The 144,179-nt window shown below is 41.7% G+C and overlaps 3 protein-coding genes and 1 long non-coding RNA gene across 5 annotated transcripts; 1 reads left to right on the top strand and 3 right to left on the bottom strand.

Annotated features, from left to right (window-relative positions):
• Positions 1-53,096: 53,096 nt before the first annotated feature.
• Positions 53,097-65,231, bottom strand: LOC133900413 (uncharacterized). 2 transcript variants are annotated; one of them, XM_062341543.1, is made up of 5 exons: positions 64,976-65,231; positions 60,835-61,045; positions 53,724-58,427; positions 53,517-53,580; positions 53,097-53,400 (listed from the first exon to the last, which is right to left on the bottom strand). In XM_062341543.1, exons 1-4 carry the CDS (start codon positions 65,162-65,164, stop codon positions 53,537-53,539), a joined length of 5,148 nt encoding a protein of 1,715 aa, XP_062197527.1. In that variant the 5' UTR covers positions 65,165-65,231; the 3' UTR covers positions 53,097-53,400; positions 53,517-53,536. The 2 variants fall into 2 exon arrangements, with proteins under 2 accessions (XP_062197527.1, XP_062197528.1); XM_062341544.1 differs by lacking the exon at positions 53,517-53,580.
• A 13,161-nt stretch (positions 65,232-78,392) lies between these two features.
• LOC133900444 (uncharacterized) lies at positions 78,393-90,617 on the bottom strand. The gene is made up of 6 exons (XM_062341594.1): positions 90,362-90,617; positions 86,221-86,431; positions 79,107-83,810; positions 78,899-78,962; positions 78,770-78,782; positions 78,393-78,723 (listed from the first exon to the last, which is right to left on the bottom strand). Exons 1-4 carry the CDS (start codon positions 90,548-90,550, stop codon positions 78,919-78,921), a joined length of 5,148 nt encoding a protein of 1,715 aa, XP_062197578.1. The 5' UTR covers positions 90,551-90,617; the 3' UTR covers positions 78,393-78,723; positions 78,770-78,782; positions 78,899-78,918.
• A 13,260-nt stretch (positions 90,618-103,877) lies between these two features.
• On the bottom strand, positions 103,878-108,849 carry LOC133900161 (uncharacterized). Its single transcript, XM_062341294.1, has 3 exons — positions 106,861-108,849; positions 104,172-104,301; positions 103,878-104,066 (listed from the first exon to the last, which is right to left on the bottom strand). The coding sequence occupies exons 1-3, from the start codon at positions 108,735-108,737 to the stop codon at positions 103,878-103,880; spliced, it is 2,196 nt and encodes a 731-aa protein (XP_062197278.1). The 5' UTR covers positions 108,738-108,849.
• A 7,975-nt stretch (positions 108,850-116,824) lies between these two features.
• Positions 116,825-117,596, top strand: LOC133900940 (uncharacterized). Its single transcript, XR_009906615.1, has 3 exons — positions 116,825-116,985; positions 117,070-117,255; positions 117,383-117,596. It is a non-coding gene; the product is annotated as an uncharacterized LOC133900940 (long non-coding RNA).
• The last annotated feature ends 26,583 nt before the right edge of the window (positions 117,597-144,179 follow it).

Genomic DNA, 144,179 nt, shown 5'->3' with positions numbered 1-144,179 from the left:
AGCTCGCTCAGTTAGCGATCGAAGCGTTTGTGTCAGCGCAGTATGGCGTGAACCAACGTCGGTCTGTGTCGAGCACTTGAGCAACTAATAAAGTCCCCTCTTTACTATTCTAAAAAAGAAGCCAAATGCATGTTTCGCACCATCGTTGTCCTCAACTTACCCACTTCTTCATGCACGTGTACGTTAACAAGAGAAGAGACAAAAAAACGAAAGCCCAGCTTGTTTCCCGCCATCTCCTCCTCTCCGTCCGCACGCCATTAAACCCGTCACCCGTCTATTTATCACCCGTCTCCTCCTCCGTCTCTCCTCGTCTCCGCCTCGCGCGAGACCACACAATCTCACAGCCCTGAATTACCCTACTTACCATCTTCTCTCTATTGCGACGAGCTCCGGCTGATCGAGCTAGCGTCCACCGCCGTCGACGCCATGGGCTGCTCGTCGTCAAAGCTGGAGCTGGAGCAGCAGCTAGCTGCCAAGGCGGTGACGGGGCGGCGGGGCGGCTTCGCCATCGCCCTGTTCGGCCGCGGTGGACGGAGGCACAATAGCAACAACTCCGGAGCCGGAGCCGGACTTGGTAGAGGTGAGCCGCAGCAGAGGCAAGAAAGGAGGAAAGCTGCAGGCGTCGTCCGCGAGCCGCTGGCACGGTCGCCGGGGTCGCCGAGTTTCCGGCACTACTGCAGCGACGTTGTCCTGGCTGCCGCCGAGAGAATGGAGAAGGAGCTGCAGTAGAGGGAGATCGATCACTGAGCGCCACTTTGTTACGCACGCTCCTGGAGACAATTCGTGGATTGCATCGATGGTGAGTTCATTTTGCTGCTTCGTTTCTTTGGAGTCATCGAGGCCCGGCCGTTTGGAACTAGAATCCACATTTGGATTGACAATTTTGCCGGGAGCAGTTCAATTCATCATGAGAAATTTCCAGGTACCAAATGATATGCAAACAAGACTAAAAATTTCTCAAAAAAGATAAAAGGATGCTAATCGAATGATCTGGGATGAAATCTCCAAAATAAAAAACGCAACATATAATACCCAGATTATATGTTAAAGATTGTCGTCCCACTGCATACAGTTAATGATTGCTGATAAGAATGGTTCGTTCACAACCGACAGGAGAATTGCTGGAAGATAAACTACTGCCACGAGAAGAGAGAATGTCGGATGTAAACTAGTTCAGGATTCCATGTCGTTGCCAGTTCCTCACATTTTCTGTGTTGGCTTTTCAATAGGATAGAACAATCAAGAAGAACACAAACAAGCAAAAGAACGATAAATCTTTTTCTCAATACGCTGCTACTTTATTTCTCATGCATCTACACGTTATAACTCACGAACACAACTCTTTTCTCACGGCATATTATATAAGGTCGAATACTAGACTCTAAACCATACTCCGATCCAATTATATTCTTAGTCAGACTCTTACTCCTAATCGGACTCTCTATGTATTAAACTTCTATTAGGACACCACTTCGATTTTGATATGGACTCCCATACATACCAAATCTAAACCTACCATAAAACAAGATTAACTCTAACAATCACACTCTTAATCTTGTTTTCTTCACACTCTAATTTTCTGAATGATCTTACACTTATTGACGCAGCTAGGCTCATCTACGACTTGTCGATGTCACACATGACTCAGGATGACGAACACTTATTCATCACCCTACATGCACTTGCACTCCGTTCAGGATAGCTAAGACACCTATTCCAGCCTACTCTCACTTGATTCAGGATGAGGAATACTACTTCATCATCCTGCACTCACATTTTATTCAGGACGATGAACACTACTTCGTCATCGTGCACTCATACACACTTATCGGACATGCATAGGCTCAACTACATGCACGACCATGACAAACACATAGCACACCATGATATCTCGTCGTCACCACCTCGCCATGGCGCCAAATGCTCCAACTGCATGCACCAATCGCACCACCGCAGTCATGCCACAACACCTCACCACGCCGACCGTCACCCACCATCTCAACATCATCATCGATGTTATTGCAATCACCTTGCTACTAGTCTCAACGATGCCATGTCGCTGGTGTCGCTGCTCCACGTCACAACACCGGCCTCCGAATCTCATCAGCTTCTACATGTTGAACTAGGTCTGATACTAATTATTGGCTTTTGACAAGGGTTTTGACGTCTATTGTGATGCTTCTCGTATGGGCCTCGGCTGCGTTCTTATGCAAGAAGACCGAGTTGTAGCTTATGCCTCACGTCAATTGAAGCGCCATGAGGAGAATTATCCGACACATGACTTAGAGCTTGCTGCTGTCGTGCACGCTCTGAAGATTTGGCATCATTACTTGCTGGGAAACTTGTGCCATATCTATACAGATCACAAGAGTTTGAAGTACATCTTCACTCAGGCAGATTTGAATATGAGGTAGCGAAGATGGCTCGAGCTGATTAAGGACTATGAGCTGGAAGTGCATTATCACCCTGGCAAGGCAAATGTGGTCGCCGATGCCTTGAGCCGGAAAGCTCATTGCCATTGTCTTAGGGTCGAGCCCGGGAATTCCACACTTTGTGATGAGTTCCGCCGGCTTGGGCTCGAGATGGTTCCGGATGGTTTTCTTGCCAATTTGGAAATCAAGTCCACTCTCCTAGATGATATCAAGGCAGCTCAAAAGGATGACAAGGGCATGGCCCAGATCCAAGAAAAGGTGAAGATCGGTCAGGCCTTATGCTTTTCAGAAGATGATCAGGGAATTCTGTGGTTTGGGAACCGTCTCGTGGTTCCGAAGGTTGAGGCCTTGAGGAAGAAGATTCTTGATGAGGCCCACGATTCGTTACTATCCATTCATCCGGGTAGCACGAAGATGTATCAAGATCTAAAGCCTCACTTTTGGTGGACTCGCATGAAGCGGGAGACAGCTCGGTATGTCTCCGAGTGTGATATTTGCCGAAGGGTCAAGGCCAAGCATCTCAGGCCTGCTGGTACACTCCAGCCATTGCCCATTCCTTCCTGGAAGTGGGAGGAGATTGGGATGAATTTCATTACCAGCTTGCTGAAGACCTCGAGTGGTTATGACTCCATACGGGTGATTGTGGACTGGCTCAATAAATCCGCCCATTTCTTGCCCGTCAAGACCCAGTACAATGCGAAGCAATATGCAGAGTTGTATCTCACCCGAATTGTGTGCCTTCACAGAGTTCCGAAGAAGATCGTTTCTGATCGAGGCACGCAGTTCACTTCTTATTTCTGGAGGAGCTTCCAAGAAGCTATGGAGACCGAGCTCTTCCATAGTACAGCGTATCACCCTCAGACGGATGGTCAGACGGAGAGAGTGAACCAGATTCTAGAAGATATGCTCTGAGCTTGTGTTCTCACTTATGGAAAGAAGTGGGACATATGCCTGCCATTCGCGGAATTCTCCTACAATAACAGCTTCCAAGCTAGTATTGAGATGGCACCGTTTGAGGCTCTTTATGGCCGGAGATGCTGAACGCCGCTAAATTGGTCCGAATCTGGCGAACAGGCTTTCCTAGGTCCAGATTTGGTCAAGGAAGCGGAAGGTCATGTTCTGAGCATTCGGAAGAGTCTTCTCACGGCTCAATCCCGGCAAAAGAGCTATGCGAATCGCCGCCGCTGAGAGCTCACTTTTGAGGTTGGAGATCATATATACCTCAAGGTGTCACCCCTCAGAGGAGTTCACCGATTCCAAGTCCGAGGCAAGCTAGCGCCTCGATATGTGGGGCCATTCCAGATTCTTGCTCGGTGTGGAGAAGTAGCATATCAATTGGACTTGCCGTTGTCTCTCTCCGCCATGCACAATGTGTTCCATGTGTCATAATTGAAGAAATATCTCCGAGTCCCGACGAAAGTCATTGATGTTGCACCCCAAGAGTTGCAACTGGACTTGACATATTGTGAGCGGCCACTCTGTATCTTGGACGAAGCCAAACGCAAGACACAGCGAAGTTCAATCAAGTTCTTGAAAGTTCAATGGAGCAATCACACGGAAGCCAAAGCAACATGGGAGCGAGAAGATAAGCTCTGCTCCGAGTATCCTGATTTCTTTGACAACTTGTAAATGTGGCTGTAATATAGCATATTTGGAATCTCTCATGTGTCTAGGTATCGACATGTGAATGAAAGTGTGTTTTGGATTCCGCCTCTCATAGCATGATTGTCCCTCACGGTGTGCTATGTTCCTTGCAGCGTGCTCATCGCTTTCTCCCCGACTCGCATCGAATCTCGGGATGAGATTCCTTTTAGGGGGGGGGGAGGTTTGTCACGTCCCAAATTCCATAATCGCGTGATTAAGCTTAATCATGCATCATTAGCATCATAATTAATTTTGAGGTAAATTATTTTGGCGCAAAAGAGCACTTCGTTTGAAATCAATTGGATGAGAGAAAGAAATTCGGGAGAGAAAAGAATTGAATTCGCAGTCAAACGGACTTCTCTCTTTTGTATGTGGGCCCACTGGCTGGCCCCACCATCTCTCCCTCCACTTGGGCAGCAGCCCCACCTGCTCCCTCACTCCCCCACGTGCTCCTCTCTCCTCTCCCAACCAGCCAAAGCAAGGGAACAGCCCCCTCTCACCCCCTCTCTCTCAAACTCTCTCTTCCTCCCTCAAATCCGAGCTCAAGAAGAGGAATTAAGGTATGCATGTGGTACTCACGCGATCACAAGCTCATGAGCTATCCATCCCTCCAATTCATTTTCGTTTTCCCGGAGGATTTGAGCCGGATTTGGTGTCTTTTGGTGTTTATGGTTGAAATGTGAAGAACACCGGATTTCTTCACCTCCTGAGCTTTTCCCTCCGTTTTCTCCTTCAATTGGCAGTCCACAACCTCGGTAAAGGCCTTTGGGTGAGTCCCCTCAACTCCCATGGCAAGAATCCACCTTTTGAATGGGGTGATTTCGAATTTTGAGCTAGGGGTTTGAAGTTCATGAGTTCTTTATGAATTAGAAGCAATAGCTGAGTTTTGGTCGATTTCGGCGTATGCATGTTGTCCTACGTGGTAGAGGAAGTCAATGTGATGCTCTAGGTCCAAGTCCCCACTCCAAATGTCGCCGGAATCGTCACCGGTGAGCTCCCAAAGTGCTTCCGGCGACTCCCAGCGATCTGACCGCCACCCCAAGGTTGGTCAGACCGCCAGGGACTAAAACTCTCTGCATGGGGGCGGTCTGACCGTGTTTCCGGCGGTCCGACCGCCAGTATACCTGCAGTCTGACCGCTGTATACCCAGACAGCACAGTTACTGCTTGCTGAAACTTGTAAAATTCATAATAAATTCTCTGTAGCTCCAACAATTATGAAACAAATTTTGTTGGTTTCATAATAACCTAATCTACCTATTAAAAATATCCCCATCCATGAAATAATGAATTAAATTTCTGAGATTAATTAATTAGGTTAAAGCTTCATTAATTCACCGTTAATTCATCATAAGTCCAAAATTGATGAATCCAATTTTGCTAGTTTCCTTATGACTTGTTCTATCTAGGAAAAATGTTTTCATCTATTATATGCATATTTTGGCATATATTTGAACTTTATTCATACTCATTGCATTGCACGCGTTGATCCTTTTTAGAGAACGTCGATCCGTCGATCCTGGAGGCCGAAGGCGATCCCGTCGCGCCGTATCTTTCTGATTTAGGGTAGCAAGGCAAGCATCTATCATATTGCACCATATTAACTTGAAAGTCTAAAGTGTTATCTATGCTTATATATGTATGCATGTGTCGGGTACCTTTGGGTAGAACCTATGCCGTTGCATTCTTCTACCTTGGTCACGAGTTCATGTATGTTCCTTGAAGCCTAGAGGTGATGTCGATGTTTAAATGTCTTCGCTATGCTTAGCAATGCTTAGGTATTTCGGTAGAAGTCGAACGACGGTGTTCTCCGTTGTTCGCGAGGATAGGATCTACTACTGTTTAAAATTACATGTTGTTGGTGATGGTATGGTTAGTGAGTGATGAGTATGAGGCGAGGTGTGAGCAGTGCTAGGAGGGTGTTTAGCCTGCCAAGATGTGGAGTTCCCCTAGGTAGGACGGTAGAGGAAAATCGGGCACCGTAGACCGTTTGCACCGGTTAAGCACCGATCGTCGGTGTAGTCGGCTTTAGCACTTACCTTACTCACCACACGCTGATATAATGATCGGCAAGCCGAATACCTTCGCAGTTGTGGCTTTGTTGGCGTGAACAACGACGGTGTGAGCGGGCAGGCTTGTAAGCGGTACTGGTTTGCTCAGGGAGTAGTTCTAGTACCGCCACGCCGAGCGTTGCATGCCCCACACGGTTGGGGCTAGTTGGGAAAGGTTGTCACGAGTACCCCCTTGTGTGCACTTTGGCCGGTGGCACAAGCCGAATGGTCCTCGTGTCGTGTGGGTCCAGGAGTATCCCCCTGCAAGGTGTAAAAACAGTTCAAACTGCCGCGCTCTCGGTTATGAGCATGTCTATCGCTTATCTGCACCAGTCGTAAAGTCTCGGTTGTGGGCGATGGTTCAGCTACGTGTTTGTGGATTGGTTATGTTGGAGTTATGTTGGAGTGATAGTGGTGTTGGTTCGGATATGAGATGGTTTGGTGTGGTTATGGTTCGGGTATGTGGATGTGGTTCGGATACAGTGTGGTAGTTTGGGCATGGTGATCGAGTTGGCACCGGTTATACTTTGATACACTTGTTGGTTACGTTTATATATGTTCAGTTGGTGGTGCGGGGTTGTTTCATATATGTTGGTTAAGCAAGTTACTCACACCTACGTCTAGGTTGCTTACCGCTTAATTAACTTAACCATGTTAATTCTTGCTACCAGCTTAATGCATGATCCTTGGAGTCGGGAATATGTATACTCATACTGTGTAAGACTTGCGAGTACCTTCGTACTCAAGGTGCTGCCCTTAAGTTGTTGCAGGTTCACAGGTTAGCGAGGAAGAGGCGTTGTTTGGCTACTTTGTGCCTGCCGATCAGGGTGGCAAGCAGGAGTAGCACATTCTACTCCGAACTCGGTGCTCTTGGTATGGAGCCTAAGGGCATGTGGCTCCATATCCTTTTGTTTTATAGTTTATTTTCTTCCACTGCATAGATCTTTTGTTGGTTAGGAGTTGAGGGGTTTTGTCTCCTCCTAGATCGCTTTTGCTGTAAATTGTGATAACTTGTTGCATGCTTAATATTTGTAATATAAATATTTATTACTTGCTCTTTATTAAGCTATGTTGTGATGCACTATGTTGGAGGCATGTGTTCCGATCCTTGGGCACAAAACACGTGCCGGGACTGCCGGAATGGTATTCCGGTTAATCGTCGAGGTTGGATTATGAATAATGATCCGTTTGATGATTAATTTGAATACTATTTGGATGGGTCCTCACAGATCAATAACTTGTCCTCAATTGTCTTAAGCCAATCATCTGCATCGAGTGGCTTAGTGGTGTGAGAGAACGTAGGTGTCTTAGTCCTTATGAATTCCCCTAACATGGACTGGTTGTGGTACTGGGGCTGTAGTGGCGGCTGATTCTGAGTATTCTGTTGCATGTTGGTTATGCCTAGACCATCTCTTGCAAGATCTAGGTTTTCAAAGTCATAAGCTACTCCATAGTCATCGGAGGTGGTGGTGGAGGCGGGGTTTCTGTGCGGTTGCCACTAGTTCCGAGGTTTCTCCTAGTATTGACCATCTGGCAGAGTAGAGCATAGATAAGAGAAGGGCACAAGATTGTTGTAGAGACTGATTTTACTTAAAAAAAACTCTTATTATATTTATTACTTACTATCATCAAACCCTACTTCTAAGATGTAGATGCACACAAGGTGCCTAAGGACGATCCTGCAACTCACATCTGATACTCACAATCAATAAGATCCATAAGAACCAAAAACTCCGGAACGACCTAAATGACACTATTGGTCAATCTCTATTATTCTAACAGGTGATGCCATATTTGGTAGAAATGGTGAGATTGCAGGTTCTCCATCCGAGTCACTGTCTAGGTACTCTGATCCTGAGCTGCAGAGAGGTTCAGAGCGAGCTCTCTAGCTTGGGGGCGACACTGGTGTAGGAGTGAATTCACGCAAGCAGTTTTGGAGTGTCATATTGTCCTCTTCAACTTCTTCCTAGCGATGGCAAACCTCCTTCAGTTCTTGCATGGTGCTCTCATAGAGTCAGTCCGGCACGATGTTGAGTTGAACTTGAATTTGGAGTGTGGTATTCTCTTCATTGCAGTAGCATCGGACTCCAGTATCGGGCTTGAGTCATCACGAATGGGGACGTAGCGGTACAGCAAGTCCTTAGTTGTTGCTCCATAGTCCAGGCACACACGGTAGAGGGCTTGACAGGTGGCGTCTCGTATGCCTTCTTCCAAGCTGGACCTCCTTGTCTCCGTGGTGTAGGTGTGTGCAACTCTGAATTCTCCCTTGTGTAGCATCCATAGATGAAGATCATGATGGACTATTCCGTGTGGTTGGCTTGCCTTGTTCCTTCGTACATCAGCTTCTTCTGGTGTCCCAAGTCGGTTAGTAAAGCCCATAGCATCCTTGGTAAGATCCCTTGGCACAATCCATTGGAATGGTGAACTTCATTGAGATCCGACTCCATCTGTAGATTTGAGCACAAGAGGAGGGTAAGTAAACCTTACTAGAAGAGAGGAGGTTAAGGGGTCATTGAGCATAGCTTTTATTCTTTCCAAAATTCCTCTATTTAGGGTTGACCAGCTATCTAAGGTTGCATTCTAGGTTGATATGGCTCTAATACCACCTTTGTCGCGACTGGTTCAAGAAACAAATCAATCCCATCTATGTACTGAGCCTAGGAATCAATCTCAACACATAGTGACTTCATTGATTATAATCATTACAATATCTATACTTAATCAAATTAATTGACTTACAAAAGTGACCTTCAGAGTCGAAGAACCAAATAAACTGCAACGGAACTAAATAGACTATGAAGACTCTAATCCTTTACGACTCTTCCGCAGGTATTATTGACATAGAGAGTATCTTATAATGATCTACCTTCAGTATACTCCTCGATACCTTCCCCAACTGAGTGTTTGGTGATAACAAGAGTGAGCACTTGTCGTACTTAGCAAGTTGTGAAGGAAATAGTATGTATATGAAGGCTTTAACAAGAATATGGCTAAATGGCTCTTTAGCATAAACAACATTTAAGTAAAAACATTCAAAATGCAATAATAATTAACTAAATAAGATACCACCTCAAGATTCCATCCATCTTGACCTAACCAACAACTTTCCAACACCTTAACCAAAGTTCCATCCACTAAGGTTGAACCCCTCAATCATGGTTCCCACCACTATGAGTGATGACCCTCAACTATGATTCCCACCATCATAATTGACCAGACTAACCAAAACATCAAGTTATAATTATGGTAGGTTTTCAGTGCTGCTTGTGACTGTGAGCACGGTTGAATATTCAGTTTTAACTATGAAGAGGTTGTACTTTACCGACAAATCGTTTCTTTCCATTTTGCCGAGCATTTGTTGGCCCACAGAAAACTGTTACACACTACCGAGGTGTGCGCTAGGAATCCACTATAAAGCCTTTACAATGCCTCTCTCAGCACATGTCTACCCGCTAAGGTTTCACCGCTATGTGATTCCACCTCAACAACGGAACCCCCCTCTTGCGCCATACAAATATAAGGAAGTCCATGTCTTCCATTCCCCGTGCTACTAAATGGTCTACACTATGCTGAGAGTAAAATAAATTACTTGGCTAGGCCCATCCCATACCAGGCTTGTGGTTGTACTGTAAACACATAAAAGTCACCCCATAAACCGGTCCTTAGATTTGATTAAGACTACAACTTTCCCAACAGTTCATCACCTCCCAATCATACCACATGCTCAAATCTCTATGCCATGTTGCTACAAAAATTATTGCATCATATTTTAAAATTATTGGATAGGACCATTATCAAGTTCATGAAACAATTATCATGATTACCATCCCAAAGTAAGGCTAAGCATCATCTACCCTTCCATAACCCAAAACCATATAATAGCGACAAGGATGATAAGGGTAAACTAGGGTAAAGCATAACTCATGGGATTCCTAATATATTATTAGCATGCATGTTTATAAAACAAAATATTTTAAAACTAGGATAAATATGATCAAGAACACAACTTGCTTCCACTGAACTTAGTTGGGTCTTCGAAATTCTGATCTTGCAAACCTGCTGTCTCCTCCAGAACGTTGGCGTCTACTCTCAACATATGCAGAAAAACAACAACACATAAACACCAAGATCCAAAAAGAACCAAATATCACACAACAACATTATCACAAACAAGATCACACTATTCTAGACAATTTGGCAAAAGAACGAGTCAAAATGGAGCTATAGTTAACTAATTATGATTTTCTAAAGATTAAAACAGGACTAATAAGATTAACTACAGATGAAATTATGTTGCTAGGAATTTTCTAGAATTTTTCCAAAGCCATCTATGATTTTTTGGGATTTTTTTGGGAATTTTCTAGCATTTATTTAAATTATAAAACTATAAGAAACTATTAGTTAGAATTAAATAAACCTATTAAACATTATTAAATATTAATATAAATTAATTCTCTATTTATTATTATTTTTAGAATAATTTTTACACTGAAAACCTATTTAGTGCGCAATATATACTAATTATGACGTCAGGAAAACAATTAAACAATTAAAAAGAAAAGCAACGCTGATCGGGCTGCTGACTTGGCACTACGTGCTAATGTGGCTTGCTGACAAAGTAGATGATGTGGCGACTGATTGATGGGGTTTATGTTGAACACATGGCACTCTACGATTGGCTAGCGAAGGGGTATGTAACAGATCTAATCATGGCCCTCGTTGTGGATCGGACGGCTCACATCGCTTGGCTCTTAGCTCCTGTGGAACAGAAGGCAGTAGCGGCTCTCGATGGTGGCGGACGGCCGAAATCCCGTCAGAATGGTTCTCTGGTGGTCTAAAGTCGACAACGAGCGTTGGAAAAGAATCAGGGAGGCACGGGGAACTCACCTTAGGCACACGTCGACATCGGAGAAGCTCCAGAGAGGATGGCTACGGCAAATGATGGCTTGATGCCTCGGAGCACATCGGAGATGAGCTCTAGGCGTTGATTTCTCAGCAAGGAGTTGGGGAAAAGGCTCGGGATGTTCTAAGCAGGCTGTAGGGTCGCATACTTATAGGCGGGCAACTCTCTTATCTCAAATTCTATGCGGATTTTGAAAAGGGCAGTGACGGTGATCCAAACTCAGTTCTAGTGATTCAAACGCATTCGAGCTTCTATCGTTTGGGCAAAAGCTCGTGTATAGCTAAGGGATTCTTCCTCCTTTTGTTGCCTGGCTAATCTCTAGCTCAATCCCGCGGCTTCAGTTGGGATTTCGTACAGCCAACGAACTCCCTCGCTAGCTGATCTCGGACTTGGCTCAGGCCTTGGCCTAATTGACTTGGGCTCTATCTTCTAGAAGCTCTAGTGAACTCGCCAGGCGACTGGGTGGTCGAACTCCGGCTCAGACACAGCAGTGTCCTCACAGCGATGGCCGACTGCTACTGCTGCTGTTGTGCTGAGCAGAGAAGAGAGGAGAGGGAAGATGACGATGGGCTTGGCTGGGCCAGTTTGGTCGAGCTGGTTTGGTTGGATCTGGCTAAAACTGAGAGTAGAGAGGGAAAGAGAGAAAGAGAGAGGTGGGCTTCAACCTTTTTATCTAAAAGCTTTTCCTCTTTCTAATCTATTTCTCTCATGTATATACACATGTATATTAAACACACACATCATATATACTACCTATATATATTATACTAGCTCACAAAATCAAGCAATCAAATATATATACATATATGCACTTGTATTATTAAATTTTGCAAATTCCTTTATTTGCTTTGGCTAAGTTTCTAACTTTTCTTGGTTTTAAGAATTTGGGATGTTACAAGTTCCAGGTTCAACTCGGAACAAGGCTCTCGGTTTTGGATTTCCTATTGCAACCCGGATGTTCTAGTTTTGGACCGGAATTACTGGGTTCACTTAACCTTCTGGAAGTTCCAGTTTCAACCCAGAATGAGGCTCTTGGTTCTAGTTTTCCTTTGACACTGAAAGTTTCGGTTTTGGACCGAAAGTTCCGTGTTCACTGAGTCTTCATGCTAACCAAACTCAACTCAAATCAAACTTTGTCAATGACTCATCAAAAGGAAACCAAGGCACATATCCACTTGGTTTCTCATTACGGATAGAAGCTGCGACTGGTCCCAAAATTTTATTATATATACTGGTACTTTGCTAATTGAGTACTTGGACAATGATGGCGTGTAATTGAAAGTTCATCTAGCCCTTATGCGTAGTTTTGGTAATTAATAACAATACCTATGGACTAACAATTATGTTGAGAATTGTTAGTAGGTTGTTCCATAGGTGATGCATAGACAAGAGATATGCATCAAGATGAATGGGCTTTAAGTGATGCTCGGGTAAGTCAATGATAATACATGTGGACTAACAATTATGTTGAGAATTATTATTAGGTTATTTCATAGGAGATGCATAAGTAATGAAGCATGGATTCATTGAGAAATGTCATGAGTTCAAAGAATTGCATCAAAGTAATTGAGATCTTAATGATGCTCATCAGAAGAAGAAGAAAAAGAAGAAGAAGAAGAAGAAGAAGCTTAAAGCATGAAGGTTAAATTACTTGTGGAGATCAAGTAACTGTAGCAAAAATGGCCCCATTAGGTCATGATTGTGATTTTGGTGATTAATGATAACATAGTCATTGGGAGTAACATGTTTGTCAAGAATATATGTTAGTAGGTCTCATAGATGCAATACATGAAGAAGCCACCTCAACCAGGATAAAGTTTGACTGAATTGGAGATGTCGCAGGAGAAATGAACTCACTGGATGGTCTGGTGTTCAGGGAGTTGAACCCACCGGAGCATATCTAACAAAGGAATAGAGAGGGCTGAAGACCTCACCGGAAGGTCCGGTGATTAGAAAGTGTGCTCACCGAAGCAATTCTTCCAGAGAAGGGTACTGTGCTGAACAATGAAGGTTGTTAGTCTCACCGGATAGTCCGATGATCAAAGGATGGCAACACCAGAGTGTTTCTGCCCAGGAGGCAAAATGGAACACCCCACCGGATAGTTCGGTGATCGGAGGAGGATACACATTGGAGCATTTCTACCAGAGAAGGTTGCAGCCAATGAGGAAGTTGAGGGTCAATGCACCAAATAGTCTGGTGATCAAAAAGAATTACACCAGAGTATTATTCTAGAGACGGTTGCAAATTGGCTCGGTTGGCTAAAGATAACTCATTGGATGGTCCGGTGATGAAGTGATGTGCACCGGATGCTTACACCGGAGCAATTTACACTGAGAGGATGCAGTTGACTCGGATGCTACGTATGTATTCACCGAATAGTCCAGTGATGGATATGAAGTATACACTGGAGAGTCCGGAGTTCACAGAGGCTTGAGTGGGGGTTCCAACGGCTATTCGTGAGAGTGTACTCACAATGATCCGGTGTTAGTACTATTGTTCTCACTGGATCATCCGGTGTTAACAACATTTTTGAGATGTTGGGTTAACAGCTAGTGCGCGGGTTTGAGGCTATAAATACCCCTCCACTTAGTCATTTGAGGTTACTGGAGTCCAGAGAAGTTCATATACACCTGAGAAGACATACAAGCCACCAAAGTGCTTAAAGTGATCATCAAAGGCAATTAAGCACACCATTAGAGAGTGATTAGTGTTTATAGGCCTAGAGGGTGTTTTGCTAGGTGATTTCTACATAGAGAGTGGATCAAGGAGTAATCCAAGCTTGAACCTCTTGGTATGCTGGCGCCTTGGAGTCTTGGTGACTCACCGGCAAACTTGTTGACCCTCCGACTTGGTGTGGAGCGGTGGTGAGAAGTGTGTACAGGGACACGAAGACCCTTTCCTTGGTGGCTTAAGCTCTGAAGTGACCACGGTGGCAAGAAACCGGAGTAGAGGCTAGTGGTGAGACCTTGCCTTGGTGGCTTGGTAGCTCATCCGGGTGGAGGCCTTGTTTTTGTGACATGGTGGCTCAAGAGCCATGACCGGGTGCCGACCGGGAGCATATCCTTTGTGGAACTCCAATGTGGACTAAGGGTGGCATTCATGCCATCGACACCATGGGATAAACATCCTTATGCTGAGTTTTCTCTCTACCTTATTTACGTTTTCGCATTTACATTCTTGCAATTTACCTTCTTAGATAGGTTGCAAATGCTTTTATCAGTAGAGTAGACACACTAAATAAACTGAGAGCACATCTAGATAGAATTTGATATAGGTTTATCTTGTATTGATTTTGGAGCTGAAATAGTTCTAAGTGCCCTAATTCACCCCCTCTTAGGACGTCACTGATCCCTTCAGTAACTTAAGGTATAAAGTTGTCAATTAATTTTTATGGACTAACTCATGTATTTAGTTCTTGAGAATGAGTTGGAGTTAAGATCCATAAGAAGGCATAAGTTGAATTGAAATCATATATGCCAAGAGTGAAGAACAAGATTGGACTCCATATATGATAAAATGAATTTATTGAAGATTTCGTATACAAAATGGTTTTATATGACAAGACGGTAATGGGTAAGCAAGACACGGCTACGATGAACCATCTGGTGATGAAGGGCAAGTAAATAGCTTGGCGCCGAAGGACCAAGGAGGTGGTAAAGAGCAAGTGAAGGCTTTGCTCCAATACCGTGCGAGGCTATGGGAAGCTATGGGTGATTTGTATCAATCGCATCAAAAATCAAGAAGAGATGGAGTGAAGACGATATAAAAGTTGGCAACTCTCTAAGTTTGGAAGAAAGAAGCGGTACTTGAAGGTATTCAAAGGCTCAAATTGGTTTGAAACAAGTTTTACATTTGAAATTGAGTATAGGTATGACACACTATTAATAGGGACGCAATGTAGAGCTAATTGTCGTGTCTCAGTGCTCAAGAGTTTCTAACCAACCCAAAGTGTGAGTTCGCTTTAGGAGTTCGATGCAAAAAGTGTGGAAGTGTCCAAATCGGGTTTCGGAGTGTTCCTAGGATTGTTCCAACGTGCTTGAGATCATGAATTCAGTTGGGATGTGTAGTCCTCTGAATAAGCTTTCCGTGGAATCTAAAATCGCTGAAATCAAACTTCGGGGTCAAAAGTTATCGCTGCTTATCAACGGGTCAGTTGTCTAAACTCGAAAGTTCCAGTTGGATTCCAGAAGTTCCGGGTTGTTGGGAATCTCTAGATGAGCTCCGGGCAGAGTGCTCGGTTTGGTCCTTTTTAGTTTAACTGGAAGTTCCAGATTAACTCGAAAGTTCCGAGTTGGGGTCCTCTATTGGGTTTAGCTCATGTAACCCAAACGTTCCGAGTGAATTTAGAAGTTCCAGATTGTAGTGACTTTTGGACATAACGGCTAGTTTTGGGGGGTTAGGTATAAATACCCCCTCAACAGTTTTGAAGGGGTTGCTACTTGAGCACGAAAGAAAAAACCTTCTAGAGCCAAAAAAAACTCTCCCCACTCCAATCTAGTGTGAGATTTGAAAAGAAAAGTGAGTTGAGTTAGGAGATTGGAAGTTTGAGTCCAAGTGAGCATAACTCCCATCTTGAGCACTTGAGTCATCGGCAAAGAAGTTCATCATCACGTATGTTACTCTTGGAGCTTGAAACTCCTAAGCGGCTAGGCGTCACCGGCGAGCACCCAAGGTTGTGGTGTGCCGTGGGAAGTTTGTTGAGGCTTCAATTTCATCTCTATAAGGGAAGAAATCAAAAGTGGAAACCCAAGATAAAGTATGACCGAGCTTGGCAAGAAAAAGGGTGGAGAGAGACCTAACTCAAGTGTGACCGAGCCTCTCAACAGAGACGTACGAACCTCTATAGGAAGTGTCTGAACTTCGGAAAACAAAATCTTGCATCTCCTCTCTTGTTTCCTTGTTCTTGAGTTCTTGCTTCCCATTTGTGCATATTTGCTCGATTTACTTGTTCGTGTGAAATTGTTTGTAGGTTATCCATGGATCTACTTGTAATCATCATTTGGAGCACACGACTTCATTTAGTTTGAGCTAGAACACATTAGGCATACTTTAATTTCAGTTTTGAGCTCTTTCTCTGTTTGAACTCGGAAGTTCCGGATTGGACCTAGAACTTCTGCTAAATAGTAATTTTGGAACTTCTGGTAAACAATGTTTTTAGGATTTTCAATTAGAGTTTTCTTGCATATCTTTTGCTAGATTTGAAAATTCTTTGTCATCCTAGAATTGTAACCTTCACACCTATTTAGGGTAATTATGCACTAGTTGAGCCTAACATATTTAGATTTTTTAATTGTGAAATTTCCGTTGCAAGTTTAGGCAAATAGTAAAAGGGGTTCAAGTTTTGTTAAAATGCCTATTCACCCCCCTCTATACAACATATTTGTCATTTCAATTGGTATCAGAGCGAAGTCTATCTTTTAAAACTCTATCGCCTAGAGAGTAAAGATGTTGACTAGTGGATTATCTTGAGTGGAGTACTCACATGCTTCATAATATTAGGACTATGGGTCCTCAAATAGAGCGAGTTGTAGATGTGAGTATTTCTCCTACTAATGATAAAGTTGTATCATTTGATGAGCAAGATAAATGCATATATCTCAATGCCCAAGCTACTAATGCTTTATTCAATGCTTTGAGCGAAGATGTTTTTAACACGATCGTGCCGCTTGAAGACGTTCATGTCATTTGGACAACACTTAAGGAAAGATATGACAAGCGCAAATGTGATTCTTTCGGAGATATAATTTGGAGAGTGCTCTACTTCATCATCATATCATGAAGAGCACCAAATTATTTCCTCCTTTGTCTACGAGGTTGCCACTTTGTCATCCACCTCTCCAATTGACAAATACAAGTAAGGTAATGATATGGTGAGTGAGATTAGTAAGTGTTCGATCCCTTATTTGGACTTTAATAACATTTGCAATGAAATTTCCTTATGTGTGTTAAACTTTCTAGGCACACATAAATCGTACTTGGTTTTATCCATTAAAACCAGGTGTGACAAAGAGCTTAAGGCAAAAGTTGAGGGCATTAAATCTCAACCTAAGTCCCCCTTGAAGCAATCGACCTCTCTCTTTAATTTTAATCCTAAGGTAGATGTTTTTACTTCTTGTGATGATTTGATTGACCTATCTAGCTCACCCTTTGCAATGAGACATATGTTGAGAATGTTATTGTAGAATCATATAATAATCTCATTGCACAAGAGAAGTATGAGCTCAAGAAAGAAGTGAAGAAGCTCAAGGACTTAGCAAGATTAAAGGGCAATAATCATGTCCAACCTCCTCAAAATAACTGTGACAACATAGTGAACAAGCTTGCAGAGGGGTCCACCGTGACATGTTTCAAGTGTCATCAAGATGGCCATGAGTCCTTCCAATGGAAGCAAGTCAAGAAGGAGACCAAGGAGAATAAGAAGATGATGAATCTCTCAAACAAGACATCCAACATCTACACCAAGCTCAACTACAAGATCAATCACAAAACCAAGAGGAACCACTACAAACTTAAGAAAAAGGACAATGGCAAAGTGGATGCACACATGGTTGGGCGAAAGGACCGGGGTGGAACTGCCCAAGGAAGTTATCACCAACATAAAGGGACCCTAATCAATTTGGATTCCAAAGAAGACATAAAGTTCACGGGTTGACTCAGGGGATTTGGAGACTTGACGCAAAAGATAAACTGAAGGTTCAAGAAAAGAAGCCAAGTGTACAAGATTGAGCGCATTGATGAAGACATTGATCATCATATACCCAAATCGCTCATCTAAAGGTAAAAGAGGCAATGGTCCTGCTCGCCGACAGAGGCGACATCGGTGACCCACCACTGCCATTGGATCCAAGCACTGGCCATGGTGATGGCAGCCCTAGTGGCGCCAAACCCATGTTGTCTGATCCATGGGGTGGTGGCCCATAGGACGGCGATCTCGGTGATGCCATCGGTCAACCTCCCTTGGGGCATCACTTGGAGGCATCCCCTCAATTGATCAGTGACAATGGTGGTCAATTTCTGCCCAGGTCTTCGCTGCCTGGTGGCTGAGACAGTGGCCGTTGCACTTTGTGTCTAGGGTGGTGGTAGCAGCCAGCCTGCAATGACGGCTAACCGACAGAGATGGCTAGCTAGCCGAACCCCAACAGTGGCCAGCCCATGGTTTTAATTATATAAAAACCTCAGTTTTTATTTATGTTTATGTCCTCAGACTTACTATTAATTGTACTAGTGCTGTAGCATTCATGTAATATCACAATCCAGACCCTCAGATCTTTAGTAATTGTGGTATTTGTGTCTTACTGCAAAATCTTTTAGTATTACTTTAGTAATACTTATTATTTTATGTGATTGCAGTTTATTACACAATATTTATTGCTCTCTAGCAATTATTTACAATTTCTACATTTCAATATTTATTTAAGCCACAACTTAAATTGTATGCATATGATTATGCAAATTTTGCGATGATTACATTATAATTTTATTGGCATGAACACAAGGTAGTGGAGACTATAACATTGGCTACGACTGTAGTGTTGTCCACCTTAATTGGATGGCGACCATGTTATAGTAGCTAGTTCCCAACGAGTGTAGCTCCACTGCCTGAAGTAAATTCATATATTCAGAATACGAACAAGTTTGGTGGTCATAAAAGACACCAAAAGAGGTTCAAGCGAAAGTGGCAACGCGATGAAAACAAGTAGAGATCAAGTGGATTTCAAATAGGGAAAGATGAGCTCAAGAAGAAAGACCACAATGACAGTTATCAAAGTTGTCTAAAATGTGGCTGTACAAACCATCGTACACAGAAATGACGTACCCCTAAACATTTGGTTGATCTCTACCAGAAATCTGTTGGCAAACAAGTACAAGAGGAAAGGTTTGAAGCTCAGTTCAACATGCAACCTATCGTCAATATAGAAGCAAATTGTTCTAAAGATGTTCCTCTAGAACATGACTAGTATATTACCCTGCAAAAGCAGGATGACTTCCTAAATGTAGACGACATGCTTGTAGAATATATTTCCTATGACTTATTTGGAGATATGCAATAGATTTCTCCAAAAATCTCCATATTGTTATTTGTCAGTCCTACTAAATCTTGTAAACTATATTTTTCATTGTGTATTGTATTTCACAATGATACTCAATAATATTTGTATGTATTATATATATATATATATATATATATATGAACCAATTCTTAATAAATTTTGATTTCAATATATTATTGAGTACCAGATGGAGGAGGAAATTTTTTTAGTGGACAGTTGTAGCGCTAATACATTATTAAGGGAGACAGAGTATTTTCATACTCTTAAAAAAGTTAAGAAAATATTATGACCATACCTAGATGCGATACATTGATTGTTGGTTCTGGCAAAGCCACAATCACTCTCCTAATTGGTACTCAAATTGTAATCGAGGATGCACCCTTGTATCCTGATTCAAATCATACCCTGTTGAGTTATAAATATATTTGTTAAAACGGTTTTCACATTGAAATCCATAATGATAAGAATGATAAATATCTCTTCATCACCAAAAATAACGAATATGACAAGCAAGCGCTTGAGAGAATACCTTCATTATCCTTTGGGTTGTACTACATATACATCAAACTCATACCACATGTTGTGTTCAAGATAATTTTTCATAATCTTGATAAATTCATGACATGGCATAATCGCCTTAGTCATTCTAGAATATGAATGATGTGAAAAATTATCAGCAATTTTGTTGGTCATAATATTGCAAATTTTTCAAAATCCTCAGATTTTTTGTACCGCATGTGCAATAGGGAAACTAGTTTTGAGGCCCCCTTACCTTAAAATTAAAGATGAACCACTAAGTTTATTTGAACACATCCAAGGTAATATATGTGGCTCAATTCAGCTATTAACTGGACCATTCTGGTACTTTATGGTGCTCATAGATGCATCTACAAGATAGACACATGTGTGTCTCCTATCAATAAGGAACCATGCGTTCGCCATGTTAATTGCTCAAATTATAAAATTACGAGCAAATTATCCTGACAACATGATAAAATCCATAAGAATGGATAATACAACTGAATTTACTTCAAGGGCCATCAATGATTATTGAATGGCCTTAGGCATTAACATGGAGTACTCAGTACCGTATGTGCACACACAAAATGGTATGGCTGAATGAGTTAAACTAATTGCAAGACCATTACTGTAGAATTTTAAAGGAGTTAAACTAATTGCAAGACCATTATTGTAGAATTTTAATTTACGAACCACATGCTCGGGTCATACGGATTTACACGTCATAGACTTGATTGAACTGAGACCCACTACATATAATACGACTTTCCCGTTGTAGTTAGTACGCAAAAATCAACCGAGTGCTTCCCATCTGTGGATATTCAGTTGTGCTGTATACACAACAATATCATCACCACAACGTATATCAATGGGCCATCATAGAAAATTGAGGATCTATGTGGGTATCATTCTTCGTCAATCATAAAATATCTCGAGCCCCAAATATGGGATTTGTTATAGCCCAATACGCTAATGTATCTTTGATGAGAATAATTTTCTAGCATTAGGGGAGACCAAAATAACCACAAAGAATCCTTGGAAATAGATTGGAATGCCTTAGGCATTCAATCCTTAGATCCACATACTAAGGAATCTGAACTTGAAGTTTAGAGCATTATCAATTTGCAACACACTGCAAATAATCTGTCAGATGCATTTCCTGACTCCAAAGGTGTCACTAAACCTCATATTGACACAGTCAATGTGCCAGAAACAGTGAAAATACCAAAACCCACCCAACTCCCAAGTGCAAATAAGAGGATGAGAAGTATGGCCACAAAGGATAATGCTTCTCAAAAATATCCACAAAAACAAAGGAAGTTAACTTCTAAAGCAGTAAATGTGAATCAACTTATAGTTGATAGAAACCTTATGAATAATCACTATCCAAGGTCTACGGATGTTGATCATCCAAAACCCAGCACATATGTGCGCACTAATTCAGGTGCTGGGATATCAGAACACCCTAACTCCGTTGTTATGGGAAATCACAAGGAGTTGGAAGAGGCAGATGAAATTTCCACAAATTATATTGATTCAAGAGAATCATATGATAGAAAAACTACAATTGTCAACATTTATTTCTCCTAAAAGATAGACAAAAACCTCAAGGTAGATCCAGAGCCTAAAACTATAGTAGAGTGCATGAAGTGCTCAAACTTGGATGGAGCCAATTGAGGCAGAAATAAGCTTGCTTAAGAAAAGAGTGACATTCACATTAGTAATACATACTCCCCACAACACCTTCCTTGTTAGATCAAATTGGGTTTTCATCCACAAACAGAATGAAAACAATAAGGTGGTGAGATATAAAGTGAGACTTGTAGCACAAGGGTTCTCGTAGAGACTGAACATTGGCTTTGATGACACTTATTCTTCGGTCATGAGTGGAATAACATTCTGATACTTGATATCTCTAGTAGCTCAAAAGAACTGAGGAACCAAGTTGAAATGTGTCTTGGTTTATATGTGATGAGTGATTGATAATGTAGTTATTTTGGTTTGTTGATTTGTGGACTGCATGAGCATGTATATGTGTTGCAATTATGACCATGGCTAACCAAAGTTGCAGAGAGAAATGGAGTTAGAATGTTTGTCTTTGAATCCAAGAAAATTGCATACACCGGATGGTCCGACGCTAAGCAATCGTACACGCCGGATGATCTAGCACTCAGTACGCTAGAATATTTTAGCTTAAAAGCAAAAGTTAAAGTACACACCGGATGATCCGGCGATGAAGTGAAGAGAACACCAGACTATTTCTTGCAAAGAGATTACAAAATGGGTTCTAGCAAGAATGGACATGATGGATGGTCTAGCGATGGGCAAATGTACACGTCGGAGTATTTCATCCCAAAGGCAATGACTGAAGTGTACATCAGATGGTCCGGCGATAGAGTGAAGTGAACGCTGGAGCTTTTCTTGCAAAGAGGTTGCAAACCAGCTCTGGTGGACTTGTACTCGCTGGTTGGTTTGGCGCTCAAAGGGATCAATGACAGATGCTTCACTGGATCATTTCTTGCAGAGAGGTTGCAAGATAGCTTGTTCGGAGAAGAAGTATACGCCGGATGGTCCGACGCTCAGAAGTTGTGAACACCTGATCATCCAGTGTTCACGATTTTTCTGAGATGTGCTTTAATTGAGGATTTTGATTATGGACTAATCTATAATGGAGTTTGAAGATATGTGTGTGCTTGTCTCATGATGTAAAGGTGATAGATGCAACTTGACCGCCCACGGTGGGATGATTGTGGCCAAGCAGAGTGCTTGGTGTCAGACGATTGAGGGAGCTGAGCGGAGTCAAGGGTGATCCTAGCTGTGCACATGGAGGTCAAGCAAATAGTGGAAGGAAGGATGAAGATGACATGTTGACAAAGTCAAGCGAAGGGGATGCCAGTACAAGTGACAAGGCGGCCCGAGGGATCAAGAGCGGGAGAGACTTGCCGACTGTCAAGATCGCAAGATAAAGTACACGTGTCAACAGCGGGATAATTGCTTGAGGTGAAAGCAAGTGGTAGCAAGTCACACTTTGAGAAGTGTGCGATGTGATTTCACAGTTTAGCCTCAAAATTGTTGAAGGATGGAAGGCACATGGCATCATCGTAAAGCTTGCATCAAGGCGAAGCTAAGTCGTGAAGAAGCCACGACCGTTTAATGGATGGAGCGAAAAATGGACCAAAATGTCCAAGTCGTAGGTAGGAGATCATTGGAACAGAGGGGTATTTTGGAAATAAAGAAGCTTAAAGGCTAAGCTACCTCCCTAGGCCTATAAATAGAGGGGTAGGGCTGTGTGGGAGGCTTGAGCCAGTCATTTGAGCTTTGAGTGCTAGGTTTTATAGGAAAGGAGAGGGGAGAGCTTAGCCTTTGTAATAGGTGAGAAATTTTTGTGAGGAAACTACCTTCTAATCTGCCGAAAAGAGGGCTGAACTTTGCAAGAAATAAAGTGCATGTTTCCTCCGATGCTTGTGTTCATCTCCTTCTAGTTTCCTTCTATTGGCTCTCTTGCTTTGTTGTGAGTTTTTCCGTTTTAGTTGTGATTTTAGTTTTGGTTGATAAGCTGAGATTTTCCCACTTTGGGAAGTTGTTCTTCTTGTTGCTAGAGGCATAAAATTCATATACAAACTATACAAGTGGGTCTTGAATTCCCTTGCCTCTAGATCATCAACTCAGAGAACTTCTTCCGGTGATCTTTTCTTTGGAGCAAATGTTTCTTTCTTCAAGTTGCTATATTTCTATGGTGATGACTTGTGGGATATATGCCAATGGAACCTAGAGTTCTTTTACACCCATGAGAGCCATGGTTGGAGTTTTTCATAGCAACTAGTGTCTTTCCAGTTTCACTTTTGCTTTGTTTTGAGGTGCATTGAAAGACCAAAATAGGGCAAGGCTATCAAACAAATTTATGAGGCGTCTATTCACCCCTTACCTCTAGTCATCATTCTCGGTCCTACAAGAACTTATCTATGCAGCTGATGGATGCAGTGACCGCATACTTATATAGGCCACTTGATTTGGATATTTATATGAAGACCCCTAAATAACTTAAAATTATGAATCCAAATACAAATTGCAACATGTCTTGTGTTAAACTGAATAAGTCATTATATGGCTTAAAGTAGTCAGGCAGTGTTGAAGAGTGGTGAACCACCGATCTTATGAACTTGTAGAAAAGATAGGGAATGCTTTGAAGAGTGGTGAACCACCGATCTTATGAACTTGTAGAAAAGATAGGGAATGCTTTGAGTAGATGAATCAAAGGAACACACAGAGGGGAGGGGGTTTCTTGCATTGATCTTTGAGGCTGTTACAAGGAGGTGCGTAGCTAGCCTAGATAGATCTAACCTAATTGGGTAGCTTCCTTGCATGTAGTCGGAGAAGATCTAGTTGCGGAAGGCTTGGTGGATGCAGAGCTTCCGTAGGCGTCTAATGGCTTGTGTCTTGGCTTCTAAACACTTGTAATCACCTATCCTCTGCAGGGTCCCCAGGTTCCATATATAGGGGCGTACATCCTCTAGAGTCTTTCTTCTCATTCTTAGAGATAAACTTCCCTATTGAGATATCATAGGTACCAACAGACTATTTCTATTCATCCAGGGATCCCCTTCCTGGAGATAGAGATATGCCCCGAGAATTATAGAAAACTTTGGGGTATGTGAATATGATAGTTACATACGAGTCATCGTCAAGCCCTCACCAGTACTTGAAAGGAGGCTTCAACGGGTCTAACGCTTGGTCAGCAATGATAAGCATTTTGAGCGACCATGTAATCAAGTAGGATTCGGGTCCCCAATTAGGACGATGTATCTAACTAGGTTCTCGGGGTCCTCAGATCATCTATTTGGTATTCTGAATACCTCCAAGTTCTCAAACGAGTGCTTAAGAAGGTATTCCATCCGATTAGGACTTTTGATTTGCCGAAAAAATATCATCCAATCGTTACAGAAGGACAGAGAAGTAGGATTTGTTGTTGGCTAGGTTCGAAAGTTGGACCATCGCAGCAGATATTTCGGGTGGTGGTGAGAATATTTTTACCTAACAGGATGTCATGGTTTGCTTTGGGAAAACATACGCGCATGATGGCACGGTGCGCCAGGTTCCCTAGGTTACTGCTCCAACTGCTCCCACATGTGTTAGGCATTAAATGCTATGTGATGGTAAAGCAGGAGATCATGGCCTCAAGTCATTCCACGGTGTTAGTTGAAGAGGCATTTCCGAGAGTAGCCACCCCGTATAAAAGCCAACGGGGAGCACACTCAACGTTCACCCCTCCATCATCATCTAACTCCCATCATTTCTTTGCTCCTCTCTCGCTTTCGTTTGCCTCCAAAAAAACCCCCAAAAACCCTCCACCTGTGATTCCTCCGGCGCCATGGGCCGAAAGAAGATTGACAAGGTGGAGAGCTCCACTGCCGGTGTGGTGGCGAGCGCGATCCCTACCTGGCAGGAGTTCGATATTTCGGAGGAGGCCCTGGTCAAGGTGGAGCATGACGAGGTAATCCTTTCTTAGGCTTTAATATCTTACACACTGGTAGCGGGGCAGACGATCCCAAGTTTAGACACCACCTAGACTGTAGTTTAACTCGATTTCTTCCACTACGGTTTCGGCTTCCCCCCCCCCCCCCCCTTCCAGCTTTCTCCTTGAGGTTCTTGCATTCTATGTCCTTGAGTTCATCCACCTCAACCCCAAATCCATCATTATGCTTAGTGTTTTTGCACATCTATTCGAGACCTTTGCTAAGCATGTGCTCGTCCCTCAACCTCTTTAGGTATTTCTACCTCATGAAGGGGTTATGGGGCAAGGTCACCGGTGGCAAGTGATTTCACCTCCGGGAGGGAAAGATGGGAGTGTATATTTATTTTTCCGTCAAGAGTTCCTGGTCGGGGTGGCACAAGAAGTGGTTCTGTTGCCAACTCAACCCACTGGGGCTTCCTTAGCGAGGCCTAGCTCCACTACCGAGGGCTATGTGGATGGAGGAGCCGAAACCGATCGCCATCCGCCGGACCCTTATTAACAAGATCTAGTATCTGAGGGAGAAGGGGTTGATGGCGTACGATGTCACTAGGGATTTCATCAAGCACCGCCCAAGCCCTATGAAGTCGGGGATCTCTAGTGCATGGTAGTTTTGACGAGATGGACTCAACCTGAGAAGGTGAGATAGTTACCTATCAATCCTGAGTAGCCATTTTAGGGAAGCCATGGGTTTATTTCTTACGAGTCATCTTTGCTTGTCATTTTCACAGAGCTTGTGCCAAAGGTGGTGGACCAGAGGACCAAGTGTCTGGCCGCTCGGACATCCCCGTCCCCATCGTAGAGATGGAGGTCGATGCTCAAGAGAGGATCTTTCAATAAATCTCACAAACCTTCTCATTTTTTGATGTCATCTTCTTTCTGAGTAATCGTAAACTATAGTTGTGGCCATCATGAATCGTGAAGCTCCATGGGTGCAGGCAGCCCGACCCGAAAGCTGAGAATGTGGGAGCTCAAAATGAGGACCCGAACGAAGTCCAAATCATAGGGACTAGAGGCCCGAGTAGAAACCATGGTGGAGGTGTCACGTCGTAGACATCATCCTACATCAGCGATGGGACGTTGGGTGAGGATGACCTTTTCTTGGACGTCAACTCCTCGGTTGAATCCCTCTCTCGCGAGTCTAGCACCAGCTCTGACAGTCAAAGATCAGATCTGTTCTACAACCACAGTGGATCCGCTCGTGACCCGAGCATTCAAAGTACCAGCTCTGATTCATGTAAGTTAAGCATTTAGCCAAAGCCTTTGTAACCATGACATTTAACTCTGAGTACATTTAGGCGTAGGCCTAGGATCATGGAAAGGCAATCATCACTATGGGCTCATCGAGCATCGTGACCCTTGCAGTGCCAGAGGCATGGACTGGTGAGGCGACCCCGATGAGGCGGCCAAGAGGCTCACCTCCATACTAGTCCCGCTCCTCACTGATACCAGTCCAGCTGAGACCCTCACTGGCTAGGAAATAATACATGTACATATTTGTAGCTATGGACATCTTCCCTATGTTGATAGGAGAAAAATATTTCGATCTTTTTTCTCACAGGTTGCTCGGAGCGCCACCTCCCGCCCCCAAGCCCCGACCTCTTCATATTATGGACGCCACGTCCTCCGAGGGTGGTGGGAACAAGTCTAGCGAGCCCTCGACATCAGTTGATGAGAGCCAGGAAGAGGAACTTATGTCACCCCGAGCTATTCTGAACCTGGTGCATGGGCTGCCCGGGGATTTGACCTAGAGGGAAATCATCCAAGGTCCTAGAGGACATGACCCACGCACCATCTTCACAGTGATCATTTTCCTGCAAAAGAGTCGTTTAGTCAATGGAATGGCATGTACTAACCTGACATCCGATAGTTATACCTGACATGACTGCAGAGAGTCCGTAGGGAAGCTTAACAAGCTACCACCCGAGTATATGAACTCGAGAGGGAGGTCACTGAGATGTAGTGCCAACTTTCTCGGGAGGCCATCGAGAAGGAAAAGGCATGCACAGAGCTGGAGGGCCAGACGAAAGGTAAGCCTTTGATAACCTAGATATGCCACCACTTCACCTTATCATTATGAACAAGATGTTCTCCAGAGCTCTCCGATACCTATTACGCCATGGCCCAGGAGGGGGCTCGAATGTCTGTCGTTTGGCAAAAGCTTGTCAACCCTCGTCATCTTCTAGGAGGCGCTCACCAGAGTCACGATCTAGGTGGAGCCCGCAGGAGATGTTGACGCCAACAGACTAGCCACCCAGGCAACTAAGCTTGCTGAGGCCTACAGGGACTCCAAGGGAAGGTGGCCGAGCACCACTTGAGCCAAGCCAAGCGAGGTGTGAAGGAAGCAGATGCCTTTGTGTTGGCCATACTAAAGGCCCACTACCCGAACATTGATACATACATTATCCAGGAGGGCTTTGGGAGGAGAAAGACGAGGCTTTGGTGCAAAAGGTGGAGGAGATGCTTTGGTCGGCCAAGGCTTTTGTGGACATGATGGACTTTTGTAGCGAAAATGGTCCTATTAGGCCATGATTCTGATTTTGGTGATTAATGATAACATAGTCAATGGGACTAACATATTTGTCAAGAATATATGTTACTAGGTCTCATGGATGCAATACTTGAAGAAGCCACCACAGCGGGGACAAAGTTTGGTCGAATTGAAGAAGTCCCAGGAAGATTTGCCTCACTAGATGATCTGATGCTGTGGATGTTGAGCTCACCAGAGCATATTTGACAAAGGGGCAGAGAGGCCTGAAGACCTCACTGGAAGGTCCCATGATTAGCAAGTGTGCTCATCAAAGCAATTCTTCCAAAGAAGGGTGCCGTGCTGAAGAATAAAGGCTAAGCCTCACCAGATAGTCCAGTGATCAAAGCATGGCAACACCGGAGTGTTTCTGTCTAGAAGGTGTAATGGAACAACCCACTGGATAGTCTGGTGATCAGAAGAAGATACACACCGGAGCATTTCCACCAGAGAAGGTTACAACCGTGAAAGATTGAAGATGAACACGCCAGAAGGTCTGGTGATGAAGCAAGGCTACATCGGAAAATACACTGGACAATGAACAATGCAAAGAGGCAGAACGAAGTTCAAGGCATCGGATTGTCCGTTGATGAAGTGATGTGCACCGGATGCTTACATTAGAGCAATTTACACAGAGAAGGTGTAATTGGCTCATATGCTAAGTATATATTCACTAGATAGTCCGGTGATGGAGATGAAGTATACATTGGAGTGTCCGGTGTTTACAGAGGCTTGAGTGGGGGTTCTAACTGCTAGTTTGTGAGAGTGTACTCACCGGATGATCCGGTGCTAGTAATATTGTTCTCACTGGATCATCCGATGCTAACAACTTTTCTAAGTCGTTGGGTTAATGGCTAGTGCGCGGGTTTGAGGTTATAAATACCCCTGCACTCAGTCATTTGAGGTCGCTGGAGTCCTGAGAAGTTTAGGTACACCTGAGAAGATATCGAAGCCACCAAAGTGCTTAAAGTGATCATCCAAGGAGATTAAGTACACCATTAGAGAGTGATTAATGCTTATAGGCCTAGAGAGTATGTTGGTAGGTGATTGGTTCCTAGAGAGTGGATCAAGGAGTGATCTAAGATTGTACCTCTTGGTACGGTAGCACCTTGAAATCTTAGTGACTCGCTAGCAAGCTTGTTGACCCTTTGACTTGGTGTGGAGCGGCGATGAGAAGCGTGTACAGGGACGTCGAGACCCTTGCCTTGGTGACTCAAGCTCCGAAGTGATCACGGTGGCAAGGAACCATAAGAGGCGCTAGTGGTGAGAGCTTTCCTTCATAAATTGGTGGCTCATCCGGGTGGAGGCCTTGTCTTTGTGACTTGGTGGCTCAAAAGTCGTGACCGGGTGCCGACCGGGAGCATATCCTTTGTGGAGCTCCAACGTGGACTAGGGGTGGCATTTATGCCGTCGATACAATAGGATAAACATCCTTGTGCTGAGTTTGCTCTCTCTACCTTATTTACATTTCCGCATTTACATTCATTCAATTTACCTTCTTAGATATGTTGCAAGCGCTTTGATCGGTAGAGTAGACACACTAGATAAACCTAGAGCACATCTAGATAGAATTTGATATAGGTTTTAGTTGTGTAGTTTTTGGAGCCGAATAGATTCTAAGTGTCCTAATTAACCCCCAACCCCCCTCTTAGAACGTCACCAATCCCTTCAACTTTGGAGTTGGTTTCTCGGCATAGAATTTTTATCATGTAGTTATAATACAGAACTTAGTAGCTTGTTAGACTTGTAGGAATTATTTTCTCTTAAAAGCTTTTGTATTTGATGGGAGTACTCAGTGTTGGACACATTTGATAGCATATCGTGATTTCCTTACTTCTTCCTTTGATTAGTTTAGGATGCATTAGTCACTAATCAGAGCACTTATTGTGACCGGCCCTAGGTCCGTTTGAGTGGAAGGCGTCATAGCCTGTACTCACACATGGAACGTGATAAGGAGCCTTTTCGCAACCCTAAAGTCACAACGTAACGATCCTTCCCTTCTTGTTAGAATCGGCTTTTGGAAGGTACACAATATGTCATTTTCGTTTTTTAGTACTTAGTACTTGTTAATCCCTCGACTGTCTACCCAGAAAGGTTTTCCGGGTAGGTAGTCTAAATAGAAAAAATGTAATAAAGCGAAGAGATCTCATATTGCCTTTGGATTGAGAAAAGCTTTTCATCGCCCTAGGTGCGCATATGGAGTGAAGGACCTGCGAGATGACTTATCCTACAGTTAGGCATTAGGACACACAAGAAGATAAGGCAGAAAAAAGTTCAAGCGACTTCCTAAGCAATATGATCTTTATTATTACGAAGGTACTCTTAGTACTTACACTTGGGACTTAAGACCTAATTGATGACCCACGAGCTATTGTAGACTAATATCTTAAATCTAAATGACACAGACTAGATTAAGTCGATAAGAGGGACCCTATTACTAGCGTAGGCACTGTTCTATGGGTTCCAAACTAGTCATGGAACCAAGCCCGTAGGTTTCTGGGTTTGCGTATCGTGGTCATGATTAAAGATTCTCGTTCACCTTGACCCTTGAGCTCTTGGGTTCCTTGCCGGGTTGGTGTTGAGACGCCACATTGAGAGTCCACTTGTCATAGTGAAGACCTACCTTATGACAACCCCAGATAGTGATGAACCCTTGAGGTCCTGTAATCTTCATGCACTGGTGAGCATGGTGTGTGACGACCATGAACTTGGCTAAAGTTGGTCATCCCAATATGACATTGTACGCTGTCTCAAAATCGACCATATCAAAAAAAATCTTTTATGTCCGAAAGTTGTCATTCTTATTGAAGGTAATAGGGAGCAATATCTGGCTAATGGGAGTGGCTGAGGATCTGGGTACTATGCAATAAAAGGCTTGCATAACTGGCTTGATGGCAGATCAGGAGATCTTGAGTAAGCTCGCGAAGAGGATGTTCAAGGAACTCCCTCTATCGATAAGTACTTGTGAGACCTTGCAGTTATTGATTGTAGGCTTGACCACTATCGAGAAGTGTCCTAGCCATACGAAGTTATCTAAGCAATCGTCCAGGCCAAAGGAAACCTCAATGTTCGACCATTTGATGGTCTGGCGACCCTTGGGAGCAACAGCTAAAACTTCTCGGACCACCATCTTGTATTGTTGCTTGGACTATAGGATGTGGAACCACCGAACATGTGCTCAACAGTCCTCTCATTCAACTAGAAAGACATCGGATATGAGTCATCCTCGCTGCTGCTGGACTAGATCGTCACCCCCGTCTCCGATGGAGAAGACCTCTTGGGGATAATCTCCTCTAGAGGAGTCTAGATCCGTCATGGATTTTTCACTGGATTGCTATGGGTAGTTATCTCAACAATCCATATTGTCAGAAGCTGCATGGGGAGGATCTCGACTAGTGGTGTATAGCACATCCGTGATTGTCTTGGCAACCAAGTGGTTCGAGCTCGATGTTATAGTCCTTGGCACATTGATCCACAAAGCGACTTACCTCATCGCTGGAACAATCGCCGGAAAGTTCTTCGTTGAAGTTCACCCGATCGATCACTAGCTCATCGGTGGGAGGGGTGAAGTTGCCATAGAACCACTCATCCGAGAAGCTAATCCTCGGTGCAGTATTGGGTGAAGATGATGAATTATCGTGTATAGAATCTTCAACTCCTATTGTCATTATTCCCATGGATAGCACCAGCTATCAAAAATTGGTTAACCGCCGATCTTACGAACTTGTAGAAAAGATGGGGGATGTTTGAGTAGATGAATCAAAGGAACACACAGATAGGTTTTTATACAGGTTCAGGCCTCCCTTACGATAATAGCCATATGTCATGTTTGTCTTGTATTGATATTTGAGACTATTACATGGCGGTGTGCAGCTAGCCTAGATAGATCTAACCTAGTTGGGCAGCTTCCTTGCATGTAGTCGGAAAAGATCTAGCTGCAAAACGCTTGGTGGATGCAGAGCTTCCACAGACATATAGTGGCTTGTGTCTTGGATTCTAATGACTTGTAATCACTTGTCCTCCGTAGGGTTCCTAGGCTTCGTATATATGGGGGGCATCATACTTCCTCTGGAGTCTTCCTTCCCGTTCTTGGAGATAAACTCTCCTATTTCAAAGATATCTTGGGTTCCTACGGGCAGTTTCCATTTGTCCAGGGATCTCTTTCCCGGAGATAGAGATATGCCTCGAGAATTAAGAAAACCCTATAGTATCTGAATATGGTAGTTACATACTAGTCATCATCAGGCAATATATGGTAGAACCAACTGAGTGAGTTCTTTCTATGAAAAGGTTACTCAAACAATGATGATTATCCATGTGTGTTTACTAAGAAATCCTTAACTGGATTTTGTATCATCTAAATGTATGTCATGATCTCAATGTCATTGGAAACATACAAGATATAAATTAAGCACTCAATCATCTAAACATGGAGTTTGAGATAAAGGATTTGGGTAAAACTAAATTTTTCTTGGGTCTTCAACTCGAGCATCTTCCCTCATGAATACTTGTGATCTAGTCTACATATATCCAAATGATATTGGAGAAATTCAATATGGATAAAGCATATCCATTAAAAATCTCTATGGTTGTCAGAATTCTTGATATGGATAAAGATTCATTCGAACCTAGGGAGGATCATGAAGAGATATTGGGCCCTGAAGTCTCATATCTCAGTATCATTCGAGCCCTGATGTATCTTGTAAATTGCATCAGACCTAATATTGTATTTACAGTGGATTTACTAGCTAGACATATCGTAGCTCTAACTAAACGCCATTTAGCAGGAGTGAAAAATATCCTCCATATCTCAATGGCACTAAAGATCTTGGTTTATTCTATAAGAAAAATCAAGATATGTCTTTGATTGGATACACAGATGCTGGCTACTTATAAGATCACCATAATGCTAGATTTCAAACGGGGTTTGTATTCCTATATGGTGGGACAACTTTTTTGTGGAAGTCATCTGAACATACATTTGTGGAAACTTCAACTAGTCATTATGGAATAATTGTATTATATGAAGTATCACATGAATGTGTACGGCTTCACAGAATGATTTACCACATACAATAGTCATGTGGTATTGGTGCATTAGAGTCACCAACTATTATCCATGAAGATAATTCAGCTTGTATTGCACAAATGCAAACATGTTATATAAATATAAGAAGACTTCGAGATTTGCAAAGTTCAGGAGAGTAAGCCCCTAATATATATAACATGTTACGATTTTCATACCATAAATATTGTACTCTTTTCTTTTATGAGTTTTTCCTATATGATTTCTCATATAAGGTTTTTAATGATCCAATATCAATACAAGCATATTAATATGTTGTATCATTTTTCTCCTATTTTTACACTGGATTTTAAAAGAGATTTTTGAGGAGTATTCAGATGGTGATCTTTTGATAAAGAGGGAGTGTTGTGAAATAGTGATCTTTAAGAAACTGAAATGGTGGTTGCCACCAATAGACATCCCGTCAATTGGAACGGGCGTCGGAGACACCTGTTCACACCTGTATAAATATAAAAAGAGATGAATGGAAAGTATCTGCTTTGTTGTTCACATTCGTTTATGTTATGAATAGACACCTTTTTGATGTAACCATGTGATCAATTACCAAGAGACATATCTCCCCAATAGACATGACCTCTCATCATGTCCCTTCATCATGTATATATATGTAAATTGTTCATTGAATCAATAAAAGTGTTTCATTCTTTCTACTCTATTCTCTGAGTTCAATCTCTTGATCTCTCTCTATTTTTTAAGATGTTATGAGACACTATTGTTCTAGCCCTAATGCTAATTGGCCACACCCAAATCAAGAACACTGGCTCAACGGCCTCTACAGTGAAGAAGAGTTGCACGACAGCCTCGACACAGCTACGATCGGAGGCACAAAGTCCTCGACACGATGACCCCCTGCTCCACCAGTGGCACCTCCAAGGTCTTCCAATCGGCGGCGATGCAGTCCATGACCCAATATGCTCATCATATTACCTCCTTATCACTAGCGGTGCACACTCGCACCGCCTGCCCCATGGCGTCAACCACTCGCACCACGCACCAGCTGTGGTGATTCGCCCCATCCAACGACACTTGCACAAGCCGATCACAGCCCAGCGGTGGATGGCCTCATCCCGGTGACAACAGGTGAATCTGAGGAACGGCGAAGCCTCACGTGTTAGGAGATAGCAGGCGGATGCGGTCCGCCCATGTCAGCAGTCATGTCTTCCTCCGACTGCAGCCACACTATTTCGGCCACGCCTTCTCAATGATCTAGATCCCAAGACCATGGCAGAGTGCCGCAAGTGCTCGGACTGGACACAATGGAAGGATGCAATCCAGGAAGAATTATGCTCGCTCTCCAAAAGAGAGGTATTCACATCAATAATACCTACTTCTCATAACATTTTATTCACTAAGTTTATCGCGTTGATAACGTGTTTGTAATGGAGATGTAGTAGATCGAGTAGAGAATCAGAGAGTAAATAGTAGAATCAAGAAACTTGTCTTAGTGATTAATGTGTTTACATATATATACACAGGAAAAGTATGGCTAAGCATCTGTTGGTGCGGTTGGTTGCCTCAAAACATGTGTCCTTCCAATTACTAACTACTAATGGCAATTAGATTACAAATTGGTCACATGCTTATGATGTAGAGGATGACTGTTCACAACACTCCCCCCTTGATCAATTATTTTGAATGTAAACTTCTTGTTGAAAGCTCCTCTAAAACCCTATGGGAAAAATATGAGGAGAAAATAATATGTTGATATGCCATTAAAACTCCATTAAAACCCAAAGGGAAAATATAAGGAGAAAAGATATGGCATATATCAGTTATTGCCTCATTGTAAGCTCATATGAGAAACCTAGGAGGGAAAAACTCATTGATGAGCTTAGAGAGAAATAATTATGATCTTTGGATCATTTTAAAACCTCTGAAAAACCACTTGGGAAAATAGGAGGAATAAGATAGATATTGCCTCATTAAAAACCTTATATGAGAAACCGTATAGGAAAACTCATAAAGGAAAAGAGTGTAATATAATATGAATAGGTTATCATTCAGGAATCAACTCCCCCTGAACCTTACAAATCTTGCGGTCGTTGCATACCAATTCCGTGAAGACATTTTTGGAATGTAGAAGTTGGTAAGGACTTAGTGAATAGATCAAATAGATTATCACATGACTTAGTTTGCAAGATTTATATCTCCCCATTATTTTGTAATTCATGAGTATAGAACATTTTAGGAGCAATATGTTTGGTTATATTGCTCTTTATGTAACCTGTTTGCATTTGAGCAATGCATGTAGAATTATCTTCATAGATAATTTGGTGTGATTCAATGGAACCAATACCACATGATTGTTGTATGTGGTTTATCATTCTATGAAGCCACACGCATTCACGTGATGCTTCATATAATACAATGATTTCAGAATGATTTGTGGATGTAGCCACTAGAGTCTGTTTTGAATACTTCCATGAAATAGTTGTTCCACTGTGTAAGAACATGAAGCATGTTTGTGACCTGGCATTATGGGGATCTGATAAGTAACCAGCGTCAGTGTATCCAATCATATCCATATCTTATTTTCATTGAAAGAAACGACCAAGATCTATGGTGCCTTTGAGATATCAAAAGATATTCTTGACTCCCGCCTAATGGTATTTTATTAGAGCAGCGCTATGCCTAGCTAGTAAGTTCACTGTAAATGCGATATCATGCCTAGTGCAATTTGCATGATACATAATCGCTCTAATGGCACTGAGATATGGAACCTCAGGTCCCAGTATCTCTTCTCCTTCCTCACATGATCTAAATGGATTTTTCTCCGTATCAAGAGATCGAACAACCATGGGAGTCTTGGATGGATATGATTTGTCCATATTGAATTTCTCCAATATTTTATTGGGTATATGCGGCTTGGTGTACTAGAATACCTGAAGGAAAATGCTCGAGTTGTATACCCAAGCAAAATTTTGTTTTACCCAAATCCTTCATTTCAAATTCTATCTTTAGCTAATTGTGTGCTTCATCTATATCTTCTGTATTTTCGATGATATTCAGATCATCAACATAGATAGAGCTAATACAAAATCCTATTGAGGAGTTCTTTATGAAGACACATGGGCAATCATCATTGTTAGAGTATCCTTTTTGTAGAAGGAACTCTTTTAGTCAGTTTTACCACATTCTTCCCGACTACTTTAAGCCATATATTGACTTTTTAAGCTTTACACAATACATATTGTGGTTTGCGTTTGGATTCGGAATGTCTAATCCTTCGGGGACTTTCATATATGTGTTCTAATCAAGTGACCCATATAGGTATGCGGTCACTACATCCATCAACTGCATAAATAGATGATTTTGAACTGCCAATGAAATTAGATATCGGAACATGATTCCATTCATTACTGGAGAATAAGTCTCATTGAAATCAATGCCGGGTCTCTGCGTGAACTCTTGTGCTACAAGCCTCGCTTTATATCTCACCACCTCATTGTTTTCATTCCATTTGCGGATGAAAACCCACTTGTACACCACAGGGAAAATGTTACAAGGAGTAGGTATTATTGATGACAATCCCTAGGCGTGATGCAATAATTTTTGGCTCAGGTCATGCCATAATTACTCTCCGTGTGGGTACTCAATTCTTAATCGATGATGCTCTATAGTATCCCATGATGACAACAAATAGGAATTTCTCCTCTTAATGAACGGATATGGAAAGCTTCCCTCTATACTATCTGGATTGTACTATACATACATCAAATCATGTACCATATATTGCGTAAAGAATAATTTTTCTATCTTGATCACATCAAGACTTGGCATGATTGCCTTGGTCACTCTATCTTAGAGATGATGAGAAAATTATTAACAATTATATTGGTCAAAGTATTCCCAAAATCTTCAAATTTGTGTGCACCGCATATGTCACATGGAATTTAATTTTAAGGCCCTCTTACCTTAAAATTCATAATGTGCCACCCAACGGCTCTATTCAACAATTTTATGGACCATCTAGGCACTCTACAATGCTGATTGATGCATCTACAAAATAGTCCCGAATGTGTCTTTATACATAAGGCACCACACTTATGCCAAACTCGTTGCTCAGATATTCACAATTAGAGCAAATTATCCTGGACGTAGGATCAAATTCATTCATATGGATAATAACGTTCCTTAATGTGCATTCAATTCTTGTTTGGTTTTAGGCACTATTTTATTTGTACCTAATATACACATGCATAACGGTCTAGCCGAATTTCTCATCAAGAGAATCAAATAATTTGCATGACCGGCCATAGAATTGCAATTTACCAACATCTTATTGGTAAGATACGTCTTTACACACCGTATTATTAAACCAAATTCATTCAACTGTAATTATACGGCTCCCTCCATTTGTAGTTAATACATGCAAATTTGCCCTCAGCCAAGTATTTTCCATCTCGTTCTGCACGTACCGATATCACTACCATACAGCATACATCAAATGGCATTAGGGATCCATATGAGGTATAATTATCCATCCTTGAGTCCCTCACATGGGATATATTCATTGCCCATATGCTCATAATATTTTGAAGACAATTCCCAGTATTATGGGGAGATTAATACCACAAAGAATGACAGGAATCATAAGAGAACGTCATATACATTGACATTCAATCCTCATATCTATATACCTGATATCTGAATCCTCATTCAAAATATCTTGTATTTGGAACATATTATAAATAACCTGCCAAGATGCATTTACTGACAACAAAGGTGTCATCAAATCCTATATTCTTACTAGGAATGTGCCAGAAAGAGTGGAGGTACTAAACAAAACTACTCAACTCCCAAATCGAAATAAGAGGGGGAGAAGTACGGTCACAAAGGATAAAGCTTGTTGCAAGCTACTGCGAAACAGAGGAATCTCTCCTCCAAGATAGTAAATGCAAATCAATAACAAGTTGATAGATACCTTGTAGATATTCACTATCCAAATGCCTATGGATGTTCAGCATCCAAATGCCCAGCATAAATGTGTACACAAATTCAGGCATTGGGTAATGGGAACACCCTAACTCCATTTGTTTTAGAAAATACACGGAGTTAAATGGGATAACATTTCCACAAACTATATTGATTCCATAGAATTAATCAATACCAAAGACTACAAATTGTCGACATAAATTTCTCCTCAAAATGGTTGTAGACCTTCAATTGGACTCTAACCAAAAGTCATAGGCAGAGTGCTTCAGCACTTAAATTGGTCGAACCAAAGGTGGTAATTAAGGAGAATTACTTTCACTCAACAACACAAAAATGGATTATCATTCCATAAGGTGGTGACGTAGCGAAGCTTGTAGCACAAGGGTTCACACAGAGACACTGCATCAATTAAGATGCTACATACCCCATGGTATGTGTGGAAAGTATGTTCTCATATTCAATATCATTGGCAAATCAAATGAATTGGACAGATTCGAACATATAAGTACCTAATAAACTTCATATTCTGAATCTAAATACAATTCGCAATATATATTATGTACATCTTAAAGTCATTCCATGACTTCGAGCAGTTAAGTTGATTATAGTACAACTGACTAAATGAGGTCCTTCCATAGAAGGGTTACTCCAACCACAACAATTGCATATGTTTGTTCATAATGAAATCTCAATTGGATTTTGTATCATCTCCAAATCACACACGACAAAGTATGTAATCATCTTATGACGGAATTTGAGATGAATGATTTGGTTAAAACCAAATTTCTCTTAGTCTCCAACTGGAGCATATTCCTTCAAGAATATTTATCTATCAATCCCCCAATATCCAAATGATATTGGAAAATCATATCCATCAAAACACTTATAATCATTCAATCCCTAAATATGAATCAGGATCAGTTCATACATTGGGTTGACGATGAAAAGATATTGAACCTACAGTTTTATATCTTAGTGCCATCAAAGCGCTTATGCATCTTGCAAATCACAACAGGCCTGATATTGCATTTGTAGATAACTTGCTAGCTTAAATAGCGTGACACTAACAATGCCATTAGGCGGGATTCAAAGAAGGTATCCACATATATCTTTATGGTACCAAAGATCTAGATTTTTCTATCAGAAAAATCAATATATGATCATAGTCGGATATCCAGATTCTGGCTATATAACTGATCCCCATAACACCAGATTACGGACTAAATTCATGGTGGTATAGCCATCTCATAGGAGTCATCAAAATAGATTCCAGTGGCTACTTCCACCTATCATTCTGAAACATCACATACATGTGTTTGGCTTCCCAGAATGATCAACAACATACAACAGTCATGTGATATTGGTTCCATTGAATCACCAATAATTATCTATGAAGATAATTCTGCATGCATTGCTCAAATACAAGCATGTTATATAAAGAGCAATATAACCAAACATATTGCTCCTAAATTGTTCTATCCTCATAATGGGTAGATAGAAATCTTGCAAACTAAATGATGTGATAACCTCACTGATTTATTCACTAAGTTCTTACCAACTTCCACATTCCAAAAATATATTCACGGAACTGGTATGTGATGACTATAAGGATAGAAGGCTTAGGGGGAGTTGATCCCTAATTAATAACATGTTCATATTATATTGCACTCTTTTCCTTTATGAGTTTTTCCTATACAGTTTCTCATATAAGATTTTTAATGAGGCAATATCTACACAAGATCATATGTCATATCTCTTTTTTTTTCCTTTCAGGGTTTTTAAAGGAGTTATCAAAGATATAACTATTGTTCTCTAAACTCTCTTATGGGTTTTTCCTTTTAAAGATTTCTCATATGAGTTTACAAAGAGACAATAATCTATATATGTTGTACCCTCTTTTCTCCTTATTTTCCCACATGGGACATGTTCATTGCCCGTATGCTGATAACATTTTTAGGACAATTCCCGATATTAGGGGGAGATTAATCTCACACAAAAAAATGACAGGAATCATAAGAGAACATCATACACGTTCACATTCAGTCCTCTTATCCACGTACCTGATATCTAAATCCTTATTCAGAACATCTTGTATTTGCAACATATTGCAAAGAACCTGCCAAGATGCATTTACTGACAATATATATGTCACCAAATCCTATATTCCTACTAGAAATGTACCAGAAAGAGTGGATGTACCAAACAAAATCACTCAACTCTCAAATCAAAATAAAAGGGGGAGAAGTACGATCACAAAGGATAAAGCTTCTTGCAAGCAACCGTAGAAACAGAGGAATCCATCTTCCAAGACAGGAAGTGCAAATCAACATCAAGTTAATAGACACCTTATGGATATTCACTATCCAAACATCTATGGATGTTCAGCATCCAAATGCCCTTCACAAATGTATACACAAATTCAGCCGCTGGGTCATAGGAACATCCTAACTCCATTGTTTTGGAAAATACACGAAGTTAAGTGGGATAATATTTCCAACAACTATATTGATTCCATAGAATCAATAAATATCAGACTATAAATTGTCTATAAATTTTTGAACAATAATTTCTCCTCAAAAATTGCAGAAGATCTTCAACTGGATCCAGGCTAATGTCCATGGCCATGGTAGGGTGCCTCAAGCACTTGAACTGGACCAAAAAGAACGAAGCAATTCAGGTAGAATTGCTCTCACTCGCAAAAAGAGAGGTATTCACAAAAGTAATACCTACACCTCCAATATCTTCCCTATGGAAGCAAAATAGATTTTTATTCCATAAGGTGGTGAAATAGCGAGGCTAGTAGCATAAGGGTTCACGCAGAGACCCAGCATCAATTACGATGATACATACCCCATGGTATGTGTGGAAATTATATTCTCATATTCAGTACCATTGGCAGATCAAATGAATTGGATAGATTCGGACATATAAGTCCCTAATGGACTTCGTACTAGGAATCTAAATAAAAATCGTAAGATATATTGTGTAAGTCATTCTATGACTTCAAATAGTTAAGTTGATTATGATACAACTGACTAAATAAGTTTCTTCCACAGAAGTGTTACTCCAACTACAATGATTGCATATGTGTGTTCATAATGAAATCCCAATTGGATTTTGTATCATCTCCAAACCACACATGACAAAGTATGTAATCATCTTATGATGGAATTTGAGATGAATGATTTTGTTAAAACCAAACTTCTCTTAAGTCTACAACTTGAGCATATTTTTCAGGAATATTTATCTATCAGTCCACCAATATCCAAATGATATTGGACAATTATATTCATCAAAACATTATGGTCATAATCCCTAAATATGAATCAATACATTCATACATTGGGTTGATAATGAAAAGATATTGAACCTAAAGTTCTATATCTTAGTGCCATCAAAGTGCTCATATTTCTTGTAAAACGCAACAGGCCTGATGTTGCATTTGCAGATAACTTGCTAGCTTAAATAGCATAGCTCCAACAACACCATTAGGTAGGAGTCAAAGATGATATCCAACGATACCTTTATGGCACCCAAGATCTAGATTTTTCTATCAGAAAATAAAGATATGAACATAGTGGGATATCCAAACACTTGCTATATAACTGATCCCCATAACACTAGATCACAGACTGATTACATGGTGATATAGCCTTCTCGTATGAGTCATCAAAACAGATTCCAAAGGCTATTTCCACCTATCATTCTGAAACACCACATATATGTGTATGGCTTCACAGAATGATAAACCACTTACAACTATCATGTGGTATTGGTTCCATTGAATCACCCACCATTATCTACAAAGATAATGCTACTTGTGTTGCTAAGATGAAAAAGGGTTACATAAAGAGCAATATCATTAAGTATATTGTCCCTAAATTGTTTTATCCTTCTGAGTTACAACATGAAGAGATAAAAATCTTGCAAACTAAATCATATGATAACCTCGCTGATTTATTCACTAAGTCCTTACCAACTTCCACATTACAATAATCACGGAATTGGTATGTGACGACTACAAGATTTGCAAGGATTAGGGGGAGTCTTCTCCTGAATTTAACCTATTCATACATCGCACTCTTTCCTTTATGAGTTTTACTTACAAATTTTTCTCATAAAAGGTTTTTAATGAGGCAATATCTACACAAGATTATATGTCATATCTCTTATTTTCCCTACCGGAGTTTTTTAAGGAGATATCAAAGACATATCTATTGTTCTCTAAACTCCCTTATAGATTTTTCCATTTAAAGGTTTTCTCATATGAGTTTAGAAATAGACAATAATCAATATATGATGTACCACTTTCTTCTTATTTTCCCATCAGGCTTTAAAGAATTTTTAACAGCATATCACTATTATTCCTCCTACATTCCCAAGAGGTTTTACAGAGGTTTTAATATAATCCATAGATCATAATTATTGTTCTCTAAGCTCACCAAAATGAGTTTTTCCTATTTAGGTTTCTCATATGAGCTTACAATGAGGCAATAACCAATATGTGCCGTATCATTTTCTCCTTACTTTTTCCCATTGGATTTTGAAAGAGTTTTAATGACATATCAATATATTATTTTCTCCTCATATTTTCCCACAGGGTTTTAGAGAAGTGTTCAACAAAAAGTTTACAACTAGAATAATTGATCAAGGGGGGATCTTACGAATAGACACCTTTTTGGTGTAACCATGTGATCAATTACTAAGAGACATATCTCCCCAATAGTCATTACCTCTCATCATGTCCCTTCATCATGTATATATATATATATATATATATATATATATATAAACAGTTCATTGAATCAATACAAGTGTTTCATTCTTTCTACTCTATTCTTTGAGTTCAATCTCCCGATCTCTCTCTATTTTTAATAGTTTACAATCGAACAGTGCGCACACTTCCATTGTAATTATATTTTGCCTTCTCATTAAACTAAATATTGGCGAGGTCATTGTATTTTCAATTTTGACAGTGGCACAAAGGAGCATTAAGATCCTGTTTGGTAGAGCTTCAGCTCTGAGATCTATGCAAATCTGAAGTTTGTAGGATAAAATAAAATAATTTAAATATCTATTTTTAAAAACTCTCAATCTAACCATAACTCCAACTCTAAGAATTTTTGGAGCTAGAGATGACTAGTTCTAAGAATTTTTAGAGCTAGAGCTCTAACAAACAGACCCTAAGTAATTCCTTCAAATAGCAAATACAGTAACATAAACAAATACGGATGGCAGATATAGTAGACTTGTCTTGTAGATGAGGATTTCAGGGAGAGCAGCATGCTATCCTAGATTCCAAAATCTGCCGTCCTTTTTTTAAATAATATTATTTTATTGAAAAATTTAAAAAATAATATTCAAATTCAATTGCAGAAATAGATGTCTGTCGGCACACGAAGTGCCGTCTAAAGCCCTATCGGAACTACACATGCTGACTTCCTACGTGGATCTGGGCCTAGGGTCCTGTCGGCATGCAAAATTGGTCAAAAGGGTCTGTCGGCACACGGAGTGCTGATAGGACCCCAGGTACATGTGGACAGGTCTATCAGCATGGTCATGAGCCGACAGGGCTGTCGACACGGGGGTGCCGATAGGCTTGTTTGCCACTCGAGTGTCAACAGGTACATTTTTTATTTATATTTTTGTTTTTTCTTTGGGAAGGAAAAACTTTTTAATGGGATGGTAAATTGCAGGAATTCACTTATAATTTTGAAATATTAAATTGTGCGAAGTATCGATGGGCCACACAATGACTCTTACAATGGCAGTGACATGTTTTGTATAATTTTCATACTATGCCTGTCATGCCTTAGAGAATTTTGTTGAAAATAAACATCATGTGATCAATTAGTCAACTACAATAGTTATGTCTATTGGGAAGGGATGCCTTCCAAATAGACATGTTCTTTCATCATGTATAAATATGTAAACACCTCAAGAATCAATACAAGAGTTCATTTTTCTCTACTCTAATGTTGTCTATTGTCGCTGTTACAATCATACACGCAATACTCTACTTTTGTCTTTTTTTCTCTACGATATCAAGACTTGGCATGATTGTCTTGGTCACTCTACCTTAAAGATGATAAGAAAAATTATTAACAATTCTATTGGTCACAGTATTCCTGAAATCTTCAGATTTGTTGTGTCACAAGGTATTTAATTTTAAGGGCCTCTTACGTTCAAATTCAAAATATACCACCCAATTTCTTGAACGCATTCAAAAACATATATGTGGCTATATTCAGCAATTTTATGTATCATCTAGGTACTTTACAATGCTGATTGGTGCATCTACAAAATAGGCTCACATGTGTCCCTTATACATAAGGCACCACACTTATGCTAAACTCATTGCTCAGATACTCAAAATTAAAGCAAATAATCCTGGACGAAGGATCAAATCCATTCACATGGATAATATTGTTTCTTAATGTGCATGCAATTATTATTTAGCTTTGGATATTACTGCACTAAGTACCATATGTGCAAATCCACAATAGTCTAGCTGAATATCTCATCAAGAGAATCGATTAATTTGCATGACGAACCATAGAATTGCAATTTACCAACATCTTATTGGTGACATGCGGCTTTACACACCGTATCATTAAACCAAATTAATTCAACTGCAATCATATGGCTCCCTCTGTTGCAGTTAATACGTGGAAATTTGACATCAGTCAAGTATTTCCTATCTGCGAATCGGTTATATTTTGCACGTACTGATATCACCACCGTACAACATACATAAAAGGGCATTGAGGATCTATATGAGGTATAATTATCCATCAATCATATAATACCTCGAGTCCCTCAGATATGACATATTCATTGCCCGTATGCTCATATCATTTCGAGGACAATTTTCAGCATTAGGGGAAGATTGATACCACAAAGAATGCTAGGAATCATACTAGAATGTTACACACGTTCACATTCAGTCCTCATATCCACGTACTAGATATCTGAATCATTGTTTAGAATATCTTGTATTTGCAACATATTATAAATTACCTACCAAGATGTATTTACTGACAACAAAGGTGTCACCAAATCCTATATTCCTTCTAGTAATGTGCCGAAAAGAGTGCAGGTACCAAACAAAACCACTCAACTCCCAAATCAAAATAAGAGGGGGGAGAAGTACGATCACAAAGGATACTGCTTTTTGCAAGCTACTGCGTAAACAGAGAAATCCCTCCTCCAAGACAATAAATGCAAATCAACATCAAGTTGATAGACACCTTATGGATATTCACTATCCAAACGCCTATGGATGTTCAGCATCCAAATGCCCAAGCACAAATTTGTACACAAATTTAGGTATTATGTCATGGAAACACCCTAACTCCATTGTTTTGGAAAATACACGGAGTTAAATAGGATAATATTTTGACAAACTATATTGATTCTATAGAATCAATCAATACCAAAGACAACAAATTGTCGATATAAATTTCTCATCAAAATTGTTGTACACCTTCAATTGGATTCTGACCAAAATTCCTAGGCATAGTGCTTCAACACTCAAATTGGTTGAACTAAAGGTGGTAATTAAGGAGAATTGCTTTCACTCAATAACTCAAAAATGGATTATTATTCCATAAGGTGGTGCAGTAGCAAAGCTTGTAGCACAAGGGTTCACGCGGAGATCCCGTATTAATTAAGATGCTACATACCCCATGGTATGTGTGGGAAGTACAGTGGCGGAGCTTGGACCCAAATTCAGGGGGGCGGTGAAGCCAAATGGGCTCCAACTGAATCATAGGGTGGGCGAATTAATGAAATATGAGAGATTAGGCTCAAAATACACTACAAAATACATAAATTTTGTTAAACCAAGGGAAAAATATACTACAAAATACAAAAAATTTGTTGGGCTAGGGGGGCCACGGTTCCCCTTGGCCACAACTATCCTCCGTCCCTGGGGAAGTATGTTCTCGTATTCAATATCATTGGCAGATCAAATAAATTGATAGTTTCAAACATATAAGTCACTAATGGATTTTGTATTCTGAATCTAAATACAAATCGCAATATATATTGTGTACAGCTTAAAGTTATTCCATCACTTCAAGCAGTTAAGATGATTGTCGTATAACTGACTAAACAATTTCCTTCCACAGAAGGGTTACTCCAACCACAATGATTACATATGTGTGTTCATAATGAAATCCCAATTGGATTTTGTATCATCTCTAAATCACACACGACAAAGTATGTAATCATCTAATGATGGAATTTGAGATGAATGATTTGGTTAAAATCAAATTCTGCTTAAGTCTACAACTTGAGTATATTACTTCAGGAATATTTATCTATCAGTTCACCAATATCCAAATTATATTGGAAAATCATATCCATCAAAACACTTATGGTCATTCAATCCCTAAATATGAATCAAGAATAGTTCGCACATTGGGCCAACGATGAAAAGATATGGAACCTATAGTTCTATACCTTAGTATCATCAAAGCGCTCATGTATCTTGAAAATTGCAACAAACCTGATATTGCATTTGTAGATAACTTGCTAGCTTAAATAGCACGGCTCTAACCATGCCATTAGGCTGGAGTCAAAGAAGATATCAACAGATATCTTTATGGTACCAAAGATCTAGATTTTTCTATCAGAAAAATCAATATATGATCATAGTGGGATATCCAGATTCTGGCTATATAACTGATCCCCATAACACCAGATCATAGACTGATTTCATAGTGGTATAGCCATCTCATAGGAGTCATCAAAACAAATTCTACTAGCTACTTCCACCTATCATTCTGAAACATCAAATGCGTGTGTATGGCTTCACAGAATGATCAACAACATACAACATTCATGTGATATTGATTCCATTGAATCAGCAATAATTATCTATAAATGTAATTCTACATGCATTGTTCAAATGCAAACAGGTTATATAAAGAGCCATATAACAAAACATATGGCTCCTGAATTGTTCTATCCTTATAATAGAGAGATAGAAATCTTGCAAACTAAATCATGTGATAACCTCACTGATTTATTCACTAAGTTCTTACCAACTTCCACATTCCAAAAATGTATTCATGGAATTGGTATACGATGACTACGAGATTTGCAAGGCTCGGGGAGAGTTGATCTCTGATTAATAACATGTTCATATTATATTGCACTATTTTCCTTATTGAGTTTTTCCTATACGGTTTCTCATATAAAGGTTTTTAATGAGGCAATATCTACACAAGATCATATGTCATATCTCTTTTTTTTTCCTTTCCGGGTTTTTAAAAGAGGTATCAGAGACATATCTATTATTCTCTAAACTCGCTTATGGGTTTTTCTTTTAAAGTTTTTCTCATATGAGTTTACAAAAGACAATAATCAATATATGATGTACCCTCTTTTCTCCTTATTTTTCCACTGGGGTTAATAGGAGTTTTAACAACATATAACTATTATTCCAACTATTTTCTCAAGAGATTTTATGGAGGTTTTAATATGATCCATAGATCATAATTATTGTTCTCTAAGCTCACCAAAATGAGTTTTTCCTATTTAAGTTTCTCATATGAGCTTACAATGAAACAATAACCAATATGTGTCATATCATTTTCTCCTTATATTTTCCCATTGGGTTTTAAAGGAGTTTTAATGGCATATCAACATATTATTTTCTCCTCATATTTTCCCACAGGATTTTAGAGAAGTTTTCAACAAGAAGTTTACATTACAGATAATTGATCAAAGGAGGAGTGTTAAAAATAAACATCATATGATCAGTTAACTACAATAGTTGTGTATATTGGGAAGAGATGTCTTCCAAATAGACAGATCCTTTCACCAAGTCTTTTTATCATGTATAAATATGTAAACACCTCAAGATTCAATACAAGAGTTTATTTTTCTCTACTCTACTGATGTCTATTATCTCTGTTACAATCCTACTCGCAATAAATTTAAAGAAGCCACATACATATTGTAATAGCGACATTGACATGTACTGTACAATAGTGAAACTAACCTAGACATGTTCCGAATCTAAACCTAACATGTCTTAGGGCATTCAAACTAATCGATTACTACAGACACTCTATTGGGTGCAGTGGGGTACTTTCCCTTCCTCACCACCTCAAGTCCAGTTTCAAGAGCATGATGTGCCCTCTCGCACTTCTGCTCCCTGTCTACCTCACGCACCTCTGCTTTTAGGCGGTTCTCCTCATCTCTCCAGCTCTTCCTCCTATAAGTGTTTGCAGGTACCCTCTCTCCGCCCCTCCTAGTGCCGCCGCCCGTAGCTGAAGGCATGGCCCCACGCTAGCTCCTTGCCACCCCTTGCAAAAGCTGCCGCCGCATGTCGCCTCGCAAGTCACCGGTCGTTGCCCCTTTCGCCATAGCCACTCGATGTGTGCGTCGAAGAAGAAAGGGCTAGGAGGCAAATCAGCGGCCATCACATTTATATATGTTATGAACCGACATCAAGGATCAACACATATGATCAATTAATCACTAACTACTATTGCAGTTAATCTTTGTAATTAGTATAACTAATGAAGGGACACCCGTTAGGGAAACTGACTTCCCCAATGGGTGCATTTTTTCCATCGCTTCATTTAGTATATATATGTAATCACCATCATCAACAGAAATGAGTTTTTTTCTTTCTACTCCATCTACTGTGTCACTACAATCTACCCAAAACATGTTATCAACACATAGATACACCACCAAGTATTCGCAAGAAGAAGAAAGGGCCGATCGGCCACCACCACAAGAACCAGAGAAGACTCGAAGGTCTCTCTCATATCAAGGTAAAGAAAGAGATGGATCATTCACCTTCAACCACTAGTGAAGTTCTTCGTTGCTTGATGGACTTGGAGGTGGCCATTCTCCGGCACATCTCGTTGCTCGGCCACAACAGAAGCCCTGGCCATTCACGTGCTCATCGCCGTCACCGCACTCGTGCACATGGTTGTCACCGTCGTGGTCAACATCGTAGACCTTCAAGGGCTTCACCAGCCCCTCATGTGGCTCTCGCAGCTACTCCCGCCATCTGGCCACCGCCCTTACCGCCACCGGCCTCATTGCCCATACCGCCTTACTCTTTTGGAGTTTGGGCGTCTGCAGCACAGGCCAACGGCTTGAGTTCCTTCACGGCAGCAGCTACCTCCACAACAGCAATACGCTCCAGTATGTTGACTGCATATTTGATGTGGAGCATTTCCCGGCATTAGGAGGAGATTTCAAGTACCAGAAAGAATGCCACAGATATTTCCTCCTCAGATCCACATACTCAATAATCTGAACTTCAAGTTCAGAGAATCATAAATTTGTAAAATATTGTAAATAACCCGCCAGATGCATTTACTAACAACAAAGGTGTCACCAAATACTATATTCCTACTAGGAATGTGCCGGAAAGAGTGGAGGTACAAAAAAAATCACTCAACTCCCAAATCAAAATAAGAGGGGGAGAAGTACGGTCACAAAGGATAAAGCTTCTTGCAAGCTACCGTGGAAACAAAGGAATCTCTCCTCTAAAATAGTAAATGCAAATCAATGTCAAGTTGGAAGACACCCAAGGTCTATGGATACTATACATCCAGTGGATGTTCTGATGAGTAATGTTGGCCTGATCTTCCGATAGGTAGCGATAAGTCGGTGGGTGGAGAACTCGACGTTGATGATCCAAAGGCTTTGACCCGAACAGATCGTCTCCCTTGCAATCACTACACCACAGCTCCGTTGGTTATCAACCGTGTCGCGCGGTTGACCTCGCCAAGAAGGCTCAATACCTGCAAGCGTACCGAGAACATTATTGCGAATAGAATTCAAGCACTCAAAGTTGGGGTTCCACAAACACTTGCGGCGGCCTAGTCGGTCCGGAACAAGAGCAAAAATCTCACAACTGTGTGTAGATCAATATCTAAGCAAAACCCAACCCTAATTACGGCAGCGGCTACTGTATATAAAAGACTAGGGTCGGCCAAGGACCCCTGGACGCATCCCTAATGGACTCCAACATGTTACACGGCCCAACGGCCCAAAAGATGGTGGCACAGCACCCTGACAGATTCTGGATGTCCACTTGTTTCGATGATTCCTGTTGACTCAGAAAGAATTTGGACATGGGACTAGTTCCGTTGGAAAGCTTATCTCCTTAGCTTTCCAACCATGTGTAGAACGTTGAAAACGGAGTCCGTATGCGTCCTGGGTGATGATTTTAGTGCAGACTGGTCTTGGACTCCGAAACGGATTCGAACTTGATTGGACCTCCACCTTGGCTTGGGCGTCCTTGCTGTTCTTCTCCCGTATTCCTAAGTAATAATACATCACAATTATTTAGTAGCATCTCATCCTTATCAAAATATAAAGGAACACTAAGGAACGAGCTCACCTCATGATTTAGTTGACGTGCACGAGCTCGTGTCAATGGACCTATTGTTGGAGGAATACTCGGTGTGTGTGTATCCGAAAGAGTGATGTCCTCATCATGTTCAACATCCACATCCCAGCACAACTGTGCACACAAATACTGATGTTGGGACATCGGAACACCCAGACTCTATTGTAATGGAAAATCATGATGAGTCAGAAAGGTTAGATGAAATTTTCATAAATTATATTGATTCTGGAGAATCATTTGACAGAAAGACTACAATTATCAACACATACTTCTCCTCAAAGATTGCAAACGACCTTCTCAATGATCCAAATCCCAAGACCATGGCAAAGTGCCGCAAGCGCTCAGACTTGACACAATGGAAGGATGCAATCCAAACAGAATTGCACTACTCCCAAAAAGAGAGGTATTCACATCAGTAATACCTACTCCTCGTAACATTTTCCTTGTGGGATACAAGTTAGTTTTCATCCGCAAATGGAATGAAAACAACGAGGTGATGAGATATAAAGCGAGGCTTGTAGCACAAGGGTTCACGCAGAGACTCGACATTGATTTCAATGAGACTTATTCTCCAGTGATGAATGGAATCACGTTCTGATATCTAATTTTATTGGCAGTACAAAATCATCTATCTATATAGTTGATGGATAGAGTGACCGCATACCTATATAGGTCACTTGATTCGGAAAGTCCCCAAAGGACTAGACATTCCGAATCCAAACATAAATCGCAACATGTATTGTGTAAAGCTTAAAAAGTCACTATATGGTTTAAAGCAGTCAGGAAGAATGTGGTACAACTGACTAAAAGAGTTCCTTCTACAAAATGAATACTCCAACAATGATGATTGCCCATATGTCTTCATAAAGAAATCTTCAATAGGATTTTGTATTATCTCTGTGTATGTTGATGATCTGAATATCATCGGAAATACAGAAGATATAGATGAAGCACACAATCATCTAAAGATAGAATTTGAAATGAAGGATTTAGGTAAAACCAAATTTTGCCTGGGAATACAACTCGAGCATCTTCCTTCAGGTATTCTACTACACCAAGCTGCATATACCCAGAAAATATTAGAAAAATTCAATATGGAAAAATCACATCCTTCCAAGACTCCCATGGTTGTTCAATCTCTTAATATGGAGAAAGATCCATTTAAACCACAGGAGGAAGGAGACGAGATACTGGGACCCGAGGTTCCTTATCTCAATGCCATTAGAGCGCTTATGTATCTTGCAAATTACACCAGGTCTGATATCGCATTTGCAATGAACTTACTAGCTAGGCATAGCGCTGCTCCAACTAAACGTCATTGGATGGGAGTCAAGAATATATTTCGATATCTCCAAGGCATCATAGATCTTGGTCTTTTCTTTCGAAGAAAACAATATATGAATATGATTGGATACACTGACGCTGGCTACTTATCAGATCCCTATAATGCCAGATCACAGGCAGGCTTTGTGTTCTTACACGGTGGAACAGCCATTTCTTGGAAGTCTTCAAAACAGACTCTTGTAGCTACATCCATAAATCATTCTAAAATAATTACATTATATGAAGCATCACGTGAATGTGTATGACTTCGCAAAATGATCAACGACATACAACAGTCATGTGGTATTGGTTCCATTGAATCACTAACAATTATCTATGAAGATAATTCTGCATATATTGCTCAAATGCAAACAGGTTACATAAAGAGCAATATAACTAAACATATTGCTCCTAAAATGTTCTATCCTCATGAATTGCAAAAATGGGGAGATAGAAATCTTGCAAACTAAATCATGTATCTTGCTGATTTATTCACTGAGTCCTTACCAACTTCTACATTCCAAAAAAGTGTTTATGGAATTAGTATGCGACGACTGCAAGATTTACAAGGTTCAGAGGAAGTTGATCCCTAAATAATAATCTGTTCATATTATATTGCACTTTTTTTCTTTATGAGTTTTTCTATACGATTTCTCATATAAGGTTTTTAATGATGTAATATCTACTTTATTCCTCTGATTTTTCTAAGTGATTTTTGCAGGTTTTAATATATTCCATAGATCATAGTTATTGTTCTGTAAGCTCATCAATGAGTTTTTTCCTATTTAGATTTCTCATATGAGGCTCAATGAAATAATAACTAATATATGGCATATCATTTTCTCCTTACTTTTTCTATTGGGTTTTGAAGGAGTTTTAATGGCATATCAACATATCAATATATTTTCTTCTCATATTTTTCCCACAAAGTTTTAGAGGAGTTTTCGACAAAATGTTTAGAATAATTGATAAGGGAGAATGTTATGAACCGACATCAAGGATCAACACATGTGATCAATTAATCACTAACTACTATTACAGTTAATCTCTGTAATTAGTATAACTAATGAAGGGCCACCCGTTGGGGAAACCGACTTCCCCAATGGGTGCATTTGCCATCCCTTCATTTAGTATATACATGTAATCACCATCATCAATAGAAATGAGTTTTTTTTTCCTTTCTACTCGATCTACTACCTCTCTACAATCTACCCAAAACAATATAGATATGTCAGCACTCCAAGTATCGATAGAACCTACGTGTCACATGTTAGCACTCCGAGTATCGACACGACCCATGCATCCGCTTGTCGTCATCCGAGTGACGACAGGCCTCTGCACTACCCCAAAATCCAACGTAGCACTGACCTCGAACTAGGCCCACCACCTGTCAACCCTTGAGCACCAACAGGACCTGGATCCACAGCCACGTACAAAGTTAGCACCTAGAGTGCCGACCCAACCTCAGTCGACACTCCACGTGCTGATAAATCTATTTCTGCAATTTTATGAATTTGAATATTATTTTTACAATTTTCCATTAAAAATATATTATTAAAAAAATCAAATCTGACCGCATTTTATCAGCAAGACTGCAACTGAATACTGAATGATACGCCTAGCATATATACTGATTGATAGATCCCCATTTGGCCTCCAGTAGCAAGCAAAACCAATGGTACAGGCTTAAAACAACAGCCTGATAGACATTCTGTATCGTTCATCTCAAATAAATACCAAACTCACATAATAGGATCAGAAATCAACAGGGCATACATAAGGTACTGACAATAATATTACTAATATTAGACTCAAGTACTAGCGTCATTTCGCACATAGATAAACATATGCACCGAAACAACAGACAAGTTCTGTTCCAGGAGGCAGAAATCCACAATTAAACAAGAGAAATAGTAACAGTATATCATTGCGACCAGCCATATATATCCGAAGACATCAAAGCAGTCACATTCATGAGCCTCCAGGCACAACACCTGTTATATATATATATATATAGGCCATCAGCAACCTGCCAGGAGAACTCACGTAAGACTCCATCGCAGTGAGGAAGTAGCTGATGCAGCATACAAACAATATACATGTGAAAAAGGGAATCAAAGAAATAAAGTGAGCATATCTACTGACCATGAACATGTTCAAAAGAGCTAAATCTGCAGATCACTAATGGCTTTCGCTGCCAAGTGAGGCCCTGTGCGTAGAAAGTAGAGTTGGGGACAGTGGCATCAGTAGGTTATATCGTTATCGAAAAAAAATCAGTAGGTTATATGATTATGTAATTGTGCGAAAATTTAGAAGCACAAGCTGAGAAGGTTCAGTTTTCAGGGCGCAGACCTTGTATTGAAGCGTTCAGGAAGCACTCATCTTCAGGGAACAGCTGCAGATTCTTGGACTTCAGCAAGAACCCAACAGCTGCATCCTGGAAGCCAAGTAAGCTTCCAACTTTTATGAGTTCAGCGAGCGAACGGATCTGATCCGACATCTCAAACAACAGTCCTTGAGATATCTCATCTGCGAAGTAGGTCGCGAACTCAATCTTTTCTTTGTAACCAGCTTCACCATTGTTTCTTTGCATGTACAGATTTGAATCCCCCTTCTCCCACCGAAGCATTCGGCTGGCCTTCACAGCCACATCCCTTCCAGAAGACAAACTTACACTATAACCCACTGTGATTGGTTCATCTGTCTCGTGGACAGTCACATTCAGAAGGCAAGAAACCATTCTGTGCCTCTCTTCAGCAGGAATGTCGAGAGCAGGAGCAGCGAGGAACGCGAGAATTATTTGGAGCAAACCATCCTTGATTACCGTACTCGGATCAACTGTTCTGAAAACATTCTCTAATGTGAAAGAATCATTCTTCTGGACTGCTTTGGATATTGTCTTAACACCAATACTACCATAGATGTTGTTCATCCTTGCTCGAGACATGGAAGGTAGCCTAGAAGAAGGATACCAGATGAGTAATGATTGCTGAGAAAGCTTGTTGAACAAATCTGTAAGGAGTAGATCATCTGGAATGAACACATCCTCCTTCTTCGACAAAATGATCGTTCCATCAGTACACACTGGAACCTTGACACAACTAGAAAGAAGTTTCTCTGTTGTTTTGCTCCAGTTCGTTGCAATGAACTGCCAGAAAGCAGAGCAATCAGACATAGCTAGCTCGCCAACCGAGCTCTCCCATGTGCTCCACAGTTTGCAATAGTCTTTAGCACTAGGGCCATGCCTCACACAAAAAACAAGTGAAAAGAAGTCAAGCAACTTCCTGTCATAGTATTTGTCCAGAACATGCAGCTGCAGGCTAAAAAGATTGTTCCGATCATGAAGAACACAGCTTGGTGAGCTCACCCATTCTCCACTTTTCGTTTCATTTGGTATCCAGATCCAATTGCTATTTTTATTTTCAGGCTCCCAGTTGCACTCCATCAGGTAATTGTAGATCCGGGAGATAGTAGTTCTTTCATTGTGGCTCCTCAGATACCGAGCAACAAGATCTTGTCCACATTTGACATCCACCGTCACTCCGATTCTCGCAAGGGCATCTTTGAATGAGGATATCTCTGGACCATAGAATGCTTCATCAATGAAAGGGCCATCTTCCATGCAGATAGAAGAGTGCTTTGCATCAAAGAGGATACATTCATCAGGACATTGGTATCCCATGGATGTCTTCAACCACTTCTTACAAATCTTGTCCTTAAAGCCCTTAGGAGCTGCAGTTGCAGAATCAAAGTAGCTCTTAATACACTCAAGCAGCGACAAGACGGTAGCTTTGGACATGACAGAAGGATCACTGGGAATGCTGAGGCCTGCGATGACGAATCTAGCACCAAGTTTCGCTTCAACAGTAACACCCAACTCCCTGAGCTCATCTTTATAATCATAAATCTCCTTTCCTAAACCATGAAAAGAGTCACCATCATCTATGAACGGTAAGATTGCTATTTGAGACAAAGGTTGCCATGCGTCATCAAATAGGATCGCATCTGACGGAGATCTGAATCCCAGTGAAGTGTGCAGCCACTTCTGGCAGCGCATGCAGTTGAAAAGCTGAACAGGAAGTGGGCTGTGTGTTTTCAGCTGCCGATAAGATCCTAGTAGGGCCAGGACACTTGCCTTTGTCAGTGACGAATTCAATACCATTTGCTCAAAAATATGAGTTATAGCCTTCGATGCCTCCTCGAATCTTGTGATCAACCCAGTCTTCCTCAACTCTTCTTTGTATGAACTGATCTCACTCCCATAAAATCCAGAATCAATTACGGGAGTTCCATTGAAGACCTTCAGAAGGCACTCCAGTTCAGGATCCACAAGAAAAGACTCATTAGGAGCACGAAAACCCACATTTGTCTTCAGCCATTTTAAATATCCGAGCTTCCTTGTGAAATCTTCACATGGATTCACATAACGGATGCATTTGAGGATTAATACAGTAGCTTCAGCAGTAATAGCAGCGGAACTGAACTTGAAATTGTTAATCACAAGCTCATAATTGTCTTTGAACCCAACAATTACACCAAGCAACTCAAGCTCTAGTTTATAGGCAAGGATGCCCTCGCCGTAGAACTTCACATCAAGGAATGGTTGATTACTGATACATGATGCCACTTCCCAATCAGAATCATGGATGATACAATCCGCAGGATGCCTGTAGCCAAGAGTGCTCTTCATCCAACGTCCACCTTTGACGCTTTTGATCAGTTCACTTGGAGACAGAACCTTCTCTCGTAGAAACCGAATCAACCGAAGCAGTGAGTACACATTCTCTCTGGTCAGCCCACTGCTTGCAGCCATAGACATGAGGCGGCTTCCGATGTAAATAGAAGCCTCCTGAAATTCAAATCTCACACCAATTGCCTTAAGTTCCTCTTTGTACTTATGCAGCTTGTTTTGATAGAACTGTTGATCAATCATTGGTATATCAACGAAGGAAAATCTACTTTGCAAAAGACTTCCCCAGTCAGCACTGGACAGAAATGACTCGTTTGGTGGCTTGTACCCAACCGATGTCATTAGCCAACTTCCCTCTTTTATACAAACCAAGAATTGATCAGGTAATTGTATACCTTGTGACTTCAGATTCCGTATCCATTCCAGCAGTAATAATGCATTGTCCACGGTTAGAGGTGATGAGACAGTAGGGAAGCTTGCATCAGGGGGGTGTATGAATGGCACATCCGCCGCTTGCAATTGTGTCTTCAGGAATGCCAATAGCTGATCTTCAGATGTGTAGTTCCCAGCAAAATGGCCTGCTGACTTGTAATCTGATGACAATTCAATGTAGTTCTCTTTCCTCCATGGGTTTGTGCCCATCAATCCAACCCACTTGCTCCCCTTGGCAGGAACTAGAATGCTACTTCTTGTCTTGACAACATAACCATAGTTGTCAATTACCGGCATGACTCGACACAGTTTTTCTAAGTAGTAGCTCTCTATGTGATCCATCTTGAATGAGTGGTACAGAAAGTGTGCAAAAGAAATGACAGGCCTCCGATCATTGCCTAAGGAATTAGCAACAGTTGATCCATAACTGTAGACAGAGACAAACTCCACTTTTGCATGACTCTCAAGCCAAATTTTCACTGTTGTCTGCTCCAAGAAATTGTCCAGAGCTGACTGTGTGCTGGGATGTACAAAGAACCTGCTACAAGATGGAAACTCCTTGTTCCAGCTGATTAGCCACATTAGATACTTCTTCTCAGATGCAATGCACAATCTATCACTCTGTTCCGTAGCTCTGGATATGCTCCAGAATGAGAGAACACCATTCCTGTCAACATACTTCAGTAGAGGAATGGACACCATGTCTGTACTAGAAAAACAGTTCTGCCAATTGTCTGCGACAAAATACAAAATTTCCAGGTAAAGCTGTTCATGTACCTCCTTGACAAGATTGGACCCTTCAATGCATTTCGCATACCATTCAGAATTCACGCTTTGGATACCCAGAAATGCAAGCACGTTGTTGTATGTACTCTTGTCAAAATGAGAACTAAGAATATAGATTCCATGAGTTGACAGATTCTTCAGCTCCACTCCGGATTCCCGTGCTTTGCCAAGGATAGTCCAGAAAGCTGGCTTGAGCCGCGCAACTTTGCTGGGCTTGCAAAATATCTTCTGTGAAGCATAGGACTCACATGGAACTATATCCTCGGCAAGGACCTTTTCTTTGATGCCTGCCCTAATCGGCTCAAGCAATGGGATAAGCGAAGGATTGACTGGCAGGAAGTTGAACATAGATGGCAGCGACATTGCTGGTGCATCAGCTGTTGACTTCACAAGTGTTGCAAAAGCATTCATGAAAGCGCTTGGAACACACGCTAGAATTCCCTTGTTCCAAGGACTATCGAACAGTATCGCCTCCCTTGACGAGGCAAGGAGGAAGTCAGCCTGGATGATGAAAGGGAAGTCCGTTACCATCTCAGTGGGGAGGAAAGCATAGACACCAGGTGACAACTGCTTCCCACGGGACAGACGCTGGCTGTGTGGGAAGGCCAGGGTTATCACCCACTCGTCGATTTCGGCACGTTTGTCCACTCTGTTCTCTGGCTTGACTGGGAACTTCTGCCTCCACATATAGTAGCCGCACTCTTCTCCTTTTCCACTCTCTTCAGCTGATAAATGGAGTGTGTAAGATTCAGCATGCATGTTCTTCCTGTCTTGGTAGTTCTTTTCACTGGATATCAAGATCTCACTAACAGTGCCACTCTTGGGATCACAGTTATCCTCCCGGACAGAAAGCTTCCTGATCTTTGACAGAAACAGTAGCATTTCCGGATGCATGCTTGACAGCTGCTGCTTCACCACATCAACCTTCTCACACTTCAATGGTAGGATAATGGTGGTTGTTGGAAGGACTTTGGAACACCCATATATCGCTTCGATGTCTGAAAGCCTAGGTGTGGATTCCACCCACTCAGGTACAATGTATCCAATATTACACTCAACACAAGGTTTCTCGTTGAACTTGATCTGATACCCATTACTAAATATATGGGGCTGGCTCGATATCAAAAACACACTCTTGAATCCAATACCTGAATCAAAACACACAAGATGTTACAACTTGTGATGAGGCACAAATAATAGGCAAATATGTAGTACGTATATATCGACAGCTGATACACATTTGGGCAAGTCTATATTTCTTGTGAATCTTAACTTGATATGCAATGATAAACTAGTCCATTTAAGCAATAGCTCAAACAGGCAGGGTTAAAGTAGTTCATCTAGCCTTGTAAGCATGCACTCTTGAAAAATATGGAAATACTAAAATTTATCTAAAATATTTATTGATAGATTATTAGATTTGCTTTAGTACTCTATCCCAAGTGTAAAGTTTAAGAATAGTCATGCTAAGATATTAAAAAGATGCAGAGGTCATGACATTATTCAGTATTTCCACATTAAAAATATTTGTTTCAGGGATTTGCTTCAGTTAGGTGGGATTTGAATGTGTGAGATCTAGTACCAGAATCAAGTCTCTGTTGGCTTTTTCACCAGGATCGAATAACCAGAAAGAACACAAACACACAAAAGAACGACGAGATTTTTCTCAACACACGCTGCTACTATATTTCTCACGCACGCACACTTTATAATTCACGGACACGACTCTTTTTTTTTCACGGCACCTCTCTCTTCTCCGGGGCACATTATAGGGTGCCCCCTTCATTATATAGGGGCCAAATACTAAACTCCTAATTCTACTCCGATGCAATCCTATTCCTACTAGGACTCTAATCCTACTCCAACTCTCTACTTTGACATGGACTCTCCTACATGCCAAAACTAAACCTACCATAAAACAAGATTAATTTCCAACACTCCCCCTTAATCTTGTTTTCTTCACACTCGATTCAGGATGACGAACACTTCTTCATCACCCCGAACGCACTTGCACTTAGTTCAAGATGGCGAGCACACTCCTACCTACCTCCCTGCACACTTGATTTAGGATGATGAACACTGCTTCATCAACCTAAGATGGCGAGCACACCTCTTCCACCCTGCACTTGTTTTAGGACGACGAACACTACTTCATCATCCGAGGATGGAGAGCACACCTCTTTCACTCTGCACTTGTTTTAGGATGACGAACACTACTTCATCATCCGAGGATGGAGAGCACACCTCTTTGGACATGCATGGGCACTACATGCATGACCACACCTCGACACAAGATCACACGCTTCGCACTGCATTACACTGAGGCATGCCTCTACCAGCGCCCACGGGCTGCACACGTCTTGCTAGCATACTTGGCTGCACAGGAGCCCCACAAGCCAAAAGAGCCGCACAGCATACATGCAAGCCCATCGAGACCACGCTCCCAAACCAGCCACCAAGCAGCCTTGCCTGTTGTACGTGGCAAGACCTGGACCGTCTCCCACACAACAAGCCAAACACAGATTCCGGACCGAACACGCTTCCTGCCCCGTCCCGCGATTCCTCCAGTGCAGCACTCCAACTTGGGCCCCACCAACCGATCCGAAACCGACGTCCGATCCCGAAACAGACACCAATGCCGCCAACCAAGTACGACTCCTGAACAGCAACCGGTCACACAAACGTAACCGAGTTGAACTCTGGCACTCCAGTTCAACTTGCAGCGCGACCGCCTAGATGCTGCTGAATCGAGTCCAAGTCGCCGAATCACCCACGCCATCAACTCCCCTGTCGATCTCCACCTCCGCATGAGTCGTGCCTGGCCTCGCGAGCCGCACCACGCAGCTACGCCGCGCTCACGCCGCACACCCGCGACGCAGCACCGGCCTCCGGATCTCATAAGCTTCTACATCTTGACACGCTCTGATACCAATTGTTGACTTTTTCACCAGGATCGAACAACCACGAAGAACACAAACACACAAAAGAACCATGAGATTTTTCTCAACACACGCTGCTACTATATTTCTCACGCACGCACACTTTATAATTCACAAACACGACTCTTTTTTTTTCACAGCACCTCTCTTCTCCGTGGCACATTATAGGGTGCCTCCCTCCCTTCATTATATAGGGACCAAATACTAGACTCATAATCCTACTCCGATGCAATCATATTCCTACTAGGACTCTAATCCTACTCCAACTCTCTACTTTGACATGAACTCTCCCACATGCCAAAACTAAACCTACCATAAAACAAGATTAATTTCCAACAGTCTCTACCACTACACCATACAGGCCACCACAAACAAACTTTTGAGAAGTTACAAATTTCCAATAGTACTGACTTCAAGTAGTTTGCAGATTTGGTGACCATCTAATTAAGCACTGAACAAATTTCCAGCCAATTGATAATATCATTTGATCTGTAGCAGCTATCTTAATGCGTGACAACACACAAATGGTTTCAATTAATCTTGCCTCCATGAAAAGTATACTATTTCTAATTGTTGTAAAAGGAAAAAAAGGATTTAGTCAGCTTCAAAGATTTACCTTTCTCTCCAATGTAACCCTGCTGTCTGTTTCCCTTCTTTGTTGACTTCCCGACACGACAAATGGACTCTATATTGGTTGAAGAGAAGCCCCTCTCATTGTTGAAGATGAGCAAAGTGGAGGATGCACCAGATCCGGTAATATCCTTTGATGTAATTACAAATTCCAAAGAGGGTGCTACTCCAGAAGGGTATTCATTATCCTCGGCGTTCTGTTTTGAGAAAGAAAATATTAATATGAGAAGCAATATTAAGATTTATCTACTAACAACTGCAAACACAAGAAAAGCAGGTAGATTGATCACAGAGAACGACTCATTCAAAGGGTTAGTTTTTTGTTGGTTTCATAAGTTTAGAGGACACGAGAAAATGTAGAGAAACACAAGTTCACGATATTTTTTTCAGGAGGAATATGAGGATCACATAGTTTTCGAAGGTTTTTAGAGATTCAGAAAAATGGGAAACAGCAAACTGGGATCATAACCCAGTGATTACTCACAATGTGGAAAAAATATTTTGTAGCAAAAATGGTAACAAACTCTGTCGCTAACCTACTTTGCTATAGGGAAAAGCGTTTATACATAGCTGTGATGGTGAATGGAAAAATTATGCATTCCATTAGCCAAATAGTAGCACAATTTCAGTTATAAGCACAAGATCCTCCACTGTTATATGCGAGCATCAAAACAATTATGCAAAAGAACTAGTAGAACAATCTAAGCTATAAGCACTGTAGTCAACCTGCACACATCACGTACTAAACAATTTCAATAACATTTGAGACCTGATTCATATAGACACTTGCTTCCTACTTATGTCTACTCTTCTGTTACTTGGTTCATTCCATGATTCCAGGGACCATAAAATTCAATAACCAAGATTGCTTTTTCCCTATGATTAATTAAATTGTTTTCTCCTCCCACCTTTTTTCTGATTAATTCACCCAACTTAAGGTACAAAGAAATACTTAAAGCACATAAAATACAAAAAACTTGTACCATGATATATTTCTTCTCTAATTAATATGGACTTTTTATCCTTCTCATATTTAACGGTGAAAACTGGACTCGTTTAATAGTTGGAAGGGGTAAAATGGACATGTTCTTGTAAAATACACTCTTCCATCATCCTTACCACTTACTATCTATTTTATCAATGTTTCCTAGTAAGAATAATCAAACAATTTTTTTGGAAAACCTCAAGTAGATAATTAGTCAATACATGATAAATAGTGAAAAGCAGTAATTCGACTAGAGGTTCTGTATCTCTCTGATATGGAACAGAATTGCAACATAGAAAATCATGTTGCATGCACCCCAAGATCCACCAGAATTTATATGATTATTTTCGTAAATTAAGACCATATAAACCATTTCAAAAAGGGAGAACCATAACATTAATTTTGTTATGGGTATAATAGTCTAGGGTATTAGAGTAATCTCCTAGTCCTAGGATTTCTCTCTTGTGCCTCTATATATAGTTTCCATTGGACCTCAATGTATCCATCCATGATTTGTTCAATCTATACAAAGTTAACATGTGAATACAAAGACGTTGCATTTGAAGAGTTGACACTAAGCATTAGACTTAAAAAAATTGATCCATCCGAAGTCCGATATTGAAGATGGCGTTGAAGCGTGCAACTCTTGAACAATGTTGATGTAAAACAAACTCCTCCACAAGAAGGTACTGCCTTCACGATCCATGCTTCAGCAAATACCTCAAATATGAATCTTGCTTTGGAGACTTTGAACATGATGAAAATAGAGAGATGTGTCAAATCAAGCCAAAGCGAGAATAGAGAAATCACTGTTGCAAGACGACAGGCAATGAGATAATATCATGATGACGACAAAGACGGCCATTGGTCATGACATGCAGCAAGACGGCTAAGAAAGGGGCCAAGAAGCAGGGCTAGCTCACGACAGCGTCAGATGGGGACAGCGCGACAGCACCAAACAACGGTAGGCATGGCGAAGAAAAACGGCGACGAAGATGGCATGATGAAGAAAATAGTGCCGGTGGGCTTGTGAAGAAGCCGGAGGGCGACCACAGACGTAGAAGGGTGGCAACCAAACAGGCAGATCTCGTCTTCTCTACGACAGGCCGCACGATGATGCGATGAAGTCAAGCGCGATGGCATCATGGGGACAGGTGGATCCTAGGTGAAGACGACAGGCGAGCAGCAGCCAAATTCATGACAAAGGCAAGCGGATCCACAACGAGTCGGTGACGGCAGCGGCCTCAATGTGGGTGGAGGCTATGGCTGCGGCAGCCCAACGCAGAACAAGGCACGGGCGGATCCGAGTCCCGATGCGGAAGAGGTACGAGCGGATCTGGTGTGAAGCAACGCGGAAGACAGTGTGAAGTGGAGAGAAGCTCCCGGTAGTAAAGACAACAGCAGCAGGAGGATTCACAACAACAGTGGTATGATGAAAATGGATTTGTATTGTGGGTGTATTAGATGGAGACCTAACCCTAACCCTAATCAGGCTCTGATGCCATGTTAACTTTGTATATATTGAACAAATGATGGATGGATATATTGAGGCCCAATGTGCAGTATATACAGAGGTACAAGAGACAAACCTTGGGACTAGAAGATTATTCTAATACACATGACTATTATACCCTTAACAAACTTGACATGCGAGCTCATATATACTATTTATTTTTAAAATATGCACAATAAATGAATAAGTTGAGAATCGATAAGACACTAAGCTCACAATGATAAAGTCTCTTTTCTCAATCAAAACTGTGTTATATGGAACGGTTTTCACATGTCTGCACAGATATATGAGCACATCACATTCATACTTGAGTGAAATTCTAGAAATAGTAGACTTGCTTTAGTCAAAAAAAAAATAGTGCAGGACATGTTTGAAAAGTAGAAATTTTGCCAGAATTTCCCTAAAACAATTCTATTTGCTGCCTGAATTTTTTTAGGGTGGGGAGAATGAATTCACCTTTTTGTACATGTAAGTCGTCACATTATTTTTGCTATTCCTTAGCCCCGTTGGACTGCCACCAGTGGTGATGCCAACAGGCCACTAGAGAATACTTTGTTGTATGCATGCTTTCCAACTTTTACAAGGAGCACGCCAAACATTCCTTAGCACTTTTTTTCTCGGCCGTATGATAAAACTGATCAAAATTCAAAAGCAACGGGCTATGCATGCATGCTACCTCCAACTCCAATTGGCAAGGATGCATGTTGCCCACATGCTTGTTTACTAATCCTAGCGTTTTGTGATTGCAGCCAGAGAGAGAGAGAGGGAGAGAGAGAGTTACTAAACCTAGGGTTTAAAACAATAAAAGAAACAGGACCACATCCAAATAATTTCATGAATTTGGTCTACATTTTAGACCTGTAGAACTGAGCATTTACAAAATTATTCCTACCAGTTCAGTGATATAAGTTACTAGATTTTTTTGTCTAATAGCTTGCTAAGCAGATTCCTACCCCGCAACCACATTTTCTGATAATAGAAAGAGCACTGAAAAACATTAGAGGGAGCACTAATGCAATGCATGACTAAACGGTTGATTTGGATCTGATTTCAATCCTCTTCAATGTTTTGTTCAGCTATGGAAGTATTCCTAAAAGACTTTCAGTTGCATAGCAGAAATAGTGCTCCCGTGTTATAATTTTCAGTTGCAGAGCAGAATCTCAGAACTGAACAGTAAAGTCGCTTTACGTAATCTCGGTGTTCTATCTCAAGGAAAACATCTTTACAACAGTGATATATTATACACCATTCATTATACACAACCGACAGGTGGGTTCAAGAGTTCAGGGCTTATACACCATTCTATCTCATTAGCCGATTATACACCATTCTATCTCATTGATTTTTGGTCTGTGACACGAAATATACATAGGAATATTTTGATGCAGCAAACACATACAAGCATCTATGGAGACTAATTGACAGGTGGGTTCAATCCAACCAGTAAACACATTAGCCAATGCAGAACTTGCAAAGTACTAGCCTGAACTAAAATTGTCATTCACAAGAGCAGCAAGAGACCAAGACTACTAGTGTTGTCTTCTAAAAAACAGAGTACTAGTGTCGGCATGGGGTGACCAAAGAAAAGGGCAGGAAACCATGGAGATGAAGCAAGCAAGATTTGAGTACCTGCACGATCTCCATGAGGAAGTGGACGTCCTTGGAGTAGAGCTCTTGCGAGAGGTACTTGACGGCCTGGTGCATGTCCTCAGCCAATGGGTTCTGCTCGCCGCGCCCGATGAAGTAGCGCTCACGCCGGATCCTCTCCACATGCTCCCACGGCGACGGCATCGCCACTGGCGCCGAGGACGACGACATTTGGGCAGTTTCACTGGACTGCGGAGGGGAAGAGACGGCGTGGGTTCCGAGAAAGTGGAGAAGGGGAGAAGAGGGGTCTTTCTCTTGGGCTTCTTGGTCGGTTTTATAACGATGGTGATGACATTTGACAGTGGCGGTTCTTCGATTTCTGGCGTTCCTTCTTGCAAAGAACACCTTAGGCTCTCATGAATTTTTGAGAGAACTCTCATGAAAATTTCCCTCTGGAAATGTATCACTTCAAAGAAATTCTATGTCTTACAGAGAGAAGTACAGATGGAATATGTGGACGAATAAGGTTTTCAAAATTTACTCTAATATTTTGCCTAACTTGCCTAAGGACTAACGAGCAGTGGCCCGAGCGATCAGCTGACTCAAGTAGCACTCGGGAGCTCCGAGTTCGATCCCCAGGCGGACGAATTTCGGGGCACCCACACGGTCACACATGGAGCATGGGAGCAACGCTCCATGGTGGAGTCAAGCCAAACGAGGGTTCGATCCCCCGTTTCACCTTTGCCTCGGACCTTCAATGAAGGCCGTGCACAACTCCCATTTGCCTAAGGTTAGGTGACTAAAATAGACACCACACATAAGCAAGTTAACAGGAATCTTGTCACACTTTTTTGAATCATTTATGTGCAGAACTTTTCTAGGAGGAAAGAAATTTTGTCACAATTAAGGATATGATTAAGCATAGAGTAAATTTCACAAATGACGCTACTATTATAAAACTATAAAAAAACTACAGTTTACAAAGCTATTTCAAAGTGTACATAGTCAATGGGAGTTGTGAGGAAGAGAGGATGAGAGGGCGACGGCGGCTCACCTTGGCTCCGGTTGCCTGGGACCAGGCTGGAAAGCCAAAGTCTAAGGTTGTTGTTGCTGATGAGGAAGAAGATGCGAGGAGAGCGCGTGGTACATGGGAGTTACAGAAGATGCTCGACTTTTTGGTGCCAGCGCCGTCGAGATTGTCGGTGGCCGAGAAACCAACAGGGAAATCTACTGCTTCACTTCCTACCGGAGTTGTGGAGGAGGAGGATGGGTGGAAGCCGGTGGCTCTTCATCGCGCGGCCAAAACCAACGCCAATCCTTTGCATGATCTCTGCGCTGCTGGATCGAGGTCTCGTTTTTGGCAAAGCTATTTTGTACGACTATACTTTTCTTGTCCTTTCGTATCATACAACCACACTTTAAATAATAAACTTCATGAAACTACACTTTCATTATCATTTGTACTCTAAAACTACATATTTTAAGAATCTATATCACAAAACTAAACTTATATTATCATTCTATTTCAGAAAACTACACTTCTATAAGTGTATTTTTGCGATACCAAGTGACAAAAAAAAATAGTTTTCTAATACAAATGCCAGTATAAGTGTAGCTTTGCGATACAAAATACCAAGAAAAGTGTAGTTCTACAAAAATGATTCTTAAATATTTAGTTTTCCGATACAGAGTAACAACAAAAGTGTAATTTTGTAAAATTAATCTTTAAAAGTGTAGTTTTGTGATAGTTTTTACAACCTTTGTATGATTTTATGAAATTTGCTCTTTAAGGATTTGAACCAAAAAGGTGTCAAGCTTGCCTGACTCAGAGTGTGACAATGTGTAACCAAGTCCTAAAACCCCTCGATTCCGCATGTATGTAGACATATATAGAGACAATCCATCGAATCACCTTCTACTTTGCCATACATGTGAATATGACTTAGAAAAAATTAAAAAAAAACTGATAAGGCCCACTTGTAATCTCTTTGAATCACTTTCATCATCTTTCTCCTCCCCACGAGTACCACTACATCACGCACAGTACTATGCTTCCAGCCTCGATTCCGCGACCATATATATGCTACCTCAATTGAAAACACCTTCTACGTCACTTCAGTTAAAACTAGTCCTTGAATGGCCTAGAAAGGGGTTAAGTTACCTATTATTGGCAACACAGAGGGTCTAAGTACTACTTTCTTAGTTCAGAAATAATATGCATATTTTATTTTAAAAAATCAAATTTTATGTATTTTGACTAATATTTAATCAAATTATAAGAATATCTAGTGTAAAAAATTATACAACTAGGTTCATAATTCAAAATGATTTCATACTATATAAGTTTTGTAGCTATAAATGATATATTTTGTGAGAAAATATTAGTCAAAATCTAATTTTGAAGACCAAGCCTAAAAAAATACAATTACTATTTCTCGTGTCCCTTAAAACATGTGGTTCTACGTGGCGTAGCATTTCCTCCAGATCAAAATCAGTATCATCATCCATCATAACATCAGTATCGCATTCGACTGCTCCCTCATTATCACCATCCACTTGATCAGCAGCGATGTCCTCGTTTGGTTCGCTTGTACGTTGTTCGCCGTGATTGGACCAACTTTTGTAATCCTCAACAAAACCTCTCAAGATCAAGTGTGGTTTGATTATGCTTGATTTGTCCCACAATTTCTAGTTCTTGTAGTCAGAACATGGACAATATAATTCCTTTATCTTCTTAGTCAAAGCGTCCTTCTCGACGGCTTCAATAAAAACAGAGTCATTTTATGTATATTTCTCCATGTCTTGACGCATCATACATACATGCTCTGTCCATCTTTAACTTCAACTACAAAAATTAAATACATCAATTAATTAATTTGAAAAACATAATTAATTTTTTTTTAAAAATAAAAAATAAAAAATAGGCTTGTTATAATTATAATATGTCTACGCAATTGAATCTATATTGGAGCAAATATATGGCTCAAAATAATATGAATTCATTACTCTTTCTCCCTCTCCCTCCCTAGAGATCTAGATCTAGATCTAGAGAAAAAAATCCCCATTCATGATAAAACCTCCTAGATGCTAAAAAACATCAAATTCTAGCTATTTTTTTATATATAATGTTAGAATCATGTGAATATATATAATTGAATCAATATTGGCAACAAATTTTAGCTAATTCGATGATCTAAATGGTAAGAACCATGAGCATCTCTAGATCATATTTAAACCCTAATTAAGCCTTAAATCCAAATCTAAACATAAAAAAATGGTACCTAGGAATGAGATACCCTTACCTTAGTTGGCTCCTCCAAGGAATTTTTTTTTTAAAAAAAAACCTTCCCCTCCTATTTTCCAAATCCACTGCCACCTAGAACTCTACTGTTCGAACAGTAGAGCTCTTTGTCTCAATGAGCTCTATGATGGGGACGATACTATTTATGGAGATATTTCAACAGACGATTGTGGTTCACATAGTTTTCACAGGTGGTCCACAGCTGCACGGGGCCGTAACTACTTTCTTAGACGGTTGATCCTACGAACCGCCTATAGAAATGAAATCTAGGTGTCTCAAAAAATAGTTTTTTTATAATGTAAACAGAGAGAGTAAGCTTTACCATTGAAGATTAGATTTTATAAAAAAGAATAGCTAGGGAGTCGAATATACTTATTTCCATGAATAAAGCATATGTGCTACAAAAGGAACTGCAAGTTCTATAAAGCCACTCACATTTATTTGTTTGCTTTCATGCAACACGTGAACATGGACATTGAGCACCCAATGCATTTCGTAACTTGTTTCTTGTGTTGGATATTGTGACTAGCTTATGTCTTATGGAAGAAACTACCTCAATTTCTCTGGTTTTTAATTCTTTGCCACATCATAAAAAATTCTTATTTGTCCTGACCATTTAATGTTTAAGAAATAAGCTAAGATGTAACATTAGGCGTGGCCTAACTGTGGATTATATATGTACCTTCCATTCATTATTGGTGAATAAAATTATATGGATTCTCAATATTTAGTCCATTCAAATTGGACTAGCTACCTACGAGATGACGAACAGATGGCTCGAACAAATTTGGATTCATGCTTGGGACTATGCGAACTCTAAATTAATTACTCCTATTTAAGAATTTGCACAGATGCTAAGGCATGGTCAGATTACTCAACGGATCAACGGGGGACTGAATCATGTGGTGAAAATTACCGCTAACTCAACGGATCATTTCCATAATTTTCTAGGTGTAATAGTGAATTACAAGAAATGTATAAGTGTATTTATTTTACAAAATCTATGCATTTTATATAGAGAATAAAACGATAGTATGCATTTACATGTCATTGACTTCTACTGTTCGTCGACCTCTTATTTACATGTCTTATAATCATGACAACTATATGGTCTCCAATGCTCACGATTGATTATTAAATTTTAAGCTTTTGATATTAACAAAATATCCATGCTACAATATAAATACTTCTTGCGTACCTTAGTGGCTAAAGTTTCAATATTTGACTGAAAAAATGTTCGAGCATGATATCTTCGTTTGTCTCAAAATAGTTCAGTTGTTAAGGGATCGACAAAGTATTACCTCTATCCAACACAGAGGGTCTATGCACTATTCGGGTGGAGTGTGAAATATTGCACCGACTACACTTAACTAGAAAACTAATTATATTGGGACGGGCCGGGGTGTTAGAGCATCTTCAACAACGGCCACATCAGCTAGCTATAAGCCAAATTACATTAAATGTGTATTTACACGGTAGAGAGAGAAAAAATTGACTGCTAATAATTCATAGTCTATTCATGCGTCTCAGCACGTTTGCAGCTCGTAGCGCCGTATTACTGCTAATAGTTCATAGTCTTCCACTACTGCTAATACTTTGTATTGCGTCTGATGCTCAGCAAAGAGCTTGGGAGTGGGGATTTACGTGACTCAGCTCACCTACCTCAGATATTCGGCACCGCCTCGGTTCATAATTTCGAATTAATACACCCACGTCTTTTTATATTTAGACTCTGGGATTCACCGACAATAATCGGTGCAACCTTTTTCTGGGGAGGATTTTCCTTTTTCTGGGGAGTGTTTCTGTATTAGTTTTTGGTGCGGGTGTGCCATGGTTTCATTAATTGAGTGAATCCACGTGATCCTTGTTTTTTTAAAGAATGTTTGATTTTTCCTCACATTTTCGAGTTGAACTGATAAATTTCTAAAATTATAATACGTCATACATCAATATTACCTAAGGACCCGTGTTACTACAGTTAAGAAAAAAACCCGATCTTTTCTATAAACACCTCCTCTAAGCACTTGAATAGGTTGTTCTCAACTTCTCATAAGGGTATGCAAACTGCAAATACTTAGAAAGTGTTGAGCAGAATAAAAACAAACTACTACTCCTTATGGTCAATGGGTGTTGGATGTATCATACATCAGTATTGCCTATTCTATCGTAAAGGGAACCTCTCCCAGCTAAGTGATAGTTAAAGTTCTGAGAAAGTCAGTTGTTCTGAAACCGGAGGCCTCACTGTGCAAATCATTGCTCAGCACATTGAGCTTTGGCATCGGCTACAACTTGTTCAGTCTGGAAATGGACTGAATCCCAGCAGTACACTACGAAATCTGCATACATATAAGATGTTCTTCCACTGAGCGATCAAATTTGCAGGTGCGGAGCCTGTGTCGAAAACGTTGGTGCCTCTGAAGGTGAAGTTTTTCATATGGTTGGTGCTGCAGAGAAGAATCTGGACTGCTTATCGATGGCTGTCGGGGAACGAAACCTGCACACTCTGCGATCGAGAACTTGAATCTGCTGATCACCTTCTCGTGAAATGCAGGGTTGGCAAGACAATCTGGTGGATTAGAAAATTTCACTATAGTACTCAATGACACAAATTTTCTCAAAAAATATTTGTTACATAGAGTCAAAATTAAGGGATGGTAAAGTGAAATTGTGATATTTTAGGCCGTTTGCAATGAGACTCGCAAGCCGCATGTCTTAGCGGCTAAGGAAATTGCTTCGTCCGGCATCGTAAGGTACGAACCCTTTGTGACTCGCTGTGCAGCGCATCTCCTCTGTGAGCTGAGGTGACACAAAGAAAGCAGCAAAACGCTGTCCCTGCGTGGAATGCCATGAACTGGGGCACTCTTTGGACCGAAGGTACGAGGAGAGGTTTTGGTCCCAGTGTGAACTTTATGAACCCACAAATGCATCCACCTTGTGAATTTCTAAAAATTCACAAAAGGAAATTATAGGTAAACGAGAATATATCGGAGCATGTGCATTTAAAAAATTATTGCAAAAATATGACAGTATATTCATTATGGGTGCATATGTGCACGAGCTCATACGAACTCATATTCGAACTAGCATCTGCTTCTGAACCCACTCCCTCTGGTTGGAGCCAGCCAACCGTGAATTCTGCAATGTAACAACAGCTCAATGGAAATTACGATGCAAGTGCTACGAATAAAAAGTTAGGCAGTCACAAAAGGAAAACGAATGTTTGATTTCAACAGGTCTTTGGCGGAAATTTGATGCAGATCAATTTAGTACCAGCGAGTGCCTTGGAAAGGAGTCCTGAGGACGTGGTTACACTGTAGATCGCCTTTAATCACCACAGCTTTGGAATCTTTAGGTACGACGACCTGGATTGGCCAAACCGAAAAGAAGGCATGCAGGGACCAACTAAACACGAGTCTAGGTCAGTCTTCCACTACTGCTGTCAGCCTGTCACTACCATGAAAGCAGGATAGATGGAGTACTTTGTATTGCGTCTGATGCTAAGCAAAGAGCTTGGGAGTTGAGCTTGACGTGACTCAGCTAACCTCAGATATTCGGTCCCATCTTGGTTCATAACTTTATAACTTTGAGAGACTGATTTACCGACAATTAGTGCAAACTCTTTTTTGCGAGGATTTTCAGTTTTGATAAATAAAATCTGAATCACCGTTTATGCCGGATCTCATATTTTAAAGAACTCATTTCGATTTAGTTTGTTTGAAATATTGCCAAGAAGAAATGGTAGTCGACCCTACTAACCTTGTGAAGCCCTTTGTACTCTTATGTAGAAGCGAAACTTTAGGTTCTTTTAATTCTTAAGACAAAGGAAACAGTTACAGCCTTTGCATGAAGTATGCATTCAGCCTTTGTCTACAATGTTTCAGCTCTAGTCTGAAATATCGCAAAGTTAGAAATAAATAGTAATATGTGACACAATGTTTGGTATCTCAACAAATGTAGTATACGACTAAACCTCACTCATTCTTGATGAAGAAATCTATCGTTCAGCCTCCAACTAGGACGGAGATAGGGGAGGGGGTGCGTGCAGGGCTAGACCCCCACAAATAATTTTCTTGATTTTTTATTTTTCAATATTTATAAAAATATATATCTATTTTAAAATATTGCACATCTAGTCTACTGATGCTTATTGATAGGACAACAATAAGATGTCGTTCAACCAACGAGTGACACTTAAAAAAATAATTAAAAAACACTCTTAAAATTCAAAACAGTATCGAAATGGTCATGAACAATTCTGAAAAAATATATTTTATAGAGGATACTAGGATTTAGCTCTTCACAAAAGTTCAAACAAAAATATGATTTGTACTATGAGAAAAAAAAAGACAAATTTCATTATACAAATAATGAAATTTGTCTTTTTTGTTTCTCATTGTAAAAGAATTGGTTTTAGTGGAAATTTTTTGGAGAGATATATTATAGCATCCTTCACAATATACGTTTTTTAAGAATTTTGCATGACAATTTTTATAGTGTTTTGAATTTTGAGAGTAATGAAATACAGTGTTTTTTAGTTGTCACCTTTCCAACGAGCGACGGTAGCCTAGATGTACAATATTTTAAAGTGAATATGTATTTTTGAAAATATTGAAAAATAAAAATATAAAAATAAAATAAATTCCGATTTTCTTCATCCAAGGAATCAGCGAATCATGCATCTAATATGTGGAAGTTTGCTAGCACACGGGCCACTCTCATCCTTGTAACGTGAATAACATGAAGCCCAATATATGAATAACATGCATCTAATTGAGAGAGGATTAGCTATTGGCAATCCATTCAACCCCTATTTTCAAAGAGGACTTTTACAGTATACCTAAATAAGTGTGTACCGTCTATTTTTTTTCATCTGGTGGTTTAGATTGGTCCAATAATACTCTATCACTGGTCTAGTCTTCTCCATGGTTCACCAATGTGTTTGACCATCCAAAACCGGTAACATGGTAACCATGCAGTAATTTGGTGAAAACTGAATAAATTTTGTTAAAAGTTTTATTTTTTTTAATTTTGAATTTGAGTTTATCGAAAGCCGATCGACTTACAAATACGATACGAACCGAATCTATCGGTAACCATTATAACCGAGCAGTAATCGATGATTTTTCGAACTCTGCTCTTCTCATCTGTTCGTTTCATGGACGCCGCCCGGCCGCTGCACACCACGTCACAACCCTTTGGCTTATTCCGACCGGTGATCAGACCTAGCACCGCCTACCTCTCCCCTAAGGTCGGTCGCTGCGGCGGCTTCAGTGGCCTGTGGTACGTGAGGTCTTTCATTCTGTCATGATTGATCGGTAGGGTTAATCAAATTTGGTATGGTTTAGTTGTGATCATGACGATGAATGGTTCCCCTTTTCTCCAACTTCAGTATGTTTTTAGATGTTTGCTTGTTCAGACGTTTAGGCCAAGGATAATTAGGTATTATTTGGTACAACATATATAGACATTAGATGCAATGACAATATGCTATGAATAGATTTTAAAATCTAATGTCCTCTTTCATTTCGTTTTTTTTTTTTTTGAGTAATTGTTCAGTCATGATGATAAAGTAAACAATTGATTAAAATCTACCATTTGCTGGATAGTTGGAGTACTAAATTAAGTTAACTGAAATAAATTTTTCTTCTATTTTTCCTTGTTTTGTATTACATGCTTTTTTGGAGCAAAACTAACCTAGTAACCTATGTGTGTAACTTACTTTCGTATCACCAAACATATATCGTTATGCTTTGTTATCTAAGTTTCTAAAAAATAGTAACGAGCACTCGATGAACGACTAGAGCTAGTAATGTTTATTTGTTATGATCATGGTATATTCAAAGCGATTATACTATATGCACACATGGCATGGGCGTTCCTAACTGTTACACTAGAGCCTCAATATGTCTATGTGGCACATATCTTATGAGATCGTGTTCTACTCCCCCGTTCCACCCTAATTTGAGTTTTGGCCACCCCTATGTTTAAATCCTAGCTCCGCTCATGGTCTCCATATGTGTATCCCCTGTTCCTCCATTTTCTGCAATAACGCCTAATGTCGTAGTCAATACATGCCTCTAAGGGCCACCTACATAAAAGATGTGTTTGACTTTTTGGTAAAAAAATATTATTACGACATAATCATAAATAAACTTGCTCAAATCTTCGGTATGTTTGCCTTTTCATAAATAAGGATATATATATAGGTGTTTAAATAGTTGTATTCTCATTAAATTAGATATGTAACTAGAACAGTGGCCCACGCACATGCATGGACGTCTCTGTATATGTGATTGGTTCATAGTTTTGCTGAAGCATATTGCAACATATCATATTTGTTACACACTACTAAAAAAATTATTTTTTGAGATAGATTTTATTTTTACAGACAGTTTATATGACAAACTGCTTAAGTAATAGGTTATGGCCCAATGCGGTTGTAGACCACTGAAAAAATTAATTTTCACATACTATTCCTTATGTGAACCGTCTGTATAAATTCTCCATTTTTACAAGCGGTTTACATTAGAAATCATATGTGAAAATATCGTATTTTTACAGATGGTTTCTTATGTAAACCGTCTGTGAAAATGGACTCTATTATCACAGACGGTTAACATAAGGAACCGTTTGTAGAAATGTAGAAATGAAGCTATTTTCACAGGCAGTTCATATAAGGAACCGTCTCTGAAAATTTGTTTCCAGACACGGTTCCTTATATGAACTGCCTGTGATAATATCTTCATAAACAGTAGCTATCCGCGGGGAGCTTCATTTAGACAAAGCTCGCTTTCTAAACAGAGCAGCTCGGAGGCGGCAACGAGATTTGAAAATAAAAGAGAGAAGATTTTGTTTTTGAATTATTTGGAGGAGCCATCTAAGGTAAGGATATCTCATCCCTAGCTAGTATCTTTTTGAAGTTTAGATTTAGGTGTAAGGTTTAATTAGGGTTTCAATATGATCTAAAGATGCTCATGGTTCTAACCATTTAGATCATCAAATTAGCTAAAATTTATGGCCAATATTGATTAAAATATGTAGATTCACATGATTCTAATATTATATTTCAAAAATATAGCTTCGATTTGATGTTTTATATCCTCTAAGAGTTTTTATCATGAATAGGGATTTTTTAGATAGATCTAGATCTAGAAGGAGAGGGAGAGAGAGTAATGAATTCATATTGTTTTGAGCCAATTTTTCCCGTTATAGATTCAATTGCGTAGACATATTATAATCATAACAAGCTCAATATTTCCCATTTTTTAAAAATCTTTGTTATTATGATTTTCTTATTAATTTATTTATTAATCTAATTTTGTGATTGATGTTAAAGATGGACAGAGCATGGATGTACGATGCACCAAGACATGGAGAAATACATCAAATGACTCTATGCTTTTATTCAAGCCACCAAGAATGACACTGTGACTAAGAAGACAAAGAAAATATATTGTCCATGTTGTGACTACAAGAACAAAAAATTATGGTACAAATCAAGTATAATCAAATCACACTTGATCTTGAGAGGTTTTATCAAGGATTGCACATGTTGGTCCAAACACAGCCAATAACGTACATGCGAAACCAAACGACGATATCGCTGCTGATCAAGTGGATGGTGATGATGAGGGTCTCGAAGGCAACACTGATGTTATGATGGATGATGAAGCTAATTTTGATCTAGAGGAAATGTTGCGCTACGTAGAACCGCATATTTTTAGGGACATGAGGGGTTTAGATAATTTTGAGGCGTTATAGAAGATATCGGAGGAACTTTTGTATGAGGAAGTGAATGACTGTGATAATGAGTTCACGGTGTTGCATTCGGTGCTTGAACTTATAAGGTTGAAGGCCAACAATGGATGGTTCGATAAGAGTTTTACGGATCTGTTAAGTCTCTTGGCAAACATGCTTCCGAAACCTAACTCCTTACCCACCATCACTTATCAGGCGAGGAAGCTTATCTGCCCGTTGTCATTGGATGTGCAAAAAATACACGCATGTCCAAACCACTGTATTCTCTACAGTAAAGAGTACGAAGCCTTGGATAGATGCCCAGTGTGCAATGCGAGTCGGTACAAGAGGAATGATGATTGTGAGGACGAAAATGCTTCCACCAACGCGAAGAAGCAGAAGAGTAATGCTGGTCATGACGAAGAAGACACTTCTTCCAACACGGAGCAGAAGAAAAAAAGTCCTGCTATGGTGATGTGGTACCTGCCAGTGATCTCCCATTTGCAGCATCTATACTCGAACCTTAGGGATTCTGAAATAATGTGTTGACATTTCAATAAGCGCAAGAAGAATGAAACTAAGCTTCGACACCCCACTGATGCTAGTCAATGGAGAAAGTTCGATACCATGTATCCAGATTTCGTTGAAGAACTAAGGAATGTAAGGTTCACGTTGAGTGCCAATGAAATGAATCCTTTCGGTGACATGAGCACCTCACATAGTAGTTGGTCAATGGTCCTGGTCATCTACAACCTTCCTGCATGGCTATGCATGAAACGGAAGTACCTTATGCTGTTCATTCTTATCCAAGGACCGAAACAACCTAGCACTGATATAGATGTATTTTTAGAACCATTGATGAAAGATATGGCAAAACTGTGGAATGATGGGGTCCGCGTGTGGGATGAGTTCCGACGATAGTACTTCACATTAAAAGCCATAATTTTTGTTACCATCAGTGATTATCCTGTCCTTTTTCCCCCATCAAGATAGGTTAAAAGGAAGCAAGGATTGATGAAACATCTACGAATCACTAACTTTCAGATATAGCACTACATCTCTAAAACATTTCAGGTAAATTGGAGAAGATCAATTTTCGCCAAAAACTTCAGAGGTTATGTTGAGTGTCTTCAAAGCCTATTTTTGATGTTAAGAAAAGTAGAGGTCTAAAGACATGTATTTTTTTCGGATGCGACTCCTCGTTATCTTCGAAAGTAGAGGTCGAACGTCGAAATCAGACTCTATATGCAAAAGTTATTTGAAGGTTTTAATATATTCCATAGATCATAGTTATTGTTCTCTAAGCTCATCAATGAGTTTTTTCCTATTTAGATTTCTCATACGAGGCTCAATGAAATAATAACTAATATATGGCATATCATTTTCTCCTTACTTTTTCTATTGAGTTTTAAAGGAGTTTTAATGGCATATCAACATATCAATATATTTTCTTCTCATATTTTTCCCACAGACTTTTAGAGGAGTTTTCGACAAAATGTTTAGAATAATTGATCAAGGGAGAATGTTATAAACCAACATCAAGGATCAACACATGTGATCAATTAATCACTAACTACTATTACAGTTAATCTCTGTAATTAGTATAACTAATGAAGGGACACCCGTTGGGGAAACCGACTTCCCCAATGGGTGCATTTGCCATCCCTTCATTTAGTATATACATGTAATCACCATCATCAATAGAAATGAGTTTTTTTTTCCTTTCTACTCGATCTACTATCTCTCTACAATCTACCCAAAACAATATAGATATGTCAGCACTCCAAGTATCGACAGAACCTACGTGTCACATGTTAGCACTCCGAGTACCGACACGACCCATGCATCCGCTTGTCATCATCCGAGTGACGACAGGCCTCTGCACTACCCCAAAATCCAACGTGGCACTGACCTCCAACTAGGCCCACCACCTGTCAACACTTGAGCGCCAACAGGACCTGGATCCACAACCACGTACAAAGTTAGCACCTAGAGTGCCGACCCAACCTCAGTCGACACTCCACGTGCCGATAAATCTATTTCTGCAATTTTATGAATTTGAATATTATTTACGTACAAAGTTAGCACCTAGAGTGCCAACCCAACCTCAGTCGACACTCCACATGCCGATAAATCTATTTCTGCAATTTTATGAATTTGAATATTATTTACGTACAAAGTTAGCACCTAGAGTGCCAACCCAACCTCAGTCGACACTCCACGTGCCGATAAATCTATTTCTGCAATTTTATGAATTTGAATATTATTTTTACAATTTTCCATTAAAAATATATTATTAAAAAAATCAAATCTGACCGCATTTTATCAGCAAGACTGCAACTGAATACTGAATGATACGCCTAGCATATATACTGATTGATAGATCCCCATTTGGCCTCCAGTAACAAGCAAAACCAATGGTACAGGCTTAAAACAACAGCCCGATAGACATTCTGTATCGTTCATCTCAAATAAATACCAAACTCACATAATAGGATCAGAAATCAACAGGGCATACATAAGGTACTGACAATAATATTACTAATATTAGACTCAAGTACTAGCGTCATTTCGCACATAGATAAACATATGCACCGAAACAACAGACAAGTTCTGTTCCAGGACGCAGAAATCCACAATTAAACAAGAGAAATAGTAACAGTATATCATTACGACCAGCCATATGTATCCGAAGACATCAAAGCAGTCACATTCATGAGCCTCCAGGCACAACACCTGTTATATATATATATATATATATATATATATATATATATATATATATATATATATATATAGGCCATCAGCAACCTGCCAGGAGAACTCACGTAAGACTCCATCGCAGTGAGGAAGTAGCTGATGCAGCATACAAACAATATACAAGTGAAAAAGGGCATCAAAGAAATAAAGTGAGCATATCTACTGACCATGAACATGTTCAAAAGAGCTAAATCTGCAGATCACTAATGGCTTTCGCTGCCAAGTGAGGCCCTGTGCGTAGAAAGTTAGAGTTGGGGACAGTGGCATCAGTAGGTTATATCATTATCGAAAAAAAAACAGTAGGTCATATGATTATGTAATTGTGCGAAAATTTAGAAGCACAAGCTGAGAAGGTTCAGTTTTCAGGGCGCAGACCTTGTATTGAAGCGTTCAGGAAGCACTCATCTTCAGGGAACAGCTGCAGATTCTTGGACTTCAGCAAGAACCCAACAGCTGCATCCTGGAAGTCAAGTAAGCTTCCAACTTTTATGAGTTCAGCATGCGAACGGATCTGATCCGACATCTCAAACAACAGTCCTTGAGATATCTCATCTGCGAAGTAGGTCGCGAACTCAATCTTTTCTTTGTAACCAGCTTCACCATTGTTTCTTTGCATGTACAGCTTTGAATCCCCCTTCTCCCACCGAAGCATTCGGCTGGCCTTCACAGCCACATCCCTTCCAGAAGACAAACTTACACTATAACCCACTGTGATTGGTTCATCTGTCTCGTGGACAGTCACATTCAGAAGGCAAGAAACCATTCTGTGCCTCTCTTCAGCAGGAATGTCGAGAGCAGGAGCAGCGAGGAACGCGAGAATTATTTGGAGCAAACCATCCTTGATTACCGTACTCGGATCAACTGTTCTGAAAACATTCTCTAACGTGAAAGAATCATTCTTCTGGACTGCTTTGGATATTGTCTTAACACCAATACTACCATAGATGTTGTTCATCCTTGCTCGAGACATGGAAGGTAGCCTAGAAGAAGGATACCAGATAAGTAATGATTGCTGAGAAAGCTTGTTGAACAAATCTGTAAGGAGTAGATCATCTGGAATGAACACATCCTCCTTCTTCGACAAAATGATCGTTCCATCTGTACACACTGGAACCTTGACACAACTAGAAAGAAGTTTCTCTGTTGTTTTGCTCCAGTTCGTTGCAATGAACTGCCAGAAAGCAGAGCAATCAGACATAGCTAGCTCGCCAACCGAGCTCTCCCATGTGCTCCACAGTTTGCAATAGTCTTTAGCACTAGGGCCATGCCTCACACAAAAAACAAGTGAAAAGAAGTCAAGCAACTTCCTGTCATAGTATTTGTCCAGAACATGCAGCTGCAGGCTAAAAAGATTGTTCCGATCATGAAGAACACAGCTTGGTGAGCTCACCCATTCTCCACTTTTCGTTTCATTTGGTATCCAGATCCAATTGCTATTTTTATTTTCAGGCTCCCAGTTGCACTCCATCAGGTAATTGTAGATCCGGGAGATAGTAGTTCTTTCATTGTGGCTCCTCAGATACCGAGCAACAAGATCTTGTCCACATTTGACATCCACCGTCACTCCGATTCTCGCAAGGGCATCTTTGAATGAGGATATCTCTGGACCATAGAATGCTTCATCAATGAAAGGGCCATCTTCCATGCAGATAGAAGAGTGCTTTGCATCAAATAGGATACATTCATCAGGACATTGGTATCCCATGGATGTCTTCAACCACTTCTTACAAATCTTGTCCTTAAAGCCCTTAGGAGCTGCAGTTGCAGAATCAAAGTAGCTCTTGACACACTCAAGCAGCGACAAGACGGTAGCTTTGGACATGACAGAAGGATCACTGGGAATGCTGAGGCCTGCGATGACGAATCTAGCACCAAGTTTCGCTTCAACAGTAACACCCAACTCCCTGAGCTCATCTTTATAATCATAAATCTCCTTTCCTAAACCATGAAAAGAGTCACCATCATCTATGAACGGTAAGATTGCTATTTGAGACAAAGGTTGCCATGCGTCATCAAATAGGATCGCATCTGACGGAGATCTGAATCCCAATGAAGTGTGCAGCCACTTCTGGCAGCGCATGCAGTTGAAAAGCTGAACAGGAAGTGGGCTGTGTGTTTTCAGCTGCCGATAAGATCCTAGTAGGGCCAGGACACTTGCCTTTGTCAGTGACGAATTCAATACCATTTGCTCAAAAATATGAGTTATAGCCTTCGATGCCTCCTCGAATCTTGTGATCAACCCAGTCTTCCTCAACTCTTCTTTGTATGAACTGATCTCACTCCCATAAAATCCAGAATCAATTACGGGAGTTCCATTGAAGACCTTCAGAAGGCACTCCAATTCAGGATCCACAAGAAAAGACTCATTAGGAGCACGAAAACCCACATTTGTCTTCAGCCATTTTAAATATCCGAGCTTCCTTGTGAAATCTTCACATGGATTCACATAACGGATGCATTTGAGGATTAATACAGTAGCTTCAGCAGTAATAGCAGCGGAACTGAACTTGAAATTGTTAATCACAAGCTCATAATTGTCTTTGAACCCAACAATTACACCAAGCAACTCAAGCTCTAGTTTATAGGCAAGGATGCCCTCGCCGTAGAACTTCACATCAAGGAATGGTTGATTACTGATACATGATGCCACTTCCCAATCAGAATCATGGATGATACAATCCGCAGGATGCCTGTAGCCAAGAGTGCTCTTCATCCAACGTCCACCTTTGACGCTTTTGATCAGTTCACTTGGAGACAGAACCTTCTCTCGTAGAAACCGAATCAACCGAAGCAGTGAGTACACATTCTCTCTGGTCAGCCCACTGCTTGCAGCCATAGACATGAGGCGGCTTCCGATGTAAATAGAAGCCTCCTGAAATTCAAATCTCACACCAATTGCCTTAAGTTCCTCTTTGTACTTATGCAGCTTGTTTTGATAGAACTGTTGATCAATCATTGGTATATCAACGAAGGAAAATCTACTTTGCAAAAGACTTCCCCAGTCAGCACTGGACAGAAATGACTCGTTTGGTGGCTTGTACCCAACCGATGTCATTAGCCAACTTCCCTCTTTTATACAAACCAAGAATTGATCAGGTAATTGTATACCTTGTGACTTCAGATTCCGTATCCATTCCAGCAGTAATAATGCATTGTCCACGGTTAGAGGTGATGAGACAGTAGGGAAGCTTGCATCAGGGGGGTGTATGAATGGCACATCCGCCGCTTGCAATTGTGTCTTCAGGAATGCCAATAGCTGATCTTCAGATGTGTAGTTCCCAGCAAAATGGCCTGCTGACTTGTAATCTGATGACAATTCAATGTAGTTCTCTTTCCTCCATGGGTTTGTGCCCATCAATCCAACCCACTTGCTCCCCTTGGCAGGAACTAGAATGCTACTTCTTGTCTTGACAACATAACCATAGTTGTCAATTACCGGCATGACTCGACACAGTTTTTCTAAGTAGTAGCTCTCTATGTGATCCATCTTGAATGAGTGGTACAGAAAGTGTGCAAAAGAAATGACAGGCCTCCGATCATTGCCTAAGGAATTAGCAACAGTTGATCCATAACTGTAGACAGAGACAAACTCCACTTTTGCATGACTCTCAAGCCAAATTTTCACTGTTGTCTGCTCCAAGAAATTGTCCAGAGCTGACTGTGTGCTGGGATGTACAAAGAACCTGCTACAAGATGGAAACTCCTTGTTCCAGCTGATTAGCCACATTAGATACTTCTTCTCAGATGCAATGCACAATCTATCACTCTGTTCCGTAGCTCTGGATATGCTCCAGAATGAGAGAACACCATTCCTGTCAACATACTTCAGTAGAGGAATGGACACCATGTCTGTACTAGAAAAACAGTTCTGCCAATTGTCTGCGACAAAATACAAAATTTCCAGGTAAAGCTGTTCATGTACCTCCTTGACAAGATTGGACCCTTCAATGCATTTCGCATACCATTCAGAATTCACGCTTTGGATACCCAGAAATGCAAGCACGTTGTTGTATGTACTCTTGTCAAAATGAGAACTAAGAATATAGATTCCATGAGTTGACAGATTCTTCAGCTCCACTCCGGATTCCCGTGCTTTGCCAAGGATAGTCCAGAAAGCTGGCTTGAGCCGCGCAACTTTGCTGGGCTTGCAAAATATCTTCTGTGAAGCATAGGACTCACATGGAACTATATCCTCGGCAAGGACCTTTTCTTTGATGCCTGCCCTAATCGGCTCAAGCAATGGGATAAGCGAAGGATTGACTGGCAGGAAGTTGAACATAGATGGCAGCGACATTGCTGGTGCATCAGCTGTTGACTTCACAAGTGTTGCAAAAGCATTCATGAAAGCGCTTGGAACACACGCTAGAATTCCCTTGTTCCAAGGACTATCGAACAGTATCGCCTCCCTTGACGAGGCAAGGAGGAAGTCAGCCTGGATGATGAAAGGGAAGTCCGTTACCATCTCAGTGGGGAGGAAAGCATAGACACCAGGTGACAACTGCTTCCCACGGGACAGACGCTGGCTGTGTGGGAAGGCCAGGGTTATCACCCACTCGTCGATTTCGGCACGTTTGTCCACTCTGTTCTCTGGCTTGACTGGGAACTTCTGCCTCCACATATAGTAGCCGCACTCTTCTCCTTTTCCACTCTCTTCAGCTGATAAATGGAGTGTGTAAGATTCAGCATGCATGTTCTTCCTGTCTTGGTAGTTCTTTTCACTGGATATCAAGATCTCACTAACAGTGCCACTCTTGGGATCACAGTTATCCTCCCGGACAGAAAGCTTCCTGATCTTTGACAGAAACAGTAGCATTTCCGGATGCATGCTTGACAGCTGCTGCTTCACCACATCAACCTTCTCACACTTCAATGGTAGGATAATGGTGGTTGTTGGAAGGACTTTGGAACACCCATATATCGCTTCGATGTCTGAAAGCCTAGGTGTGGATTCCACCCACTCAGGTACAATGTATCCAATATTACACTCAACACAAGGTTTCTCGTTGAACTTGATCTGATACCCATTACTAAATATATGGGGCTGGCTCGATATCAAAAACACACTCTTGAATCCAATACCTGAATCAAAACACACAAGATGTTACAACTTGTGATGAGGCACAAATAATAGGCAAATATGTAGTACGTATATATCGACAGCTGATACACATTTGGGCAAGTCTATATTTCTTGTGAATCTTAACTTGATATGCAATGATAAACTAGTCCATTTAAGCAATAGCTCAAACAGGCAGGGTTAAAGTAGTTCATCTAGCCTTGTAAGCATGCACTCTTGAAAAATATGGAAATACTAAAATTTATCTAAAATATTTATTGATAGATTATTAGATTTGCTTTAGTACTCTATCCCAAGTGTAAAGTTTAAGAATAGTCATGCTAAGATATTAAAAAGATGCAGAGGTCATGACATTATTCAGTATTTCCACATTAAAAATAGTTGTTTCAGGGATTTGCTTCAGTTAGGTGGGATTTGAATGTGTGAGATCTAGTACCAGAATCAAGTCTCTGTTGGCTTTTTCACCAGGATCGAATAACCAGAAAGAACACAAACACACAAAAGAACGACGAGATTTTTCTCAACACACGCTGCTACTATATTTCTCATGCACGCACACTTTATAATTCACGGACACGACTCTTTTTTTTTCACGACACCTCTCTCTTCTCCGGGGCACATTATAGGGTGCCCCCTTCATTATATAGGGGCCAAATACTAAACTCCTAATTCTACTCCGATGCAATCCTATTCCTACTAAGACTCTAATCCTACTCCAACTCTCTACTTTGACATGGACTCTCCTACATGCCAAAACTAAACCTACCATAAAACAAGATTAATTTCCAACACTCCCCCTTAATCTTGTTTTCTTCACACTCGATTCAGGATGACGAACACTTCTTCATCACCCCGAACGCACTTGCACTTAGTTCAAGATGGCGAGCACACTCCTACCTGCCTCCCTGCACACTTGATTTAGGATGATGAACACTGCTTCATCAACCTAAGATGGCGAGCACATCTCTTCCACCCTGCACTTGTTTTAGGACGACAAACACTACTTCATCATCCGAGGATGGAGAGCACACCTCTTTCACCCTGCACTTGTTTTAGGACGACGAACACTACTTCATCATCCGAGGATGGAGAGCACACCTCTTTGGACATGCATGGGTACTACATGCATGACCACACCTCGACACAAGATCACACGCTTCGCACTGCATTACACTGAGGCATGCCTCTACCAGCGCCCACGGGCTGCACACGTCTTGCTAGCATACTTGGCTGCACAGGAGCCCTACAAGCCAAAAGAGCCGCACAGCATACATGCAAGCCCATCGAGACCACGCTCCCAAACCAGCCACCAAGCAGCCTTGCCTGTTGTACGTGGCAAGACCTGGACCGTCTCCCACACAACAAGCCAAACACAGATTCCGGACCGAACACGCTTCCTGCCCCGTCCCGCGATTCCTCCAATGCAGCACTCCAACTTGGGCCCCACCAACCGATCCGGAACCGACGTCCGATCCCGAAACAGACACCAATGCCGCCAACCAAGTACGACTCCTGAACAGCAACCAGTCACACAAACGTAACCGAGTTGAACTCTCGCACTCCAGTTCAACTTGCAGCGCGACCGCCTAGATGCCGTTGAATCGAGTCCAAGTCGCCGAATCACCCACGCCATCAACTCCCCTGTCGATCTCCACCTCCGCATGAGTCGTGCCTGGCCTCGCGAGCCGCACCACGCAGCTACGCCGCGCTCACGCCGCACACCCGCGACGCAGCACTGGCCTCCGAATCTCATAAGCTTCTACATCTTGACAGGCTTTGATACCAATTGTTGGCTTTTTCACCAGGATCGAACAACCACGAAGAACACAAACACACAAAAGAACCATGAGATTTTTCTCAACACACGCTGCTACTATATTTCTCACATACGCACACTTTATAATTCACGAACACGACTCTTTTTTTTTCACAGCACCTCTCTCTTCTCCGGGGCACATTATAGGGTGCCTCCCTCCCTTCATTATATAGGGACCAAATACTAGACTCATAATCCTACTCCGATGCAATCATATTCCTACTAGGACTCTAATCCTACTCCAACTCTCTACTTTGACATGAACTCTCCCACATGCCAAAACTAAACCTATCATAAAACAAGATTAATTTCCAACAGTCTCTACCACTACACCATACAGGCCACCACAAACAAACTTTTGAGAAGTTACAAATTTCCAATAGTACTGACTTCAAGTAGTTTGCAGATTTGGTGACCTTCTAATTAAGCACTGAACAAATTTCCAGCCAATTGATAATATCATTTGATCTGTAGCAGCTATCTTAATGCGTGACAACACACAAATGGTTTCAATTAATCTTGCCTCCATGAAAAGTATACTGTTTCTAATTGTTGTAAAAGGAAAAAAAAGGATTTAGTCAGCTTCAAAGATTTACCTTTCTCTCCAATGTAACCCTGCTGTCTGTTTCCCTTCTTTGTTGACTTCCCGACACGACAAATGGACTCTATATTGGTTGAAGAGAAGCCCCTCTCATTGTTGAAGATGAGCAAAGTGGAGGATGCACCAGATCCGGTAATATCCTTTGATGTAATTACAAATTCCAAAGAGGGTGCTACTCCAGAAGGGTATTCATTATCCTCGGCGTTCTGTTTTGAGAAAGAAAATATTAATATGAGAAGCAATATTAAGATTTATCTACTAACAACTGCAAACACAAGAAAAGCAGGTAGATTGATCACAGAGAACGACTCATTCAAAGGGTTAGTTTTTTGTTGGTTTCATAAGTTTAGAGGACACGAGAAAATGTAGAGAAACACAAGTTCACGATATTTTTTTCAGGAGGAATATGAGGATCACATAGTTTTCGAAGGTTTTTAGAGATTCAGAAAAATGGGAAACAGCAAACTGGGATCATAACCCAGTGATTACTCACAATGTGGAAAAAATATTTTGTAGCAAAAATGGTAACAAACTCTGTCGCTAACCTACTTTGCTATAGGGAAAAGCGTTTATACATAGCTGTGATGGTGAATGGAAAAATTATGCATTCGATTAGCCAAATAGTAGCACAATTTCAGTTATAAGCACAAGATCCTCCACTGTTATATGCGAGCATCAAAACAATTATGCAAAAGAACTAGTAGAACAATCTAAGCTATAAGCACTGTAGTCAACCTGCACACATCACGTACTAAACAATTTCAATAACATTTGAGACCTGATTCATATAGACACTTGCTTCCTACTTATGTCTACTCTTCTGTTACTTGGTTCATTCCATGATTCCAGGGACCATAAAATTCAATAACCAAGATTGCTTTTTCCCTATGATTAATTAAATTGTTTTCTCCTCCCACCTTTTTTCTGATTAATTCACCCAACTTAAGGTACAAAGAAATACTTAAAGCACATAAAATACAAAAAACTTGTACCATGATATATTTCTTCTCTAATTAATATGGAATTTTTATCCTTCTCATATTTAACGGTGAAAACTGGACTCGTTTAATAGTTGGAAGGGGTAAAATGGACATGTTCTTGTAAAATACACTCTTCCATCATCCTTACCACTTACTATCTATTTTATCAATGTTTCCTAGTAAGAATAATCAAACAATTTTTTTGGAAAACCTCAAGTAGATAATTAGTCAATACATGATAAATAGTGAAAAGCAGTAATTCGACTAGAGGTTCTGTATCTCTCTGATATGGAACAGAATTGCAACATAGAAAATCATGTTGCATGCACCCCAAGATCCACCAGAATTTATATGATTATTTTCGTAAATTAAGACCATATAAACCATTTCAAAAAGGGAGAACCATAACATTAATTTTGTTATGGGTATAATAGTCTAGGGTATTAGAGTAATCTCCTAGTCCTAGGATTTCTCTCTTGTGCCTCTATATATAGTTTCCATTGGACCTCAATGTATCCATCCATGATTTGTTCAATCTATACAAAGTTAACATGTGAATACAAAGACGTTGCATTTGAAGAGTTGACACTAAGCATTAGACTTAAAAAAATTGATCCATCCGAAGTCCGATATTGAAGATGGCGTTGAAGCGTGCAACTCTTGAACAATGTTGATGTAAAACAAACTCCTCCACAAGAAGGTACTGCCTTCACGATCCATGCTTCAACAAATACCTCAAATATGAATCTTGCTTTGGAGACTTTGAACATGATGAAAATAGAGAGATGTGTCAAATCAAGCCAAAGCGAGAATAGAGAAATCACTGTTGCAAGACGACAGGCAATGAGATAATATCATGATGACGACAAAGACGGCCATTGGTCATGACATGCAGCAAGACGGCTAAGAAAGGGGCCAAGAAGCAGGGCCAGCTCACGACAGCGTCAGATGGGGACAGCGCGACGGCACCAAACAACGGTAGGCGTGGCGAAGAAAAACGGCGACGAAGATGGCATGATGAAGAAAATAGTGCCGGTGGGCTTGTGAAGAAGCCGGAGGGCGACCACAGACGTAGAAGGGTGGCAACCAAACAGGCAGATCTCGTCTTCTCTACGACAGGCCGCACGATGATGCGATGAAGTCAAGCGCGATGGCATCGTGAGGACAGGTGGATCCTAGGTGAAGACGACAAGCGAGCAGCAGCCAAATTCATGACAAAGGCAAGCGGATCCACAACGAGTCGGTGACGGCAGCGGCCTCAATGTGGGTGGAGGCTATGGCTGCGGCAGCCCAATGCAGAACAAGGCACGGGCGGATCCGAGTCCCGATGCGGAAGAGGTACGAGCGGATCTGGTGTGAAGCAACGCGGAAGAAAGTGTGAAGTGGAGAGAAGCTCCCGGTAGTAAAGACAACAGCAGCAGGAGGATTCACAACAACAGTGGTATGATGAAAATGGATTTGTATTGTGGGTGTATTAGATGGAGACCTAACCCTAACCCTAATCAGGCTCTGATGCCATGTTAACTTTGTATATATTGAACAAATGATGGATGGATACATTGAGGCCCAATGTGCAGTATATACAGAGGTACAAGAGACAAACCTTGGGACTAGAAGATTATTCTAATACACATGACTATTATACCCTTAACAAACTTGACATGCGAGCTCATATATACTATTTATTTTTAAAATATGCACAATAAATGAATAAGTTGAGAATCGATAAGACACTAAGCTCACAATGATAAAGTCTCTTTTCTCAATCAAAACTGTGTTATATGGAACGGTTTTCACATGTCTGCACAGATATATGAGCACATCACATTCATACTTGAGTGAAATTCTAGAAATAGTAGACTTGCTTTAGTCAAAAAAAAAATAGTGCAGGACATGTTTGAAAAGTAGAAATTTTGCCAGAATTTCCCTAAAACAATTCTATTTGCTGCCTGAATTTTTTTAGGGTGGGGAGAATGAATTCACCTTTTTGTACATGTAAGTCGTCACATTATTTTTGCTATTCCTTAGCCCCGTTGGACTGCCACCAGTGGTGATGCCAACAGGCCACTAGAGAATACTTTGTTGTATGCATGCTTTCCAACTTTTACAAGGAGCACGCCAAACATTCCTTAGCACTTTTTTTCTCGGCCGTATGATAAAACTGATCAAAATTCAAAAGCAACGGGCTATGCATGCATGCTACCTCCAACTCCAATTGGCAAGGATGCATGTTGCCCACATGCTTGTTTACTAATCCTAGCGTTTTGTGATTGCAGCCAGAGAGAGAGAGAGGGAGAGAGAGAGTTACTAAACCTAGGGTTTAAAACAATAAAAGAAACAGGACCACATCCAAATAATTTCATGAATTTGGTCTACATTTTAGACCTGTAGAACTGAGCATTTACAAAATTATTCCTACCAGTTCAGTGATATAAGTTACTAGATTTTTTTGTCTAATAGCTTGCTAAGCAGATTCCTACCCCGCAACCACATTTTCTGATAATAGAAAGAGCACTGAAAAACATTAGAGGGAGCACTAATGCAATGCATGACTAAACGGTTGATTTGGATCTGATTTCAATCCTCTTCAATGTTTTGTTCAGCTATGGAAGTATTCCTAAAAGACTTTCAGTTGCATAGCAGAAATAGTGCTCCCGTGTTATAATTTTCAGTTGCAGAGCAGAATCTCAGAACTGAACAGTAAAGTCGCTTTACGTAATCTCGGTGTTCTATCTCAAGGAAAACATCTTTACAACAGTGATATATTATACACCATTCATTATACACAACCGACAGGTGGGTTCAAGAGTTCAGGGCTTATACACCATTCTATCTCATTAGCCGATTATACACCATTCTATCTCATTGATTTTTGGTCTGTGACACGAAATATACATAGGAATATTTTGATGCAGCAAACACATACAAGCATCTATGGAGACTAATTGACAGGTGGGTTCAATCCAACCAGTAAACACATTAGCCAATGCAGAACTTGCAAAGTACTAGCCTGAACTAAAATTGTCATTCACAAGAGCAGCAAGAGACCAAGACTACTAGTGTTGTCTTCTAAAAAACAGAGTACTAGTGTCGGCATGGGGTGACCAAAGAAAAGGGCAGGAAACCATGGAGATGAAGCAAGCAAGATTTGAGTACCTGCACGATCTCCATGAGGAAGTGGACGTCCTTGGAGTAGAGCTCTTGCGAGAGGTACTTGACGGCCTGGTGCATGTCCTCAGCCAATGGGTTCTGCTCGCCGCGCCCGATGAAGTAGCGCTCACGCCGGATCCTCTCCACATGCTCCCACGGCGACGGCATCGCCACTGGCGCCGAGGACGACGACATTTGGGCAGTTTCACTGGACTGCGGAGGGGAAGAGACGGCGTGGGTTCCGAGAAAGTGGAGAAGGGGAGAAGAGGGGTCTTTCTCTTGGGCTTCTTGGTCGGTTTTATAACGATGGTGATGACATTTGACAGTGGCGGTTCTTCGATTTCTGGCGTTCCTTCTTGCAAAGAACACCTTAGGCTCTCATGAATTTTTGAGAGAACTCTCATGAAAATTTCCCTCTGGAAATGTATCACTTCAAAGAAATTCTATGTCTTACAGAGAGAAGTACAGATGGAATATGTGGACGAATAAGGTTTTCAAAATTTACTCTAATATTTTGCCTAACTTGCCTAAGGACTAACGAGCAGTGGCCCGAGCGATCAGCTGACTCAAGTAGCACTCGGGAGCTCCGAGTTCGATCCCCAGGCGGACGAATTTCGGGGCACCCACACGGTCACACATGGAGCATGGGAGCAACGCTCCATGGTGGAGTCAAGCCAAACGAGGGTTCGATCCCCCGTTTCACCTTTGCCTCGGACCTTCAATGAAGGCCGTGCATATGGGGTCGCACTATTAAAAAAAAATTGCCTAAGGTTAGGTGACTAAAATAGACACCACACATAAGCAAGTTAACAGGAATCTTGTCACACTTTTTTGAATCATTTATGTGCAGAACTTTTCTAGGAGGAAAGAAATTTTGTCACAATTAAGGATATGATTAAGCATAGAGTAAATTTCACAAATGACGCTACTATTATAAAACTATCAAAAAACTACAGTTTTCAAAGCTATTTCAAAGTGTACATAGTCAATGGGAGTTGCGAGGAAGAGAGGATGAGAGGGCGACGGCGGCTCACCTTGGCTCTGGTTGCCTGGGACCAGGCTGGAAAGCCAAAGTCTAAGGTTGTTGTTGCTGATGAGGAAGAGGAGGCGAGGAGAGCGCGTGGTACATGGGAGTTACAGAAGATGCTCGACTTTTTGGTGCCAGCGTCGTCGAGACTGTCAGTGGCCGAGAAACCAACAGGGAAATCTACTGCTTCACTTCCTACCGGAGTTGTGGAGGAGGAGGATGGGTGGAAGCCGGTGGCTCTTCATCGCGCGGCCAAAACCAACGCCAATCCTTTGCATGATCTCTGCGCTGCTGGATCGAGGTCTCGTTTTTGGCAAAGCTATTTTGTACGACTATACTTTTCTTGTCCTTTCGTATCATACAACCACACTTTAAATAATAAACTTCATGAAACTACACTTTCATTATCATTTGTACTCTAAAACTACATATTTTAAGAATCTATATCACAAAACTAAACTTATATTATCATTCTATTTCAGAAAACTACACTTCTATAAGTGTATTTTTGCGATACCAAGTGACAAAAAAAATAGTTTTCTAATACAAATGCCAGTATAAGTGTAGCTTTGCGATACAAAATACCAAGAAAAGTGTAGTTCTACAAAAATGATTCTTAAATATTTAGTTTTCCGATACAGAGTAACAACAAAAGTGTAATTTTGTAAAATTAATCTTTAAAAGTGTAGTTTTGTGATAATTTTTACAACCTTTGTATGATTTTATGAAATTTGCTCTTTAAGGATTTGAACCAAAAAGGTGTCAAGCTTGCCTGACTCAGAGTGTGACAATGTGTAACCAAGTCCTAAAACCCCTCGATTCCGCATGTATGTAGACATATATAGAGACAATCCATCGAATCACCTTCTACTTTGCCATACATGTGAATATGACTTAGAAAAAAAAAAAACTGATAAGGCCCACTTGTAATCTCTTTGAATCACTTTTATCATCTTTCTCCTCCCCACGAGTACCACTACATCACGCACAGTACTATGCTTCCAGCCTCGATTCCGCGACCATATATATGCTACCTCAATTGAAAACACCTTCTACGTCACTTCAGTTAAAACTAGTCCTTGAATGGCCTAGAAAGGGGTTAAGTTACCTATTATTGGCAACACAGAGGGTCTAAGTACTACTTTCTTAGTTCAGAAATAATATGCATATTTTATTTTAAAAAAATCAAATTTTATGTATTTTGACTACTATTTAATCAAATTATAAGAATATCTAGTGTAAAAAATTATACAACTAGGTTCATAATTTAAAATGATTTCATACTATATAAGTTTTGTAGCTATAAATGATATATTTTGTGAGAAAATATTAGTCAAAATCTAATTTTGAAGACCAAGCCTAAAAAAATACAATTACTATTTCTCGTGTCCCTTAAAACATGTGGTTCTACGTGGCGTAGCATTTCCTCCAGATCAAAATCAGTATCATCATCCATCCTAACATCAGTATCGCATTCGACTGCTCCCTCATTATCACCATCCACTTGATCAGCAGCGATGTCCTCGTTTGATTCGCTTGTACGTTGTTCGCCGTGATTGGACCAACTTTTGTAATCCTCAACAAAACCTCTCAAGATCAAGTGTGGTTTGATTATGCTTGATTTGTCCCACAATTTCTAGTTCTTGTAGTCAGAACATGGACAATATAATTCCTTTGTCTTCTTAGTCAAAGCGTCCTTCTCGACGGCTTCAATAAAAACAGAGTTATTTTATGTATATTTCTCCATGTCTTGACGCATCATACATACATGCTCTGTCCATCTTTAACTTCAACTACAAAAATTAAATACATCAATTAATTAATTTGAAAAACATAATTAAATTTTTTTTTTAAATAAAAAATAAAAAATAGGTTTGTTATAATTATAATATGTCTACGCAATTGAATCTATATTGGAGCAAATATATGGCTCAAAATAATACGAATTCATTACTCTTTCTCCCTCTCCCTCCCTAGAGATCTAGATCTAGATCTAGAGAAAAAATCCCCATTCATGATAAAACCTCCTAGATGCTAAAAAACATCAAATCCTAGCTATTTTTTTATATATAATGTTAGAATCATGTGAATATATACAATTGAATCAATATTGGCAACAAATTTTAGCTAATTCGATGATCTAAATGGTAAGAACCATGAGCATCTCTAGATCATATTTAAACCCTAATTAAGCCTTAAATCCAAATCTAAACATAAAAAAATGGTACCTAGGAATGAGATACCCTTACCTTAGTTGGCTCCTCCAAGGAATTTTTTTTAAAAAAAAACCTTCCTCTCCTATTTTCCAAATCCGCTGCCACCTAGAACTCTACTGTTCGAACAGTAGAGCTCTTTATCTCAATGAGCTCTATGATGGGGATGATACTATTTATGGAGATATTTCAACAGGCGATTGTGGTTCACATAGTTTTCACAGGTGGTCCACAGCTGCACGGGGCCGCAACTACTTTCTTAGACGGTTGATCCTACGAACCGCCTATAGAAATGAAATCTAGGTGTCTCGAAAAATATTTTTTTTATAATGTAAACAGAGAGAGTAAGCTTTACCATTGAAGATTAAATTTTATAAAAAAGAATAGCTAGGGAGTTGAATATACTTATTTCCATGAATAAAGCATATGTGCTACAAAAGGAACTGCAAGTTCTATAAAGCCACTCACATTTATTTGTTTGCTTTCATGCAACACGTGAACATGGACATTGAGCACCCAATGCATTTCGTAACTTGTTTCTTGTGTTGGATATTGTGACTAGCTTATGTCTTATTGAAGAAACTACCTCAATTTCTCTGGTTTTTAATTCTTTGCCACATCATAAAAAATTCTTATTTGTCCTGACCATTTAATGTTTAAGAAATAAGCTAAGATGTAACATTAGGCGTGGCCTAACTGTGGATTATATATGTACCTTCCATTCATTATTGGTGAATAAAATTATATGGATTCTCAATATTTAGTCCATTCAAATTGGACTAGCTACCTACGAGATGACGAACAGATGGCTCGAACAAATTTGGATTCATGCTTGGGACTATGCGAACTCTAAATTAATTACTCCTATTTAAGAATTTGCACAGATGCTAAGGCATGGTCAGATTACTCAACGGATCAACGGGGGACTGAATCATGTGGTGAAAATTACCGCTAACTCAACGGATCATTTCCATAATTTTCTAGGTGTAATAGTGAATTACAAGAAATGTATAAGTGTATTTATTTTACAAAATCTATGCATTTTATATAGAGAATAAAACGATAGTATGCATTTACATGTCATTGACTTCTACTGTTCGTCGACCTCTTATTTACATGTCTTATAATCATGACAACTATATGGTCTCCAATGCTCACGATTGATTATTAAATTTTAAGCTTTTGATATTAACAAAATATCCATGCTACAATATAAATACTTCTTGCGTACCTTAGTGGCTAAAGTTTCAATATTTGACTGAAAAAATGTTCGAGCATGATATCTTCGTTTGTCTCAAAATAGTTCAGTTGTTAAGGGATCGACAAAGTATTACCTCTATCCAACACAGAGGGTCTAGGCACTATTTGGGTGGAGTGTGAAATATTACACCGACTACACTTAACTAGAAAACTAATTATATTGGGACGGGCCGGGGTGTTAGGGCATCTTCAACACCGGCCACATCAGCTAGCTATAAGCCAAATTACATTAAATTTGTATTTACACGGTAGAGAGAGAAAAATTTACTGCTAATAATTCATAGTCTATTCATGCGTCTCAGCACGTTTGCAGCCCGAGGGCCGTATTACTGCTAATAGTTCATAGTCTTCCACTACTGCTAATACTTTGTATTGCGTCTGATGCTCAGCAAAGAGCTTGGGAGTTGGGATCGACGTGACTCAGCTCACCTACCTCAGATATTCGGCACCGCCTCGGTTCATAATTTCGAATTAATACACCCACGTCTTTTTATATTTAGACTCTGGGATTCACCGACAATAATCGGTGCAACCTTTTTCTAGGGAGGATTTTCCTTTTTCTGGGGAGTGTTTCTGTATTAGTTTTTGGTGCGGGTGTGCCATGGTTTCATTAATTGAGTGAATCCACGTGATCCTTGTTTTTTTAAAGAATGTTTGATTTTTCCTCACATTTTCGAGTTGAACTGATAAATTTCTAAAATTATAATACGTCATACATCAATATTACCTAAGGACCCGTGTTACTACAGTTAAGAAAAAAACCCGATCTTTTCTATAAACACCTCCTCTAAGCACTTGAATAGGTTGTTCTCAACTTCTCATAAGGGTATGCAAACTGCAAATACTTAGAAAGTGTTGAGCAGAATAAAAACAAACTACTACTCCTTATGGTCAATGGGTGTTGGATGTATCATACATCAGTATTGCCTATTCTATCGTAAAGGGAACCTCTCCCAGCTAAGTGATAGTTAAAGTTCTGAGAAAGTCAGTTGTTCTGAAACCGGAGGCCTCACTGTGCAAATCATTGCTCAGCACATTGAGCTTTGGCATCGGCTACAACTTGTTCAGTCTGGAAATGGACTGAATCCCAGCAGTACACTACGAAATCTGCATACATATAAGATGTTCTTCCACTGAGCGATCAAATTTGCAGGTGCGGAGCCTGTGTCGAAAACGTTGGTGCCTCTGAAGGTGAAGTTTTTCATATGGTTGGTGCTGCAGAGAAGAATCTGGACTGCTTATCGATGGCTGTCGGGGAACGAAACCTGCACACTCTGCGATCGAGAACTTGAATCTGCTGATCACCTTCTCGTGAAATGCAGGGTTGGCAAGACAATCTGGTGGATTAGAAAATTTCACTATAGTACTCAATGACACAAATTTTCTCAAAAAATATTTTGTTACATAGAGTCAAAATTAAGGGATGGTAAAGTGAAATTGTGATATTTTAGGCCGTTTGCAATGAGACTCGCAAGCCGCATGTCTTAGCGGCTAAGGAAATTGCTTCGTTCGGCATCGTAAGGTACGAACCCTTTCTGACTCGCTGTGCAGCGCATCTCCTCTGTGAGCTGAGGTGACACAAAGAAAGCAGCAAAACGTCGTCCCTGCGTGGAATGCCATGAACTGGGCACTCTTTGGACCGAAGGTACGAGGAGAGGTTTTGGTCCCAGTGTGAACTTTATGAACCCACAAATGCATCCACCTTGTGAATTTCTAAAAATTCACAAAAGGAAATTATAGGTAAACGAGAATATATCGGAGCATGTTCATTTAAAAAATTATTGCAAAAATATGACAGTATATTCATTATGGGTGCATATGTGCACGATTTCATACGAACTCATATTCGAACTAGCATCTGCTTCTGAACCCACTCCCTGTGGTTGGAGCCAGCCAACCGTGAATTCTGCAATGTAACAACAGCTCAATGGAAATTACGATGCAAGTGCTACGAATAAAAAATTAGGCAGTCACAAAAGGAAAACGAATGTTTGATTTCAAAAGGTCTTTGGCGGAAATTTGATGCAGATCAATTTAGTACCAGCGAGTGCCTTGGAAAGGAGTCCTGAGGACGTGGTTACACTGTAGATCGCCTTTAATCACCACAGCTTTGGAATCTTTAGGTACGACGACCTGGATTGGCCAAACCGAAAAGAAGGCATGCAGGGACCAACTAAACACGAGTCTAGGTCAGTCTTCCACTACTGCTGTCAGCCTGTCACTACCATGAAAGCAGGATAGATGGAGTACTTTGTATTGCGTCTGATGCTAAGCAAAGAGCTTGGGAGTTGAGCTTGACGTGACTCAGCTAACCTCAGATATTCGGTCCCATCTTGGTTCATAACTTTATAACTTTGAGAGACTGATTTACCGACAATTAGTGCAAACTCTTTTTTGCGAGGATTTTCAGTTTTGATAAATAAAATCTGAATCACTCGTTTATGCCGGATCTCATTTAAAAAAAAACTCATTTCGATTTAGTTTGTTTGAAATATCGCTAAGAAGGAATGGTGGTCGACCCTACTAACCGTGTGAAGCCCTTTGTACTCTTATGTAGAAGCGAAACTTTAGGTTCTTTTAATTCTTAAGACAAAGGAAACAGTTACAACCTTTGCATGAAGGATGTATTCAGCCTTTCCCTACAATGTTTCAGCTCTAGGCTGAAATATCGCAAAGTTGGAAATAAATAGTAATAGGTCACACAATGTTTGGTATCTCAACCAATGTAGTATACGACTAAACCGTCACACAATATTTTGAAATCTATCGCCCAGTCTCCAACTAGGACGGAGATAGGGGAAGGGGTGCGTGCAGGGCTAGACCACCCAACGATTTTCTTGATTTTTTTAATATTTATAAAAATATATGTCTATTTTAAAATATTGTACATCTAAGCTACCAACGCTCATTGGTACGGTAAAAGTAAGATGTTGTTCATTCAACAGATGATACATTTTAAAAAATAAAAATAAAAATATGGCGTTCTATTACTCTAAAATTCAAAACAGTATCAAAATGGTCATGAACAATTAAGAAAAATATATATTGTAGAGGATATTATGATCTAGCTCTAAAAAAATTTTAGATAAAAATATAATTTGTACTATAAGAAACAGAAAAGATAAAAAAATCAGAATTTTTCAAGACAAACGCAGTGTTTTTTATTTTTTAAGATGTCGTCGGTTGGAAGAACTATATCTTATTTTCTTTAAAGGTGTCGCCTGCTGTCGTCTTTCTGACGGACGACGGTAGCTTAGATATGTAATATTTTAAAATGAATATGTATTTTTGTAAATATTGAAAAATAAAAATATAACAATAAAATAAATTCCGATTTTCTTCATCCAAGGAATCAGCTAATCATGCATCTAATATGTGGAGGTTTGCAAGCACACGTTCTAGTGCTAGTACTCAGCCCACAGCCCATCAAGCTCAATATATGAATAACATGAAGCTGAAGCCTAGGAACGTTTGTTGAACACTTAAACCTGAGCCCGTCAATGAGCAAGTACTCGTCTACTCTTCTCGTGTGTTCGTTTCATGGACGCCGCCCGGCCGCTGCACGCCGCGTCGCAACCCTTTGGCTTATTCCGACCGGTGATCAGACCTAGCACAGCCTACTCTCTCCTGAGTGTCGGTCGCTGCGGCTGCTTCGGTGGCCTAAGGTACGTGAGGTCTTTCATTCTGTCATGATTCATCGGTAGAGTTAATCAAATTAGGTATGGTTTAGTTGTGATCATGACGATGAATGGTTCCCCTTTTCCCCAACTTCAGTATGTTTTGAGATGTTTGCTTGTTCAAACGTTTAGGCCAAGGATAATTAGGTATTATTTGGTACAACATATATAGACATTAGATGCAATGACAATATGCTATGAATAGATTTTAAGATCTAATGTCCTCTTTCATTTCGTTTTTTTTAGTAATTGTTCAGTCATGATGATAAAGTAAACAATTGATTAAAATCTACCATTTGCTGGATAGTCGGAGTACTAAATTAAGTTAACTGAAATAAAATTTTCTTCTATTTTTCCATGTTTTGTATTACACGCTTTTTTGAGCAAAACTAACCTAGTAACCTATGTGTGTAACTTCCTTTCGTATCACCAAACATATATCGTTATGCTTTGTTATCTAAGTTTCTAAAAATTAGTAACGAGCACTCGATGAACGACTAGAGCTAGTAATGTTTATTTGTTATGATCATGGTATAGTCAAGCGATTATACAGCCTGACCACTATTATTTGTAACAGTTAGGAACGCCCATGCCATGTGTGGATATATACGATCTAGTAGTCATGTTTACGAAATATTGTTATTCTCCATGCTACACTAGAGCCTCAATAGGTCTATGTGGCACATATCTTATGAGATCGTGTTCTACCTCCCCCGTTCCACCCTAATTTGAGTTTTGGCCTCCCCTATGTTTAAATCCTAGCTCCGCAAATGGTCTCCAGCGCACGACATGCCATATGTGTATCCCCTGTTCCTCCATTTTCTGCAATAACGCCTAATGTCATAGTCAATACATGCCTCTAAGGACCACCTGCATAAAAGATGTGTTTGACTTTTTGGTAAAAAAATATCGTTACGACATAATCATAAATAAACTTCCTCAAATCTTCGGTATGTTTGCCTTTTCATAAATAAGGATATAGATAGGTGTTTAAATAGTTGTATTCTCATTAAATTAGATATGTAACTAGAACAGTGGTCCACGCACATGCATGGACGTCTCTGTATATGTGATTGGTTCATAGTTTTGCTGAAGCATACTACAACATATCATATTTGTTACACACTACTTAAAAAAAATTATTTTTTCGAGATAGATTTTATTTTTACAGACAGTTTATATGACAAACTGCCTGAGTAATAGGTTATGGCCCAATGCGGTTGTAGACCACTGAAGAAATTAATTTTCATATGCGGTTTCTTATGTGAACCATTTGTATAAATTCTCTATTTCTACAAACAATTTACATAAGAAACCGTATATGAAAATATCATGTTTTTACAGACGGTTCCTTATATAAACCGTATATGAAAATAGACTATATTATCACAAGCGGGTTAACATAAGGAACCGTCTGTAGAAATATAGAAATAAAGCTATTTTTACAGATAGTTCACATAAGGAGCCGTCTTTAAAAATTTTCAGAGACAGTTCCTTATGTGAACCGCCTGTGATAATATCTTCATAAATAGTAGCTATCCGCGGGGTAGCTTCATTTAGACAGAGCTCGCTTTCTCAACAAAGCAGCTCGGAGGCGGCAGCGAGATTTGAAAATAAAACGGAGAAGGTTTTGTTTTTGAATTATTTGGAGGAGCCATCTAAGGTAAGGATATCTCATCCCTAGCTAGTATCTTTTTGAAGTTTAAATCTAGATTTAAGGTTTAATTAGGGTTTGTATGTGATCTAAAGATGCTCATGGTTCTAACCATTTAGATCATCGAATTAGCTAAAATTTGTTGTCAATATTGATTAAATTGTGTAGATTCACATGATTCTAGTATTATATTTCAAAAATATAGTTTGGATTTGATGTTTTATATCCTCTAAGAGTTTTTATCATGAATAGCGATTTTTTAGATAGATCTAGATCTAGATGGGGAGAGAGAGAATAATTAATTCATATTGTTTTGAGTCAATTTTTTCTATTATAGATTCAATTGCGTAGACATATTATAATCATAACAAGCCTAATATTTCCCATTTTTAAAAAACCTTTGTTATTATGATTTTCTTATTAATCTAATTTTGTGGTTGATGTTAAAAATGGACAGAGCATGGATGTATGATGCACCAAGACGTGGAGAAATACATCAAATGACTCTATGCTTTTATTCAAGCGGCCGAGAATGACGCTTTGACTAAGAAGATAAAGAAAATATATTGTCCATATTGTGATTACAAGAACCAAAAATTATGGAACAAATCAAGTGTAATCAAATCACACTTGATCTTGAGAGGTTTTATCAAGGATTACACATGTTGGTCCAAACACGGTCAACAACGTACATGCGAAACCAAACGACGACATCGCTGCTGATCAAGTGGATGGTAATGATGAGGGTGTCGAAGGCGACACTGATGTTATGATGGATGATGAAGCTGATTTTGATCTGGAGGAAATGTTGCGCTACCGCATGTTTTAAGGGATATGAGGGGTTTAGATAATTTTGAGACGTTATAGAAGTATCGGAGGAACTTTTGTATGAGGAAGCGAATGACTATGATAATGAGTTTACGGTGTTGCATTCGGTGCTTGAACTTCTAAGGTTGAAGGCCAGTAATGGATGGTCCGATAAGAGTTTTAACGGATCTGAGCCTAATCCGTCACTAATGTGTAGTCATTAGTGATGGATCTAAATCTAGATCCGTCACAGATGTATAGTTATTAATAACGGGTTTGATTCAAATTTGTCACTAATATATATCATTAATGACGGATCTGAATCTAGATCCGTGACTAATGTGTCTATAATAATGGAGCATTAAGAGTGACAAGGATTTTAACTGATGTATAGTTATTAATGAAGGGTATGGATTTAAACCCGTCCACATTAATAACATATTCAGAATGACAAAGATTTTACCATCACTAATAAAGATTATCATATCTCACTCATAAGTAGAAAAACAATAAAAGGATCAGGTGTGATGTAGGCACCAGGCACCGAGTCGCAAGATTGTCCACCACGAAGCAATTGAAGCATTTCGCTCTCAGATCGTCTGGAACGGGTTTGCGATGCTGTCGTGGAGGGCGGAGTCACCTACGCCTGGACCGCTTGTTCACCTCCTCTTGACAACCGTCTGTCGCTGGACCGCACTCCGGACCGGAGTCACGGTGAACCTCAAAGCGACCGGAAGGGCGGGGCCTTGGCGGAGACGCCCTCCGAGCCTTGATGCAGCGAGTGTCCGACTTGGGTCTGCGCAGCGCGAGGGGAGATGAGATGGTCAAACTAACTGGCGCCGGGGACAAGGAGACTTGCCCCAAAACAACGTAACGGTAGGAAGCCATAGCAGGAACACGCTGAACCAATGAGGGGCCTACCGGACTTGGGACTAACATGCAGATCATCATCTTTCCTTGGGGACTGAACATCGTGCTGGTTTGCCTTCTTAATTTGCGCCCGTTTTTGAAGAGCTTGTCGCCAACAGAACACGCTCCATCTCGCACCGCTGAAATTAAATGCATGCATCGGACGGCCGCTGGGGGAGTTGCTCTCGGTATCGAAATCTCCTTGACATCTGATCTCTTCTCCGGTGATGCATGCAGTGCTTTGCCAGAGTTCAATCCTGGGTTCTTTTGGCCCTCATCAGGACACTTACTGTGGCCACAATTGAAGCAGAAAAAGGCACATTCTCTTACTTTACATCAAGGTTCATGACTGTTCTCCCATTAGGTACTAGTATCTACACATGTGTTAACTACGTGGAATCAATTCAGTAATCTAAAAAAGTATTAAAGATAAATAATAGGAGATTGAATATATTTGTAGAATGTATGGAAGACAAATATTAGAAATCTAAGTATGAAAGATAAATAATAAGATATTAAATATATTTTTAGAAGGAGAAACATGGTCTAACTTTGTATGGTAACTATTTATAAATTTAGATGAATGGTGGAGATCATCCGAGTTCATCATAACTGGTGAATTATATAGAAGTCTAGATAATTTTGATGAACGGCTTGAGTGCTTATGCCAGAGGGCACGCCACCTTCACACGAAGATAGGCACCACCATTGATGTCGTGCTTCTTCCCACCATACTCTAGGAAAACACTCCCATCTTTATTCCCAGCGGCGTTCCAGCTTGCTCTCCGCTTCATCGAGATCGACATCGACGATATCATCCTCTTCCAGATCATCGCCCTCCTCCAGATCATCGCCCTCCTCCTTATTGTACACCCCATCAAACTGCATACCCCCTCCAAACCAGAATGGTGAGGCGGAGAGCGAGCTTCCCTACAGAGGCAGGACATTTCCTTCTTCACCACTAGTGTTTACCGTAGACACGGAACCTCCCCCAATAGTTGTTATATCATTCCCCGACGCCTTCTTCCCCATGTTCTCACCATGAAACTCGCCGCCAAGGGATGCGTCATGTCCAGCCATCACCAAATCACCATATCAAATCCTAGTCCGCCAACTGAGCAACCATGACTTCAGGTAGGTAATCTCCTCAACAGGGATCCCTTGTTCACCCCCACCACAGTCAACCAGCTAAATGAGCTAGGGCAGAAATGAAACTGACGACAAACATAGCCAGAGTAGATGCAATTGTATACCTCATCATCACCAAATATAAATAGCCGTGCGGAGATGTACAAAGACCGGCAACCTTCCGATACCGGACCGAGTCGGAGATCAAAGCTACTCAGATCTGATACGATCTGCACAACCATATATGGAGACAAAACTGAGACGAGCCCTACCAAGAGGCCACCCACTCCGCTCCTGTCAAAACCCTAAAAGATGCCAAGGCGGCGCTAGGGTTCAACGTAGCGCTGACAGGATCAGTCTCCAAAGGGACGAGACCCACAGGACGAGTGTGAACCACCACCAGCAGGAGGCAATCGGATGAAGACGGTGGAAGGAGTCTCGCCAGCGAGGTGGAGCTCGTGGCTAAACCCTAAAATCACGAGGGGATCCTTTCCGTAAATGTCAGATCTCATTTTGCACGTAAATTACGTTAGCAGAATCCAATTCCAACCAACTGTTATAGTTATGAGCAGAGATGTGCGTATCCTCATAATGGTATATATACAACGACACAAGGTCTTTGAGTCATAGGCAGGTACTTCAATCATCGAAAACTAAAAACACCAACATTTTATTATTAGCCGTTTGGAAATGCACACTTGCATTTTTCCCGGGACCAAGCGCTGCTATGGCCTACATTATTTCGTATGTTTTTGACAAACTCACACCAATATGTCCGGCGGCAATATATACAAGAAAACCTACTAGTAGTACACCACACGCACTGATCCACAGCCTCAGTAGTATATCAGATCTTGCTGAAGAGATTAACCATGGAGATGAGCGCGTTGGCAGACAGCGCAGGGAACCCGACGAATGAAAACCACACCGCGGTGTTGATCCTGCTGCTGAACGGGTCCGTGCCAAACCTCGACACCCACAGACGGTTGCGAGACGCCGCCGCCGACGACGCCGACATGAGGAGATACGCCAACACCTGCAGCGAAGCTAAGCATTCAGCCACGGCAAATTAAACTCGGTGCTGCGTGCTCGCACCGGCGAATTTCGCTAGCTGGAAGAAGAATGCGCTAGCTGTGCTTGCCTGGTCGAGGAAGAGGGTGACCCAGTAGTATGAGGTGCTTCGCAACATCGGCGAAACCAGACGGCGGATTTCGACTAATACTTGCGCGACCGAGTAGAAGCAGACGATCACATTCACTCCGACGTCGTACCTGCCGCAGTACATTAATTTGAGGATCCGAGAAGAAAAAATAAATAGTTTTACCAACAAAACATGAAAGGAGGATGGGAGAAGCTTCATATATAGGAAACTCTTTTGTTCTGAATTATTTATGATGCATAGCTGGACGGCTTGCCTTTGTGTCTTTGCATAATCTGCACCTTAGATCAAACGCTCAAAGGCTAGAATAATTGAGATGGTATGGCTTCATGAGAGAAGAGAATTAGCAATAACTACGCTTTGAGTTTCAATTGTACAAGGTATATAGATGAACTATTTAATAATATCTTAATGTTCAGTCTGAAGCCTACTTTTCCACAATAAGAAATTCAAAATTTTCAAACTTCAGTACACATAACATCGATCCTGCATGATGATATTCTCAGTGAATTAATTTCAAGCAAAGAACGAGTAATAAGAATAATACTTTGTACTAACTAGTATTACTCCCAAGTTCTAGTGTCCCATGTACCCACACAAAACGACAAAAACAAATGAAGCAGAGTGACGAAAATTGACTCGAACAAACCATTGACTAGACTACTTTTTTGTGAAGAATCAAAACTTAGTTCCTGTTTCTTTCAGCTTTAGATCGTGGTTTTTAGTTTTTACAATTTGAAGCTTAAATAAACAGACAATTTTTGGTTATAGCTTTTTAAAATCTGCTGGTTGGATTGTAGGAATCTGAAAAGCTGATTTTTCTCAGCTTTTGATAGATTATGAAAGTCCATTTTACTAAACTATCCATCAAAGTTTTTTAGAATCTACAACCTAAAAGCTTTTCACAATTCAGCTTTTTATAATCCAGCTTCTATAAACTGCTTTTTAGAATCTTTAGTTGAAACAAACAGACCCTTAGTACTCCCATCCATCCACATTTATAAGGCAATCAATTTTTTTTGAAGTTTCATTACAACAGAAACCTTAAAAGATGGCCGTATGTTACTGTCAGATGTTACTGTCGGTTCGACTAGAACTAATAATGATAAATTATCGTTAATCATTGTGGTCGTATATTTGTGATGTGAATGAACGAATGAAACACTTATATATTGGTGTGTGCTATTTGGGGTTAGCCACAAATACAAGTTTTGTATTTTGGGATGTGGAATTAGTACTTCCAGTTCTAAATTACCGTGAGCCAAGTAGTTATAGTCCAATTCTTACTGTTTGTTCATAGCTAGAACAAACGGTGATATTATAACCGCCGAATATCATAGACCCTAGTAAACTAGACTAGCGGCTCAAAAACCGGCGATAAACCCATTATAAATTGGTAGGAAAGGGGTGTTCTGTACTAGTGTTTGACCAACAATTAGTTAATTTGTTTTACATGTTTAGTGCATAAAAGATGTAGCAATTGATAATATACTATAAGAGAATTAAAAAATCAAACATTTATGTTTGAATTTTTTTTCATAACAAAATACGTCTTATAAAAATAGAGGGAGATAATAATATTGAATAGTGAATCAATTAATCCAAAATTTTAAGCCCCATAGCTACAAGTCACACTACTACAGAATACCCATTTGCTGCAGTATCAAAAGGGGCCTTAACTGTTGATTTTGCGTCCGACTGTGAATGGTCGGCACTAAAAAGTCTAGACCAATCACTGTCGGTTGCACAACCGACAGTGAAAGTTGTTCCTTGGGCCAATAAATAAATAAATGAAATGAGCTGGCTCGGTCACCACTCCCATCGCCGTTCGATGTGGTGCTGTCATCGCTGTTACCCTTTCAGTTCCACCGACCCTGTCCTCGCCCCGGTGTCGTGGACGAGCTCGTGGTTCCCGCCGCTACCCACGATGGTGACCTCACCCCCAAGCCACCGTCTACGACAACGACGACCACGCCCCCAATCCGACAGTGCAGGGAGGACCAAGAGTCCATGACAGCGTTCTTCTTGGCATGCTTCATGGTCCTGGTGGGGTAACCCGCAAAGCTCAACTACAGTGCAGGTGAACACCGGCGAGTGGCCCGGGCCCGACCGCACCTAGGTGGTGAGGGAGGTGGATGGCCCGTGGAGGGAGAGGTAGGCGAGGGTGACCTCGGCGACAACGTGCTTACCCTAGCAGCGATTTGGGCGGAGCTTCTTAGGGGGTGCCCGAGATGGGTCTTTAGGAGAGGCTACAGTGGGGAGAGAGGAGATGAGAGGAGGAGAGTTCGAGAGAGGGAGGAGACAAAGGGGATCAAGGTGAGAGAGAGGCATAGAGAGTTGTGAGTCGGATGTGAGGCTTACAAGCTAAAAGCTTAATGAAGTGAAATTTTGGGTTTGGACCCATATCACTACCGGTTTTTAATTCGAACCGGCAGTGATAAGTCATTATTACTACCGGTTGTTATCTAAAACTGATAGTGATAATGATTTTTTATGAACTAACACTGATACTTCATTAATGTCGGTTCTAAAATAGCCGACACTGATGATTCGGTACGAATGACCAATTCTGCCAAACACTGGACATATCTGAGTAAAAAGTATAACAAAATGAAAAATAAAAAGTAAAAAGTAAGAAAAAGAAAATGGAAAAAGGCAAGTGGACCCTAACCTGTACGGCCCTGACGTCCTTGCGCTGGCCATGATCGAGAACGCCAGCAGGCTGAGCACCGCCGTGAGCACTCGCAGCGCCACTGACAAGGTCCTCCTCTCCCCGATGGTGGGCGAGTCTGGAACGTCTTGCGACACCTCCGGCTCTTCCTGGACGTCGTCGTCGGCAGATGGCAGCTTCTCTTCGGGTTTCTCGTCCAGTTGCTTGGCCTGCTCGAGGTAGGTATCCATGCGTCGCGTGGCGAAGAGCCGGACGTCCTCGGGGTCGCCCCTGGCGGCGAAGCGCTGGCGGTCGTGGGAGGCGAGCGAGGAGATGGCGTAGGGGCGGCCCTGTTTTTGGTAGGTCTCCTTGGTCTTGAAGAGCTCCAGCAGCTTCAGCAGCTCCTTCCGGAGCATGTCCGCCATTGGGTTGACGATACGATCCAGCGCTTTCAGCGCCTCCGCCAGTTTGTTCCGCGCATCATGCAATTTGCCACCGTCGGCCATCTTCATCGCCGCCCTGATCGTGTCCGCGTGCTGCCAGACGTCCTCGGCGTCGCCCCTGGCGGCGGAGCGCTGGCGGCCGTGGGAGGCGAGCGAGGAGATGGCGTAGGGGCGGCCCTGTTTTTTGTAGGTTTCCTTCGTCGTGAAGAGCTCCAGCAGCTTCAGCAGCTCCTTCCGGAGCATGTCCACCATTGGGTCGACGATGCGATCCAGCGCTTTCAGCGCCTCCGCCAATTTGCTCCGCGCGTCCTCCAATTTTTCGACGTCGGCCATCTCCATCGCCTCCCTGATCGAGTCCGCGTGCTGCCGCCGGGTCACCTCGTTCAGCAACTGTGGCGGCGCGTCGTCCGGGTCAGGCTTTCTCCAGCTGCGGTCTATGGTGATCCGCTCGGGGTTGGAGGTCACCTGCTGGCCCTGGGCGGTGAATCTGTACTGGACCACGGCGACATCAGCGCGGTACGGATCGAAGGCGGTGCGGTCGCTGAGCGCGAGTTCGACGATGACGCTGCGCTCCTCTGTGCTGTAGAGGGTGCCGAACTTGACGGTGACGGAGGAGGAGCCGTCGCTGGAGGTGTTGAGCTGGTAGGTCCCGGCGTCCACCTTCTTAATGGTGGCCTCGCCCTGGACCGGCGTGACAGTGAGCTCGAGGTCCTGGGCGATGATGGTGACGAGGCCGGCCAGGATCTGGGAGAAGGTCTCGGAGAGGTTAGTGAGTTTGTCGCTGTCATCGACGAAGTTGTAAACCCCGCCCAGGCTCTTCTTTGCGATGGCGCCCAGCATTATAGAGTCGTGGTCTCTGCCGAAGCCGAAGGTGTGGACGGGCATGTTGAGGGGATCGAAGTTCGTGTTGGGGTCCCAGTCTCCTTCGTTGTGCTGGCCGTCGGACATGAGCATGATGTTGGCGGCGCGGCCGGCGGTGAGCTTGCGTTCGTTGACGACGCGGAGGCTGGTCTCGAGGCCGGCCTTGATGTTGGTGGCGCCACGGGCCTTGAGGCCGCAGACGAGGGCCTCGAGGTCGGCCCGGACGGCCTCGGTAGCGCAGCGCAGCGGACAGAGGCGGGTGACTTCGTGGTCGAACTGGACGATGCAGAGGCGGTCACGGTCGGTGAGCTTGCGGATGATGAAGCAGAGGGCTTTCTTCGCATTCTCGAGCTTGTCCCCTTCCATGCTGCCGCTGACGTCAATGACGGCGACGAGGTCCAGTGGTGCTCTGGACGCGGCGGAGGAGATGCCCTTGAGCTCGAGCAGCACCTGCTGATCGTTGGGGGCCATGGGTGCGTTGGGGTTGTGGTACTTGCTGAGCTGCACTTGCCTCGTCGGGAGGCCCGTGATCCCCCCCGGCCTCGCCGGCCCAGGCTTCGTCGGAGGAGGCTCCTCATCGTCGTTGAACGACATTTTTGTTGGCTTTTAACCGGGATCAAACACTCGCTATCTAGAGATGAACACGGTAGAATGACAATGAAACAGGCAGAGTGATGAGCACGGCACAACTAGGCGTTCCTTTGCTTCTTTCTTCTCGCACGGGTTACATGGCTCAAACAGCCGACGCTACCGGAGACGGCTTCTTTGCCGAGTGTTCCAGACTTTGCCGCGTGCTTTTTATCGGGCACTCGGCAAAGAGGCTATTTGCCGAGTGCCAGAGAGAAAGAACTCGGCAAACATCTGGCACTCGGCAAAGAGCCTATTTGCCGAGTGCCACAGAGAAAGAACTCGGCAAAGAGGCTATTTGCCGAGTGCCAGAGATAAAGAACTCGGCAAACATCTGGCACTCGGCAAAGAGGCTCCTTTCCCGAGTGTCATTTTTTGACACTCGGTAAACCCTAATTTTTTTTTCACTTTTGACCTTCAAACTTTTTCTGCAGTCCTCATACAATACCTGGTACTCCATGTTCCAATGTGGCACATTTCTCGGACTTTTTCTATATTTCTTTAATTTATTTCAATTAATTGAATTTTCTTGGATAATTCAATTTATAACTGCTAGTCATTCGAATAATGAAAAAAAATGAATGGAAAAATGATATTCATGTTATTTAGTATAATGTGAGGCCGTATCCAGGAACAGACCATAAATTAAGAACATCTTGTTCACGAAATATGACCACGAACTTGCGGTCGAGTTGTTTTTAAATTGTATAAAAAGCAAACGAAGTCCGAAAATCATGAAACTTGTCAAGATGTCATGATATCATATGTGGAGGCTGTGATAAAAATTTGAGAAGGTTTTGCACAAGTTGTCACGTACGATGCTTGCAAACCGAAGAATCTCCGAAGAAACCTAGGTAAACTTCTTCGGTTTGCAACAGATTACAAGCATCGTACATGACAACTTGCGCAAAACCTTCTCAAATTTTTATCACAGCCTCCACATATGATATCATGACATCTTGACAAGTTTCATGATTTTCGGACTTCGTTTGCTTTTTATACAATTTAAAAACAACTCGACCGCAAGTTCGTGGTCATGTTTCGTGAACAAGATGTTCGCAATTTGTGGTCTGTTCCTGGATACGGCCTCACATTATACTAAATAACATGAATATCATTTTTCCATTCATTTTTTTTCATTATTCGAATGACTAGCAGTTATAATTTGAATTATCCAAGAAAATTCAATTAATTGAAATAAATTAAAGAAATATAGAAAAAGTCCGAGAAATGTGCCACATTGGAACATGGAGTACCAGGTATTGTATGAGGACTGCAGAAAAAGTTTGGAGGTCAAAAGTGAAAAAAAAATTAGGGTTTACCGAGTGTCAAAAAATAACACTCGGGAAAGGAGCCTCTTTGCCGAGTGCCAGGATGTCTGGCACTCGGCAAAGAATTTCAATTTTTTTTTAAAAAACCCCTCTTTGTCGAGGGCCAGATCGGGGGCACTCGGCAAAGATTTTTAAATTTTTTTTAAGAAAACCCCTCTTTGCCGAGTGCCAGATCGGGGGCACTCGGCAAAGGGGGGATTTAACCCCCGGCCGGCCCACGCACCGCACACACGCACACACGCCCCGCCGCCGCCCGCGCCCGCGCCAACCGCCCCCGCGCCCGCGCCGCCCGCGCCCACGCCAGCCCACCCCGCACCAGCGGCGCCCGCGCCCGCCCGCGCCCGCGCCCGCGCCAGCCCCCCCGGGCCAGCGCCGCCCGCGCCAGCGCCGCCCGCGCCGCCCCCAGCGCCGTGCCGCCGGAGCAGGAGGAGAAAGAGAGGAGGAGGAGGAGAGGAGGAAGAAGGAGGAAGAGAAGGAGGAGGAGGAAGAAGGAGGAAGGAGGAAGAAGAAGGAGGAGGAGGAGGAGGCGCCCCGGCCGCCGTTGCCACGTCCCCGACGCTTCCCCAGCCGTCGCCTTGTCCACCGGCGCCCTGGCCCCTTCACCACCGCCGCCCTACGACGCCCACTAGGTATGCCATACCGTCGTCGTCGTCGTAGTATACTAGTAGTTGCGGTATTTGTAGTGGTGGTAGTCTAAGTAGTCGTAGGAGTGGTTGTGACATTGTTATATATATGTGGTTGGATATAATCTTGTGCATGTCGGCCATCGTGCCGTTCATATATATGTGCATGTCGGCCATCGTGCCGTTGGTTTTCTTGCAGGTTTTGGAAACCTCACCGTGCAGGGGAGGTGCTGCCGAAATTTTGTATTGACAGTTTTATGTTTCTTTTTTTGCATAGAAGAGCCAGTCGGAGCGGCGCCGGAGTACCTCGGCGACCCCGATCGCCTTCCTTGCCGCTGCGGGTCTGCCTGCACCGCGTCGCCTCGCCACTGCACCGACCCGCCACGGCCCCGCTAGCCTGACTCCACCGCCACCCTAGGTATAACCCCTCTTTCCGTATCATGGTCGTAGATCACGTAACCCAGTTAGGCGTCTCCCGTTCGAAAGAGATACGGTTGGAAATATGCAGATATTTCCATATCTAAAACCGTATCTGTTTTGAATTGTCCACGTTTTTTGGACAGCCCGCGGATGCGTAGGTGGGGTTAGTTTCCATGGTCTGCTCCGATCCGAGACAGAGTTTCGGCATCATCTCCCTGTTGTTCTCTGGATACACACTCTCCCTAGCAGGACGTGTATTTGGAGAACAGCGGGGAGGTGCTGCCGAAATTCTGTCTCGAATAGGAGTAGAGCATGGAAACTAACCTCATCTACGGATCCTCGCGTGGGATTAGGACCTATCCTCACCTATTAGATAGTAGGAACGTCGTGTAGATGCAATTGATGTTTATATTACTCGCCATTATATATGTTAGAGGATGGAGGACCGTGAGTGGATGTACACGGGCCGCGCAAGTCAGGGTCAGGTCACCAATGAATGGATCGACAAGACCGATGCTTTCTTGGAACGGGCATTTGGCGTGGCTGCTAAAGGAGCGAGTAAAATTTGCTGTCCCTGCAGCAAATGTGCAAACAGGAAAAGACAAACGAAGAAGGTCATGGGGGAACATCTTTGGAAGAATGGATTTACGGCAGACTATACCCGGTGGGTCTACCATGGTGAAGCCGATCGTATGAGAGAGGAGGTGGTGAGACCACACGTCGAGGATTATGATGCTGATGTCGGGGTAGCAAACATGTTAAATGACTATCACGAGGCACAGTTCGCTGAAGGACGTACGGAGGAGGAGCCAGAGGCAACCGCAAAGGCGTTCTACGACATGTTTGCCGTGGCACAGAAACCCCTTCACGGCCAGACAAAGGTTTCTCAACTGGATGCCATTGGACGCATAATGGCGTTAAAGTCCCAGTATAGCCTGAGTCGAGACGCCTTCGATGGTATGTTGACAGTTATTGGCAGCCTGCTTCCGGAGGGTCACCTTCTGCCAAAGAGCATGCACGAATCACAGAAACTCCTTCGTGCACTTAAGATGCCGTATGAGCAGATACATGCTTGCCCGAAGGGGTGCGTCCTATTTAGGAAAGAATACGTGGAAGCAAAGTACTGTCCAAAGTGTAAATCATCTAGGTTCCTGGAGGTAGATTCTGGTGATGGCCAGAAGAGGCAGCTTGACATTCCCGTGACAATCCTATGGCACCTTCTGTTCATACCGAGGATCCAACGGCTATACATGACCGAGGAATCCGCGAAACAGATGACATGGCACAAAAATGGCAAACGATACAATCCTGATAGGATGGTACATGCATCCGATGGTGAAGCATGGACCCACTTTGATGGCATTCATCATGAGAAAGCTAAAGAGGCTCGTAATGTACGTGTTGCGCTGGCAACAGATGGGTTCAATCCTTATGGAATGATGGCTGCCCCATACACATGTTGGCCCGTGTTCGTTATCCCCCTCAATCTCCCCCCCGGCATATGCTTTCAACGACAGAACGTATTCTTGTCGTTGATAATTCCTGGACACCCGGGGAATAATATGGGTGTGTTCATGGAGCCTGTGATTGATGAATTGGTCCGTGCTTGGGAGGAAGGGGTATGGACATACGACCGAGCTACAAAGAAAAACTTCAAAATGCATGTTTGGTACCACTACTCCCTGCATGACTTCCTGGCGTATGGGATATTCTGCGCCTGGTGTGTTCACGGGAAGTTCCCATGCCCAGTATGCAAGGAAGGTCTGAGGTTCATTTGGTTGCAGAAGGGTGGCAAGTATTCATCGTTCGACAAACATCGGCAATTCCTCCCTCTTGACCATGCATTCAGACGAGACATCAAGAACTTTACGAAAGGTGTCGTAGTGACAGACCCTGCACCACCGATAATGACTGGTGCCACGGTTCGTGAACAGATAGATGGTCTCGAGGTCAATCCAGAAGGTGGTTTTGTGGGATATGGTGAGCAACATATGTTGACTCATAAGTTGGGCTTGACTCGGCTCCCCTATTTTGATGACCTTCTCCTTCCACACAACATTGATGTAATGCACACTGAAAAGAATGTTGCCGAGGCACTTTGGGCAACAATCATGGACATTCCTGACAAAGTCAAAGGACAACGTTAAGGCTAGAGTGGATCTGGCAATGATATGCGATAGACCAAACCAACATATGAAGCCTCCTAGTCGCGGCAAGACATGGAGAAGGCCTAAGGCCGATTTTGTCTTGAGCAAGCCCCAAAGGAGGGAAGTACTAGAATGGATCCAGACGTTAATGTTCCCTGATGGGTATGCAGCTAATCTGAGGAGGGGAGTGAACTTATCTACTATGCGAGTCTTAGGGATGAAGAGTCATGACTACCACATATGGATTGAGCGGCTTCTTCTGGCGATGGTTCGAGGCTATGTCCCTGAGCATGTCTGGCTAGTGCTGGCAGAGTTGAGCTATTTCTTTCGCCAGCTTTGTGCCAAGGAGTTATCTCGGACCGTGATTGCTGACTTGGAAAGAATGGCACTTGTGTTGCTCTGTAAGTTGGAGAAGATCTTTCCACCCGGCTTCTTCAATCCGATGCAGCATTTGATTTTGCACCTCCCGTACGAGGCATGAATGGGGGGGCCCGTGCAGGGCCGTTGGTGCTATCCAATCGAGAGATGTCTAAAGGTTCTTCGAAAGAAATGTAGAAATAAATGCAAAATCGAGGCTTCCATTGCAGAGGCATACATTCTGGAGGAGGTGGCGAACTTCACAACAACATACTATGGTGACAACCTCCCTAGCGTGCATAATCCACCCCCTCGTTACAATGCTGGCAAAAATGAATCGAACCTCAGCCTTTTCCGAGGCCAACTCGGAAGCGCAAGTGCATCGACCCCCAAGACCTTGAATCATGAAGAGTGGCGCCATATCATGCTATACGTGTTGACCAACCTTGACGAAGTGGCACCGTACATGCAGTAAGTTCTCAATGAACTTGTTAAATACGCCGTCACTATTCTGCATCCAACCCCCTTGTTTCTCGTTGGTACAGGGAATTTCTTCATGAATTCTGGCGTCAATCAAGGGATCCTACCCCGCAGCAGGTAGATACCCTTCTTAGACAGGGTGCGGGAAATGGAATGCCCGATTTCATTTCTTGGTTCAAACGGAAGGTACCGTCCAATTTAGCTCGTACGTAGTTTGACATTCCAAGTTACTCGTACGTGCGAATAATATAACGATGTATCCTGCTTGAGCTTGCAGGGCCAGAGGGATGCGTCTATGTGTGCCGAGTTGAGACAGGTTGCCGATGGCTTTGCCTATAGGGTCAGGTCATTTTCTGGTTATGACGTGAATGGATATCGCTTTCGCACAACAAGCTACGAGCAGAGTCGGCCCAATCGAAGAACCACAATTTCCGGAGTTTTTACGCCCGGCGTTGATGAGGTCGAGTATTATGGAAGAATTGAAGAAATATACGAACTCAAGTTTCATGGTTCCAAACCTTTTAATCCCGTCATATTTAAATGCCATTGGTTTGATCCTGAAGTAACGAGACGGACATATTGTAATCTTGGGCTAGTCGAAATTCGACAGGATTCCGTCTTACTAGGAGACGATGTCTATATTGTGGCCCAACAGGCCACGCAAGTTTATTATCTCCCATATGCGTGTCAAACCATAAGGCATCTTAAGGGTTGGGATATTGTGCACAGGGTATCGCCACACGGTAAAGTGCCTGTCCCAAACGATGAAGATTACAACTTAGACCCAAACACATATGACGGAGAGTTCTTTCAAGAAGAGGGACTAGAAGGGAGGTTTGAGATAGACTTAACCGAAGCGATCGGAATGGATGTAGACAATGAAACGGTTATTGAAGAGGACGTTGGAGATGAGGTGCAAAATGTGAAGGACTTACAAATGCTTGAGCGATTACATTTAGACAATGACAATGGCAACATTGCTCATTCGGATAGTGTTGATTATTTCGACATGATTGATAGTGATGATGAGACTTATGATCCAGCTAATCCCGATCATGAAGATTATTTCTAATACATGTAATACTATGTTATTTTGTAATTACGTTTTGTTTATTTTGCATCTCTTTCTAAGTACTTCTTGTTTATCTGTGCTTATTGGTTTACTCTTTTTAATTGCAGGTGATTGAACAAAGATGGTGGGCGGTGGGATGAGGAAGCTAACGTCCTTGTACCGAAGGACAATGACCGCTGCACCGGGGGAGAGTAGGAGGAGGAGCAGCCGCAGGAGGGAGTCGTTGCCTGCCGCCCCGTCGCGTGAGGAGGAGGAGGAGGAGCAGGTGCCCCAGGAGGACACCGAGGAGGCGCAGGAGGACGCGCAGGAGGACGACGAGGAGGCGCAGGAGGACGCGCAGGAGGAGGCGACAGCAGGGGGTTCCGCTTCCTCTAGTTCGTCGAGCGTCTACTTGCGAGGTTCCGCGAGCCTCCCTCAGTGACCGATACCTCGTGAGAGACGCCCGCTGATTCGACCCGAGGGGGAAAAGTAAGTAACTTTAGATGTTATCACTACTTTATATGATATGTTGAATATCAAAATAGAAATTGGACGATTGTTAATCACTTGGGCAGGAACTGGACGATTGTGGCGAGTGGAGGTGCTCACACACGCCAAGTCAATGGCATCCTCGGTCTTCTGTGCAAGGAGCACTTCCCTGGCCTGGTTGAGTACGCCGGAGTGACGGAGCCGGCCTACTCGTTTGACCACTACGCCGCTGCCCCCGATGCTGAAGATCGGGCCCGCAGGGTATTCAACAACAAGGCAGAGCGGGTGAAGCAAGAGCTGTGGGTAAGTCTTCCTCGCACTACATTGCTCAATACATCGTATTTATTGGACATTCTTGAAATAATGAATGGATACATCGTGTTTGTATGCAGGATTTCTTTAGATGCCAGGACGGACATGAGGCCAGGGCGGATGCGGTGGCTACCAAATGCTGCAAAAAACTCATCGTGGACATGCATTACGAGGCGCGCATCCAGGCCGTCGTAACTTACCACGGGACCGTCGTTGGAACGAAGGTCACCAAAAGGGACGCAAGAACCATGACGCTGACCCGGGACCAGTACCTGCAGGTAAATACAGAACATTAATACTGATTCCTTTTGAGATTAAGTAGGCTTAATTTCATCTTCTGATATGTCATGTACTTGATGGCCTGTAGATGATTCCTTATTGGTGCGCTGCGCATCCCCAGTGCTGGGAACAGATGGTGGACAAGTGGTGCTCACGCGAGTGGGAGGAGACGCACAACTTGTGCCGGGAGTGGCGTTTGATGATGCCAGGTGTAGCACACCATCAAGGCAGCCGCAACCTCAGCGGATACGCACAAACATGGGTACGCGAATTCATTTATTTATTCTAACGCTCAATTCTGCATGATTTCTAATCATCTTGCTGTTTTTCTCGCAGTCGGCGTCACATGGTGGCCAGCCTTGCTCCATCTTCAAGGCATTTGCTATGGCCCACAAGGGCAAGGCGACGTCCGACGTCGACTACAACCCGGAGGATGGGCCCGAGGCGTACAGCAATGCGACCGTCCACAACCGCCTTAGTGAGTACACATCGATGGCAAGGGAGGTCCATGGGCCAGAGTACGATCCGAGCACCGAGGACCTTGATGGAGAAGTCGTCATGAGGGTGGGAGGAGGCAAGAAGCATGGGCGATACTGGATTGACGACGGCGCAATCGACTCGGCCGCTACTCCCAGTCTCTCCCAGATTCGAGCAAGCAGCACGAGCACGAGCCCGGCCATACGACTTCGGAAGGACACTTCACACCACCGGGTGGAGGCACTCGAGGTTATTCCTGGTTTATTCGTCGTTCATTGGTTTTTTCATACCTTTCCTTTGCATTATTGTAACATTAGGGTGAATATATTGTAGGCCCAGCTGGAACAAGAGAGGAGGATACGGGAGCAAATGCAGGCGACGATGGAGGCCGAGCAACGGAGGATGGTGGAGATTCTTCAGTACATGCAAAGTATTGGCGCCGCTACGGGTGTAGCTCCGCCACCTTCGCTATTCGCTCCACCTCCACCTCCACCTCCACCTCCTCACTATTCTACTCCTGTGAGTATAAATGTTTTAGTTTGTATGTTCATGCTTACGGTCAAACCTAGTGGAGTATGAAAGTTTTATTCATGTATGGTATATATTTATCTTGTCTCACACATGCAATCTCTTCTCCTTTGTGCAGAATCAATCGGCGGCATCGAACGATCCTCATGCTTCAGCGAATCATTCACCAAATCAGTTTCATTGACCATCTTGGTGATGATACTTGTGGTTGTTAATGGTACTTCTATTTGCAATTATGGTTGTAGATGATGGAGCACTTGGATTACTTGTGAACTTATTTGTGATATATTGTGAGACATGTGATGTTTGTGATATATATGTGGTGTTGGTGATATATATGTGCTGTTGATGATATATATGTGATGTTGGTGATGTTTGTTATATATATATCTGTTTGTTTGGATGGGATGTCAAAAACAAATAAAAAAGGCTGTTTTCAGTCACTTTGCCGAGTGCAATGGCCATGACACTCGGCAAAGTGACAACATGCTTTGCCCAGAGCCACGGTCCAGACACTCGGCAAAGATGGCCTGTTTGCCGAGTGTCCTCCCGGTGGCACTCGGCACAGACGCCACCTTTGCCGAGTGTTTGATTCACTGGCGCTCGGCAAAGCGGAGGCCTTTGCCGAGTGTCAGCTTAGCACTTGGCAAAGCCTTTGCCGAGTGCCCGATAAAGTGCACTCGGCAAAGAGGTCTTTGCCGACAAACTTTTTACCGAGCGCCCTTTGCCGAGTGTAGCACTCGGCAAAGCCTTTGCCGAGTGTATATCGTCCTTTGCCGAGTGCCTGAGGCACTCGGCAAAGAAGCTGTCTCCGGTAGTGCGAGCGGACTCGATAATAAATCAAAAATCTGAACAAACAACTACACACTCTACTACCAATCGCCCTAAGCTAATATTCCTTCATTTTACACATAAGTGTCATTTTAGATTACGTGTAATCAATCATTTTAAATTTTAATTATAAATTACTTTTTTTATATTAAATTAGGATGTTTGACAATAATATAGGTAGATTATTTGGCTTAAAAATATTTTTATAATACTATATTTTTAGTATATTTTATAAAAAAATAGTTAAAGCTATATTTTAGATACTATATCAACGTTCAAAATATCATTTATTTATATCTGAAGAGAGTATTATACAAGACTTGCCCACGTTCCTGGGATGGTGCACCAAATAGACGTGCATGCACAGCATGCAACTACGCGACTACTACTGTACAGACATGAGCACGCAACAAGATAGATCAATCTTAACATTCACCTCCTAATGTTGTTGCTCCGTGCAAAGCTTCTGCCGCATCTCAAAGAACATCACACGACGGCCGAGGGATCTCGTCATGTTGCACTTGGCTCTGACGTGCTTCACTTCAGTCTTCCAACTCTCCACGGCTTTGCAACACAAGCTCACATTTTGTGTCGTGCGGAACCAGGGCAACTGTTTTGCTTTCGCCGCCGGTCAGACAACTTACCGACGGCGTACATTTGTATCTGCACTGCCTGTGACAAAGCTCCGTTAATATTCAAATATCACAGCACCAATTGTCTTTCACTACTGACAGCACCTACTCGTATATGCATAGACGCTGCTACATGCACCATCATGATATATACGAACATGCGCACATATGTAGAACATCTCTTCTATATGTGCACACCTTGACGATAGCTCGCAAACTTGCCGTCTCCACCTCGTCACGAAGCGGACTGCTCCACAGTTTGCACCACACCTGCCAATCATACTCCAGAGTAGGGTCGGCACGGCTCGCCCCATGGTGCCTAGTGTCATGCTTATTAGATACGATCGGTGCATCGTGTCATGCCGTGTCGGTATGAGTTAACTCTAAGATGACCTAAATACGGCACTCGGCATGTCGTGCCGTGCCGGTTTAGGCACGGTCCTAGTCTACGTCACCTAACAATGGTTACATATTTATCTTTATCATTTCATACTTGTGTTTTTTATACTCACACATCTCTTTTAATATCTCACGCTTTGTACTAGAGAGATTAGAGTATAAGTACAGAAAAATAGTCTTACAGATTATGTCGTACCCTTTCTGTGCCGTGCCGACACGTGTAGGGCCGAAGCTATCGTGTCGTGCCACCATGCACACCGTGCTAAGGTCCTATATACGGCATGGCTCTTGCGTTTGTACCATACCGGTTCGGCCTAAAATATTTTATACCGTGCCATACTTTAGGCCGTGCTAAAACTCGTGTCATGGATGGTCCAGGAATGGCACGGCGTAATTCCCAGGTCTACTTCAGAGTAGAAAGCTTCGCAATTTTGTACAGAAAATTAGTTATTTCAAGTAGAAAGTTCTACAATGTGTTAGGTTTTTTTAAGAGTAAAGAGAGCTTCATTGATTATCGGAAAAGAGGATTACATTCCTGAAAAATAAGTTCGGCAATGGTAAGGGACGTTTGAAGATGCCACACCGCACACTGGTCAGAACTCATTCCTCTCTGAGCCAAAACATGGGCTACCGTATCACAAACTCTCTTTACATGATGCCACTGCACCTTTTGAATATGCCTCGTGATGCTAACCGCTTCATCAATGAAGCGGTTGAAAACGTTCAAGTTATTCTTAGAGACTGTTCCATCGAGACGAAAATCTGAATATCATCCAGTAATTCAGTAGAAAGCTACATGATTTAGTAGGACTTTTTAAACCAATTAACATGAAGTCACGAACCAGGTCCACCTGTTAATCCTTGCCACGGCTCTGAGAGCAAATAGTATATATTCACGATCACAAACAGAGAGGTATGGGGAGAGGAATAGGTGATACATGTGTGATTATGTGAAATGGTTTGGTGCCTTGCTCCAGAATTCAATTTATGATGTTACACATGTGGGCCCCATAGAAAATGTTGTACCACGTCTATCTGACATAAGAAAAGAATTAGTTCAAAGTGGATTTGGTAACAAGAGTGTTTATCTGACATAGAAGAAAACAATTAGTTCAAAGTGGATTTCGTAACGAGTGTCACAACCCTGTCGCCAAGGCTTAGCAACAAATCTTTCTACTGCAAATTACAACTGGTGACGAGATCAACTGATGGGGCCAGTGGATCGGCCTATTTTTTCTGTACATAAAAATGACCAACATGCACTGCATATTTTAAAACTGGGCTCAAATATCTCGAATCAAGTGCAAATAAAAACTATAAAAAGACTACCGCTCGCAGATGGCCATCAGCAAAGTCAGCCAATGTTCTGGGACAACCAAATCCATGCCTCTGCAAAAGCAACGTGTTATAGACTGCCAGTTCGCCAGCAAATTAGTGCTGAAGACGTACGTCCAATATATGTGCAGTACAATGGATTCGATGTCGAAAAAATGGCACATTTACTTGTGTGGTTTGTGTGGCAATGGATCGGAATGCTCACCTAAATGGTCAAGGTATCTCAAGCAAGGCACAAACCTCGTACGCCTTTGGGAATGTCATACCTGCGCGCTGCTGAAGTTACTTCCCTTTGTCAAGTTAATTGTTCTCCAATATGAAAATTTTCTAATATAATAGGATACTGTTTAGAATCACAAGGCAACCTGAAAATTCTCAGGTACAGGGAGCAGTGGTAGCTGATAGCACCCAGGCTCTCCTAGCTGTCCAGTGTCCACAGGCTGCCACCTGATCATCCCCTTCTTTTTTTTTCAACGACGTCCCCCCTTAAAATTGTACCTTCTGCTAACAGGAATTATTCAGTTTCTAACCTGAGAAGGGAAGTTAGTATGCATTTTACTGAACAGCGAAATAATGCCAAATTAAACTTCACTTATGTGTAGGTTACTCTGCAGTATTGTCCTATTTTTTGGCCGCATTCTAGAGCATAGCCAGGATTTGCAATCGTCTTCTCACTGCAAATAACAGCAATACATCCACATCCATATCAACAAATACACTTATATAAAAACTCACTTCATCACAAAATTGCAAAGGTTACAAAGTTCCAATCGATTCATCACAAAGTCACAAATATTACAAAGTTCCAATCAATTCATATTACATAAGACCTCACATCCTAGTGTTTCTATAATGCAACTCACCGTGTGGGTTGATGACTTCAGATACCATGAACTTGGTGATTCATTGTCGAATCTCCAGAGTGCACCATCGTAAAAAAACAAGTTGAAAAATCATGCAAAATTTGACGCATAACCCATGTCATGTTATCATAAAATTAAACTAATTACTGAAATTAGTTACAAATAATCTTGTATTGAACTTACATCGAGGGATTTCATATCCATTGCTCGGATCATGAGGAGCATGTGCCACATAACATAGAATCCGCAAGTATTGCCGGGTGATTGTTGGTGGCACTAGGGAAAAGAAAATTTACTGTTAGATTAAAAGGAAAGAAAGTAGCAACAGAGAGTATTTGGTAGCATTTACCTTGAACCCGGACTTGGGTGTCAGTCTGCGGTCATCTTTCGTGTTGTAGTTAGGATCAGTTCGAAGGTACTTCTAAAAAATCCTGCATAAAGAGGGATCGATTAGAAAATATTTGAATGTTAGAAAAGTTCATGGTACTTTGAAGGGAGAGGCCAAGGGCAGACTAGGAAGGAAAGAGAAGGAGAGAACAGAAGGGAAATTGTCTCAGATAGATCTTGCCATTGGTGCTAGATATTGAATCAGATTGATTTCCTGTTGCCTGTCATTTTAGATTGGTTTAGTTTGGGGAGGGGGTGTTCTGTAGCAATATTTCAGCCTGCTTAGTATTGATCTAATTGAAGTTTAGGGTTCCTTAAGTGCCTAATATCATAATTTAATGTATTAGAGAGTTGTAGATAATTTCATTACCTTTCAATAGAGTATTTTGTCACGGGATTTGGATGAACAGATTGGGAGCTATGATTTTTTTAATTCAGTCAGTTTAAGCATTGTAAACTTTAGAATTAAATTTTATGGTGAATACCAAAGTTGTAGAAAATTTTGCATAGATAATTTTAGTATGCTTATTTGTTGTATTTCCTGTTGTATAAAAATATATATGGAAATAATACGGTGACTGGGCTGCTATGGATGTGATTAGTGTCGTTGCTGTTTTGTAATACGTATTAGTTTAATCTTCACAATACTTTCTAGATAGAAAATGTGGTATGTTAAGTATGGTTCTGTATATAAGTTGTCATCTATAGAATTATACATTTTGGGTGCAAGTTTTATATTTTTAATTCCACGAGGATAGCAAGCCATGTAACATGTGTGGTGGGGAAACAATGCATTTGGGCGTAGTGATGCTTGTTATTCTTTTGCTATGAGATGCCTAATGTATTGAAAGATTTTGGTATTTGCTTTTAACAGGAAGTATTGCTCCCAACCATCCTTCGTCAAGGTCCATCGGTAAAAGGAAAGTCGCATAGGTTGGCGTATGTTATGGAGCTTTTATGTCTTGCATTTCTTTACAATTAAAATATGTGATATTACAACCAGTAATATTAACTTGATTGAGAGTACTCAGGAACCATGTGATGTTATCTTTCAATCATTACTAAGCAGAGTTGTTGTCATGGCGTGTAATGTTATATTGTCTTAACTGGATGAGTTGATGGTGTATCACGGCTTAGGTATTTTTTATGATTAATGATGCGTTATGTTTGCATCCATGTCATTGCATATGCATTCATATGGAGAAAAGCTTTGGTTGTCGAAATTAGCTGCAACCTCGTACCGGTACAATGGAGTTTGTATAAGAGATAGAATGCTATCTATAAAGCTCTTGGTGTTCATGGCATGCATAAGTGCATTCTTGCATTATTCCAATATTTTTGGAGTTGGTGATAATGGAGTCTAAGGTGTTACTTATTTGGCATTGAGCTGCTCAGTTTATTCAAAATCTCTTAATAAACTTTAATGAGAGATATGACGGTTTTATAACTGTTGCTTGCTAAGATTTTATATTTCACCCCTCTCTTATCACTTTCAGGTGTGGCATTGATGGAAGAGAGACGTGCATGATGGACTATGGGATTAGATTGCACTTGTTCAACACCAACATCGATCACTTCCAGATATAGATCTCCCATCTATCCTTTAACAAATAAGAACATGAGTCTAGTTGCTTATGGCTAAATTTGTTACTTTCTTTATAAAACAATTTACCTTGGTTTGTGAGAGATTTAAATAATTAGTATTTGCTGAAATGTTTGTTAAATCATAGTGATACTCTTTTATTTAATTGTGGTGTCATTTTTGTCGTGGTTATATTTGTGTTTTGTTTAAGATGTGTTGTAGTGGTTTAGCATGTCGGGTGCCTGTGGATGGCCGGGTGTTACAGCAGGTCTCCTTCTTTGAGCTCCATGGGCAGGGTAACCCCGAGGAGGCAAGGTGTGTTTGGTTGCTCACATGGATTTTAGTAGAGCTGCAGCGTATATTCGAGACAAGTAGAAGCAGGTTGAGCGGATGCAGTGACTCTGAAAAGAAGAGTTTTTGGTTGTCTACATTGGCGGATGTAATGACCTTGCACCTTCGGATGTAATGACCATGTGAAGGTATTTGGTTGGCTACATGAGCAGATGTAATGACTCTGCACCTAAGACTAATTAGTGGGCCTGTTGCAGTACTATAACAGATGCAATGCATCCACCAGGCCTGGCTCCAGAGAGAAGCTCGATTCGAGCGTATCCACCGGGTCAGGCTCCAACCGTATAATTGCATCCGTGGATAGAGGGAGGAACAGTGCATGCAGGCAACCAAACGACATTCTCCGTGGGAATATACGCACAGGCAGAGCTAGGATGCCCTTGATACGGGCAACCAAATACACCTTAGAGAATTGTAGCCATAATGTAAGAGAGTGGGAAGAATAATAAAAATAATGTAATAAAATGTTGGTGTCCTGTTTTAAGAAAACACCGGTTGCTTTAGTCTGAGTTTAGTTTCTGCTTGTTTCAAGTGCAGTGTCCATGGGCTTAGGACTAACAGAGCTCTTGATGCAAGAATCCAGGACATCTTGCTATACATCTCTTGAAACTGGTGTGTCTGCTCTTTTGTTCGAAATATACTTGCCACCAGAGTGTGAAATTCTTATTTTGTGATTAGACCGCTTGCTACATCTCTTCCTTTGCTTAATTTCCATTGCCTTTGCTGATTTTGGGATTGTTTACATTACCCTATGTTTGATTTTTTTTTTAAACTGGTGAAGTCTGCCACAAGATACTGCAAGCTTGAGTGGATTAGAAAAGGACAGGATTGAACTGTCATTTTAAGTTTTCTAGTTAAATATGGATACATCATTCAAACTTGGTATATTCTTGGCGTCTTTACTAGGTGTTTGTTACGTATACTAATGAAGTTGATGTAGGTAACATGTATATCATGTGCCCACGTCATGCTACAGAAAAGGACATAGAACTGGACACACCGAGAGATGACTTAGTGAGCTTTAATTGGCTGACCACTACATAAGCCGCTGGCGGAGAAAGCTCTTCACTACTTCAGAACACTTTCTCCTCCAACTCGACCTCCAACTTGATCAGAACAGAGCTGCCACGAGCCTAAGCAAACAGCATCGGCCGCTATTTTTTTTGTTGTCTTACCGTTGGAGGATTAAAGATTTAGAGGAGTTAACTGCTCTAAGATAAGTGAGATAATCTATATTTTATTTTTAGATAGATTTACTTGGTAGATTGCTCTAGGATTGATGGTTGGTGCTTGTTCTATGGTTATGGATTTTGAGATCCAATTGAGATCTAATTTAGGAAAATTTTGTAACTTTGTCATTGTTAGATGTATCGAGATGATCTACATTTCATTCTTAGTTGAATTTAGTTGCTAGATTGCTCTAGGTTTGAATTTAGGTGGTTGTTCCTTGGTGTTGAATTTTGGAATGAGTAAGAGCTCCAATATCGATATAATTTAAAGAAAGATCACAATTTTGTCATTATAGATGATTTAAGAGTAGATTAAAGTCACATGTAAATAGATGTGAGTGAGTGCATTAAAATCTATGGACAATTACAAAATTGCCACTACTTAAACCATTATTGTCATTAAAAAATTTCAAAAATACCACTGGAACTGTCATTCAAATGGCATCCTTACAAAAAATAGAAAACCAGGGAGGTATTTACAAATACCCCTAAAATCGAGCTCCTATTTTCTAGTATGTGGATTACGTATCTTTTTAAAGTCTTGAATTTAAATAATAATCCAGTGGATTTTCTCTATTCATTAACCAACCTAGAGAATTTAACACATTTGATAGAATACTGTGTTGTAGGAATGACATGTCCACTCACGGGTCGTAATCGGACACGACAACCTTTGGAAGGTGGGTCCCCAGACTGGCACAAGTACCCGAAGGAGATGTGCCCTCAAATACAGACCAATCAAGATGCGAGGTAATTCAATGAATTTGTTCTAGATTTTGAAATGTTTAATGATTATAAGTTGAATTAGTTTAATTATAATGATTTGCAGATGGACTAGTCATAGATGTACAAGGATCGAGAGCCAGAGTTCGTTGTTGGTGTTGAGGCTTTTTTGACGACTGCCGCAGTGTACAAGAAGCTAAAAAAAAGCATGCCAATCACTATATATATTGTCCGTGTGTTGACTGCAAGAACGAGAAGCAATTTTTAAACATAGAGCACATCCGTGCATACTTGATTCGCAGGGGTTTCAAGGCTGGCTATACCTATTGGACTGAGCAGGGTGAACTTGAAGATGCTGGGCATGAAGGGCAACCAACAGTCAAAGAACACAGAGGCAATGATATGATGGCTAACGAAGACTTTGATATGTCGGTATTTGAAGATACTTTTATCGAGAATGATGGAGGAGACACTTATGTTGACAACAATGAAGACGACATAGAACAAATGTTGCGCGATGGGGAGGAGGACTTCACCAGTGAAAGACAACATCAAAAGTACCAGCGCATGATAGATGACTCTAAAACACCAGTTTACCCAAAGTGTAAAGATGAGCACATCAAGTTGTATGTAGTGCTGACACTGATGCAAATAAAGGATAGCAATAGTTGGGCCGATATGTGCTTCAATGAATTGTTAGAATTCTTAAGGGAATTGCTTCCAAAGGTGAACTTGTTTTCCGAAAATACGTACCATGCTAAGCAGGTTGTCTGACTGTTGGGATTGGAAGTAGAGAAAATACATGCATGTGGAAATGACTGCATGTTGTTTCGCGGCGAGGATGCAGACTTGGAAGCATGTCGTGTTTGTAATGCACCACGGTACAAGCGCAACGTTGATGATATCGAGAGCGATGGCATGGGGGTGAAGACAAAGAAGAAAAGACCCTCCATTTAGGTGGTTTGGTATTTCCTTATAATCCCCCCGTTTGAAGCGATTGTTTGTTAACATAGTGAATGCTGAGTTGATACGATGGTACGCCAAACAGTGCAAGAAAGATAGAATGCTTAGACACCCTGATGATGGCATGCAATGGAGGAGATTCGATAGAATATATAAGGAATTCAGAGATGAAGTGAAGAATATAAGGTTCATATTGAGTACGGATGGGATGAGTCCTTTTGGCTACACGAGAAGTACTCATAGCACTTCGCCCGTGACTCTCTGTATCTACAACCTTCCACCTTGGATGTGCATGAAGTGGAAGTACCTTATGATGCCTTTATTGATTAGTTGGCCGAATCAACCAGGCAATGATATCGATGTATACCTCAAACCATTGGTTGAAGATCTTGTTGTACTGTAGAAAGATGGTGTACGGGTATGGGATGAGTACATACATGAGAATTTCACCCTACATGCAATACTGTTCGTGACGATCTTAGATTGGCCTGCTCTTGGTAACCTATCAGGGCAGACTGTAAAAGGGTAAAATTGATGTGCTCAGGGCTTGGAGGAAACAGGGGGCGGTGGCTGATGAATAGTAAAAAAATGATCTTCATGGGTCACCGTAGGTTCCTTCATTTGGATCACCTATACCACAAGAATAAAGATCTTTTGACAGAACAGTGGAGCATCGTCAAGCTCTGAGCATTTGCACTGGAGAACATGTATTTGAGATGGTAAAGACACTTAGAGTTGTACTTGAAAAGGGGCCAGGAATTAAAAAAATCCCGGCTGGGCAACATGCTCCTATGTGAAAAAAGATATCAATATTTTGGTTGTTGCCTTATTGGAAGTATCTTATGATCTGACACGCAATCAACGTCATGCACATGGAGAAGAATGTGTTTGTTAGCTTGATTGGTACCTTACTAGACATATCTGGCAAAACAAAAGTGTCACACCCAGTTTTAAAGGACAAAAATAAGTGCGGCTTATGTGTGCTCAGGAAGTTTATTACACATAAGGACATCATAGGTGAAGTAACAAAAATAATACTTTAAATTACAATCGTTCAACTCTTACAATAAAGACTTCACATAAACGACTCTATTAGATAAACGATAGCAACTAATCAACAACATTGGGACAAAAGCATCGGCGACCAAGCCCTCCACAGGCACTGACCGGAAGACACGCTCGTAGAACACTAGGATGTCATCTTAGAAATCTTCAAAGTTTTCCACTGAGCAGCATATGTATTGTGGGAGATAGCAAGTGTGAGTATATGGAGTACTCAATAAGTGTGGTAAAGTAACGACATGTAGGCTTTCAACAAGAATAGGCTAACACATGGCTTATACAAGTGAAGAAATAGTAATGTAATTGAAAAACATTAAATAGTTATTAAGCAAATGTAACCCAAACGACCAAACAACTACCATACAAGGCTCCCTATCTTGTAAACCACGACCACCTAGTACTCCCTATACTATATCCAAAACTATAACCATAACCATAACCTTAACCTTTCCAACACCAACTAATCATGTGAGGATCCAAGTCTCTCATGACTGTGAGCATGGCTAATATATCAGATTTTATACTCTGTAGAGGTTATACAACTTTCCCATGAGTCGTGATTTCATCACCTGTGAGTAGGTGACTAAAGTCTCCATGTTGTAGTGCTGACCAAGCACTTTACACACTTCCGGGGTGTGTTGCCAGGAGATCACTACGAAGCCTTTACAAAGAATTTTCCTAGTATGTGTCACCATCACTCTAGGTTTCACCGCTGGGTGCCGCTCCACCCAGAAGCCCCCTCTTATGCCTTGTGGTTTCTGAGAATTATATTCCCTCATCCACACCTCCAATCTGGCCCACACAACACTGGGAGAACCCTAATTAATCGGTTAAGCCTACCATATCGGTCTCATGTTTGTACGGAATTTCTTGGATTGTCGCTCCATGAACTGGTCTTTATTTAGGTCACTTGAGCAAAAACCAACAACATATCTACGATCACTATCACAACCACCTATTTGCTTAAGGCATAAGGTTCTATGTTTCTATACCATTAGCCAATTAACTTTCATTGTTGCATAAGCTCATTAATCAAGTATAAGACACTTCCTAACATCCTGAAAGTATGGCTAAGAAAATCTACCCATGATAGACACTTAACCATAAATCACATAGGTTCCAAGGGATGATAAGGGAAAAACTAGGGAAAACCCTAACATAGGTGACTACCCGCCAGATTGACAGACACTGCATGCAATTTTATATAATAAAACATTTAAAAATATAGGTTCAAGATGATCAAGGACACTTTCCTATTACCCAATGCTACTCAGTGTTGTCAAAATCTTGGTCTTGAAGTCCATCGAACAGATCCGGAGCATTATTGACTAATTCGCGAATTCTACCGACAAACAAAAGCAATATCGAATAAACAACAAATAAACTCCAAACTGTAAGTATAAAAGGAATAGAACGTCTTTGGATGGACTAGTCAAGGAGAACAGAATTGACTAGACTTCTTATGGGAAAAGAACAATCGACGAAATTAAGGCGTCACATGAAATGACAGAAAAGGATTCACATTAAATGATAGAATAGATTGTCTAAAGCATTAACATGTGTGACCTACAAATTAATATATTATTTTAATTATCAATTGATATTTGTAATGCAATGACATGTGAAGCTGATCAGGAATTATATGCCACTATCACAAATATAAACTAATCAAAATAATATCCTCATGTTGTAGGGATCTAAATGTTAATGAGGAAAAACTACTGTAAAGATGAGAGGATGGCTATTTGAAACTAGCATGGTTGGATAGATCTTGTTTTTAGGGAAATTTGAGTGCAAGAATCACTCAAATCGGAGCAAAAACAGAGAAGTTATGAGCCTTTGAAGATCTAGGGGCTTTTTTGCAAAAGTGATATTTTATGGAATTCTCAGAATTATTTTTGTACTAGCAAAGCTTTAATTGTTGATTGGGCTGACATGGCTGATGTGGCAGGTTGACTGGTTATGACACATCAGCATATATGCTGATGTGGCAAGATGAGGTGGCAAGGTATAGCTAACTGGGTTAAGTGGACAGGTGGCGATATGTGATTAGCTACCAAAGCGGTATATTGGTGATCTAATTTGGGCGGTTGGCTTCGGATCCGACGGCTTAGGAGAGATCAGGCGGTTGGAGAGAGGAGCGCACGACAGAGCCGAGGTGGGACACAGCGGGGGACGGCCGAGGAGGGTCGCTAGACCTCATCGCCAGCATGGGGCGCGACGGGAGTAGCGGGACTTGAAGAGGAGAGCGAGGGGGTTCTATTTTGGGGCTTATTGAGGGTGGAGGGGCACCAAAGGGGCGTCAGCGATGGTGGAGTTGGTGGAGAGGCTCGAGAAGCACGGGAGCTCATCAGGACAGCGTCTCCGGCGGACAGTACGTCCAACCGACGACATCAAGGGCTTCGGGAAGCAGCGGCGAAGTTTTTAGGTGGCTCGGATGGGGCGAGGCGGCACGGAAGCGGCGAGGGGGGGGGGGGCGAGCTTAGATAGCAGTGGTGGCTACGGCAGTGAAGGGCTCAGGTTCCGGTGGCTGGGGCTCAAGATCTCGACAGCTTGAGTTAGAGATTGATCGAGGAGGGGCGGTCATATATATATAGGTGGGTTTGGGGCTCTCGGGAACGCACGGGACTCCTAGGCGCCGGGGCTCGAGTTCGTCTCAGACACGGCGGGCGGAGGCGGCGTCTGAGCGGAGGAGGACGGGCACGGGTGCATCCGTGCGTGGCTGGTGCGGGAGCAGGCAGGGGGAGCGGGCGCGTAGTTGGGCCGGGACAGGGTGCAGCCCATGTGGGGGAGGGAAGGGAGGAGTGGGGCATCGGTCTAGGGTAACGACCCGGCTCGGGGTAGTAGGGCTGTAAGGAGGGAGGGGTGGCTCGAGAGAAGGGTTTAGTTTTTCCTTTTTCATTCTATTTCTATTTCTAACCTTTGGTTCAAACCTAAGCAAATCCAATTCAAACAAAATCCAGCAAGAATCAAATAAAACCCTAAAATGCCTATTCCAGCATGAATGGATTCAAACAAAATATATCCTAAGTCAAATTGGGATTTGATTTTAGAAAATAGGTTTAATCCTATTCTATTTGTTGAATCCTTAATTAATTCCAGGAAACTATTAAGAAATTGAGAAATTGAAAATCAAGGTGTTACAAAAAGATACACTAAATACACGATTGGACCTAGAAGAAATGAACCTTAGGAAGGACCTACATTACATACAATTAGACAATGGTAAAAAGAAACTTCCCATAACTTGCTACACTATGAGCAAGGAAGAGAAGATCAGCCTATGTGGTTACTTGCGTGATATCTAAGTTCAACTGGTTACTCCTCCAATATCAGGAGCTTGGTAAACATGAAAGATAAGAAGTTAGTTTGTATGAAATCTCATGATTGTCAAGTGATGATGATGCGGATGCTTCCAGTTGCAATTTCAAACTCTTGTGAGGCCCAATCCTAAAGCTGTGTTCATTCTTCAACGCAATTTCATAAAAGGTCATTGATCCGAACAAACTAGCAATGCTGCAGGAAGACGTGGTCCATACTATTTGTCAGTTTGAGACTATTTTCCCTCGGATATTTTTTGATATAATGCCCCATCTAATTATTCACATTATGGGTGAGATAAAGATCCTTGGCCCCATGTTTCTGCATCAGATGTATCCTTTCAAAAGGTTCATGGGGATTCTAAAGAAATATGTTCGTAACCGTGGTCACTCAGAAGGTTGCATTGCCCAAGGGTGGAGTACAGAGGAGGTCATTGAGTTTTGCATTGACTACATGAAACTGAACGCGAATGGTATGCCTATATCTAGCTATGAGGGGCGGCTAAAGGGGAAAGGGATGATAGGTCATACTTTAATCCATATCAAAGATCGTGTTTCATTCACTCAAGCACACTTCATAGTTCTACAACAGTCACTTGTAGTGGACCCGTATGTCAATATGCACGTGAGCATGCTACGCTCCACAAATCCAACAAAGTTAGAGGATTGGATCGCAAGAGAGCAAAGAGATAATTTCGGTAATTAGTTACGTCAACACATGATTGGTACTGATACCGATGATGCTTTGTTGGAACTGCTGGCTAATGGCCCATCAACTATGATTCGCACATTCCAAGCATACGAGATTAACGACTATAAATTTTATACGAGAGCACAAGACAACAAGAGCACTAACCAAAATAGCGGTGTCCGTATTGATGCCTATGACCGCACTGGCAACAGGGAGACCTACTATGGATTCATAGAGGAGATTTGGGAGCTTTAATATGGTGAGTTGATGGTCCCTCCGTTTCAGTGATAATGGGTTAGACTCACAGGGGGTGTCATGGTCGATAAGTACAGTATGACTACCGTGGACCTCAAACTCGTCGGATAGAGAGAACAACCATTCGTGCTTGCTTAGGATGTTGCACAAGTCTTCTATGTAAACGAACCAGATCCAACTAACAAGGGGGAGCGTCACATGGTTTTTCAAGGAAAAAAAGGAAGATTGTCGGTGTTGAGGATGTTGCCGACGAAGAAGACTACGACAAATTCGACGATCTACCTCCTTTTGGAGAGAATGTCGAACTGCCTCTCATTGATGACACTGAGGAAGCTACCTACATACGCTGTGACCATAATGAAGTATTAGATATTTTATAATTTCTTTACAGAATAAACAAATTATGGACTTATTAATGAAATAAAGATAATTCAGTGCAAATTTCATGCATGCAAGTATTTTTATCATGTAGGTGATAGTAATACAAACTTTTCATATTTTTCTCAACTCTAATCATTTTCTATGATTTTTTCAAGTTGTGAGCCGAATCTAACAATAGAAGAATATTACTAGGGAAAAATAATTATGAATGCCGGTTCTAAGTAGCAACCGGCACTGATACTCCACATGCCGGTTGGTAAATAGAACCGGTATTGATGCTTCTGCTACATATAACTATCCAACACTTAGCCGTTCTCCTCGTTCGCTCCATTCAGCATTTTAGACCACTGTTGCTCCTCTGCACTCTGCTGACATTTTGCATCATGCCTTTGATCATGCATTTTCATCAATTTATAGTATACATATCCAAATAAGCGAGATCCGGCATAGCAAGTAGCATTAGTTGGAGTTGGATTTTTCACCTAGGGCTGAATTTAACCTTCACCTTTCTTCTTTCTCATCATCACAACAGCATTAGAACCCGTGGCAGTTTGGAAGATCTTCCTGAGGGTTCTAATGACAACAATCCTCTGCCACCTCCACCGCCGAGCATGACGGATGTCCTAATGCAATTCGAGCAAAACCATCAAGCTCAAACGGCGCTCCTCGAGGCTCTCGTGCGCAACATGGCTCCTCATGGAGGAGGTGGAGTCGGCCGCCGAGATGATTTCTCAGATTTCCTACGGACTCAGCTGCTTACCTTCACGCTTGCTGAGGATCCACTCGACGCCGACCATTGGCTTCGCACCATAGAGTAGAAACTTGCTCTTCTTCGGTGCGAGGACCACGAGAAGGCACTTTTCGCCGCCTATCAACTTCAGGGTGCGGCGGGCGCATGGTGGTCCAACTATTTGGCCATGCACCCCGCCAATCATCGGGTGTCTAGGGCGGAGTTCCACCAGGCATTCCGTGACTTTCACATACCTAAAAGCCTTATGGAGATCAAGAGGTGAGAGTTCATGGACCTCAAGCAAGGAGGCAGAACCGTCATGAAGTACGTGCAGGTGTTCAACCACCTTGCACAGTATGCTCAGGATGAGGTCGACACCGATGAGCGGAAGCAATATCGCTTTGTCAATGGCCTCAACTCAAAGATGGAGGACCGGCTGTTTGCACACGAGTTCACCGACTTCAATAAGTTGGTGAGCACGTCTCTCATGGTGGAGTTCAGGCTCAAGAACCACCAGGAGGAGAAGAAGCGCAAGAGGGGTCTGTCGCCTTCCAAGGGCGGGAGCTCTCAACGCACCCGCACGGAGAGTCAATCTCCACCATCTCACATGTCGGTCTCGACAGCTCCACGATCGATGTGGATGGTGCGGCGTCTTTCTTCGCTCCACAAGGGCAGTTTGCAAGACCCGTTGGCTCTCAAGTGAGCGTGACCGGTGGCCCTGGCGGCCCGTGCTACAACTGCGGCCGTACCATCCACTATGCTCAGGATTGTGCATGTCCGAAGCCGGGAGCCGTGGTGACCGCTCCAAGGTCACCACCGGCTCAGTCTACACCTCAGTCCTCTCAGGCGACCCACGTCCCCAAGTGTGGCCGAGCATGTCACACGACCACTGAGGACGTTCACAAGAGTTGACATCGTCCTGATGAGTACGTTGCTTGTGCATTCACATTCTGTCATAGGTTCAGCAGTTGTTCTTTTCGATTCTGGAGCTTCTCACTACTTCATAGCAGTAAGTTGTACTCGGCATCGTGGGTTGACAGTCAGCACCACCCCTATGCCCTATCTTATAGATGCACCTGGAGCCAAGGTCCTTATTAAGCAATGCGTGCCCAACGCCTCGGTAATCATCAATGGGATGTCTTTTGGCGTGAATTTGTTAGCGATAGACTCCAAGGGGATATACATCATATTAGGGATGAACTGGCTCACCAAGAATAAGGCGGTCTTAGATTGTGCTCAGCAGACAGTTACCCTAAATGGTTCGTCCGGCATCCGTATTCAATTGAAGCTTGAGGGTGTTGAGTCTTGTCTCTTTGCTTTGAAAGCTATTCCCACCATAGAACTATTAAGTATTCCTGTAGTGTGGGAATTCCCGGATGTCTTCCCAGATGAATTGCCAGGAATGCCACCCGACCGAGTAGTGGAGTTCTCTGTTGATCTCATGCCCAGAGTGGCCCCAATATCAAAAATGTCCTATAGGATGCCGCCAAATGAGTTGGCGGAACTGAAGAAGCAGTTGAAGGAGTTGCTAGAGAAGGGGTTCATTCGTCCGAGCTCCTCACCTTGGGGATGCTCGGCACTCTTTGTGAAGAAGAAAGACGGATCTCTTCAGATGTGTGTTGATTATTGTCCATTGAATGAGGTCACTATCAAGAACAAATATCCTCTCCCTAGGATTGATATTCTGTTTGATCAACTGATCAGAGCCCGAGTCTTCTTGAAGATCGACTTGAGACTGGGCTATCATCAGATCAAGGTCCGACCAGAGGATATTCCAAAGACGGCTTTCTCGACCCGCTATGGCTATATGAATTCACCGTCATGTCCTTCGAATTGACGAATGCGCCAGCATTTTTCATGTATTTAATGAACACGGTGTTCATGGAGGAATTGGATAAGTTTGTCGTGGTTTTCATCGACAACATTCTCATATACTCCAAGACTGATGCAGAGCATGTAGAGCACCTCCGTATTGTTCTTGGCTGACTCAGAGATCATCAGCTTTATGCCAAGTTTAGCAAGTGTGAGTTCTGGCTCAGGGAAGTAGCTTTTCTGGGTCATGTTCTATCAGAAAATGGTGTTGCAGTTGACCCAAGTAAGGTGCAAGATGTGCTTAAATGGGTATAATGTCACGGACATCCGGAGTTCTCTCAGACTTGCAGACTATTACCGCCGGTTCATCGAGAATTTCTCCAAGGTTGCCAAGCCAATGACCGAGTTACTGAAGCAAGGCAACAAGTTCGAGTGGTCAAGTGAGTGTGAGTCCGCTTTCCAGACTTTGAAGAAGTTGCTCACGACTGCTCCAATTCTCGCTCAGCCAGATATGAGCAAGGGTTTTGATGTCTATTGCGATGCTTCTCGCATGGGCCTCGGATGTGTCCTTATGCAAGAAGGTAAGGTTGTCGCTTATGCCTCACAACAGTTGAAGCGCCACGAGGAGAATTACCCGACACATGACTTAGAGCTGGCTGCAGTCGTGCAAGCTCTGAAGATCTGGCATCATTATCTGATGGGAAACTTGTGCCGTATCTATACGGATCACAAGAATTTGAAGTACATTTTCACTCAAGCTGATCTGCCATGAGGCAGCCAAGATGGCTCAAGTTGATCAAAGATTACGAACTGGAGGTTCATTATCATCTAGGCAAAGTGAATGTGGTCGCTGATGCACTAAGCCGAAAGGCTCATTGTCATTGCCTTAGAGTCGAGCCCGGGAATACCACACTTTGTGATGATTTTCGCCGGCTTGGGCTCAAAATGGTTCTAGATGGCTTCCTTGCCAATTTGGAGATCAAATCCACTCTTCTGGATAATATCAAAGCAGCTCAAAAGGATGATAAGGGCATGGCTCGAATCCGGGAGAAGATGAAGATTGGCAAGGCCGTATGCTTTTCTGAAGATGATTAGGGCGTTCTGTGGTTTAGGAACCGACTAGTGGTTCCAAGGGTCGAAGGACTGAGGAAGAAGATTCTTGATGAGGCTCATGACTCTTTGCTATCCATTCATCCAGGGAGCACAAAAATGTATCAAGATCTCAAGACACGGTTTTGGTGGACTTGCATGGAGCGAGAGATCGCTTGATATGTAGCTGAGTGTGATGTCTGCCGAAGAGTGAAGGCCGAGCACCTCAAGCCAGCCGGTACACTTCAGTCTTTGCCCATTCCTTCCTGGAAGTGGGAGGAAATTGGAATGGATTTCATTACCGTTTTGCTAAAGACCTCGAATGGGTATGACTCTATATGGGTGATTGTGGACTGATTGACGAAGTCCGCTCATTTCTTACCCGTCAAGACCACATTTTCGACCAAGCAATATGCTGAGTTGTATCTCACTAGAATTGTGTGCCTACATGGGGTCCCAAAGAAGATCATTTCTGATCGAGGCACACAATTCACTTCTCATTTCTGGAGGAGTTTTCAGGAGGCTATGCAAACCGAGCTATTTCATAGCACGGCATACCATCCTCAGACCGACGGCCAAACCGAGAGGGTAAATCAGATTTTGGAAGACATGCTTTGAGCTTGTGTTCTCACTTATGGGAAGAGGTGGGACATATGCTTGCCCTTCACGGAGTTCTCATACAACAATAGCTTCCAAGCGAGTATTGATATGTCGTCATTTGAAGCTCTATATGGCCGAAGGTGCCGAACGCCACTGAATTGGTCCGAATCTGGCGAACGGGCTTTCCTAGGTCCGGATTTGGTCAAGGAGGCAGAAGATCATGTTCTGAATATCCGTAAGAGTCTTCTCACGGCTCAGTCCCGGCAAAAGAGCTATGCGGATCGTCGCCTCGAGATCTCAAGTTCGCAATTGGAGATCCTATGTGTCTCAAGGTTTCACCGCTCAAGGGTGTTCGCCGATTCCATGTCCAAGGCAAATTAACTCCTCAATATGTGGGACCATTCCAGATTGTTGCTCGATGTGGAGAAGTGGCATATCCACTGGGCTTGCCTCTATCTCTCTCCACTGTGCACAACGTCTTCCATGTGTCGCAACTAAAGAAACGCCTCCGAGTTTCAACCGAGGTCGTTGATGTTGCACCTCAAGAGTTGCAACCGAATTTTACATATTGTGAGCGACCTATCCTGATATTGGATGTAGCAGAACACAACTCGACGTCATTCTATAAAATTCATCAAAGTCCAATGGAGCAACCACACCGAGGATGAGGCAACTTGGGAGCATGAGGATAAAATCCGCTCCGAGTATCCCGAGCTCTTTACAAGCTTGTAAACATTGTGTAAATTTTGCACAATTGGGACCTCTTGCATGTCTACACTCATCACTTTATTGAATAAAAGTATTGCATTAGGTTCCGTATTTCATCGCGTGATATCTCTCATAGTGTGGTTTCTAGCCTCATCGTCCTCTCCTTGACTCGTGCCGAATCTCAGGACGAGATTCTTCTTAAGGGGGGAGGTTTGTCACGTCCCAAATTCTTAATCACGCATTTAAGCAAAATTATTCTTCTTAAGCATTATGCTTAAATTTTGCGCAATGGTAATTTAGAGCGCTAATGCACTTCGTTAAAAATCCTTTGGATAAGAGGAAGAAAATTGGGGGAGAAAAGAGTAGAAATGGCATTGGAAATACTCATTTTCTCTAACATGTGGGCCCCACATGTGGCCCCACCATCTCACCCACTCCCTCTCACAAGTGGGCAGCACCCCACCTGCCCTGTCTCTCTCCTCTCCTCAGTCCCCACGTCCCCCAAGCTGCAGCACCAGCAGCTCCTCCCTCTCTCCCTCTTCCACTCAAGCACTCTCTCTTTTCTTCCAAAATCTGAGCTCAAGTGGAGGATTCAAGGTATGCATGTGGTACCATTGCATTCTCTAGCTCATGAGCTACTCATATATCCAATCCATTTTCATTTTCATGGAAGAATCGAGTAGTTCTTGAAGTTCTTGGTGTTCTTGAGCTTTTTGGAGCAAAAATGGAGTTTTGGTCGAAAATGAGCTATAGAGTCGTGTTGGTAGTTGATGAGCAAGCTCTAGTACCTTTGGACTATCCCTAACATGTCTCCTTTAGGCTTGGAAAAGATCGCAACTCGAATCAACCAAAAATCCACTCGAAAACAACTTTTCTAGGCTGACTCGGATACTTCGTACTCACCCGGATACTTTGGGTTCAGCAGAATTTGTCCGTTGAATTGTGTTCAAATTTGATTAGGGTTTAGAGTGCGGGTTTGGTTTAGAATCTCTTGGATAAGGCATATGCACGTTTGTGTAGCACAGATTTGTAAAATGAGTCAAATCACCCGAGTGGAAAAATCATGAAGAACCCAAGTCTGTATCACTCGGATAATCCGGTCAAACTCGGAGACTCCGGGTAGTTATTTGGTCGTGTAGCCGAGAGCTTTGTTCGGAACCTCACTCGGAGTGTCCGGCACATCTCGGATAGTCCGGACCAACCCGGAGGTTCTAGGTCAAGTTAGATTAGTGGCTAACCGAGAGCCTTCACCGGAGGATAGCTCGGATACTTCGGAACCCGGACATTCCGGATTCACCCGGATACTCCAGGCCAGTCAAATAAAAAGCAGCAACCGAGCACCCTCTTAAGATGTTGTCGATGCATGATCCAAACGGTTGGGGCTAGTTCGGAAAGGTTGTCACGAGTACCCCCTTGTGTGCACTTTGGCCGGTGGCACAAGCCGAATGGTCCTCGTGTCGTGTGGGTCTAGGAGTATCCCCCTGCAGAGTGTATAAACAGTTCAAACTGCCGTGCTCTCGGTCATGAGCATGCTTCTGTCCATCTTCATCGGTCGTAGAGTTTCGAGTATGGTTTGTGGTTCAGTATGTGGGAGATGGTGATGTTGGTACTTGTTACTTATTGATACACATGTTGGTTACAGTTACATTTGTTCAGTGGTTAGTTGCAGGGTAGTTTTCATATGTTTTGGTTATATTTCAGTCGCTCATACATATGTCTAGGATGCTTAGTGCAATTGTGGTTCGTCCTTGCTAATGATCAATGCATAATCCCTGGAGTCGAGCTATGTATATGTGCTCTATATGGTTTAAGTCTTGCGGGTACCTTCGTACTCATACCTGCCCTTTCAGGTACTCCTATTGCTGGGGAAGAGGCTATTTTTGGCTACCTTATGCCTGCCGATCAGGGTGGCGGGCAAGAGTAGTATATCCTACTCTGAAGGTAGTGTTTTTGAGACGGTGCCTAAGGGCATGTGGCGCAGTTCTCTTTTGTTGTCTCTAAGTTTAACTTTCCGCTACATAGTTCTTTTGTGGTTAGGAGTTGAGGGGTTTTGTCTTCTCCTAGCTCGTTTTTGTTGTATATTGTTGAAATTAGTTACGTGCTTAATACTTGTAATATAAACGTTTATTACTCGCTCTTTATTAAGCTATGTTGTGATGTACATATTGGAAGGCATGTGTTCCGATCCTTGGGCACAAAACACATGCCAGGACTATCGGGATTGTATTCTGGTTAATCATCGAGGTGGTGATTATGAATAATAATCCCCCTGGTGATTAATTAGAATATTATTTGAACGGTTCCCCACACGAGCCCCCCCCCCTCCATTGACCGCTCGGATTCCCATAGGTGAGCCTCCGCCGGTCCTCTATAGGGCAGTGGATGATGGATGGATACAATGAATTTTTTTTGCAATGCCTCCATAGGGTAGTGGATGGATGGATGATGATCCTCCATCGACCAATGAATTTTTTTGCAATGCCGCATGAAACAAAGCTATTCATGTGGGATATGCTTGAACTTGCACTAGCTGTATTGCAACTTGGTTTGGTGCAGTGACCAGTTTCATGTTAACTGAATGACATTAGAATTATGGTTTGCACTAGCTTTGTTTGGTGCAGTGACCAGCTTGGTTAAAGTTACGGTATGCACTAGCTGTGTTAGATGACAATTCACTGAAAATGTTTAACTGAATGACATTAGACATGGTCCAATTATTAGCTGCACATTATAGCACCTAATTAGATTTGCCATTGTACCTATGTTTGCACTAATCAACGGATGGGCTTTGCATGTCATACATGAATGATCAACTTACTTCTTAACTTGTCATCTAATATAATCCAATACAACGTCATGTTGTCTTGAATGCATTTCAGGTTATGCAATAGCCTATTAAAAATGGATAATGAATATTGATGCCTATATATATAACTGCACAGAATTATTGTACCCATAAGTGTCATCTTTAGAAATGCACCAAATGAAAATACTGTGTGATGCTAGTTATTGATCTCTTTGAAAAATCATATGCAAAGTTCTGAACTTTCAGTTTGAGCACAAATGTGATTTTAGTATTATATGATTTAATCAAATAAAATGATTGTTTTGTTTTGCTAATACCAACCACTCTTTTGTCAGGCCTTGGAAGTGAAGAGTGAATCAACAACATTTTCAGAATCAGTGGTCATCTCAAAACTATGGTAGCATATAACTCTAAGATTGGCACTATTAAAGCTTGCAATACTTATAAGTTAGATTGCAATACTTATGAGTCAGGCTTTTGTAATTACAATTATGGTGTTTTATATGAACCTCTAAGATTGGCACTATTAGAGCTTGCAATACTTATAAGTTAGCATATAACTGATGTGTCATGTGCTTGTGAAAAATGCAGTTTTGGTGATCATGGCTAGATTGTGTGGCTTGGACTAATACTTTCTCTTTCTTTTTATGAATCAAACTATAGCAGTTTTACATGTCGTAGTTTGCATTGGTTACAACCATATTTTTGTTTGGTCTTTTAATGGGATATCTAATTGCATGAATAACAGATTTTCCTTTGGTTCTATAAGTTTTGTTCACATGTTATTCGTCTAGGTAATAAATTAGACAAGAGCGTAGACTATCAAATGTTCTAACCTAGGTTCAATACTTCTTTTGGACTTGTTCACAAAAAGATGTGAGTATTATAGATCGTAAAATTATATGTTCCACTTAATAAACATATTTAAAATCAACAAACATAAACATCATTGACTTAGTGTAACTAATGGGACTTCTTGTGACTGAAACAAAATTCTCATTAAATTTAAGAATTGAATGTGGCACTAGTTTGAGAATGGAATAAGCACAGTTTCAAAAGTAGATAGAATAAGCATAGTTTTGTTTATGGAACAAAGATCGTAATCGGTAAGAAAGCAGATGGAATAAACAATAGACTTTGAGATGATGAAAACTTAGCAGAAGTAGCTTTTATACATGGCCGTTTGAATGTGAGTAGGAGTAGGACTCTGTTAGAGGATTAATCGGTAGGTGCAACATCATATTGATAGTAAATACACCAAATGAGTAGAAGCTTATAAAGTTTCTTCCTTTTAAGTTCGATTAGTACAGAAAATTAATTATAAATTTATAATGTTTTTAGAATTTTTATGTAGGAATGGCACGTACAAAATCCAACCGCCGTGCACGGCCCTTCCCATCCCCCCTCTGATACAAGGCCACTCCTCAGATATGGGTCCATCCTCGGTACAAGATAGGCCTACAAACATGGAGCTGGACCAGACAGGAGGCGGTAGACCGAGTGAGTACCTCAACATGGATCAGTTTGAGTTGTAGACAGTCGTTGATGCTACGCAAGGCACGACCGAAGATGATGCTTCGGATGGTCAGGTCGATCCTAATGTTGATGCTCCGGAGGGTAAGACGTTTGGAGAAGAGAGGAGTGGATGAGGTCCCAGCAGGATGCCCGAGAGACATTTTGTCATCACAGAGATCAATTCAGTTGGGGAGTCTACGAGACCTAAAGTTGTTCTAGGGCCGTTCAAGACAACAATCGGGTGTCTAGTGAGGGACCATGTTGCAGTAACATATAGAAGTTGGAGAGGCAGACGAGATGATAGGTGGGTGGTTCCCGATAACATCAATGATCTTATATGGGGAAAGTTGGTGGCAAAGTTTAAATACCCTGAAGGATGCAACATGGCTAAAACAAAGAGTCATGCCATATCAACAATGGCCATCACGTTCAGGAATTTCAAGGGTAAGCTATGGAGAAATTATTAATTGGTGGGTCGGACACCAAAATGGGATGATTCTCCGATGGTGTAACCATTTTGTAACAATTTCATAGAGTACAGGCAGTCAGACGAAGCACAACGACTAAGTTAGGTAAACAAAGCCAACTCCCACAAAAACTTGTACCCCCACAGAATTGGCTCACGTGGGTACGTGAGGAAATATGACAAGTGGGAAGAGATAGAAGAACAAGTAACCCGCAATGGTGTCACACTTCAGATGGCCGACTGGATGGAACGAGCGAAGCACTAATTGTACGCGAGAGGGGTGACTTTGTCGGTAAATGGCAGCCTAATCTTCAAAAGTGACAGAGAATAGGAAGTGACTCAAAGAATTGCAGATGCCCACTCCCAGTCTTCCCAAACCTCTTTCAAGCCAGAAAGGGAGAAAAACCAGCTAACCTTGGCACAGAAAACCAAGGAGCACCCATGTCACACTAGCGGCAAGGGTGTGGTGTCTTGGAAAGAGGGTTTTCTAGAAGTTGCCGAAAGATATAGGAGTCAAAAGAGAAGGAGAGAAGAATTGGAAGGGTTGTTGGCTTTAGTACGATAAGAACTTGTACAAGAGTGACAGATGATAGATGCCAAAATCAAAGAAGCATTTCAGAAAGGAAACGGGCAACAGCATGCCGAAGATAATGTTGTGAGCCCTGGTGGTTGTCGGAGCAGCTGCGCATCCACGGGGTTTGCAGAAGAAGAATTGACCCGTTACCCCGTGGACGACATCACAAAAAGCAAAGTGTGCAAGCTTGTCATGCCCACCTTGAACATTACCACCACAGTGGCTATGGGTTAGATCAACCAATGCGTGGAAGGGGCTCTCTTCAACGATCTCCCAGTACCGCGGGGATACGCCAAGGTCCACGTGGACTCCATGCGAAGACTGTACCATAAGATTGACATGGATTACCCAGAAGAAATGAGTTCCAAGAGGCTCGGATCAAACATAGGTGGCTTTGTTGTGTGGCACAAGTGCTACATAGTGTTTGAAGTAGTGATAGATGGTCATCTGATACGGAGTCAGACCCACCACAGACAAGATCTCTAACTCCACCACGGTCGCCGCCACCACCACTGTCACTAAGAAGATCTCCAACTCCTCCCTCACGGAAGTCGCCACCAAGAGAGCCAACTCATCCCCCTCCGAAGTCAGCACCACCACCACCAAGAGAGCCTACTCCTCCCCTTCTAAAGTTGACAACACGTGCACAGTCTAAGAATTTGAGTTCATCTCAGAAGTTGGCTTCGTCCTAGAAGCAAAGGGCACCTAAGAATGTGGCAGCACTTGAGAAGTTATCTTATGAACAACCTAAAGAGGAAACCAGAGCGATAGTGAATGCCAATGTCAAGAAATGGATGCAAAAGCTAGAGCCTGAGAAGAAAAATACCAATTCGTGCAGAAATGCAGAAGTTTTTCTTGAAGATGGCCACACCTATTGAGCATAAGCGTAAATTAGACTAAGCGCACAACAAAAGTAAGAAATATCAAAGGAGTCTTCTATCGAACAGGTACTACAAGAAAAAAAATTAGAAAGATTTTTTTTGAAGATGCCAAAATGACAAGAGAGAAATTTCTAGACGAGTCCTTGGCACCAAAAGCAGTCGAGAGATGGAAATTTAAGTTGAGCGAACTATTGGTCATGCCAAACGTGTGGGACAAACTAACATTTCAAATTCAGAAATTCCATGCGTGGTACATGAAGGAGTCGAGAGAGGGTAGAGAAATGTTCGAGGCCAGATATAAGGATCAAGATTTCCTCCACGGGGACGACACTATTTTTATATTATTTGAGGAAATTATCAAGTGTACCAGCAAGATTCACTTGACGTGTCTATCTTGAGTTGCTAGACTCTGTAAGTGTCATATATATATAATTCACAGTATACATTTCTGTACCATTGGATTGAATGTCTTAACTTATTCCTTATGTAGAATGAAGGTACAAAGATGTAGGATGGACGGCATCCAGCATGTAGGATTCATCAACCCACATCATGTAAACTCAATAATGATTGAATCCGATCCCAAAAAAAAAAAACTGAGGACTATGCATTAAAGTGTATTCTGGAGCTACAATTGAAGAAATACGTACTTTTACCCTACGTCTTTGGGTATGTATTTCCCTCCATGAATGTTCTACTCTAGCAATGCAGCATTAGAAATTAGGACCAA

The sequence above is a fragment of the Phragmites australis genome, chromosome 19 (assembly GCF_958298935.1).
Source record: "Phragmites australis chromosome 19, lpPhrAust1.1, whole genome shotgun sequence".
In the NCBI taxonomy this organism is placed as follows: Eukaryota; Viridiplantae; Streptophyta; class Magnoliopsida; order Poales; family Poaceae; genus Phragmites; species Phragmites australis.
Note: the sequence above shows the minus strand (reverse complement) of the source record. Positions and strands in the feature narration are given on the sequence as shown.

Excerpts from the sequence above, each read along its gene's own strand:
- LOC133900413 (XM_062341543.1), bottom strand. The coding sequence starts at position 65,164 with ATGTCGTCGTCCTCGGCGCCAGTGGCGATGCCGTCGCCGTGGGAGCAT. Across the intron at positions 58,428-60,834 it reads GGGTTACATTGGAGAGAAAG|GTATTGGATTCAAGAGTGTG; the intron begins GTAAATCTTTGA and ends GTTTTGATTCAG. Across the intron at positions 53,581-53,723 it reads CCTGAACGCTTCAATACAAG|GGCCTCACTTGGCAGCGAAA; the intron begins GTCTGCGCCCTG and ends TTCTACGCACAG.
- LOC133900161 (XM_062341294.1), bottom strand. The coding sequence starts at position 108,737 with ATGTCGTTCAACGACGATGAGGAGCCTCCTCCGACGAAGCCTGGGCCG. Across the intron at positions 104,302-106,860 it reads AGGACGTCAGGGCCGTACAG|GTACGACGTCGGAGTGAATG; the intron begins GTTAGGGTCCAC and ends GTACTGCGGCAG. Across the intron at positions 104,067-104,171 it reads TCACCCTCTTCCTCGACCAG|GTGTTGGCGTATCTCCTCAT; the intron begins GCAAGCACAGCT and ends GCTTCGCTGCAG.
- LOC133900444 (XM_062341594.1), bottom strand. The coding sequence starts at position 90,550 with ATGTCGTCGTCCTCGGCGCCAGTGGCGATGCCGTCGCCGTGGGAGCAT. Across the intron at positions 86,432-90,361 it reads TCCTCATGGAGATCGTGCAG|AACGCCGAGGATAATGAATA; the intron begins GTACTCAAATCT and ends TTCTCAAAACAG. Across the intron at positions 78,963-79,106 it reads CCTGAACGCTTCAATACAAG|GGCCTCACTTGGCAGCGAAA; the intron begins GTCTGCGCCCTG and ends TTCTACGCACAG.